The 144,179-nt window shown below is 36.7% G+C and overlaps 13 protein-coding genes across 14 annotated transcripts in view; 8 read left to right on the top strand and 5 right to left on the bottom strand.

The window, feature by feature from the left end:
* LOC137722964 (B-box zinc finger protein 24-like) overlaps positions 1-2,196 on the top strand; it is a 3,416-nt gene extending 1,220 nt beyond the window's left edge. Inside the window, exons 2-3 of the mRNA XM_068462099.1 lie at positions 798-1,097; positions 1,777-2,196. Coding sequence (XP_068318200.1) covers positions 798-1,097; positions 1,777-2,013 — 537 coding nt within the window. The 3' untranslated portion in view covers positions 2,014-2,196. The remainder of the gene's footprint in view (positions 1-797; positions 1,098-1,776) is intronic.
* Positions 2,197-7,175: 4,979 nt separating this feature from the next.
* Positions 7,176-8,426, top strand: LOC137723244 (receptor-like protein 53). The gene is made up of 2 exons (XM_068462400.1): positions 7,176-7,360; positions 7,454-8,426. The coding sequence occupies exons 1-2, from the start codon at positions 7,176-7,178 to the stop codon at positions 8,424-8,426; spliced, it is 1,158 nt and encodes a 385-aa protein (XP_068318501.1).
* Positions 8,427-10,199: 1,773 nt separating this feature from the next.
* On the top strand, positions 10,200-15,014 carry LOC137723082 (uncharacterized). The gene is made up of 7 exons (XM_068462236.1): positions 10,200-10,400; positions 11,321-11,430; positions 12,131-12,280; positions 12,387-12,619; positions 13,402-13,512; positions 13,953-13,997; positions 14,708-15,014. Exons 1-7 carry the CDS (start codon positions 10,205-10,207, stop codon positions 14,865-14,867), a joined length of 1,005 nt encoding a protein of 334 aa, XP_068318337.1. The 5' UTR covers positions 10,200-10,204; the 3' UTR covers positions 14,868-15,014.
* Positions 15,015-17,690: 2,676 nt separating this feature from the next.
* Positions 17,691-21,009, bottom strand: LOC137722397 (probable fructokinase-1). Its single transcript, XM_068461388.1, has 4 exons — positions 20,390-21,009; positions 18,892-19,224; positions 18,181-18,297; positions 17,691-18,077 (listed from the first exon to the last, which is right to left on the bottom strand). The coding sequence occupies exons 1-4, from the start codon at positions 20,798-20,800 to the stop codon at positions 17,949-17,951; spliced, it is 990 nt and encodes a 329-aa protein (XP_068317489.1). The 5' UTR covers positions 20,801-21,009; the 3' UTR covers positions 17,691-17,948.
* A 7,629-nt stretch (positions 21,010-28,638) lies between these two features.
* On the bottom strand, positions 28,639-33,709 carry LOC137722396 (uncharacterized CRM domain-containing protein At3g25440, chloroplastic-like). The gene is made up of 4 exons (XM_068461387.1): positions 33,461-33,709; positions 32,850-33,186; positions 30,101-30,502; positions 28,639-29,336 (listed from the first exon to the last, which is right to left on the bottom strand). Exons 1-4 carry the CDS (start codon positions 33,541-33,543, stop codon positions 28,872-28,874), a joined length of 1,287 nt encoding a protein of 428 aa, XP_068317488.1. The 5' UTR covers positions 33,544-33,709; the 3' UTR covers positions 28,639-28,871.
* A 77-nt stretch (positions 33,710-33,786) lies between these two features.
* On the top strand, positions 33,787-38,020 carry LOC137722398 (protein FAR1-RELATED SEQUENCE 5-like). Its single transcript, XM_068461389.1, has 3 exons — positions 33,787-33,918; positions 34,898-35,460; positions 37,393-38,020. Coding segments are annotated over exons 1-3 (759 nt in total). The 5' UTR covers positions 33,787-33,917; the 3' UTR covers positions 37,588-38,020.
* Positions 38,021-42,293: 4,273 nt separating this feature from the next.
* LOC137723317 (protein FAR1-RELATED SEQUENCE 5-like) lies at positions 42,294-47,257 on the top strand. Its single transcript, XM_068462480.1, has 4 exons — positions 42,294-42,408; positions 43,099-43,520; positions 45,132-45,348; positions 46,887-47,257. Coding segments are annotated over exons 1-3 (627 nt in total). The 5' UTR covers positions 42,294-42,407; the 3' UTR covers positions 45,336-45,348; positions 46,887-47,257.
* Positions 47,258-48,704: 1,447 nt separating this feature from the next.
* LOC137723503 (protein FAR1-RELATED SEQUENCE 2-like) lies at positions 48,705-52,232 on the top strand. The gene is made up of 3 exons (XM_068462696.1): positions 48,705-48,829; positions 49,998-50,410; positions 51,738-52,232. Coding segments are annotated over exons 1-3 (612 nt in total). The 5' UTR covers positions 48,705-48,828; the 3' UTR covers positions 51,936-52,232.
* A 705-nt stretch (positions 52,233-52,937) lies between these two features.
* On the top strand, positions 52,938-57,027 carry LOC137723128 (protein FAR-RED ELONGATED HYPOCOTYL 3-like). 2 transcript variants are annotated; one of them, XM_068462297.1, is made up of 3 exons: positions 52,938-53,213; positions 55,013-55,571; positions 56,450-57,027. In XM_068462297.1, exons 2-3 carry the CDS (start codon positions 55,020-55,022, stop codon positions 56,669-56,671), a joined length of 774 nt encoding a protein of 257 aa, XP_068318398.1. In that variant the 5' UTR covers positions 52,938-53,213; positions 55,013-55,019; the 3' UTR covers positions 56,672-57,027. The 2 variants fall into 2 exon arrangements, with proteins under 2 accessions (XP_068318398.1, XP_068318399.1); XM_068462298.1 differs by lacking the exon at positions 52,938-53,213 and adding an exon at positions 53,224-54,666.
* A 2,458-nt stretch (positions 57,028-59,485) lies between these two features.
* On the bottom strand, positions 59,486-62,948 carry LOC137723242 (uncharacterized). Its single transcript, XM_068462398.1, has 4 exons — positions 62,812-62,948; positions 60,724-60,801; positions 60,366-60,412; positions 59,486-60,258 (listed from the first exon to the last, which is right to left on the bottom strand). The coding sequence occupies exons 2-4, from the start codon at positions 60,760-60,762 to the stop codon at positions 59,793-59,795; spliced, it is 552 nt and encodes a 183-aa protein (XP_068318499.1). The 5' UTR covers positions 60,763-60,801; positions 62,812-62,948; the 3' UTR covers positions 59,486-59,792.
* Positions 62,949-76,062: 13,114 nt separating this feature from the next.
* Positions 76,063-77,305, bottom strand: LOC137722918 (calmodulin-like protein 7). Its single transcript, XM_068462038.1, has one exon. The coding sequence runs from the start codon at positions 77,220-77,222 to the stop codon at positions 76,551-76,553; it is 672 nt and encodes a 223-aa protein (XP_068318139.1). The 5' UTR covers positions 77,223-77,305; the 3' UTR covers positions 76,063-76,550.
* A 2,414-nt stretch (positions 77,306-79,719) lies between these two features.
* Positions 79,720-86,447, bottom strand: LOC137723025 (replication factor C subunit 3). Its single transcript, XM_068462179.1, has 11 exons — positions 86,305-86,447; positions 86,117-86,227; positions 85,767-85,799; positions 84,905-85,073; positions 84,404-84,585; positions 84,157-84,293; positions 83,926-84,024; positions 82,431-82,500; positions 82,120-82,194; positions 81,012-81,057; positions 79,720-80,103 (listed from the first exon to the last, which is right to left on the bottom strand). The coding sequence occupies exons 1-11, from the start codon at positions 86,386-86,388 to the stop codon at positions 80,045-80,047; spliced, it is 1,065 nt and encodes a 354-aa protein (XP_068318280.1). The 5' UTR covers positions 86,389-86,447; the 3' UTR covers positions 79,720-80,044.
* A 2,618-nt stretch (positions 86,448-89,065) lies between these two features.
* On the top strand, positions 89,066-91,843 carry LOC137723243 (syntaxin-132-like). Its single transcript, XM_068462399.1, has 7 exons — positions 89,066-89,334; positions 89,482-89,552; positions 90,358-90,633; positions 90,745-90,770; positions 90,853-90,930; positions 91,135-91,215; positions 91,811-91,843. Exons 3-7 carry the CDS (start codon positions 90,567-90,569, stop codon positions 91,841-91,843), a joined length of 285 nt encoding a protein of 94 aa, XP_068318500.1. The 5' UTR covers positions 89,066-89,334; positions 89,482-89,552; positions 90,358-90,566.
* The last annotated feature ends 52,336 nt before the right edge of the window (positions 91,844-144,179 follow it).

Below are 144,179 nucleotides of genomic sequence, written 5' to 3'. Positions count from 1 at the left end.
TGGTTGAGTCATGGGGATTTTGAGTGTTTGTTCGCTACTTGCAATGCAAGTCAGCTAATGGTTGAGTAGATGTCCAACCTTGTGGATTCTGAGAACGTCGATTCGTCAAATTTAATAATGATTGATCCATAATCAGGACTTTTTTGATTGAATTGGAACGTAAAAGGTGCCTTTTAATTCTTAAGCACAAAGGGTACAATTTAGTCCTTGTTGTGGACCATGGTTTGAGTCATGGAGAAGATGAGAAAAAAAATTCATTGATGCGTTGGAGTCTTGGAGAGTAGGGAAAGGTAAGGCAATTAGAGAAAGTGTTATTCTGAAATTACTCGAGTAGTCTTAGGTTTTGCTGTAATTCAGGAAGGATTTATAATTTATGGTACATCATTTATAACTATATTCCAGAGTGTTTTACTCTTTCTTCCAAGTTAAACATAATATAGTGGGGATTAGACAGAGATGTTTCCACAGCTCCGTAAGATGAGCAGAATCAGGGAATCAAGGGCTGACGGGTTCTTATAATTATTGTAGTAGCAGACTATGCAAGATGACCAGATTGAATTTCTCAAGCTACATTTGAGCTTTCCTCTGGGTTTATTTCTGCTTTCTTGAAATCAACTGTCTTCATCTCAATTACTAATGAACAACAAGAAACTCACGTAAGAGTTCTTGAAACATAAATAAGGTTTCGTTTTAAATGTGTCTTAGCATCACTGGATTCTGATGAGTTTGTTAAATTCTCTCGAAATAACTGCTCAAATTTCAATCTCTCCCTCTCACACATATATTCTGATTTGCAGGATAAGACAGCTTTTATATTCTGCGTAGAAGACAGAGCCCTCTTTTGTCAGGATTGTGATGAACCAATTCATTCAGCCAATAGCCTCTCTGCAAACCACCAGAGGTTCCTTGCCACTGGAATCCGAGTGGCTTTGGCCTCCAGTAGTACTAAGGAAGCTGAAACGAGTGGCTTAGAGCCACCCAATCAAGGTGCACAGAAGATTTCAACAAAAGTCTCAGCACCACAGGCTTCTGGCATCTCATCACCATGGGGTGTTGATGACTTGCTGCAATTATCAGATTTTGAATCTTCTGACAAGGTTAGAAAGATCCCTAAACATTTGGATGTTATGCTTTATTCATAATGATTAGAATTACACAATTGTCTTCTCACAGAATAGCCTGGTTTTAATTGAATACGTAGAAACGGCATTGAAAGATGCACCAGAACTTACCCTTTTTCTGTTGAAAGACTGGAGAAATGGGCGTTATCATAATATCCGTGAAAGTCGGGTTGAAGATAAATACCCAATTTATGGGAACTTGGTACATGAGACGCACAAGTCTTGGACAATGTTGTTGGGGATAATTGGGTGGCATATACCGCTATTTAATGATGATGCCTACCGTGTGAGAAAATAATTATTTATCTACTGTATATAAACCAGTGAGAGTACAGAAACTTTACAAGTTTTTTGGACTTTCGAGATAGAAGTAGAGAATAATTTTAATTGAGTTCACTTTTCTTTTGTCATCGCTATTTTAGTTTGATCATTCATAGAGCACATATGCACGATTATACGAGATTATACGACTTCAGTAAGTTGATAGCTCTAATAGGTCATTGCTCAGGTGGGATGGAGTTCAGGCAGCTGTACGGGTGAAGTCAGTATAGAAAAAACATTTATATAAAATTGATGCCAACATTGTTGATAAGTTGTTTGCCTTTTCTTTCATCTATCCCTAACCTTGAGAAACTCTGGACTCTGCTTTCTTCAGAAGGATTCGCTTGAGTTTGGAGAGCTCGAATGGATAGCAGACATGGGTATTTTCGGTGATCAGTTTCCTCAGGAGGCACCGGCAGCAGCTGAAGTTCCGCAGCTCCCAGTACCACAGTCGAGCAATCTTACCTCCTACAGACCCCCTAAATCAAGCAGTCCGCCCAAGAAGCCTAGGATTGAAATCCCAGATGACGATGATGAGTATTTCACTGTTCCTGACCTTGGCAGATTTTAGACATGTATCAACTTGATGGATTCGTTGATAGGTTGAATTATATACGTTCATACTAAGTATACGCACGTATGTATTTATGTATTTGTTATATATGTTCATACTAAGTACGTACCAGTATGTGTTTCGTATGTATTTAAGAATTTATAATGCATTTTGTGGGATTCCTGTCCTTTTTATTTGATCCGTCGATGTGTAATTTTGCCTATTCAGCAATATGATCTTACGGCACGGACTACGTGCCTGCTGTTATAATACCAAGTGACAGTGGTAACTGGTGATTATGAGAAAAAAGAGTGTCTTGAAGCATGTATTGTTAAGCGATTACGCGTTAAAAAGAACCAAGCTCATCTCTTGTCAACGCTAGCACTTTTTAATAAATGATGCCATTCCCGCGAAGTGATGTTCAATTTCTATTCGTTAGTTCAGTGCTAAGATTAGGGCTGATTCGGTATGGGATACCGAACCGAAAACAGCATATCAAGTCCCAAACCGATTATTTTTGGAATGGAAATCTGAGGACCGATACCAAACCAAAATTTCGGTATTCCCGAAATATTTTCGGTATTTGGGATTTTCCGAAACTAAACCTGAAATCATCCGTACCTGCATTAAAATTTTAAAATTTAAAACCCCATTTTAAAATCAGAAACAGTGGTGAATCGAAGAAAATTGAAGGTCGAGAGAAAGACAGAGTGCAAAGATAGTCAGACCTTCGTCTTTCTCCTGACCCGAGCCCCCAATTCGAAACCCTAAGCCCCAATTTGAATTTGAGAGGAGAGACAGAAAGAGTCTGAGATTTTGGCGAAGGTAGAGATGGAGACTTTGGCGAAGGCAGAGATGGGAGAGACACTTTGTCTAAAGAGTCTGAGTCTTTAGACATCTTTCTGCAAACTTTCCTTATTTTAATATTATACAATAGGCTATGTTTGCAATTTGATTGATAGTAATTTAGACAACACAAAACAATCATGTGCTTTTCTGCACACTTTGATTATTTTAATAATATATAATTGATATTGCAGTTTGCTTTTCTGCACTCTTTGTTCTTTGGTAGCATGGGAAGTAGGAACCAAAAGCAAAAGGAAAAGAAGATTTCGGGATTTCAGGATTACCGAAAAATGGATTCTGAAAACCAATCTCACACCAAATATTTTGGTATTTTTCGGTACGGGATTACCAAAGTTTGGGATAATTTCGGTTTGGGTTTGGGATTTTTTCGTTTGGTTTGGGATTTTTGGGAATTTTTTCCAGCCCTAGCTAAGATGTAGAACTGGATCTCATATGGGACCAAGAGATATTCAATCTGGAATTATCATACACACACATACCAATAATTCCAACAAAGCATGAAATTATTCAGTCAACCAGCACGTTCTCACCAATGATTCTAACAAAGTTTGGAGTCATTCAATCATCCGTATTCTATAATGAAAACAACAATTATTCCAACAAATTTCACTGTTCATCAATAGTGAAAGCAAGTCATCATTCATCAATAGTAAAAGCAAGTCACCCAAAACCTTTTTCCAACTCTATAAGAAGTGGACTCTGGAGGAGAAAGGTTTCAAGTTCGGAATTTCCATAATTTCCCAGTAAAAATTTTTTTTGAGTTCACACTGTCGACTTTAGAGATTGGAATATCCCCAAGGTTTCTAGTAAAAATATTTACAAAAAGAAATGGTCAGTAGCCTCTTTTAGAAGTGAACATCACGTCAAAACAGTTGAAAAAGCTTATGCTCTTAGTAAAGAACATGAAACTTGTCAGTTATTCATACCAGAACAAATTAAAACTTATAGAAAAGATGGTTACAATTACATTCACATAGGCCTAATCCAAATAGCAGTCAAGCCCTTAACAAGAAGAGGCCTCAATACCACTATTTTGTTATGTCTCCGAGATGCAAGATTCATTGACTTCAATGATAGAATTCTTGGAATGATTGAGTCAAGCCTTTACAACGGACTAATTCATTTTGATTGTTTCCCAGATCTCACGATAAGTCTTTCAAATCCTCACATACTGAAAGCACTCACATTAAACATCAAAACATCAGGGTACCAAGTCCTTGAAGAGTCCAACCATAAGCCTTAATTTTTAGAGTTTACTACAAAGTCATAGGAACAAACTATTGTAAATTTTGAGTAGAAATTTTATTGTCCCACGTTGGCCATTTTCAAAAGGTTTCCTCACTTTATAAGGCTTCGTTCCTTATAGAAAGTGATTGGAGTGATAGGTCTTGGAGACTAAAATTGGGCTCACCCTTGGGGTTGGACTTTGGGGTGATTATCAAAAGATGGGCCTTGGGCTCAGGCTCGGGCTTGGGTTTGGGCTCTAATAATTAAATTAATTAATTATTTTCGAAATTAATTAATTATTTTTAATTAATTTCAAATTTAATTAATTAATTATTTTTTACCAACAGACTCATCTTTTCAGATGAAGTCTGACGTGTAAAAAACCGTAGAAAGAAAACACTCATATGAGAAGATGTCTCCCAACAGATGCATCCCTTCCTCATACATGTTGCGAACATGCATAATTATATTATATATACATCTATCTGCATAGCATTTAGAACACAAAAAATACAATTCTTCTTCTATAATCCAAAACATCCTTAATGAGAGAAATACATAGAAATTCACCAGAAGTCAAGTTTTCTGGTGCTGGAATTCTGACTTGATCGTTGAATCCTGGTGAAGCAGACGTCCATAGAACTACAAGCACTGAGTAGGGACGAAATTTCTGTTACAAGGACATTGCGGTATGCAAGACTTGATCTTCAATATTTCTGTTTAATATTATTTCATTGTTCATACTCTGTTAATTTCCTATTCGCATTTATTATTTATTAGCATATATAATTTTATCACAGATTGTTGACATATATCAAACACAAACATGAATTTCCAAGCCTTACTTAAAAGTCCTCGAGACCACACACTTTTGATACAAACCAATCAAGAAAATGCCAACATTAAAATACCCAAAACTATCAAATGGTTAGATATCAATCTACCTTCATATTGGTGCTTAATCAATGAAAGCAAACCAGTAAGCATACAAAATAGCTTAGTCAACCTAGACAACATAAAACAATATTTTGACGGAAAAGTTAAAATCAATTTCAACCCTCCAGCTAGGAAATCTAGTGTCCCTTTACACGAGTTAGCACAGTCACACAAATCTTTAGAATCTAGTAGGAATTCTTTTTCTGGATCCACATCAGCCGATATGGTGGGTCGAGATCAAGATTTAATTAATTCCTTTGTCAATATAAAATTAAAATCAATAGATACTAGCTCAATAGTTACCCAACAAGAATTAATTAATGATTTGATCAACATGAAATCAAAATCAGTAGAAACAACCTCTCAGGTTACTCATCCACGATACCAACCTAACACCCAAAATCAAGGAGAACAAACCTCTTCAATTGAATCTGATTTCGAAGCAAATCAAGTCAACCACCAACTACTAGTCCTAAACAACTATTGAAAATCCAATGGAAGAAACTCAATGTTGACATCGAAGCAATAGAAAACATTCCTAGAAGAAACACCTTTAGGGAAAAATATACAAAAGAACAAAAATTGGACATTTACAATAAATGGACCAATTTCATGAAAAAAACACATATTTGAAGTATTTTCTTTGAAAAATATTACGAGTCTGAAAATAAGTTAGAAGTCATCACCATAGAAAATTGGGTCAAAGAAGACAAAACCATAGTCTCCTCTAGTCACCCTCCACAAGAAACAATTTTAATCACAACCGCAAACACATAGGTACCAGCCACTCATTTCGAACTTCCCAAAGAAGATGCAGGAGTCAAGCCAATCATTGAACAAAACAATTTCACAAACTAGAGTCTACATACCATAGGAAAGCAGTTAGATAAAATAGAAAGCAAAATAGATAAACTTTCACATTCCAAACGAACAATTAAGGAAAAACCCTTAGTCAACTTCCCAGAAGCCTCATCTAGCACAATAGCTTTGAAAACAATCTCCACAAGTAAAAAAATAGATCAAATGTTAAAAGAGTTAAAACAAGAAAAAACAATCAATATTTTACAACACCCAGATGAATCTCAACCAGAAACAACTTCTACTATGGGATTCAAAAGGTGAGAGTGAAACAAATTCCATCAGAAAAGTAGAAGAAACTTTTCAAAATCTTGAACTAAAACGAATCACAAACAAAAGAGTCAACCCGACAACTCTTACCAAAAATTGGTATCCAAGGCCAACACCTCCGGATATTCAATTTGAGGAAAGAAACATTCAAAACCAATTCTTAATCTCAGCTAATAAACTCTATGAATGGAATATAGATGGATTATTAGAATAAAAACTTTTGAACAAATTACAACACATCTCTATGGTTGCTAATAGTTATATTACTAATCATAACCTTAGTCAAACCCAAGTTGTGGACCTTTTGGTGACTAGATTTACAAGAATGCTCCATTCATGGTGGGAAAAACATCTTACTGAACAATCCAAAAATGAAATAAAAAATGCAGTCAAAATCGATGAATAATGAACATTCGTTTTCAATGAACATATCAGAAGAGGAGTCCCAGATGCGGTCAACACATTACTTTTCACTATCATAGAACATTTCATAGAGACACCTAGTAATGCCACCTCCAGGATTCATGACCAACTCACCAACTTAAGATGTCAAACCTTAAGTGATTTTAGGTGGTACAAATATGTTTTCATGTCCAGAGTCATACTTAGAGAAGATAGTAATCAACCATTTTGGAAGGAAAAATTCATTAATGAATTACCAAATATATTTGCGTATAAAATAAAAAAACGTTTTAGTTAATGAATAAGGTATCATATCATATCATACCTTTACTTATGGAAATATTATTAATATTATCCAAAAACAATGAGTATACAAAAACATGGTTTGGATAAAGAAAGATTAGGTTGGATGAGCAAAAGAGAGAGCAAAATCCACAAATGCAGCCAACCTTTAAAAGAAATGGATATAATTTGCCCCCAAGTTCTTGGCATGAGATTTAACAACAAAATATTTCCCTATTCAAAGGGTCTTTTCGCATCCTTCACTTTATAGCACACAACACACCAACACAAAGCAAGCAAACCAACAACCCAAATAAGCTTTGAGCTCCCCCTTACCAATGGGCAAGCTTATGCCTCCCCTCTGCTACTTCTATCTACTTCATCTTATTTTCATCACCACATTTTCAGTTTTGATGCTCGTTAATTCGCTCACTCTCGATTCCGATACTCAAGTTCTTCGTCTTATAAAGCGTGCCATTGATCCCAACTCTGTTCCCGTCTCTTCTTATCTGAGTACTTGGGAGTTTGCATTCACGCACGCGCCCCTGGTGGGGGGGTGGTAAGGGGAGTTTCTGGGAATCTTGTGCAGTTTCACGTTTTACAACTCCCCTAGCAGCATAACGTCAATTGAGCTTGACGGTAGTGGCTATAAGGGGTTCATCACACCGTCAATCGCGAATCTAACAGAGCTCACTATCATCAATCTAAGCAAGAACCACTTTCGAGGACCAATCCCGGATACCATTTCTGAACTAAAGAAGCTCACCGGACTTTCATTGTCCGGCAATTTCCTCACAGGCAACCTTCCCAAAAGATTGACTGCGCTCAAAATGCTTCAATCTCTAGACGTTTCACATAACCAGCTTTCCGGCTCCATTCCTCCAAGCATTAGTGGATTAAGGAGCTTGACCTACTTGAGCATGTCCAACAATGGATTCACTGGCAGAATCCCTGAAATCTCAGGGTTGTGGCAGCTGAGGACATTAGATCTCAGCAGAAACAATCTCTATGGGCGTATGCCAAATGTTCCATTAGGCTTGAGAAAATTGATGCTCAGCCATAACCTGCTTTCCGGGCACCTTCCAGCATTAAACAAACTCAAACGTCTGCAGTTGCTAGATGTGAGTGACTACAGGCTTTCAGGTACGAATACAAGAGATATTTTTACCTTGCCCAATTTTACTGAACTCAAATTTTCAATCAACACCTTCACCACCTTAGAAGTTGTAAGATTTCTTGGACCAGAAACACAGCTTCAAGTGCTTGATGCGGAAGGAAATAAGTTGCGTGGACATTTGCCTCTCAATTTGGTCACTCTTCCAAATTTAACGTCAATCAACCTGTCATACAACCAGTTCCTTGGTGTTATACTGGGGGAATTCAGAGCAAAAGTAGAAGCATGCAGAATCCTCTACTTAGATCACAACTTTCTGCAAGGAAAACTTCCACAGGAGTTCATTCTTGGCCCAAAGACACTAAGGGGTAGTCTTTCAAATAACTGCCTGAAGTGTCCAGAAAACCTTCCAATATGCTTTGGCGGGCAAAAGAAAATTTCAGAATGCGGTGGACAGAATGATACCAGTGGGTAAGATTTTTCCGATCAAAATGATTTACTTGTTTTCTAAGGAAATGAATAAAAAGAGAATTGTATACAACAGTTCAAAAACCATGTAAAAAGTGGTTACTGAGACAAAGCAATAAAGAGCAAGAGATAATGTATAGTTGCATGAATCATAACCCCTCACCTCTCTAAAGTGGACTCTCTTGATAGAGTTCTCCCTTCATAGTCTTCTCCAAGAAGACTTCCACGCATAAATAAATAGGTCCAAGGCATAAAAAAAATATGAGCAACTCAACAGAACCCGTCCAAATACGGGTAAGCACAACCCTGCGAAATTATACCATGCATATGCCACAACGTCCAACAATGGTATCCAGAGCTAGCTATGTCACTTTCAGCATTGCAGATTGCAAACTAGCCAAGCAATCCCCTGATTAACAACTAGTTCAGTGCTTCAGGGCTAAACCTGGCAATGACCAAAGAATAAAAAGGGTTTAAGAGATCATTGAGTACTAAGAGAGATAAGCTCTTCAACCATTGAAAGATTGAAATACCAAAACCATAAATAAACACAAAATACGAAGACCCTAAAAGAAAATCCCAATTGCAACCATGATGCAGTTTGAGAAGCTGAGGACCAGCCGATCTACAGTCAAAACATTCATGTGCCGTTGAGAAAATAGCCAATAGCTGATTGTCTGAGATTGATGCCCATACATCAGTGAACAAAAGCACATGGTAACATGTGAGCCCACTCCTACTTACAGTTTACGTCACAGGCTAAATTTGGTAGAGTGTTGTTTTCTAACAGTACCTTAGATGACATTTTGAAAACACTTTTGTTGCTCTTGAGCCTTATGAAACTAAATGGCATAGGTACCAATTTCTGTATATGAAATGTATAGGTCCACTGCATTGATGTCATCGATTATGGTATATATAGGAAAGCCTGCTTCCTACTTGAAACCTCACAAGTTTATTGTTTTTATCACATAGCCCCCTCAAATTTTTAACCTTACAATAAGACCCTTCAAGGTTTTAACAAGTTTTTAAACCTTACAATGTTCTATACTATTATAGTTAGACATTTCTTTGGAGATGATCTAAGTTAGACGAGAGAAATATTTGAAATATTGATGTTCGAGCCACTCAAACTCCCACAGTTTACTAAACAACATGTTTCGTAAAGAAACTTTTTTTTTTTTTTTTTTTTTTTTGTGCTTCAGAGGTATTACAGGTATTTAAATCATTAAATCTTTATTTAAAATTATAAAATTAAGATCTAACAGCAAGTGGATTGTAGATTTTGCATAGATGAAGGGGGCAGATATATGACTCTACTTCTTTTACACAACTTTTGACATATCTTTTTGTGGAGCCCACTCCACAATGTATTTAAACGATCCGAATTGTCTATTTCTAAAGCATCATTCATAGATCATTTTTACAAAAATTAGACAAATCCAAAATTATTAAGACACTCATTTGTATTGAAGAAAATTGACAAATACGGTTTTGCAAAGCAATCATGAACTCTTAATCTAACGATCATATGATTTTTGATATAACGTTAGTAAAAGAATTGGCCAAAATGATATTTTTTAAATCTCAATTAATGAAATGATCAATTTTTTAATTTCTATCAATATTTAATCACTATATCGTGAAATTTTCGTTGTTATACCGTCGATATTTATCGTTTCATCGATATTTAATTTTGATTAGTCTAAGCATTTGAAATTTCATTTCGAAGAAAATATACGGAAAAAAAAAGAAGAAAGAAATAATATGCCAAACGGCCACTCAATGCTACTAGTAAACAAACAGTGGCATTTTCTGGAAGTCTGTCTTTTCTCTGTGTTAATGGAGGATCCTCGGGAAAAAGAAGACAAGGAATTCTTAACTGAAGCCGCAGAGTTAGATGAAGCATTGCGAGTCTTGGACTCCTCTCTCTCTCAAATCAAATGGCGTCTCAAATACTCTCGACGTCGACTTGACACAGGTCTCTCTCTCTCTCTCTCAATTGTAACAGTTTATGTTGTTCTGCTTTCCCAAATGAACACTCCATTTTGGCTTCTGGGTTTTCAATATTTTGTTGTGTTTCAATTCACAAGCTCAATTTTGCATCTGGGTTTTGGTAAATTTGGTCTCCTTCAAACGTTAGAGTAGATAATTCTTCATTGGTGCCTGTATAAGCTCTCAGCTGAATATGTTTGCCGATGTATCTTTAAAAGTTGAGATGGCTTCTCTTGTGGCTCCTTTGGTTTTCAATTTTGCAACCCCACCTTTTTGTGTTGTAATTTAGAGGGTTAGCATATGATCTTTCTTGTATACTTGTCAGTGGGATTGGGTTGGTTTTCCTGAAAAAATTTTCCTTTTTTGTTTTCGTTTCGTTTCATCCGTAGCGAAAATGGAGAAATCATGTGATTATGAACATACATTTGATTGATTGTAACCCAAAAAACATACATTTGATTGATGAGGATCTTTATTATTTGAATAGAAAGCAAAGAAGGGAAAGAAACTTTCTTTGGTGATCACGAAATGAAAAGAGGCTGTAGAGGAAAGAGTACATATAATCTTGATTTAATATTCTTTTTCCCCGTAAAATGTACATGGAAATGGAAGTAAAACGATTGTGTTCATCCCTGCGCTTTTGTAGTATTTTGATTTATAACGATAACTATATGTCCGCTTCTATGTGGTGATACTTTTGGTGATTTCCCTTTAAAAATTTAAACAAGATCCTGAATTTACCGTGTACTGTAAATGAGAATCGCATCCAAGCCTTCAAGAACCTTTCCCCTTGCCACTGCGAATTCCTCTGGCTTACTAGGAATATATTTGTAAACATTTCAACCAAAGTTAGTATATTTTACTGTTATGTGTAACAACTTGTGGTTTTGTGGAGTTTTCTGGCAGATATTCTAGCTTTGTGCACAGGAATGAGGCCAGTGATACTGGTAGACTATGGTGGAAAGATGCCTGAACTGCAAGAGAGACTCTGCGCTATTTTGAAACTCTGTCAAAAGGTTTTGCCGCTGATTCTGTCACAATTCATACTGACATCTTATCCAAGTTTTCTAAATCATTCTAATAATACCATTTACCAATAGGTTTAACTTATAGCTAAAGTCAAATATCTATATTAAGTTATTAACAATTAGTCAAGACAATTAGCTGAATCCTGTGAAACCATTTCATAGAAGTTCAATTAGGAATCATGGTGGTGCGCACATGCACACACATAAACGTGACACACACATCGATGGTATAACCCGCGAGACGTGGTGCTCTCTCTCTCTCTCTCTCCCCCACACTGAATAAGTTTTTGTTTAGGGTTTAAGGATTTGGAATCTAATGCTTAAAATTCATAAGTCAACTGTTTGTTCTTTGGTAAGAAAGATTGCAATTCATTTTATATAATATTACCTGCATTAGCTTATTCGTACTTCTGTAAACACATGTACCGATATGTGTTGGTATGTCTTTAGTTGGTTTTTTGGCAAAGATGATCTGGGTTTTATGATTTAATCATTTCTTATCTCTCTCAGCTCATTTTCCCATTACATTTCCACTAGGATGCGGGCCGAGCATTAGCTGATAATCTGCATTACATGATCTATTGACGTTGCATATCATGTCATATTATTATTCTGTCCTTTTTCCTTTTACTTTGTAAAGAGTTATTGGTTTTCTGAAAATCAAATAACCTTTAGGACTTTTGTGCAGGAGTCACCCATTTTTGAGCATTTGAGAGTAATGGTTATAGAAGAAATGATATATTTGATACACGTTAGAGGGCTTGCTGATCATGTTAGGTCAAGCTTGAACTCAGAACGAGAGTTGCTCTTTGTGGATGTTGAACGAGATCCTCCAAAGGTTACTCTCTGCTGTATTCTTTTCTGCCCCCTGTAATCTTTACCTTGAACTTGAACATTTTTCTTTCTCCCATTTGGTGATTGCCTTTCTTTCATTTGTGTTGCAGATGATAACAGAAGCAGAAAAAAGCCCACTAGGGATGCAGCTTATATCTATTCAGAAGTTGTTCTCTCTGGTATTTCCTGTTGGTGGAAGGAAAGATGAGGCTTTGCCATCTCACAGTGTAACAGCTGATGCTGAACCGCCCATAAATGAACACATCCCTTCTCAGTCATCTGAATTTATCGATCTGAGTAGCTGCATGCAAAATACTGAGGTCTTACTGCCAACGCTAAATGGGTAACTGTCTAAGCTCACGTTTGAATACACCTTTACTACCCCTGGGATGTCGCATTTCCCTGCTTCAGGTTTCTGTGATCCTGAATATGTTTGTGAACAATTTCAGCACCACTTGGATATGTAAAGTAGCCTGAATGACTCAGATGGACTTTTAACTGGTATGGTCAGATAATTGCTTAGGAATTAGGTGGTCCCTTTTACAGGAACATTACTAAGTTGGCTTGGATAACCGAATGACTAAAAGTTACAATGAAAATTTTTATGGTCGGATGGTCCCCTACGCTTGCATAATATATTTAGAATTTGAAATCTGATTCCGTTTTCCCATTAATGGGAAAAAAAATCTAATTTTATTTGGTCTTGAACTTCCAGTCTACAACCTGGCTACAATGCATTTGGAGTACATGAAGTGGAAACTCACAAGACAGATCGATAACTTGTAGTTTGACTGATGCCAGTAATTAGGCTGGAAATAAAACATAAAGTGGGATTGGAAGGGGGAAATAAATGAAGAATTGTTTTGCCATTGCCTGGTTTATCTGTCAACTCCTAAACATTCGAGTTGTAAGTCTAATAGTTTGCTAGAAAGTCACTCAAATTGGAAGCGGAATTGATTCTGAAGTAATTCTTATACTATTTCAGAAACTTTTAAGGAATGAACTTGTTAGAAGTTGCATGTAAATCCCATTCGAATATTAAGAGTTTGAAATTTCTTCCTGTATTAGATGTTGGGATTAGAATCTTGGTGTCATACACTAAAAATTTGTGTTCAAATACTTCAGATGGCTTCTTGGGTATCCAGTTGTGTACTTGTTCAGAGAGGAGCATAGTGTTGCAGCTGTTTGTAATCTTTCTTCCAAGTATCTTCATATTTATAAAATATCAATATGCAGGTTAGTTTTTCTGATCTTGTTTTATGACGCGTTCAGTAGTTATATCAGAATTTGAATTATTAGATTTATATTTTACCACGATATTCGATGTCCTACTTGGGTCACACATACATATTTTCATTCTTTAAAGTACTAACATGGCATCATACACTTATAATGTCTTGGATTTACAAGAAGTCCTCTAACCAATAAAAGTAAAAGTGTGTTCGTATGTTTTACATTTGGTTTTTGTGGCTTGTTTTAGATAAATTCTTAAAAAGTGTTGAGAATACTAGTCTCTTGTCATGCACTAAGTTAAATAACAAAAACTACAGAGTACTTCTCATATTTGAGCAATTTAATTGCATACTTAACAGTACTAGCCAAAAGGTCAATCTTCAAAATACATTGCTCATGGACGCAATGTAGCTTGTTGAGATAAAAGTTTGTAATTCTTGCAGGAATGGATCCCCCGATGAAGTATATCAACTAGACGAACTCTTGAGGTAACTCTCCGTGAAATTTTTATTTTATTTTTATTAGTGTTATAATTGATGGATATCTTCTGTAAGTTGAAAAGAATACTTGATGAGGCAACACAAAGAAAGTATTTTTTTTTTTTTTAGTGCAAGTTCTTTTGACTGTTATGGGAAGAGCACATCAGTATTGGAGATGATATTGATGTTGTGCGTAACGAGGATGAATTTTGTGATATTTTGAACCCCATCCTATATTTTGAGCCTTCTTTCAGAACTGTTGGGAAGTCCTAAAGTTAATTGAGTAAGGCTTTTGAGAAGTTATTTAGTAAGGGCATAGTTGACGGGAAAACCAGTTCAGATTCTAATGTGGTGGTGGTTAAAGGTTCATTTATAAGTACTTGGAGATGCACTTAACAGCGAATAGATACTCTCTAATCTATCAGCATTTTTTTCTTGTTGCGGAGAATGGAAAGTGTTACATTTGTGGAGAGAGTTATATTATCAGTAGATGGATGGGGGTCGGGTTCACCATTGTGTTTATCATTCCCGTGCCTTTATAAATTGTCCTTGACAGATAATATATTATCTACCCAGAATATATCTCTCAGCAGTCTTTACCTGCACGGGACACACAGACGCTTTAGTATCTGTCATTTAAACGGGCAGAACTTTAATATTGCAGTGGTGTTACATAACCACCATAACTGAGATTTGATTTTTGTTGATTGGTTGAATAGTTTCTCAGTGCCCTACGATCTTAGCATGAGAGGGAGCAAGGAAAAATGGGCAGAGGCATTTTTGGCTCATATGCAGGGGAGATGGGAACGGTGCAAGCGTGCTTGGAGGCCTTTGCAGATGGAGGTTAGCGAACTAAAACCGCAAAGTATTGCGTTCTAAAATAACCTGTTTTACTACTTTCGCTCACCATGCTCAAACATCCTCCAAGAATCCTTGTTATGAGCAATGCTATAGATACTTGTAAAGGAGTTTAATTAAGAATATATTTTGTCACAATGAATTTACATATATTTTGTCTTGCATTTACAGTTTATTGCTCTTTTATATGTAGCAAAAATGTTCTCTTGGTCATCCCGTGACGGAGGAATGTTTGTGACTCGCCCTTGAATTTGATATCAAGGATAGAGAATAGTGAATGTTCTTTTAATGTTTTAATCTCAACCCTTGATATTAAATTAAAAGGTGAGTGAGCATGAAGCTTTGATCACTTGGCGACCAAGAGAACAAGATTCTATATGCAGGCTTTTATATTTGGCCACATGATGCGGCTGTTGATGGTTGGTCTTCTTTTTTAAATTCTTTAAATTAAGGAGTCTTATTTTATTATCACGTCATTTGATTCACAAAATGTGGTTTTAATCATGAAGTCTTATTTTATTGCTTTTATCTTTAGAAAAACTAATGAAAATGGCTTGAAAACTTTGAGTTTTAACGAAAATGACAAAATAAAGGAAAAAGTGAATAGTATCAGGATTAACTTTTTAGTATAAAAATATGGTTTTTCGTTAAAGTGATCAGTACCGAGAGCTTTTCGTTAAAATTCTCTTTTATCTTTTTAATAAGTCATTTTGTTGTTGGGAAGTTCAAACTTAGTAGTTTTTTGACTTTTTTTGTCAAACCTGTAATCATTATCACACATGTTCTTTTGATCAATTTTCATTAGAGATTAAACTTTAGAATGCTTGGTATTAAAGTCTGGGTCATTGAAGATCAAAGTGCAAATGTTTTTGCTTCATCTCAAGTCAGGTTTGTTCATGAATTGCATTTCGCGTATAAAATTTCTTATGCATTATGACTAGTGAAATTGTCCATTTCTGCGTGTGAGTTGTCACACAATTTAAGAAAGTCTATATAAGTTGACCTAACACTTTCTTTTTCCAAAAACGAGTTTTTCACCATTGATATTTTCAGATTGCTTTTGCATTTGACAAGGGTCTTGGGGTGTACTTGTTGGATAAGGGAAGGGATCTTTGATTTATTTAGAGTTGGACAGAGCACTTGGCTCTTTGGTTACAAACATTATATTTTGTCTTAATTTTTTTTTATGTTGGAATAAAAAGAATTACCATAGATAATCAAACTCACCAAGCTTGACTTGATGTACATTCATTAATTTATACTATTGGCATAAAAATTTGAAGATAACCTAAAAAAGTTTATTTTTTTTATTTTATGGTTCTTCATGAGCGTATCTCTCTAATTAAGGAAATCACCAAAAGAAAATTCATGCTTAATCACTAATTAGCAGTGACTAAAATATTCACAAAATTGTTGATATTTTCGCCGAAATATCCAAAAAGTCAATGATCGATATGGAAAATGGGGGTTGAAATGAAAATTTCACCATATATCGGCGAGATATAGAAAAATCAATGAATGTCAATGATATTTACCGATTCACTACAAAAAAAATTGTTAGAACCTATTGTAGATCTTGAACTTTTGAATTTTTTTATGAAATATTAGGCATATTAACTCAATTGTATAATAACACGTGATGTAGTATCTCATATTTCCGGTACACTATAAATCTCTCCACAAGTAGTTAGCTAGTTTGCCTATACGACACGACTTGTGTTATATATGGACAAAACCAAGTTATCAAATGGCATGATTTACAACGGTCCACATTTTACATGTTGGGGCCAAAATTGTTGTTTTGCTGTTTTGCACTACCACCTAGCGTATTTTTCACTCTTATTTAATATAATATATATCATAAATAAATATAAAGTGGTTGAAAAAAACGTAACATGTGAGTGCCAATGGTAGAAAAGGATCCTTGTCGGATCCTTTTTTCGGAAATCCGGGAGATCGCATGATCATGATCGTTTATCATATATTATGTGGTTAATATTCGTTAGGTACTATTTATATTTAATTTTAAATTTTAAATAATTTCTGATCGCACGATGTACGACGAACGATCATGATTACAGGATCTCCCGGATCCCAGGAAAAGAATCCAGCAAAGATCCTTTTCCGCCAATAGTATCCAAATTAAAATTGCTTAACTTAAAAAAAAAAAAAAAAAAAAAGATTTGTACATGCCTTTTTTCCATACACATCACGTTTCTTAATTATCTTTTGTTTTTATTCTCTCCAAATGCCCCAAATAGATGTGCTTGAGGAGGGGAAAGGATGTCCAAAACAAATACAACTTTTATTTTTCCAAAAAAAAAAAAAAAAAAACAAATACAACTTTTTGACTAAAGCAACACTTTTTTAGTTGGATGCTGAATCGACGCTAAACAAACAACAATATATGCCTTAAGTTCCTTTTATATCTAAATCGACACACCTTTTCTGTTAAGCAGTCGTCTCCTAAACTCAGTAATATATAATTATTACTTCAATCAAACCACTGAAAATCATTTTTCCTTCAATAGCAAGCGTGCTGAGAGAACGAGTAATTATTTCGCTAGAAACTAAGTTTTTTTTGTGCTGAAATCCTAGTTTAGATTGTTCATTTCTAGAGAAGCTAACGCCTACAAAATTACAAGCACAAAGTAGGGACAAATTTCTATTTCAAAGACATTGCAGTATGCAAGTCTCAATCTTCACTGCGTTTGTTTAAATATCAGTCTTGTTTATTCAATATAATGTTGTTATTTATTTAATTAGTAGCATAATTCAAATTTATTCTATATATATTTATCTTTCATCGTTGATTATTATCCAACAATCGAATTTGGGTTCTCATTTGATGTGAAGAATATCAGAAATCATACACTTATTCGGCAATGCTTAAGCCTCCAACTTCCCATCCTTACACGCAGCCAAACTAATGCTGGAAAATCCCTCTCCAATAAAACACAAAATTCGAAATAAAAGCTCCTACAAACTTGACAAATAAAGAAAAATAAAAATAAAAAGCAAAGAGAATTAAGAAGAAAAATAAAAAGAGGCAGATATTCCCTTCTTCTTCTTCTTGTTGAGATCCATCACCTTCTTCTTCTTCTATTTTTCTTTGAAGAGGGTGAGGGCTTCAGACTCGGTGGGAAGTGCGGGGATAGCTCCCTTCTTGGTTGTTGTAATCGCTCCGCATGCATTTGCAAATTTAAGTACCTCCCTCAACCTCTTCTCGTCCTGCAAATCCAACCAAATTCGTTCATCAGCTTTCCAAATTAATATAATTCAAATATATATAGCAAATAGGATGCATAAAATCATCGTCAACTGTGTAGCTTACTTCAAGAATGGAGTGATCATCGACAATCTTCGCAAGGAGAGCACCGACAAACGAATCACCGGCACCGGTGGTGTCTACGGCTTTGACCTCGAAGGATTCCACCACTCCACGGAAATTCTGTATTTGTAGTTTTACAAGTAATGTACACAAGTTAAGTTTTTAACCCAATTACCAAACCAAATGCCTAAAGTTTCCAAGAAAAAAAGTAAACAAAACTCAATATCCTGGTGGATAGGGAGTTGGATGTCTACCCATGCTTCAAAACCCAACCCCTCTAAACTCAAAACTAAATATTCTAGTGGATAGAGTGTTGAATTTTATCCATGCGCCGTCACCGGTTCGAAACTCTCCAATTTTCTAAACCATTGTGATAGTTTTGAACACATACTAACTCCTTCGAAAATGTCTGCTTTGCCACATAATAACACTTTAAATATTTCTACTTTGTTACATAAATAGTGTCAATAGCAACTCTATTTTTTAATATGCAAAACATAAACATCAAATGAATAAGATAAATATTCCATTAATATCAAGAAATATAATCAAACTTACTTTGTCCACAACCAAAATCATGGACTTAAACCCCACCCCCACCTAACCCAGTGGCCCAACGTGACTAAAAGTCAAAAACTCAGAATTAATTAAGCAATGCAAATGCATGTGCAACAAAATAGTAAAGAATTGGGTTGGATCGAATAAGGAACTGACCTTGGTGTAGTATCTGCAACCCTTCTCACCAAGAGTGACAAGGAGGAGCTTCAAGCTATCTCTCCACAGAGTCATGGCATTGGCATCATCAATGTTGGGGTTCCCTGTAAGGAACTCCAGCTCCACATCACTCACCTTGATCAAATCGGCCTTATCCCATATGCTCATTATCTGCTTCTTTGCCTCTTCCCGCGACGGCCACAGCAGCTCCCGGAGGTTCGGGTCGTAGGAGAGCAATGCACCTGCTTCTTTAGCCACCTCCATTGCCTTCAGATGTGCCGATCTGCACGGCTCCACGATCAAGCTAATGGATCCATAGTGGAACACTTTGGCCTATAAATACAAAATCAAAACCGGACTCGGTGAGCAAAACTACATCTATTATTTCATTATCTATATGGTGTAATACAAAAAAAGGGTAAAATTTAAAAATTATGGGCATATTGTCATTTAGTACTACAGTCAAGTGGTATTACTCTTCTTGTTAGCGAGAGAGGTCTTTGGTTCGATTTTCGTCATAGACAAATTTGAACTACATTATTGCTAACCCATTATAAAACTCAACCCCCTTCATTCCCTTAATATAAAAAAGATCGTTTGTTCAAAAAATAAAAATTATAAATATGTTGTTTTTGTGAAAATATTTTTAAAACTAATATTTAGTAAAATTCAAGTGGGTCTATGCTTCTTCTTGAAAGAAAAAAAACAAGAATTTTTAATCCAAAATTAATTAACCAACTTTTGGCCATTTTAAGGGAGCTTTCAGCCTAAAATTACTTTATGATAAATGCCTCCCCATCAACTTTAAGATGACAAAAAAGTGAAAAATAATTGGACATAGAAAAAAGGAGAGAAAATAATTTAATTAAAATGAAAAAGGCCAACTTAAAATAAAATAGAGCCAAAAAATTTCAACACGTATTTTCAATTGATTGGATCAACATGCAATATTACCGAACCGACCACAAAATGTACAACAACCACTCGCTTACGTGTGCGCGTGAGTAATAAAAATACAAACACCCAAAACCAAATCGCGCTGCCAAACTTTACCTATTTAATTCTAAATTAATTATCCAAGTGGCCTCTTCTACAGTGATGAAAAAAATGTATTGTTCTTATAGCACGACATGAAATGAATTAGAACTCTGTCGACTTTCTATCTAATCTAATCTAATCTAATAAATCTATACAAAAAAATAAAATTCTAAATTAATTATTATTTTTTGTCATGAAAATTTTATTTATTTATATTAATTAATTATTTTTGTGGGGAATATATTGGGGCTGGTGTGACTGTCTGATACGAGAGATCCGTGATAAGCGGGACCCACGTCAGAAAATTAAGGGCCAACAATTAAAGTGAGATCCAAGTGTATCCCAGATCCAAGTGAGATGAACCTACCTTCCGTCAACGGCAGGTACGTTTATCACACCCAAACCCTCCCTCCAAATTTTCCGAGAAAAGGGACACAAAACGTAAGGAGAGAAAACGTACGGATTTGATGAGCTCGATGTTGAGCTCGTCGGGCTTCAGCAGCATATCGGCGCTAGGGTTCCGGTAGAACATGAACTCACGTTCACCGTCGGCGCGTAGGGTCACGAAGGCCAAGGCGGTGCGGGCGCCCTGATCGAACGAGATGCCATCTCCAGTGACGCCGTATTGCTTCAGGATGCCGGCGAGCATGTGGCCGAACTCGTCGTCGCCGAGTTTGCCGACGAACGCGGCCTTTCCGCCGAGGCGAGCCACGGCGATCGCCACGTTGGCGGGGGCCCCGCCGGGGGCTTTGAGGAAGCCAGGAGCTTCGGCAAGAGAAACGCCCGATTCGGTGGGGACGAAGTCGATCAGCATCTCGCCGAAACTCACGATCATACCCTTTCCGGTCTGCCGTACGCCATTGTTAGCCATAACTGAGAGAGAGAGAGAGAGAGAGAGAGAGAGAGAGGAACAGAGTTTTGGTGGGATGGTGAGGGGAATAATGAGAGAGGAGGAAGTGATCGGAGGTGGGGGAGTATTTATAGGGAGAGGGAGAAACCGAGGAAGGGGAGGATTATGAGGAATCCGAAATTATACTTTATGTGGGGAAAGCCTTGCAAAGAAAGGATTAAGGAGGAATCGGTGGAGAAAATGGATTATGATATTATTAATAATTCTAGTTAATTAAAATAATTGCACTAATGGATTATTTATGTCTTTTTTTATTTATTTCTTGAGTCAAATTAATCCAACTGCCTTTTTTTGTATGATTCTCCAAATTTGGAGAATAATGAATTATTTATTCTCTCATTCTAGGGTCCACTTGATATGGAGGAGAAATTTTATCATGCTAGGAACAGTTGTACATTATGTGTTATTATATAAATTAACAGATGTTTTATTTTTTTGAGTTGTCAATTTTTAAACACAAAAATTTCGTCATTTTTACAATAATACGTGATGTATCACTTTGTATTTTAAAAATGTTAAAAATATCTCGACATGATGAACCTAATAGGAAAAAAATAATAACAAATAGTTAAAAATGATTACTTTATTAAATAGTGAAACAATAATTACATGCACATGTGCACCTTTTTGTTACGTAAAGATCATTTTGGTAAAAATTGGATGACACATCATGATGATCTAAGTTGATCTTAATTGATGACTGTTTATATATTAATTAATCTTTTACAATAAATATATTTAAATCATAATTAAAAAAATGAAAGATTTTGGATACTTCATTGTTACACAAACTTTCATTTCCATTGATTAAATAAAACGAGAAACATCATTGATTGTAAATACAATTTTATGATTACAAACGCAATAAAGAAGCAATACAAAAATATACTCCACATAATCACATCAAACCAAGCGGAAATGTACGTGCACGAGGAAAAAACCTTTAAATGACTTTATGATGAACTTGCAAAATACGACGCTCTTTCGACAAAGAAGTGCTTCATTTTTTAGGCAAACAGACAACAAAAGCATAACTACAATTCTTTAACCACACAAGACCCATATCTAACAAACATGAAAGATAAACTCATAAGATCCAAATCATATGAGCTAGACCCAACACCGTCAAGACACCCAAGGTGATCACAGTATCATCACCTATAGACTTACAATGATAGTAGAACATGCTTGTCAATCCCCTCAAACCACTGCATTTTCCCACAATGGAAAGAAAGCACCACCCTTTGATGATCATGCAATTGTAGGTAAAAAAAAAAAAACCCTAGTATGGGTCACTTCCAACAAAGTCGAGCTTCCTACATAATCCTTACCAAGTGCACAAATCATAAAATCACCCCTTAGCGCTGAACAACAATTGTCACCCTAAGATTCGAGGTTGAGAAGTAAGTCATAAGGTGGTCCTATCTACACACTCATATTTATCTTCTACACATTATTTTTAATTTTTGGTTGTCGGATCAAATAATAAAATTGAACACGAAGTTGTATGAAAGGTAAAAAAAAGTGTGAATAATACTACCCAAAGTAGTATTATTGCAATTGTAGGGGGCCGGGGAGTGTGGTGTCATGGTCGCATTTGGATGGTGAAATATAGGTACTTTCCACCCTTATTTGGTCTCTTGTAATAATCCTAAATGGATTGATCAGAGCTGGGACATATTTGGTTAACCTTCTTTTTGCTGATGTTGAGTTCACGTCTGATTATAATTTGAAATTCCAACAACAAAATTAAATTAATATTATATTTGAAAAGTTCAGAATTGATTGAAAACCTTAATTTATGCATTTAATTTTGAATCATTTTCCTCGATGCATCTGCAACAAAATTAAATAGAATTATCAACTTTCAGATTGTAGGATATGTTGCAATACTATTCGATTAGGAATGTGATTGTGTAAATCTTAGTATATCTAGGAATATCTCTTGTATTCTTATTAGTTGTTAATATCTTATAAATTGTAGGATATGTTATCAATGGTAACGAATTAACCTTCCCTACTATTATAAATAAAGGCACAATGGGATGGAATAGAACATACTCACAATTACACATCTCTCTCTTTTCTCTACTATTGCCGCACATTTTCCTCTCTCTATGGCCTTTATACAATTCGGTAAATTATGCATACAACATGTTATTAGCACGCTCTTGACGCTGCGCTAACAAAAAACTTTGATCTTCAATGGGGAGTATTACGTTTTAATCATTCTTTTTTTATGATTAATTTACTATTTTATTGAATTGATCTACAAGCTATTGATTCAATTTAATTTTTTCTACCTATTTTGGTCAAATGGCAAATGTTTGAGGATAATCAAGTGATTTTATCTCTAATGTGGACAACATTTTTTTTTTTTTCGTCGTCTTCTTTTCCTCTTGACTATGTACACTTTATATTTGAATTAGACATGAAGGTCCAATTTGCAGCTGCAAAGTATACCAAAACAAAATTATATTTTTGGCCTCCTACAGTTATTATGTGTTGTCTTCACGACCAAAATATATAAGAAATTAGATGAAAATTTCAAAATCTAACTTCAATGGAGAAATTGACTATTTAGCATCTATTATAGAAAAGATAAAAAAAAAAAAAACGAAATACAAAAAGATTGCTGGAATCAATGGGGTGCCATTCAAAATTGGCATCATGAGATTATGCATAGTTCATATATTCATAGATGATGATAATTTGGTTTACTTTAACACGCATCGAATCCTGTACTTTCCATATTTTTTTGTTTATTGAAGAGTCGTAGTTCGCGCCCTTACTACTAGGTCACATGCTGTAATTATAAGTCTGTGTTAATGTAAAAGGATAAAAAAAAGTATAGAAAATCCTGAAGAAGAAAATCCAGAAGAAGTGTCATGTAATAGTAACCCTTTTTTGTTTCCATTGACCGATTATTGAAATGGATGTTTTTTCAAATATATGAATAAAGAATGAAGACCAACCAAAATGAAAGGAAGAATGGATTATACAAATGAGATAAATTTTAGAATGTCGAGAACACAGTTCAGAACATTAAATATAATAAAAGAAATTTAATATACCAAATTATGTTCCCGATATACTTAAAAAAATGTCTGTATGTAAACTGGGGCACATAGATAATTTGGGCAGAAAGTGGAAACACTCATCAGCCAACGGTTTCTGCTTCCGTAATAAGTGAGTGAGTTTATGGTTTCACTTTACACCTCACACGAAAGAGGACAGAGCAGTTTGAACAAAAATAGTTTTATCCAATGAGGTTTTGAGAGTTTGATGGTTTTGTTGTTTTATTGTGGTTGGCTGGATTTGATGAGGAAAGTACGTACCAGTGTCACATGCCACTACTATCTTTTTTTTTCTTTCTTTTTTTAAATGAAAAATTTGTAGCAAATCGCAGTTATCTATCTTTTTCAAAAATAAAAAAAACTTACAGAGGTATTTTAGTCTCTTTTTAAAGTCAATGAGACTTACTAGCTTGGAGCCTCAAACCCGGATCCTCTCTCTTTTTTTCCCCTTTTTTTTTTATTTTTTTTTTTTATTTTTTTGTATTTTAGGAGTTGAAATCCACGTCCTTACTACTGAGCCATTTTTGATTCACATGCCACTGCTATCTGCTACGATTATTTTATGAACAAAATCACATCGCGTGACCCTCATTATATAATAAACAATAAAAAGAGAATAATTTTTTTCTTTAATTAACCAACAAATTAAAGCAGATTAATTCATATAATATTTTTACAAAAGTCCAGGGTCTAATTTTATATGTTATCACAAAACAAAATTAAGAGATTAATATAAAGTGAAAATGGTTGGACTTTAGCAACTTGTCAATATTAGGTAATGTGATTTCAAAGTAGGTGAGACCAACTATGGCTAGACCTAAATAGCTAATAAATCACACAATTTTTTTAACATGAAAATAAAAAATCACATATTGAACTACAAAAAAAATCCTATGTATTCAATTTTCTTACACACAGAAAAATCTGGTTTTTTAGTGTCCAAATATAGTCCTAAGTTTAATGAAAAAATAGACAATGTTAGTAAAAATGACCAATAGTACAATACATTGTTAAGTATGATAAAGAAAAAAACTAATATGAGAATTCAAAAACTAAATCAATCTAAGAGTAAAATTCAACGATCATTGCTACAATAAGCCAAAAGACTCACTCAACTCTCTAGAATTTAGGAGACTCAAAACACTGAATTAATTGGATGAATGACAAAATGAGATGTACCCTGTAACATCCCACATTGCCTAGAGGAGTGGATCTTGTAAGCCTTATATGTATATTTTCATCTCTACCTAGCACGAAGCATTTTGGGAGCTCACTGGCTTTGGGTTCTGTAGGAACTCCAAAGTTAAGTGAGTTCGCGCAAGAGCAATTCCAGGATGGGTGACCCACTGGAAAGTTCTCGTGTGAGTTCTCAAAAACAAAACCGTGAAGATGTGGTCAAGGCCCAAAGTGGACAATATCGTGCTACGGTGGAGTCGAGCTCAGAATGTGGTGAGGACCCAGCCCGGGACATACCCTTTGTATAAATGTAGAAGTGATTATTTATAAAAGTTGTGTATTACTTGAAGAGTGGACATATGTATCTCTTTATGCTAAAGACAAAAGTGTCACTAATACTATTGTATTACAGTTTACATGTATTTTTTTCATTTTAAGTAAAATGTTTTTAAGTTCTATTTTCATTAATGACAAGTTTAATAAGACATTATTACCAATTCATTGTAGAGTTCAAATCTTATGTACCAATGGCCTCTCTGTGACTAATCTCATTTGTTGACATCTAATTATTCATTAAAAATTAAATATATTAAGTCAAAACGACACGTGTCACTCAAGTAGACAAGTCACAGAGAGGCAACAAAAAAAAATTGAGTGCATGAGATGTGAACTCTTCATTGAGTGACTTTAAAGGCCTATTTGGTGAGCTGTAATGCTGTATGAAATTGAACCTTAGGAATAAAATTGGATTATCAAGGATTGGTTAGGCTTTGTAAGACATGACGTGTAACTCATGTATAAGGATACATTATATAAGTCACTCTATTATGAATTCCTAACTCATCCAGTCCAACTTATATTTTGACACAATAAACAATAAATTGAACTCAAGTTCATTTTAATTAGTCACAACATATCTCAACCAGTCTACTAAATTGGCCCTCAACATGTGTATCATAAAGACGAAAGTTATATCATTTCACTTGAAGTTAAACATACACAACCCTTTATTCTCATTAAAAAGTCTGAACCATCAAACTCTATTTTCAGTTAAATAAAGGGTAGTGATATCCACACATTTATTTTTACTTCTCACACATCATTCTAAATTTTTAGATGTCGGATCAAACAAATTAAAAAAGATCAGTGTCTCAAAATTAACAAAAATATGCTGAAGGAAAAAAAATAAGTGTGAATAACATTATCCTAAATAAATGTATATTCGTAAATGATTAAAATTTCAATATATTAGTGGGGCATGGTTAGGCATGGTATCCACCACGTCCGCATGTGCTGGACATGGATTAGTCAATGCAGCTTGAAAGTGAAGCAATTAAAAAACTCTCCTTTTAAAGTAATTCGGTTGGTTGGAGTTTGATCTCGGTTTTCTTCACAATTTATAAATTCCTGCACACCCTTACCTTTTATGGGGCATTTAGATCCGAGTCCAAAAAATTGAGCAACTTTCCAATTGAGTCCAATTCCATGTGCCTTATCAGTTTAGGTTCAACTGATGTTTTTCATGTCTATTTTGCCCTTTTATAATCTAAATGAAAATATATTTAAATTTCTTGATTTATCCAAATTTTGAATCATTAAAGCCTTTAATCTATTCAATATCCAAGGAAAAAAAAATTAAAATTAAAATTCATGGCATGTTTATCAACAACAAAATCTACTGTGATATACATTCTTGATAAAAGTAGATTACAAAAAGAAAAAAAACCTATGATATAGGTACATAAATACAAAATATGTCATGAAGATATATTTAAATAATATCTAATTAAACTATGGTGTAGGTAGATAATGCAACTAATCTGTGTTGCAGGTATGCAATGCAATCAATTTGCGATGCAGGTAGTTAATTTACAAACAAAAAAACATATGATACATATGCAATTAATCTCTAATATGGGTAGAGTATTATAAAAAAAAAATCCTGTGGTACAGGTAGATAAACACAATTAATTTTAAATTATCAACAGAATATATAATATATATATATATAGGTAGATAAATACAATTATTCATGATACATGTACATTATAATATAAAAAAATAAAAAAAGGACAAGTGATATAGGTAAATTTGGCAAGAAAATACAAATAAGCTTAAGTGGATAATAAATCACTGGACCTAACCCAAAATTTAAAACAAAATTGGACTATAACTAATAATGGCTCATAAAATTGGACTCATATTAAGTTTCCCCTATTTTTATACAACCATGTTTCAATACTATATAGTCGACTTTATTTAGTGGGATAATACTTTATTGTTATTGTTAAATGTATCAATACTAATGGAGTGGAAGAATAAATTGATTGCGAACTCATCATTATTGAGATTCGAACCTAAAACATTTTTCTTGCAAATTTAGAAGTATATCACTAAATTATAGTACTAAAAGAGCACGTGACCTTTGAGGGGAGAGCGAGGGCAAAGTTGATGAAGGGCTAGGGGGCACATGCCCCTTCTCAATTTTTTGTTAAAAAAATATACACTTAGTATTACGGTCTAGTATATTCCTCTTCATTTCTAAGTGGAATGTTTTAGGTTTGATTCTTACCAAATGAGAATTCGAACTTAATTATTATGGCTAACCCATGGTAAGACTTAGCTCACTCTTCCCTTAATGCAAATAATATTGTATGTTTGTTAAAATATACTTTTAGTTTTCAGTAATTTGTCAAAACTATCTTCAAAATCTCTCTTTTGTCAATTCTTTTCTCGTGAAACAGGCGAGTTCAACAAAAGCTAGACAACATCGACATCTCTGCAGTGCAGCTTTATGCCTCAATTCACATCGAAGACCATCAAGAAAAAATGTGTCTGTTTTTAGTGAAACGACACTGTTTTTAGTAAAGTTTAAAGCTAGTCATGTTTTCTTAAAATAATAGAAGCCCATTAACCCTCCCTCCTCCCAATCATCTTATAAATTTTAGCTCTCTGCCCTATGTGTATATATATTGACATATCGACACAATTAAAAAGGCATTAAAGGGCAGGGATGTACACTAAGCACACAATGGTATGGGTCACCCAAGTGGTTGCCGAAATGCCTCACCGAAAACTTTGGAAAATTTTAATTTTTTTTTTTTTTTTTTTTTACATTTCCACCACTACATAATTAGTTGTGCTCCAGGTGAACGAACTTTCTAGCTTCGCTCCTAGTACAGCCCACATGAGCCCCAAAATAGAATGTTGTATATAATTGTCTCATTGTGTGACTTAGCGCAACCTTCTAGAAGTAAAATATTGTTTAATATAAAAAGAAAAAATCATTAAAATTCATGATGCTATAATTAAGAACAAACATCTTAAAGGTTATTCAAGACCAACTCAGCTAGACCGAAATGTTGCACTCCTCGACCCGGCCCCAAAATAAGCTGGGAAAGAAGTGGTCCTGAATCTGCTTGGCTGCAAAAGAACTGAAATATTGTTTCCGACTCTGTTTCTTTATCGTTTCAGAGGGAGGTGTTATTGTCGCTCTAAAATAAAATAATAATAAAACAGAGAGTACCACCACCAAGAATAATAACTGCTTGAACTGAAAGACAACTCTGATGCTTAAAAATCATGCCACTAGCAATAATTCCATTCTTTTACCTTTCAAAAATACTTTGATTACAACAAATTAAAAAAACAACCTTTCAAATATGCCACCTTATCCACACCTCACTAACCAAAATGCACAATGAGTCAAAGAGTACCAGGTACCTTGCCTTCCTAAGTGCTTAAAAAATGAGGAGAAAAGAAAACAATTTGCAATGGAATTAAGGTTCCGTTCTCTCGTACCTAACATCCAATGGTGACGTGCTGTTTTTCCTCTTCGAAGAGATTGTTTCATTGGCGGAATCAAATATGCTGTCATCTTCAGAATCTGATTTGTTTATCGATAAGTTATCATCTTCAGAATCTGATTCGTTTATTGAGAATTTGTCATCTTCAGAATCCTCACTTTCTGATAGCTCTGAGATTGAGGAACCTGCGTTTATCTCTGAAAGACTCGCGGAAAAGAAATCATTGGTGGAATCTACATTTTGCTTTTCAAGCATTTTAAGTTCCCCTGATTCCTTGATCTCTTGTGTTGGACTATCCAAGATTGAAATGGGATTCCTGTCATTTGGGTCACCATAAAGTGCAATATGTCTGTAATACAGCTCCAGTTCCTTCTCAGCAACGGCAATGAAGTGCCGCACGGTCTCGAGGGATTGCTCGTACTTAAACTTTTCCAGTGCCTGTAAACAGGGAAAACAGACTCAATATTGAGAAATCACCACTCAAGTTTCAAGCTCGATTACAAGATGAGATGTTCGTAAAGCAACAAGCATATAAAAATCCAACTACCCTCTGCTTGTCAAAACTGCTGAACAAAATTATTATCATTTTCCATACTCGAGGATAACTTTTTGTTAAAGTACCTTAAATCAAGTTTTCCAGTGAAATGTTTTATGGTTGAACTATAAAGTTTCCGTGAACTTAGTTCATGCTAGATCAGAGAGTTGATCTGGACAAGGTAATCAACAGGCCCGGCCATGGGTCCAATCAACGGGCCAGGCAAGGCCACAACCATACCTGCAGGCCGTGAGCCGACAGGCCTCCAGCTGGAGTTAAGTTATGGTTCATCTCCATAAATTATTAAGAACAAAAATTAATGAAGGATATACTGAAATGACCAGAATTAAGTTAATTGATACTTGACAAGTTTTACTTGCTACAATATGGATATATTCCAATGAGCGGATAAAAAAGAAAGAGAGAAATTGATGTGGAAATGACTGCCATAGGTACTTGTCCGTCGACTAGATACTCTTTCCAAAGATACCTGATTGACAACAAAACAATTACGGAAATGGAAGATGTGAAAGTGCAATACCTAGCAACAACGGACCACACCTCACATCTCAAACTAATACGGACAATGCAACAAAATTGAGTTTAAAATTATAAACAGTTACACAAAAGAGAGAAGAAACTGAGTAGACGAAGCTTGAAAAATCACCTTTTTCTTGGACAAAGTATTTGTGGGTGACATAACTTTTGGCATGACATAGTTCTTTCCTCGATAGAATATTATGGTGTCATCTCCAACTATTTGAATTGGGATCCCGCCACTCAGTCTAGCAATTTCCTGGGCATATTCATGTACTTGGCCAGGTTTACATGGCTTGCAAATCACCTTGACGGTTTCATGTTTTTTCCAATGCATATGCATGTTAAGAATAACACCTCCGAAAATTCCTCGTTTTCCAATCGGTGCATAATTAGACTTCTTTTGAGCCATTTTCTTCATATAAAACCGCTCCTCACCTGTCAGGTCATCTGGTTGTACCTCAGGACCCTGGACTTTTGGAATTTCATACCTCTTAAGTCTTTCAATCAGCAAAGCTTCCTTTATTCTAGCCTGAATAGAAAGAAAAAAAGTCACGAAAATTAAAGACTAGGATGATAAAAAAAAAAATTCTTATCTTCAAAAGACTAGCGCTATCAAAAGATTTTTTAAAACAAATGAAAAGACAAACTGGTCATGAGGGGCAGTAGTGTTTGAAAGTATTTCAATTTTGTTTTAAAAGTACTGAAATGACCTAAGCCTCACCAAATATTAGAAACCAATTACAAATTCTCGGCTAGTGTACAGAAAAAGGTGGAAACTATACGAGGCGTCCTCATATTGGGAGGGAAAAAAGGGCAAGCAAATCGAACATTAAAATAAATAAAAAACGATCATAGGTCATCATAATTGTGCAAGTTCCTAAATATTTCAGTCTAAAGGACTGAAAAGAGGCACAGAACTGCAGAAATGAGAGAATTACTGTAAAATAACACCTTCCCTGACACATTAGTTTAAACTTAAAAATTAAACCTTTGTTTAAATACAAAAATAGATTCAGGGGACGGTAAAAAGTCAGACTCTTCCCATGGGTGTGGCCTAATTTGGAGTTATAAACACAGTAAAACACCTTTAGATGTTAAAAAATTTAACGGCATCCCAACCCCTAAGAAATATATTTTCAACAAATGTGTTTCCTTCTAAAAAAATTATACTTGACAAACAGCTTAGTTCGAACAAAACACACTTATTTTCCTTTTTCTTTTTCCAGTTCATGCAAAATTTTCAAATATGCAAAAGCATAAATTTCAATTTAAGAAACTAAGGCATGCAACAGTCAATTGAAACTCTTTTTCTTTTCCAGTTTTTTTTTTTTATAAATTTTTTAGGAACCTTAATAGCTTTGACTTTAATCAGAGTTTGTTGCAAGACCTTGTCCTGAGACAATATTTCTTAAGCAAAGTACTTGGTCTGCAAGGAAGACCATTGCTTAAGGTTGATACAAAGTTTCCTTAACTCTAAGAATCAAGAAAGGCCACAGTATGCATTTACACTTTCATTGAAAAGAAAAAATTATATAGTTTAGACTAGAGTAAACTGCCAATTTGCCCCCTGAACTATCACTGAACTTTCGATTTCCCCCTGAACCTTTTAATTGGAAAATTAAGAACTTAAACTAATTTTTTTGGCCGATTTCCCCCCTAATGTTAGTTTTTCATAGATTTCATCCACATTAACGTTAACTTTTATCATGTGCAAACCACGTAACTCTCCTTTGTGGACAAAAGCGTCATTTCACTAAACCTTCAGACACAAAAGCTATAGAATCACACATATTTGCATAGGTTTATATTTTAGAAATCTAAGGTTTTCAATTATTTTAAAGAATGAAGTGACTGAACTACCCACATATGTTGTGCACATGCTTCCATTTAACAGAAATTTGGATGAAATGAATGAAAAATTAACAGCAGGGGGCAAATCAGCCAAAAAAATTAGTTTAAGTCCTTAATTTTCCAATTAAAAAGTTCAGGGGGGAAATCGAAAGTTAGGTGATAGTTCAGGGAGCAAATCGGTAGTTTACTCTTTAGGTTAATACTAATTCAGATATAATATAAAGTGGCACAAGCTTATCTTGCTTTAAAGGGAAATAAGACATACTATAAGCTCATAAAGAACTAGGAATACCAGAAAACAATAATCCAACTCATTTCCAAGTCAAATCTCTACTTAGTGAAAATCCACCTTGGAGAACAAACTAGAACCAACCACTCTATCTGATGTTCTCAAGCCTATGAATGGCCGAATTGGAAACCTATAGTTGACTGTTATCTATTTAATTAACACAGATTTTCTGCAAAGTCCTCCAAAAGTTTTCGGAGCAGAAATTGTAGAAGGACTACAACTATGACGAATAGGAAAAAGACCTTCTACTAGCCCATTCAACTTGCAATGATCTTTAGGGTTCACTTATAATGTGAAAGATTAGGAAATTATGATAAGAGCCAGGGACTAAACTAATGGCTTGATGAATATGTCCCATGGATGGTAACTCATCTTTTGGGTGTCAAGTCATCAACCTCATCTAGTAAATAAGTATTCGCAGGGCCACAGGTGGTTGGTAGGAACCCGAATAGACTCTAAATAAAACAAGTACCATCACTCTAATTCATAACCTCTTTTAAAAACTTCCATTGGAACAAATATGATTTATACTTACTAGGATAGAGAGGAAGTGGAAATGCACTTAGGATTACGACTTTCTACATGTTTTGCAAGCCTTAACATAATAATCGCAGCTTAAGCATAAAGCAGTAGTTATTATCCGTACAATGTCTCTCTGAATCATGATCATAAAGCCAAGGAAGTGGTAAAATCCATAGGAAAGACATCACAACCAGAATAGTCCAATTCAGCTAACCTTTTCAAGCTTGTACTTGATTCTCTCCTCAGCATTAGCAAACTTCTGCCCTTTCTTCTTCCTCTTGATGCCGAGCTGACGTGGATCCTTCCTATTGGCCGCTCTTCTCTCCTGCTTCTCTCTCATTCTCTGTTGCTTTAACCTCTTCTTGGTCAGCCACTTCTCCTTTTTTGGTGGATCGATTTCGTGCATCTCGAACTTGGGTTTCCCTTGTGATATCACCAAATTCACCGACCCATGGCTCAAGTTTCTGAAAACCCATGATGCGTTTAGAGGATTTGGCAGAGGCAAGTGTATGGTTGCAATGAAAATTGGTTCTTGGGTTGGAAAACCTGACCTGAATGACAGAAAATGTGGCAGGAAAATGGTGAACCCACATCAATCTTCCACAATCCAGAATCATCATTATATTGAAGGACAAATTTAAGAGTACAGTAAGATTATACTATTGGCAGGAAAGAATTGAAAATTTTGAAAACCCATTAACATTTTCTCATAATTCAATTAAACGGTTTGATGGGTTGTGTTTGGATGCAGAGAAAATTGATGTTAAGGATAGCAGCAACAACCAAACAACCATATAAAATGTGTTGCAGAGAGAGAGAGAGAACCTTAGAGAGTGAGGTTTGGAAGGCGAAGATTTGAGAACCGAAGAAGCTCTGCGAACAGCAGCAGAAAACACAGCTCTTGCCATTTTACTGACAAATTTCCAGGGAGAGAGGGAGTGCAGAAGATTAAGGTTGCACGGTCTGGAACCGAACCGGGTCGAACCGCTTTGGACCGGACGGCTTACGATACGAGCTGCGATTCTGCAGGCCAAAGGTCCACCCAGATAACCACGTGTTGAAACCACATCAGTTTAAAGTTGAATGTTGACTTCTTATGCCGTTCTCTATCCAATCCGATTTTGACACGTCATATTGAATTGAGCCCCATATTTACAACCTGAACCCTCTCGCCTTCCTCCATCCCCCCCTCTCTCTCTCTCTCTCTGTGGCGTCGAGACTCAGAAACCAGGCGTTTCCATGTGCTTCACGATCAATTAACGGAAGGGTTTCGCGAATTTACAGTAAGTCTCTTATTTTTGTAATTTAATTTGATCTAAAAATTGTAAAAGTTTCTTCCTTTTTGTTTAGTTTATTTTAGGGTTTTTAATTTTTGATTAGTTTTCCGTTTGGTTGCTGAGAAAATGCGGGAATATTGTATTGAGAAAAGATTTTAGATTCCGGATTGTTTTGCCTTGTTTTAATTAGCTATGGAATTAATTAGTGTTTGAATATTTGTATGTGAAAATAAATATGGGTTTTGGGGAAAATTAGAGCACTGACTTTGTGGGAAGAGAGGAGAAGAAGTTTAATATTCAAATGTCACTAATCAATGGTTTGGACCATATTGATTAACTTAATCTTGTTCAAAGAACTTTGTTCGGTTGCTAATTGGTTCCGTTAATTTTGTGTTTTTTGCTTTTAGGTGGCCTAATTGGCATAGAAAAGAAGACTGGGGATAATACTTTATTTTTCTGTTTTTTGGTTTTAGAAATCAACCAAAGAATTGGGGTTTATCTCGGATGAGTTTCGGTATAGGGGAAGTTTGACAAGAGTTCAAAAACACAAGTGGAGAAAATTTAGCTTAATTGTATTGGTAATGAGGAACTCGTAACTTTAGGAGTTATTTTCATGTCCTCATACTCACTCTTGGGAAATAATCAACAGTCATGTGTTAGCTCAAACCGGATCTCTACTTTTAGTTTGTACTTGCAGAATCCCTCATGGTAAGAATGAACCTTCCTCAGATTTGAAATTGTACATGAACCTTCCTCAGATTTGAAATTGTACTCTGATTGTTCCACAAATTTAAACCGCCCAAGTCTCAAACAGTTATTATCGGGTTGTTTTCTGAACAGAAGTTTCTGAAATGTCTTCAAATTTTTTTTTTGTTATATTTTGGAATCAATAAGTCTTTGCAAATATGTGTCTGCTGACAATCATATTTTGTGCTGACCATCTATTGTGTGGCGAAACTTATCAGAAAAATTCTTCTTATTGCAGTGGAATTTGCACTTGATGGTGATGTTGATGGCGAGGTGGTGGGGAGTTCTGCTGAGATGGAACTTAGTAGAGCAGCTGATGAAAATGAAACCGGCGGTAGTTCTGTTGAAGGGGCATTCCAGTTGGGCCTGGATGATAAAATAAATGTAGATTCTCCTGGAGGGGATATAATTCCAGAAGCAGTTCCTGTAGTATCGGTGGTTTCCGCAGATGAGCCATATGTTGGTCAAGAGTTTGAAACTGAAGCAGCTGCTCATGCATTTTATAATGCATATGCCACACATGTGGGATTCATAATTCGTGTAAGCAAGCTCTCTCGATCAAGGCGTGATGGATCTGCCATTGGTCGTGCACTTGTTTGTAACAAAGAGGGTTATAGAATGCCTGACAAACGTGAAAAAATTGTAAGGCAAAGAGCCGAGACCAGGGTTGGTTGCAGAGCAATGATTTTGGTGAGGAAAGTAACTTCTGGGAAATGGGTTGTCACAAAATTTGTAAAGGAGCACACTCATCCTTTGACACCTGGGAAAGGTCGAAGGGATTGCATTTATGATCAATATCCGGTTAGTTGTTTTTCTCCTTTTTTGACCATTAGTGTTTGACTTTTTACATTGTTAAATTTTCTTATCCCTTGCGAAGTTCTGAAGTTTGTTAATAGTAATAGGTCTTTTACAAATAATGGGGGTGGTATATTACAATCTGTAGTCATGAATATCTTCTTTTCTATTACCATGGGAGTAGAGTAAATGGCTGCCACTATTTTTGGGATTTGAAGTAGAGTAAATAGTGTAATCATATTCAGTATCCGGTTAGGCACATTTTAGCAACTTAAGATAAACGAAAAGTCAAAACTCAAGCTGTACTAGACAACCTCACACATGTTTTGCATGTGAGAAATTTAATTTTTGAGGAGGAGAGAGAGAAAGGGAGTGGTGATAATTATTGCACGGGAAGAGAGAGTGGTGAGAAACTTATGGAGAATTGTATTTTGTTAAAATAAATTCTAAGTACCCCTTTTAAAAATTACCCTGATTACTTTTGCTTTCTCTTCATCTAGTAAGGGTTAAAGTTGGCAAATCAGGGACATAGGAGGTATTATATGTAAATGTTGACAGCGGCTCTTCTCATAATAAAAGTCTATAAATATAAGTCGAAACAAACAATTTTTGCATCTAATGTTGGCGATATTAGCAACCCAAATTTACTTGGCAGATATGCAGCCATCTGTACTGTATGATATCGGATGCTAGGTAATGAAGTTAGTAATGATTAAATTTTACAAATATGGAGGCTACAATGGCTAGAAGTTGGCCAAAAGTAATGTGAGTGGAAGATTTCAAAAGCAAAGGCAGGATTTATTAAAAAAAGGAAAAAAAGTGGTTTCGGAATAGATCAGACTAAAATCTTGTAAACTCTGGCTTTTTGGTTCGATGTTCATCTGAAACAGTTTTTAGTCTCCCTTCCTTTTTTGATGAAATGTTATTCACATAGTATTTAATGTTAGGCAAGCGACTGTTGAATTCTTTTTCTGTTTGGGCTTTTTTTGACATGCGGCAGCTAGTGTCTATACACACTACAGTCGTCCAAAATTAGACGTGGTTGTAGAATTTTTGGAATGTAGTTCTTTAATTCTTCCTTGAGGGCGAGCCTTGGCGCAACATAAAGGTTGCTCCTTTGTGACGAAAAGGTCACAGGTTCGAGTTGTGGAAACAACCTCTTTTCAAAAGCAATGATAAGGCTGCATACGATAGACATCCATTTCTGCATTGGTGGTGATTTTGTTTCTCCAACATGCCATTAGATCCTTGAATGTGTAAATGTCTTCGAGTCCAAAGCTCATCGTTGTCCATTTCCACAATGAGTACTCGAGATGATTTGCAATTACATTATCATTGTTGTTTCTGTCCGCCATGCTTTTATGTGTAGGTTATGGCTTTCGGTTTTCATTGTTGTCTCCTGTGTTGTATTCGAGTCCTAAGCTCATAGTTGTCCATTTCCACAATGAGTACTCGAGATGATTCGCACTTGCTTTCTAGGATGTTTAATATGTTATATCATTGTTGTTTCTGTCCGCCATGCTTGTATGTGTAGGTTAGGGCTTTTGGTTTTCGCTGTTGCCTCCTGTGTTGTAAGGTGAAAAGTGAAAACGATGCAGTTTTTCTTAGTTACCATGGTTAGCAGCTAGATCATTAAAACAAGGTTCTAGCCTATTAAAGTATTGTAGTTGAAACATAAACATTTCCTAGTTTGACTGTTTTGTGCACGCGAAGAATGGACTATATATGCTTTTCACAAACGAATACATTACATGTGGGAGTTATGTTCTTTCTCTACAGACTTACTTGTGAGTAATCCAGACATTGAAATGGATTGATGCTGAAAATCATGACGAGAAGAGATGCTATTTTTGGGAAAATTTTAATTGGGTTTGAATTTGTGAATCATAATAATACAGCTTGACGTGTATTTTAATTGCCTTTTGTTTTCTCGTTCAGAATGAGCATGACAAAATTCGGGAATTATCTCAGCAGTTGGCAATAGAGAAAAAGCGTGCTGCGACCTATAAAAGACATCTGGAACTAATTTTTGAGCACATTGAAGAACACAACGAGAGCCTATCAAAGAAGATCCAACACATAGTAGACAGTGTGAAGGAGATTGAAGGCAAAGAACTGCAAGGACACAGATAAGGATTGCTGCAACTTAAGCACCTCTCGTTTGGTAAAACATAGAATCAAGCAATGTCGTGGACAATGCTGCAGCATGAATCGTTCGGTCATTGTTTTGATTTTAGTGTTAGGGGTTCGCCCGGAATCTAGTTAGTTTCTAACTTTCTATAGCTTTGTGATGTTTTAGTCACTGGCATTCATTGGACTGCCTTGTGTAAATTTCTCGTCTGCATCAAATGGTCAGTAGGGAAAATGTTATTGAGGCCATGTACAGTTTTACCTGAGCCATCCATGTGAATTGTGCTTATAAAGCAGATTATAGGACGTCCGAAGGAAGTTGGAATCGAACCATCGCTTACACGTGAAATTTGATATGAGGTCTGTTTTGTATAGCTTCAGAACAGTGTATTCATCCTCCTTTTAAATACAACTCTTGAGAATTTCCCTTTGCTGATGGTTGTGGTTTTCGTAAACTTGTGTTAAGACACTTGACGTATCGGGTTGTGTTTTCGGCGCATTGAAAATTTTTGCTGGAGACTAGAGAGGGGATTTTCCAAAACTTTGTACAATGAAACCACTTATAAGTTTTAGTTATTTATCAGGAGTTGTTGGTTACAATTGAAATGAATCGATGTGACAGCCTGTCCCGAAATTTACCTTCGATGGCGTGGAGTGACGATTTTGCCCTTGGACGTTAGTTGGTGTTTTGGGTGATTTGTTTTCTTTTGTTTTGGGTTGGCTGCCATCAGGACACACACACACACACACCTAAGCCAACCCATGGACCCTCCTTCTCTCTTCTCCCTCTTGGATGTTTCTGTAAATTTCGTACAAGTCGTACGGACAACCTTTGATTTAGCCATTTTCTACACGGATTGAGACCTTGAAGGTGGATTTCATGTTCCTTGCAAGCTCCTGAGTACATCCATACCATTTTTAGAACTTGAAACCCTTAAAAACCTGAGATCCCAATTCGAGGTACTGTTCATGCATACGTAAATACAAAGGTTTGAGAGGATTCTAAGGTTATAATGAGCTTTAAGACACTTTCACGAAGCTCGGAGAAGCATTTTGGAAGAAATTGGACGTCAGGAAACTCGAGAATAGTGAGTTGCAGAGGTGATCGAAATATCGTGATTTTTCCGACGATATTCCATCGTTTTTGGGGCTTCAAACAGTTTTTCCCAGTTTCCGGTGACGGCGATGGAGTCTGGCGACTAGCCGGAGAAGAAAGGGGAATATTCAATTAATCTTAATAGAATATTCATAACGGCAGCTAACGACGTCAGTTGTTTCGCATATAGGTGAGACCTATCCTGAGGACGAGCGCAGTTACTCGAGGCTAGGGGGCTACGACCCTTCCATATACCAGTGAGTGGGTTTTTTCCTTTTATCGTGTATATATATATATATATGACTGATAATTCCACAAACGTTTACAAATTGAATTTCATATAATTTATGTTAATGCTTTGGAGGACTAGTGTGAACTACGAATGGCTTGATCCCTGTTTAGGGTACGTACTACGTAGGCAGTCTAACAAGACGTTAGATGCAACCATACAATAAACGAGACTAAATAATTAAGATGTGAAGAATCAAGAAATTAAGATGTGAGATTTAACCTTAGGTTTTGGTATAACTAATGTTGGTCATAAATTAAGATGTGAAGAATCAAGAAATTGAGCTAAGGAAAGGTAAGTAGTGATAGTTAATTTAATTAGTGTCTATTTGGACTTATCACTGATGATTATTCTTGAAAGTAAATAGTTCGGGAGTAGGGTGTTACAGTTATGCATTTCATGTGGGGTGTTACAGTTATGCATTTCATGCCATTTGTGTATATGTTTATATAGCTGGTAATATTATATATATTTGGAAGCACTACGAAATGTTTGGGTTTAGATTGTATCATGGCATATTCATACATATATTACCTGAATCTAATTATTGTGAATGCTTTGAAGTGCCAAATGATGATGCGGACGCTCATGTAAGATTCAGGTATGTACACTTTGATGGTAACGATGGTAGTAAGTACGATTGTATTGAGATATCTTAGAGCTCATAAACCTGCACCTCGGTGTTAGTGCTCCTGCCCGTGGCCCGGGCCTAGCCTTCACGTGATCGTTCACCTCCCGCACCACAAGCTCACCTTGGATCCAAGGTAGGTGCCAGCCTGTCATGCAGACCACTTTAGGTGGTTCCGACTCGTAGGTGACTTGCGATACTTCGCACAACCTTCACGTGATCGTAACACTTGAGCATATTTATTTACACCCAGCCTGTCATACAGACCACTTTAGGTGGTTCCGACTCGTGTGTAGGATTTGGTTGATGAGCTATTGACTAGCATATTATTAAGCTATTGGCTAGCATATTGTTGAGCTATTGGCTAGCATGTTGATGAGTAATTGGCTAGCATGTTGATGAGTAATTGGCTAGCATGTTATTGAGCTATTAACTAGCATTGATTCATGAGATGCGGATAAGTCGTACATGTCACGATAGGTGACTCCGACTTATGTGTTAGTATTGATTGATGTGATATATGTACAGTTGTGCAGGTCACCATAGGTGATTCTGATTTGCATGTTATTATGGTTTATTAAGCATGTGATTATTTGTATTGCTACTGAAATGTTGGATAGTGGTATATTTCCAGGTTTACTATTAGTATACTTTTGATTCATACTCTTACGTAGTATGATTTGTTGGAAACTATACAGGTCTTACGGCGAGGGGTTACTACCTTTGATAATGGAAAATGATTTTGAAAATACTTGTTTCGATCACTCACTCACATTTTCTATTTATGCACCCCTCCAGGTACTAGCAATAGAGTTTCCGTATCGACGAAAATTTATGGCACTTCCCAGTACAGGTGGCTTCTTTTTGATGGTATAATCATTATCTTACCTTACTGTACTATACCTATGCTCTATATCATGCGTGAAATGGGTCCAGACCCGCTCACCGCACACTCGTGTACTTAGGCACTTTAAGATTTTAATGTATTCACATTTGATACATTATCATACTTTATGGCTTCGTCACCTTCCTGGTGTTGGCCAACATGCCTCGATTTGGGGTCCTAATGTATATTCCAGGTGACACAATTGAACTCTTGATCCAATCTTGTCACTAGGAGTACGGTCTAATGGTAATTTTTAGATGGTAGCTTCCATTTTCGACTCACTTGGATGACTAGTTGTATACATAATTTTTCGGTCAGAGAGTTGTATGAGGACCATGCATCGTGCATGTGCTTTGAACGGGGTGGAAGCCATGATTGAATTCTTATTACTCTCGCGAAATATGGTGTGAATGCCACACATATGTCGTGAAGTATGATGTGAATGCTACACATATGAATGCATAAAGAAGCAAATCTGCAGCTAAAGTGAATTTTAGCAATACCAATTAAAGTTTTGGGTAGAGTAAGTCTTAGAAAGATGAAATAGTGAAATGGATGAAGACTTTCATTCATGCCATTTATTTTCCACGGGTGTAAGGCTCCTCTATATAAATGGAAATTTGTAATGTAAAGATCATCTATCCATCTCAAGTAAACAATTTGTGCCAACTTACTCTTTCCCTTGCACGACAAAAGAAGAAAACCATAAAGATAATACTGCTTTCTTTCACATTTCATCTTCTACGTCTATTGCACTTGTTTGACATTAACAAAAAAAAAAAAAAAAAAAAAAGCAATATGATACATTGCTCATGTTCCACTTCAGAAGTTCTATCTTTTGTCTATTTGTAACAATTACAATATTTTCTATCTTTTCTGCAACTTAAAGTAAGAATCCAAGTGACTTGGTGATTACTATACCCCAAAAAATATGATTACAAGAATAACTTACATTGATATGGAATGTTACACATGAAATAAAAATTTATACATTTCTATTTTATTATCACATAATGTTATCGACATGGAAGTCATTTCTCTAAAATTACACCAACAAACTATGCCAATTGTCATAACCATTAAGTAATTAATGCGGTTGGATTCTTGATGATAGTTGTAGAGCAATAATATTAGAAAGTTAAATATTTTTTTGGCTAAAATGATGAGATTATCATAACTCTTTATTTTGGTCATTAAAATTTAAAATTGATATAAGTAGTTCGTAAGATTGTTCACCGTCAATCGTTTTAGCTTTTTGTGAAAAATCTCCGTTAAATTGAAAAACCACCAGTTTAAGGGAGATTTTGCTCATTTTGTGAAAAATCTTCGTTAAATTAGAAACTACTAGCTCAAGAGGAGGATTTGATTTGACAAATATTCTCAATTTAACAGAGATTTCACATATAAGATCAAAATAATTGAAAGTAAATAGTCTCATATACCACTCACTTTTATTAATTTTAAATCTCACAAATCAAAGTCAGAATTTGGATAAAAAAGCTTAAATTAAATAATTTGTTATTAAAAAGAAAAGGGCTGGAGATTTTCCTCTCCGAATCCTTTTGGTGAGGATTTTGGGAATTCGTAAATCGTGTTCGTTTATCGTACATCGTGCAGTCAGTTTTTATCAAATACTATTTGTGTTTAATTTTAAATAATTTCTGATTACATGATGTATGATGAACAAACATGATTTATGAATCTCCGAATCCGCTCGGGAGGATCTGGATTCGGAGATTTCAGCCGGTAAAGCGCCACGTGCATTTTATTTTAAAGTGTCTGCGTTCGAGTTTTTATCTGACGTGGTCTATCTTCCCCAAAAGAAAAGAAACAATTTGAAGCATTTACGACTCCACGGAATTCTCACTCCCGACGGGAAAACGAAGATCTACTTCGCTTGCTTCTACTTAGCTTGCTCGAATCAAGTAAGTGCTCCGTTCCTGTCGACATTCCAACGAATACCCATTTCTTCTGCCTCGCCCTTCGTCGAAACCCTCCATTTATTTTGGCCTTTTATCCCCACTTTGTTCCCATTTCAGTCATGCAAGTTCATACCCCAGGACTCTGAATCCGGAGCAAACTTTGCTTAAATTTAATTGGTTTAAATTGTTTGGGTTTCCGTGTCTCTGTACTTCATAATTCGGATACTATTTTTTGCATTTTTTTTGCACTGGGATTGAAGAATGTTAGCTTTAGCTGCCTGCTGTTGTTCACTGTTAAATGGGCAAAATCTGTAGTTCTCTGTTATCTTTTTTCCATGGGGTGTGGTGGGATCTATTTAGTTTACAGTGACTTTTTCAATTTGATTTGTTGTAAAATTATGCCGTAAATTGTATTTTGGGTGTTTTTTTTTTTATGTTGCTCACCACCTGTTTGATAAAATAAGAAACGGGATATTTTACTTGCCTATGATTATTGAGTACAAGAAAATGAAGAAGCTTTTTTGCGCGTAGTTGGGTAATATTTTGGGTTTTTTCGCAGAATCATATTAACCGTAGATGGGAAAGTTCAAATTTTTCCCATTTCATTATATTGCATGTTCTACGAGCCCAAAAGATAATATTATTTTGATTTTATTAGAGCTTAGAAGATATTTAACAGGCAATGTATTGCAGTGGATTCGGACGGGGATATAGCATTGGAGAGTTCTGATGCGCAGGAACTTATTGCATATGACGACGATTCCATTGTAGAACCATATGAGGGTATGGAATTCGAATCTGAAGATGCTGCCAAGATATTTTATGATGAGTATGCACGGCATGTTGGATTTGTCATGCGTGTGATGTCATGCCGTCGGTCTGAAAGAGATGGTAGGATTCTTGCTCGTCGACTTGGGTGTAATAAGGAGGGACACTGTGTTAGTATTCGAGGTAAATTTGGGCCGGTTCGAAAACCACGAGCAAGTACAAGGGAAGGTTGTAAGGCAATGATTCACGTAAAGTATGATAAATCCAGTAAATGGGTGATTACAAAATTCATAAAGGATCATAATCATCCACTAGTGGTGTCCCCACGTGAAGCTCGTCAAACCTTGGTGAGTATCTTTCTCATTTTGTTGACATTCTCGTGTAAATAGTTGAACTTTCAGTGTCTTCAAATCATTGATTTGCCAGGTGATGTATATTTTAAGATGTAAGATTTAGACTTTATACTCCTTTAAAAAACAGTTCTTGTATATTATATCCTTAGTGTACTTTCAGAAAAAAGGAAAACCATATATGTACTCCTGTTTGGGGTTAGTGCTGTTTTGTTGGTTCTTAAAGTCAACTTTTATTGCTTTTTAAGAAGACTAGTAGCAGTACCAAAAAATTGTTTTTGTGTATCATGAATTTCTAGTAAATTTTTTGTTAATGCCTTGCTCAAAGCATATATGTACTTAGAAATGAACAGTTCTCTTTAAAACATGAAGATTAGTAAACGCTGGTCAAATTATCCTCACTGACATTGAGAAAGCGAATCTAGGATTCTGCATAATCAGCAGAATTGGTTTATTTCATTTTATTTTATGTTTTATAAGACCATCTTGATGGAGGTGAAAATTTATTCAGGCAGCTCAACCGGCTGTGTACAGAAAGGCAAGTCGTAGATACAGTTCAGGACTAGGGCCTTTGTGTATTACCTTCGGAAACAAGTTATGGATATGGCATTTTGATGTTGAATACTCCCAAATTAGATTGACAATTTCTGTACTATATGTGATATCGTTTAGAATCTCTAGATCCTTGGCATGAACTTCACCTTGTAAAGTTAGACAACCTGGTAGAAACTCAATATGTGAATTTTGAGCCTCATTTTTGTGGTAGTCTAGTGAGAGTAACTTATGGTTTAACGTCTTACGATGCTCTTCTTCATGCTATGTCACGAACATAATTTGGTCTGGCCTTTTCCTTTTCATTCATTTACTTTTTCTATGAAGAATTTGTCCCACTTTCTATTTCTTGTCTCTTTTATACATAAATTAAGTAATTGAAATAATTTCACCAATCAAACTTTGTAGGAATAACAGATTTAAATCCAGATATCCCTGTTTTGTAATTAGTATGGCAGATGGTTATACTGCTAGAAATCATGCTAATGACAGTGTGTACTGATTCTAAGTGTTACAGAACCGTTCACACTACACAGGGTAGGATGTCATCTTATTAGGGCTCAAAGAAACTGAAATTTTTGTGCCGTCTTTTGTTTTGGAATATAAGACAGGGTCAAAAGCATGAACTGGTTAAGCCTTTGGGTGATCTGATTTTGGAGTTATTGCAGTTGGATAACATATAAATTTAAAAACTCAATTTCCTTCAAGCTCTGTGCGCCGTTGTCCCATTTGCTTTAAAAATTCTCTTCTTCCATTGTTGAACTGAACACTGGAAATGTTTAATGCAAATACACACAAAAAAACAAAGTGTGCACTGCATGCACAGATGCCTATGTTTGGAGATGTATGTATCTTTCTGGTCATATAAACATATCTGTGCTTGTAATCATGTATGCTCTATGTTAAGTGATGATATGAAGTTGTAGGATATATGTCTTCCTAATTGACAGTTTGATATACTGTATAATCCTATTTTATTAACATTTCGTTTTTCGTGCATCAAGTACGATCTAAATCATGTCTCTTGTGTGACCGTGTCTTGTGTTTTGTTTGTAGGATGAGAAGGATAAGAAAATTCAAGAATTAACTGCAGAGCTTCGGAACAAGAAACGGCTGTGCACAACATATCAGGAACAGCTAACGGCATTTACTGAGATTGTTGAAGAGTATAATGAACAGCTATCCAAGAAAGTTCAAAATGTAAGGGGTAATATTGAAGAATTTGAGGCCATAGATCAGGAGCTTTCACAGCATAGATAGGCTTCAATTGAGAGTGAGTATATCAAAATTATGTAGGGTGTAGTCTGTTTCTATTTGTTCCTGATTTTATCAATTAGGTTGCTAGAACTGTTGGACACCATTTCTGCAGTGAAATTAAGGTTTTAGTAACGTCTGTTTTCCAATGCTAATAATTCAACAGTGTTGCAACTTGAATATTTCATTGCTTCCATAAGGTGTAGTGTTTGCTATCTTTTCCCTAATGATGATCTAAAACTGCGCTGAATAAAATTCCTCACTGTTTAATACATTGAGGGATCATTAGGGAAAAGATTAAATACATGAAATTTAAATTCAAGTATCATAGCTTGCAGTGTTCAAAACTTGGATCTCTCTCTTCGTTGAATATATGATTGATGAAGTTCCATTAGTGTTGATTGGTTCCGATTAATCTTGAATTGGTTCTGAGTTGAAAAATTAAAAGTACAATTTCCCCCTGATATGAATGCTGATGTAAAACATGTCTCTTTTTAGTTCCCAAATTTCTTCAAAGAGGACAATCAATGGCTGGCCCGTGAGGCTGCCCTTGTTGTTCCCTATGTTGCACGGGTACGAATACAAGATATGCAATACATATACGACAAGTCTCCAAAAACTAGGATATGGTGGCAAGGATACGATAATAAAATATATGTATATGTATGGATTGTTTCTTTATTCTTTATTTATGTTTTGTTGTGTTTCTTAGTGCCCTTACATGTTATAATACACTCAGGTTCCTTTTTGGTTCTTTGTTTTGGAAAAGAAAAGAGTTCCAGTATATTTAGAATTTACCCTCACATACCTGGTTTTCGTTTTCTAAAAGTTGCAGATTAGCCAAGTATTACTTTCAATACACTTGCATATTCAGGCCATATCTGTCAGGAGTCAGGACCCGTTATCCCACATTGGTAGAACTTACAAGCCAGTTTTGTAGTGCCAAGTTCTACACACGGGTTCTTAACGGTATTCAAAAGTCAAAGTACCCCAAAACATTAGTTGGACACAGATTAGGAACATTCATTCAGTTCCGAGGGCATATTGGTATGAGCCACTCCTTTCTTGAAATTTGTAGCATCCGTGCTTCATAGGTTCCCTTGTTCAGCAAATAGGTTAAGTTTAACATAAAAACTTTGAACGGTAATTACGTTGATGTAATACTAATTATTTTGCGTGTGTTGTCGTATTGATATTTGACTGGCATGCTTAAATAATATTTTGACTTGTTGATTAGGTTCTTAATTTCCAACTTTTACAGCTTTGGCTGTAACATGGAGTTATTCGCTTCTTTATTGGCATCTCTCTGAGCACAGATCTTTCATTTTGTTTCTAACTAATAACGTTATTCCTATCGTGTTCATTTCTCTTATTGTTTCTCTTCAATTCCCTTCCTCTTATTTATTAGACGTTCAAGTTGTTTTATTCATTAGATGCAGGTGAGCTTACTAATTTATTGAGTGTGGTCGTGTTTTAATGTGATTAGAAATCAGACACTGACCGAGATCTATACAACTTGTGGTCTCGTGCCAATCATAAACTGCTTTTTCGGTGCAGGCTGCAGCCATGTGGGAAATCCAACTTATCCGGGACTATGCAGACATGCAAGCACTGATGGAGCTGCTTTATGTGGTGATGATGGTGACCAGTTCATGAGCTGCAATTGCGCTTAAATTTACTCGTTTTTGTGCAGCAACTTGAAAGCATTGCCACGGTCCATGTGCATATTTTGAATGGTGCAGGATAATATCCGAGAGAGATACCAGATGCCTAACTTCGGTTACATGGAGCATCGGCATCCCAAAGTCTAGACAGAGCAAATGGTTTTGTGTCCATTTTGCAGGAATTTGGTAGCATTTTAGAGTTGTAAAAACCGAATCCGCTTGTACATAATTTCGATACTAGAAGGTAGATTTTTACTTCTCGTATGCTATTGCCATTACGTGGGAAATTTTTTTGTTGTTGTTGTGTATGTTATTGCCATTACGCTTTTCTGTACTCTGTCGAACATCTTTTGCTGCCAGCGGTTGAAGCATCCTCGCTTGAACTTTTCTGGTTTTCGAGCGTGAGTGTTCTTTGAACACGCTTAGTATGAAATGCATTAATCATCTCTAACATGTTGTACTTCTTTTGTTCCCTGCTAACTAGATCTCAATCATTCGGGACTTGGACATTCTTCACCCAAACAATGCCGAAATGATATTTCGAACCAATCATGTGCCATTTATAAGAACGAAGATATTTTTATCGCACATTTTATGAGTTGTTATTAAGATGCAGGCCGGAAAAAATAAGTGTGCTATCAATATATTAAACTCATGCAGGATTTGCACTTTTATAGTTGGCCAAAAAATTTTAGCGTGATATCAAAATAATGAACTCACGTTTGTGTAACACTAGTGTTATAGGTATCAAACTCAGACTGTCTGATTCTTATATATAATACCATATAATACCATACTCACTTAAACTATTGTGAAAAACCCTCCAAAATATTAATTTACACTCAACATTTATTCCAGAAAAAATTGTATTGAGAGAATGAGATGATATTTTTGAACAGCGAATTACAACACTATTTTTATTCTTCCGAGATAAAATATAATTTGGTTGTATGTTTGTTTTATTGGCCTTTTCATCAAAATAGTCTTTGAAATTGACATAACTCATCACTTTGATCATGTCAATGAAAAATCGAAAGAAGTGGATCATGAGCATGCCCATCATAAATTATTTTGGTATTTTTATGAAAAATCTGTCAATATCTTTACTAATTAATAAAACACTTATTATCAACCAAAATCTTATGAAATTACCAGTTTAACCCTCTAATTAAAACAGACACATGAATAAGAAATATGAGACATAAATGTAATTTCACACGACCAAATTTTGCTGTTTTTTTTTCAAAACCTCACTTACGTGTAATCCTAACATATCTCTAATTATTAAAAAAAATAAAAAATAAAAAATAAAAAAATAAAAAACTTCCCACTCCCACATTATCTATCACTCCCTTCCTCTCTCCTTCTATTTCAAAAACAAAAATAAAAAAATTTCTCACACACTTTGTGTGTATCAATATGCTAGTCTTTGTTAAGTGGAGGGGTTGGTTTGACAAAAATATCTTTAAAAAGATGGTCACGTAGTCATTCACGTGATAGTTTAATGAGGATGTTAACAAATATTTCACTAAAGTACCAAAATAATTTATGATGAAAAGAATTAAGAACTACATGCATCGATTTTTATTGTCAAGAGACTAAAATGAAAAGTTACGCATTTCAACTAAAAATCCTTTTTAAATGTATATTCCGATGATTAACCACGTGTGCGGTTCTTCTTACATTTACACTTCACGCTCAAACAGTCTGAAAAGGTGAAAAAACTCGGAGGTGCCTTTTCTTCTCCTCTTTCAAAATCTAAGCTCTCCGTCTCTTCTCTCCGACCACCACCTCCACCGGACTCCAAATCCAAATCGGAATCCTGTTGGGGTTCAAGTAAGTCCAGCCCATCTCTCCGTTTCTCTGCTTTATATTTTACAGTAAATGGTATGACTTTTCTTTCTTCTTGTTGTGGTTTTTATCTGCTGTTATTCAGTATCCGCCATTGATGATATTGATACCCTCTGATTTATTGACTTTGTTTTGTGCGCAATTCTACTTGTTGAGCTCATTCAAGTTCCTATTTGTTTGTCGGCACACTGCGTTTCCTGTATTTGTAATTGGTAATCGAAATTTGTGGGAGAAGAGAATAATGAGAAGAGAAATTAAGGGTGTCAATGTTTGGCCACATTTTCATGCCTTTCTCGAAGATTATAGAAACGCGAAATGACGTGGAATTGGGTGTTGTTGGTTATTTATTCTTAATTTTCTTCAAAAGATTTCTTAGATACAAATACGATTTATTTGCATATTCATCTATCCGCAAACTAAAGGGAACCAGTGAAGTCTTGAGTGCGCGGGCGTTCTTATTTCTGAGATTTTGAATAAGCTTGAGAGTCGATGGAGATATAGCTTAGCTTTCGTGTATTAGTGTTATTATAATCTTTCGTTTTGTGTTTGCTCGGTAAAGCATGTACATCCTATTAATTGCATCTCGCACATTTGTTCCACCATGTCTGTTTGAGATTTCATACCATTGCCCTCCGTATATAGCGTTGTCAAATAGAGGATAGTGAGGTTTGATAGTCTTTTGTCAGCGTGCGATGTTGCATTTGTTAATTGGTTGTAACATATTGATGTTGCTTAGAACACGCCTAGCATTGAAGGATATCATTTGCTATATGTTAGCGCATATAGGGTTTAGATAGGGGCCATAGGGCTGAGTGGCAGATGCGAATTTTTTAAACGGATTTGTGTGGCCGAACTGTAGGTGTTTTGCATCAAGGATTTTGTGAGTAGACCACTTCTCAAAACACACCTATCGTTGATAATACATATTAAAATCTATACCAATGCTGGATTATTTTTTAAGATTTTATGTCTTAATCTTACATTACCACATTCCTAAATCTTAAGCTTTCTTTGAGTGGAATTTATATGATTTGGTCATTTAATCATTTTCCTTTCAAATTTCAAGTTCGTGTATCCATATGCAGAACTTAACAGTCTGCTTAATAGCATGTTTGGCTTAGTGTATTTTGTAACTTGATACGTTGTGCTACAGTGGAGGTGCAAATGGATGATTTGAATGGGACAGTCGAAACTTCTGCAGAAGGGGAATCAAACAATATTGAAGTTGGCCCATGTCAAGAACCATATGAGGGTATGCTTTTTGAATCAGAAGAAGCTGCCAAAGTATTCTATGATGATTATGCCAGGCGTGTTGGATTTGTGACCCGTGTTTTGTCATCCCGGAAGTCTGAGCGTGATGGGTCAATAATCTCTCGTGGACTTGGATGCAGAGGGATCTCTGAGAATCGTAGAAAAGTAATGCAGAAGGAGTTTGGAGAACAAGAAGCTTGTCCGGCCATGGTCTTGTTGAAACAAGAGATGCCTGGAAGATGGGTTATCAAGAAATTTTTGGGGGACCATAATCATCTGTTAGTGATTCAATCACCAAAGATCCGCAAAACACTTGTAAGCTTCTCTTACTTTGCATATTTTCTCATACGCAGGGCAATTTCTGTTGATGAGTTTTGTTTTTGTAGATACTAGGTAACCCTAAACTAACTGTTTAATGAATCGTGTCAAATAACTAGACAGTAACCAAACGTGTGAGCTAAAAACTACAAAGATATATTTTCTTTGTTTCTAAACCAAATCTGATATATGCAATACTTAAAAAACAAAAATCAACTTATCACGATACCCATGAAAGTATAATTATATTAATCCTAACAATTACAAAAGCACTGGTGGAAACATTATGTTCTTTTAAGTATAACAATATAACACAGAGGGAATATCCACATACCTTCTCGAAAAACAACAATATAACACGGAGGGAACATTCCCTAAACTCTGGAGATTTCGAAGTCACATACCTTGTCTATTGTCTACTAAACCCACAAGAACAACAGAATTTAGAAACTACAACAACCCAAATTCCTAATTAAGTATCTTAGGAGTATCTTGACCGTATCCTTGGAGTATCGAAGAAGTATTGGAAGGTATCGTGGGGGTGTAGGTATCCGATACTCACCCTTGTCCAAATTTGGAGTATCGGTGCAACATAGCTTGTAACTTATATTAAATGAAAAAGGAAGAATGACGTGAAAGTCAAAGTTGAAGGCTACCGTATTTCTTTGTTCCTCTTTCTTGCTATCAAACTACCTTCCTTTATTTGATAATGTCAGCTTATCTAGAACTATTCGATGTATCAGTTTAATGAACTTTTTTGCTTTTAAGGATTAAATTGACTCCTTACATTTCCACTTTAATATGGAGAGCATACTTCTAAATGTTGAAAAGGAAAATTACAGATAATCTTAATATGTTCTGAAGCCTTACTGAGTCCCTGACCGCATTGGATTCAAGATGTATTTTTCTTCGTATGTAAAGTGTAATCCTGTACGTAACATTGAAAATTTCTAGGATGAGCTTAGCTTGGAATATTAACACCTTAATTTGTTATTCCTGAATGTGTTTTAATTATACCACGTTGATGCTCTCACAAAATATTCAACTCGTAAGCCTTTGATTATATATGGATTTCTTTCCTTTCAGATGGTTCAAAAATTGCTTCTTGTGAAAGTTCGTACTTTTGAACCGTCCAACTTATTAGTGTTCTATTGGCATTGGGGATTTTATAAATCTGTTGGGTTTTGGGAGATATCTTTTGTTTCCACATGCGGTCTCCTTTTCTTTCTTGGCTGTTTTCCTGCTCGAGATTAATATATCATACACCGTATCTACTATTTTTCTCCACAGTGTTCATTGATCATCGTTTTGCATATGTTACCAGGATGAGAAGGATAAGAAAATCCAGGAGTTATCTGCAGAGCTACGAGTTAAGAAGCGGTTAAGTGCAGCATATAGAGATCAGCTACTCGCCTTTATCAAGGATATTGAAGACCACAACGCGCACCTTTCAACAAAAGTTCAATCGGTTTCTAACAAGATAAAAGAGCTTGAAGCTAAAACGGGTGCTTTAACGCGATAGGCGATTTTCAGTTGTTGTGTGAGTATGATTTCGTTTCTAGGAGGGCCTTAATTGTATTTCTCGAATGTCGAATCAGAAACTCCGGACTGAGGAAAGTAGGAAATAGGATGCTTCTGAATCTTCTATCTTTCAAGTGTAAATATACCTCCATCATTTCCTTTGTGAATTTCCCTACATGCTGATCTCCTTCGGACCTCTTTAGAAAGTTCGTGAACCTTCTTATTTGGTGAGTCATGGTCCCGTGGACCTTGATTGCCTTTGGATTGGATATAAATTATTCCTCAGACCTTGATCCTTGCCAATTTAGATTTTTCTTTGTTTTATTACCTATTTTATTTTATTTTTTATTTTTGAAGGAGGACAACTGGTGCCAATTTAGATTTTTGGCGTGAGGATCCTCTTTAGGCCATCGCCCGAAGTTGTGACATTTGTATCCGAACAAGTTATTTGTACACTTGCATAGATTGGTGCGGCCAAACTCACCCCCTTATTTATGCCATCGATGAATTCATGTGACACATATTGACACATCTCGACCTACCTTTTGGGAGCTCACTGACTTCGGAGTTCATCGGAATTCCGAAGTTAAGCGCGTAGCGCGCGAGAGCACTCTCATGATAGGTGACTCATTGAGAAGTTATCGTGTGAATTCCTAGAAATAAAACCGTGAGGGCGTGGTTAGGACCCAAAGCGGACACTATCGCGTTACGGTGGAGTCGAGTCCGAGATGTGGTGGGGGCTCGGGCCAAGATGTGACACATATAGAGTTTTTATGTTATGCACAAAATCAAAATGAGCCCAATGAGTGTTACTTTTAAAATCAAAATGAGCCCAATGAGTGTTACTTTTAAAGGTGCGTTTGTTATATCGGATTTAACGCATGCAAAGTATAATTTAACCAAAAATATAGTAAAAGGGTGTAGCGCGTGTAAACGCGGTAATTTTGTTTATGTTGGTCGCAGCGCGTAAACAGAGTGTAGGCTACTTGTTTTGTTGTGAAAACTTCCCTCGGTTCCCAGTCGAAAAGCATCTTCCCTTACATCCCCAGCAACTGAGACTAGCTCCGCGGTCCGCCTCCGCCTCCCTCAGCCTCCGAGTCCGGAGTCGTCGAGCTGGTCTTTCTGTTACCGTGTTCCGCCCTTCCAACGCTCTCCATCTCCTGCGGGACCCACCACTACCAGCGAGCCCCGCAAAATTGACCACTTGGGCTCGTGGAGCTGCCATGCGCAGATCGTTTTAGGACTTCCGCTTTCTTCAAACCTTTCGTCATTGGCGACTGTGAGTTTAAACGAAACCCTGTTTATTCTTTGTTCTTTGCTTTCCCTTGCTAAGTTTCTTATGATAAAGTAACTGTTGTAATTGATGCTTTTCGTATTTATAACTCCAGGGCTCAGGTTTATTTATTTTTTATGTTTAGATGCTGATTTGAAGAAAATTTGATGATTGTTTAAGCACAAACTGGCCGCATTCTTCGTAAAATTTCGCAACTTTTGGTGAAAAACCCATGATTTCTGTGTGTGTATATTGACTGTTTTTAGGTGAAATCATGATGTTGAGCTTACATAAATAGTTAAATTAAGAGACCAATGTTGGACTGTTAGTTCAAAATGTGTTTTGTATGAATCTTGACCATATGAAGGGATATAACGGCTCATGTTATTTGGTTCGACAATTGGATTGTTATTAAGAGTATCCTATGTTTTTCTAATTTTTGTTTTTGGACATTCAGTGTTCGAATTTAATGTAAGAAAAATGATTTGCAAAATGCCCTTTGGGTCTGTATATCAGTTGGTTCTTGTCTGTCTTTATAAGGCTGACTACCTTCATACTGTCTGCGGAATTGTGTAATTGAACTCTAAGTCTAACGACATTTTTTGTGGGGGATAGACTGCCATTGTACTATAAATTTTGTAAAGTAATAGGTAACCAAACATTAGAAAGACTCGAAAACTGGTGCAATAGGAAAAAAAGTGCCTCTTTCAAGAGATGCAATTTGTTAATTTGAAATTTTGGTTGGTCAAAGTTGCACACCAATGGCCTTATTCCTAAGATTCTTGCTTTCTCTGCAAGGAAGCGGTTCTCTTTTAAATGCCCTATTGAGAAACTTCCCTCTTGAAGGTACGTTGTCCTCCATGTTGTGCTTGAAAAAGTATTGTGCTTTAAGTTAGTCTATAATCTTTGTCTCAAGCAACAATAAACCCGCTCTTGGTTTATTTTTTGTGAGAAACCTTCTCCTAGTTATCAATCTACTTTTATCTGCTTCACCCATCATCGGAGAGAATCTGGAATCTGAAGAGAAATTAATGTCACATTTGAGTTCTCTTAGTTATGAATCCTCCATTGCTTGTAGGGAATATAGCTGTCTTAATACACAATGGACAAAGGTTGAGTCACGCCTCTTGGGCACTCCAATACCTGGAAACCGTTCTCGATGCTTAGAACATTATCTTCACTAAAGTCTTATGTACCTCATGTTTTCAAGATGGTTCTTCAGCGTTATTTTAGGTCCTATTCTGTATTATCATGAAGCTTAATATTCCATATGCTATACATAACCATACATGTGAAAACTTTTGTTGTTTATGATGAATATTAAACTGCTTGCCACAACCAAACTTACATCAGCAGTGTATTATTTATTTTGTCGATGATCTCTCATTGCCTTGAAAATTTAATGAAGCGTTAATATGTTATAGGATAGATTTAATGGCTCCTAATGAAAGACAACTAGGTAACTTTAATAGCGCCGTGTGTTCCAGTTATTTATTAGTGCTTGTTTGTTTGCCTTTATTTATTTATGTTTTGCAATGGGGAAAGTATAACATAAGTCATTTAAGCATTGCTTTTGTAAACCCTCGGTTCTTATGCTTTTCTTCTCCCTCAGACTCTGTTCTTTCTAAGAAATGGTAATGGGGCATACGCAAGTGCAGTGTTGACAATACAGAGGTTTTTGGAACTCAAAAATCTGCTGACAAGCAAATCACTTGTTGTAGAAGTTGACCGTCTATTTTGTCGTTGTTTGTGTGTCCAATTTTTGGGTGAAAATGATTAGTCAATTCTGTTGTTTCTTCTTGTAGGAACTTAATGGATCACCAATCTATTCATGGATTTGATTCAGATGAGAGTGACCTAGATATGCATGCTGAAACCTATGAACATAATGAAGGGATAGAAGATGTGCTTCCTGAGAATTTGGACTTGTGTGTAGATGAAAAAGAGGAGACAGAAGAACAATCGGCTGATCTACCTATGAACGTAGAAGCTTTAGAACCGTATATAGGCATGGAGTTCAACTCAAGAGATGAAGCTAGAGAATTTTATGTTGCATATGGCAGACGCTCCGGTTTCACCGTACGGATACACCACAATCGTCGTTCACGAGTAAATAATCAGATTATTGGTCAAGATTTTGTTTGCTCAAAAGAAGGCTTTCGAGCAAAAAAGTATGTGCACAGAAAAGACAGAGTTCTTCCTCCACCCCCAGTAACCCGTGAGGGCTGTCAAGCTATGATAAGGCTAGCTCAAAGAGATGGACCAAAGTGGGTAGTCACAAAATTTGTTAAAGAGCATAATCACAAGCTAATGAGTCCCAGCAAGGTTCCATGGCGGGGATCAGGAAAGCACTTAGCAAGTGAGGTACGTTGAGGAGTATTTTTTGACATAATTCTGAATGAAATGTTTGCATAAGAAGATTTGTCGCCAACTCACTGTTACTAAATACTGTGTTCAATGATAATGTTGAAGAAGACTAAAAAGATTACCTAATAATATTTCTTTTTAAAATCACGGATTTGCTTTTAGATTAATGAAATGGTTGTTAATCGTTGTCCTAATAGTTTAAGCTTTGGGAAGAAGTTGTCATCGAACAAAACTAGTGAGGAGAGACCCACGCACAAAGGGCAGTGCTGGATTTTAAAAGAATTGTTAATTGACATGCTAATAGATTAAACTTTGGGGTTTTTGTTAAACCAATAAAACTCTCGATTAGAGCGGTTAAAATGCTAATCCATGCTTTCAACTGTGGAAGAGCTGTGCGGATTGTTACCAGGCACTTGTGCAAGCCTGTTATCGTCTAACATTAGCCGTTAAGTTGAAGCTAAACATTCCTTGGTCTTTATATGAAAGCCCTTGTTTAGTAAACATGCAAAAGGATTCATTAATCTTTACATATTGATGTCTCCAACTTATGTCCTCCTATGTTAATTCCAACTAGGTTAACAGAAGCTCATCTATACCTGTGTTGATCAACCAACTGCCTAGGTACGGTTTATTTGTCGATCAACCAACGTGGAAGGATATTCCAGGAGACTTCACAGACACATATTATTGACATAGCAAAAACTAAAGCACCCATAAGTGTTGCTAGTATAACACAGATTAAAAAAATTACTCTTAATCATGGCACCTATTAATTTCTACGATCCCTGGTTTAGCATCTTAAGTTTTACAATGATGTAGTGACATGTCATATGAAAATCAATGATGTAGTGACCTAATATTCTTCTAATTTTCAGGATGAGAAGGATAAAAGAATCCGAGAGCTGTCCCTTGAGCTGTACAACGAGAGGCAAAAATGTAAGCGACGTTGTGCTGCATATGAAGAACAGCTAAATATAATCTTGAAAGATTTGGAAAAACACACAGAGCACATGTCAAAAAAAGTTTCGGATACAGTTCAGAGCATAAAAGAAATTGAGGAGGAACAATCAGAGGACTCGGATAGCGGATGGAGTTAATGCAACTTGTACCTTTTCTTGCCCCTTGCTTTGCCTTTGATGATGAGCAACCTATTTTACCAGTTTTTGGAGTTATGTAACTGCTAATTCACCTATGGTGTCGGTCGAGGTTGCCACAGAGGACAAATTAAGTCCACAGAATGACTGTCTTTCAGAAAATATGGTGGCAGCTGAAGTTTGGTGTCTGGATCAAGGTGCTCATCCTCGGTGAAGACTTTATGAGCAAATCGGGAAAATACTCGATAAAATGTTAGAACTCATATGTTCAAAGTGTTCCGGTCATTCTCTTGTTGAATCGTAATGTAGTTTTGTTTTCCTCTCTTATCAAATTTGAAATGTTACTGTAATTTTTGTTTTGTTGGTGGACTAAATATGCACCCGTAGGAATTGGTAAGCATTTCTGTCCAAGCCTCCGGCGTTGCTGTCGAAGCCTCTGGCGTGGTCAAGCCTTCTTCCGTACTGACCTTCCCGCAGAGAGGGTAGAGCCTTAGTTACCCGCCGGTCATAAGCCGGTAACAAGTGGAAGAGCAAGAACTTTCGGGTGAAAGACCCTCACTCGAACTCAGTAGGAAGCTAAAGGAATGAGGATCTTCTCCGGATCCTTTTTGTGAGGATCCTGGGGATCCTTTATCTTGTTTGTTAATCGTACATCGTGCAGCTAGTTTTTATCAGGTGCTGTTTGTGTTCAATTTTAAATAAAAAAATTTAAAATGATTTATGATAACACGATGTACGATAAATGAACACGATTAAAGGATTATGGGATCCTCTTTGGCTCCTCATTCACATTAGGGAATCCTTCATGGTCCAAATTACACAAATACATATTGTAAAACAGACAACCTGAGTTTCATTTCTTGATGATCTAAACACGTAACTCGAAAGGAACAAAATTGACTCTTATAGAAATGATGCCCTCCAAAAGCACACAAATATATATTGCATATTTCCGTGTCCATGTCCGTGCATTGTAGATACAGACTCACTCCTAAAAAACTTTCGATAAATTGAAATATAATTCTAGCTTTATAAAAAATTCATAACACAATTAATGACATCTTTTTTGAACAAACAATATTATCTACTTTAAAAAAATGGATGGGCTTAGTTTTACAATGAACTAACAATAATGTGGTTCAAATTCGTTTTTTGACGAGAATCGAATTTAAGACTTCTCACCTAAAAATAATACCGACAATTAATAACATTATTATCTCTTCACAAAACTAGAAAAATAAAAATCTCAAGCCATTTGACTAATCAACATTCTCTCTCCACAAATACTCTCTCTCTCTCTCTCTCAAAACTGAAATCACCAAATCTGCAGCCTATAATGCAGCATTTGACTAGGTATTTAACTAACACTTACCCAATCACAAATCGGATTTCACAACATTTGCCTATAAATTAAACCACTCCGACTATTTGAAGCTTTAAACCAGAAACTGAACATTCGATTAACGGTGAAACCAGAGTGCGTATCTGTGTTGCTCATCCGAACTCCCTTTCAGGTATCTCTATCTCTACCGTCCATGTACGTGGAATTCATTTTATTATCGAGGTATCGACAATGTAGCCAGTAAATGCGATCTCAGTAAATGCATGTTAGCGTAGCCAAATCCGTAATTTTCTACGTTCATTCGATATTTGCATGGTTGAAATAACAAATAATAATTAATATGGTGTTTGTTCTTGTGATGGTAGAGGAAGGATATATCGATATAGAGATAGAGTGTAATGGCGGCGGGTAGGGTGCCGCATCCGCCAGTGAAAGGGCCGAACGTGGTGAAGGAGATAGCAATGGGGATTGCGGTGGCGATAGTGGCGGCGATGCCGTGGAAAATGTACCAATGGGATTTGCAGAAGAGGACCAGGACTATGTATGAGTTGCTCGACAAAGGTGAAGCAACTGTTGTTGCTCAAGAATAAAATGTATATTCTCCGTCTTTCAAAAAAATAAATGAATAACAAGAAGCAAGGTTTTTGACATATTCCCCCCCTGAATTTTTTGGTTTTTCCCACTATGAGCACTAAATTGTTTTTGTGGCAAATTGGTCCTTGAAATTTTGCATGTCTCTTTCCGTTAAAATTCGACTTACATCCTACAAAACTAGAACGAGTGTGCCCGACTTATGTTAATTCACAAGTCGGGCACACTCGCTCTTATTGTTAATGTCATTTTGCTCAAAGCATATGAGTTACATCCTCAACTAACCCATTTTCTCATGTCGATTGCCTTTTAAGGTTATATCCCGCGCAGAGACATGATTTCGGAAATTTGAAAATTGTAGAATGCAGAAAGTGAGAGCAATTTAAATGAGGATAAAGTGAGTTATGCTTCAGAAAAAAATAGTTGAAGGAGAGGTCAAAGTCGATAATTTCGTTAGTTCAAGAGGCAAATTTATGTAACTTGAAGGTAGAACGTGGATTACTCATGAAGGAAACTTATCTCTTCCGATCTCCACAAATGATAGATTTGGAACAGATAAGCTCGTTCATGTTTAATCCCTTCTAATCCCCTCAAAGGAAAATTTATTCACCGCCACGGACATACATAACTCGAATTATGAGTTAATCCAATCCTAGTACGATAGAAAACTACAGCTTCCAAGTCAAGTCCCAGCTCCCAGGCATCGTTTGACAAGAACTTCAAAAAAAATAGCCATAAACATAGCATATCTCAAACGGATGCTCCTATTACACTCCGTAATCTCTGAAGGATGGGAACCAACTATGTAGCATCTACATCGAGAATTCAAGTATTGTACACGTTATTAGTCCGATCCCTTGTAGGAACTACTGGTAATAACAAACTTGCAAAATGAATCTCTTTATCAAACTTGCTAATATAACTATAACAACTTCAAAAATCTAAAACATTAGGTGAACCGTGGACGGAACAAAAAGGAGCGGTTCTAAGTTCTAACCCTAAGCACAATAAACTCTTAAAAAAAAATTATCTTCATTTATCACTTGAAACTAAAAGAAGATTTGACGCAAAACCGAGCAGAATGGTGTTCTAGGATTCATATAGCCAATCCCACTTTTTTAAAACTTAACTCAACGGTCACTAATCTAAGTGGATGAAAAAAAGAACGGGTAAAAAAAAGAAGAAATCAGTTCATTCCAGGACCACAGTAGCGCCCAACTCCTTAAGCTTGTCAACAATGGGCCCTGCCTCCTCTTTCGTCATGCCCTTCTTCACCACAACAGGGACCTTCTCCACCAACTCCTTAGCCTCCTTCAGCCCCAAGTCCGTGAAAGTCCTAACCTCCTTTATGATCTTGATCTTTGCCGCTGCATCAAACTTCTCAATCTTTATATCAAATGCGGTCTTCTCAGCGACCTTGGCAGCCGTGGAGGCCGGCCCAGACTCGGAAGCTGCCGGGCCAATCCCTGAGACTGCCGGGCCATACCGGTTGAGGCCCATTTTCAGCCTAAAGAGAATGGAGTAGTCGTGCCTCTCAAGCTTTGTGAGGTCGAGAAGCTCGTTGGCAATGCGCTCAAGTTTATGCGTTTGAGTCTCATTTGCTGCAGTTGCTGTGGTGAGGTTGCGAGAAACAGTAGCAGGCAATGTGGATAGGGACCTGCAGGGGTACTTTTGTGGTTAGGTTGGACATCCTGTGAACATCTGATTTCACAAAGGGTTCGGATAGGGACCTAAATGCAGATAATTTTCCACGTCCCAACTTACCCTGATCCTTGTTTAGCTGCAGTTCTGGCAGGTGACCATTTTACAGCCTGCCATATATGTAAATAAAAGTATTAAAAGGAAAACTAAAGAGTAACAGATATTACCAAGCCCAACTACTTTTGAGAAAGTAGAAAATAGCAAAATTTATGGGATCATGGAAAACGAACAAGTTCGGGCCTTAGAAATTTTCACACTATCATAGCAAATTAAACAAATACCCCAACTGGATTGGCATACAAAAAACTGTTGCCCGAATCTATGAAAGATTCAAAACAAATGAATGATGTGCTGCATTCAAAAATGGTCCCAAATATAGGTTAATCAAAACTCAATTTTAGAAAAATAATGAGGGTTGTACCCTAGCATGAGTGGAGAAGCGTTGTAGTGAGCTCGCCATTGGCAGTTAGCAAATCAACTGCAGAACTAAACATGCACCCTGTGGAATGCAAAATCGTCAGTATATACAAAACTGCATCTCATGCGTGACAGTTTCATTTTAAAATAAATTGTAGTTAAATAAATCCTAGCCTTTAGTTTAGTTTTGGGTATTACTAAAACAGCCAAAACTTTTTTTTTTTGCAATAATTTGGAATCTTATTAATTCAAGCGTAGGCAATAACAATTTTGGGAGCTCAATTGTTTGATAACTCACACGGGCAGATGGGGTAGCAGTAATTTGGTTCATCTGATTGCAAATACAAAATGAGAATGAAAAAGCTAAAGAATCTTAATAAAAGTATGATATACATGGTTTCATATTTAAATCTGATACAGCCATGTCGATGCTTTACAAATGGTTGCTGATACACAGAAAAACAGCAGTAGTCAAAGAGAATCGCTAATCAAATGGGTCAGCAAACATGCATAGGAACAACAGCCAGACAAAGCATGAAGATCCTTCGGAAATAGTTTCCATGTCTTTAAAAATGCGAACTGTTTTGCTTCTTCACAAGATCACTATTAAAGTCAATGTGCATTGCTAACTGTAGTTATACAGTCCACTGCCCAAGCAAATGAACAGCTATGCTCTTGTTAACTTTTGATTAAGTGACCATGGCACGAGTCATGACAGAAACATGAAGTACATAATCTCACTTCAGATAATGCCTAAAAGTAAGAAGATAAATATATATGCATAGGCAGGCATACAGAAAAACAAAAAGTGTAGATGCACCAAGAACTATAAACAGAAGGGCTTACACAAAAAAGAATAACCAAAATCTAAACATTGAAAAGTAAGCTCAGATGGGTTGGTTAAAAAATTGTCTTTTTAGCCAAAATGGTCTCTGAGATTGACATAACTCCTCATTTATGTCCCTAACAATTAAAATCGATAGACTGAATTTGTCCACTGTAAACCATTTTGGTCATTCCATGAGAAATTTGTCAATATCCTCGTTAAGTGCAGGAGTTCGTTTGATAAAAATACACTTCAAAAGGTGGTTACGTGGTCGTTCACGTGACAATTTAGTGAAGATATTGATAGATTTTTCACGGAAATACCAAAATGATTTACGGGGGACAAACTCAGGAACCACTTCTATGAATTTTATTGTCAGGAACCAACTTGAGGAGCTATGCCAATCTTAGGGACCACTTCTACCAATTTTCATTGTTGGGACCAAATTGAGGAGTTATGCCAATCTCAGAAACCATTTTGGCTAAAATGCTTAAAAAATTTAAAGCCCTTGAGGAAATGCCCAAGTTCATTTCTACGTTATTCTACAAACATCAGACTCTAACGAGATGAGCCTACTGACTGACTCTAATCAGGTTGCTAATAACAAGATCTACATTGCAGGATTACATACAGAAGAAAACTATACTATCGCAGAGGTTGAAAACTGTGGTATAAAATCAAACCCAGCAACCAATCATCACCAGCGAAAAAAAGAAACAAAACCCAGGAACACATAATTGAGAAAAGACATAAGGAGGTACCCGAATTGGAGAAAAAAGGAGTATTTAGAAATTGCCTACATAATAAAGCAAAAAACTGTCAAGAAATATTTGGGAGAATCCTTTTCTTCTCTGACCCTTGATTTGGTTTGGAAAAAAAAGTGGAAAGCTAGTAACTTTGGAGCAATGTTAAATCCCTCAATCCTTCTCTTTATCCAAATCCATGCCAAAACAATGACCCTCTCAAGGAATCTAATTTCTGTATAATTCAAGCATAAAACGTATCGAAAATTGTATAATTCAAGAGGTGTAAAAAGGCCACTCCCCACCTCCCTCCCTCTACAAATTTCTCTAAACTAAAGCTTGCACCTTCCTAAACCCTAAACCTTCATGGAGCACCCCAAAAAATCCCCAATCTGTATGACAAACGATAAGGCATTACCCAAAATTCCGGTTTAAATTGACTCGATTGGAACCAGAGACATCGACACAATTTACAATCCTGAGAAGAACACATATTAGCATTGAATGAGATGAGAAAACTTACCCTGTTGAAATCTTAAGCAGCGGAGTGAGCTTCCAGTGGCCGATTTGGGGCTGTCAGAGAGACCAATGAAAGTTTATTTCTTCACGTTCAGGGTTTTCGGAAGTTGTGATTTCAGTCCTTTAGTTTTTGATAATTCTTCTTTAGGACCAATAATTTCAATTGTCGCGGGTGAACCCCTGTAATTTACTTTTAATAACTTTTTACGATTATAAAAAATAATGGCTTATTAACTTTTCTGCGTTTTAGGGGCTCCATGTCAGCACACTAACTTAATATTTAACGGAATTTGATGGTAAAATGGTTTTAGGATATTTTTTTTGTTGTTGTCAAATTTAGGAATTTTTTTTTAAAGTGAGATCTTACATTTAAATCTCACTAATTATTGTAGCTCATCTATTGTATGGTTTAACTTATATCTTTATAATTATAAAACAAAATTTATACAAATAAAACTGATTCTACAAACAAACTCAACATAAATATAGTACGTCTTTGTCATCTATATAAGTAGGATACATTCGACGTACAAGTGAAAAAATAATAAAATACGAGATAATTAGAGCAATGCTCTATAAACTTTAACGCAATTAAAATTGTCTCTGAACCAAAAATTTGTAAGTAATTGGTCTATAAACTTATTATAATGTAAAACTGAGAGAAATTATTTTTATTTTTTAGCTAACTCTATCAGAACTTTTATCCATTTTTTTTTATTATTTTAAACCTTTTATTTTACATAAAAAATCTAACGTAATTAGACAAAAAGACCAGTACTTCATATTATAACAAATTAAAAAATAATAATCACAAATTTTTAGTTCAGAAACTAAAACTTATAAGAAAGTTTGAAGAATTGCTCAAATGGGTAAAAACAAAACAACCGAAAACCCTGGTCTTTTATGAGGATGGCCAACATGGGAGAATGAGGTGAAATTAGCCCAAGAAAGTTAATTTTGCATGGCAAATTAAGCCAAAGGGGAAGGATTTCTGTGTCAATTCCAATTTCTTGAGGCTATTTTACTGCAAATTATGGCATTTTCCATCTCCTCTCCTCTCCTCTCCAGTGGGAAATCGGATTGGGATTTCTGTGCGCAGTGCAGTTTTGGTTCTAAGACTATTTTCACAAAAACGCTTTTAACCATTTTTAAAACATCTCTAAACGAGATCTTATTCTTACTAAGTGAGATTGGCTATGAATTTTTTTATTATTAATAATTGATTTAGGGAAAAAAAATTCACGAAAATGCTTTCAGCTGTTCTAAAAGCACTGCCAAATGAACCCTTATTTCCACTCAGTAAAGTTAGGTATGAATCATAGAACGCTACAACGTTCAATTTTGCATAATGCTCTTCTGTTAACGTGACATTAATTTATTCAAACAAAGGCAAATTGCACATTACGAAGTCTACTCTTTGATCAAGTCTATTTCTTTTCTTTATCATTTGTAACTGTCCAGCAGGTTACTATTCGGGCAAGGAGCAAATCTCTGTAGCTCATCCAAAAATGCTTCTTACAGGTATAAATTCTGACCAGTTTTAAGACATCATACGGTCTATACAGAATCCTACTTACTGTGTCTTTATATTTGTGTATATGGATTTATGTCATGATCTTGTCGATATTCATTCATGCATAGAAATAGAATTCCTTGTTAAGGCTAGTAACTTCTAATACATATGTGTTTGAGTAGAATGAATTTTCTTCTTAACGTAGCGACGTAACGTAGGCGAAACACTTTAATAGAAAATCTTTGGAGAACTAACGAGCGTAGATAAATTCTCTAAAGGTACCTTGAAACTCATGGGGATACACACACACATATATACATATATACGTGTATACATATTTATGCATCCATGAATGAATTTCATAAGAAACCAAGTGGTTACTAATGAACATGTATTACTAGTATATGATTGAACCTATTGAGCGACATTATTCAGTTCTTGTTCCTGCTCTGAGCAGTTGGGTTTTTGTGGAAAAGAGGAGGCTTGTTCAGTTTTTTCCGGAACATGTTCAGAAACTATGGAGTACTTGGGAGCTTCGGCTGTTGGTTTTGATCAGCCTTGCCTCGCAGATTTCACTCGTTCACTTTGGCAGCCGCAGAAAGTATAATGTCAAAACCAAAATCAGAGTCTTCGTCTGGTTTGCATACCTTGTGGCAGATTGGGTAGCAACGGTTGCTTTTTGTGTCCTCTCCCGGAACCAAGGCAAGTCCTGTAGTTGTGATGCCGGCATGAGCAATGATTCTGCTCCGTCACTGGACGAAGAATTATCTGCTTTCTGGGCACCATTCCTTTTGTTGCATCTTGGCGGCCCAGACACTATCACGATTTATGCTTTGGAAGACAATGAGTTGTGGTTGAGGCACTTGCTTGGACTTTTTGTTCAATCAGGTATTGCAATATACATCTTTCTTCTGGCGTGGAACGCTAGCTGGCTCTCAAGTCTAACCATACCCATGCTTCTTGTTGGGCTTATTAAGTACGGAGAAAGGACGTTGGCCCTAAGGTCAGCAAACCGCAAAAAGCTTCGTGAGTCGATGCTCACACGGCCTGATCCCGGCCCCAACTATGCAAAATTCATGGGAGAATTTGCTCTGAATAAAGTAGAGGGGTACGAAGTGAGTGAGGACTGAAGAAATTGGTGAGGTTCTGTTGAATAAGTGGCCAAGTGGCCATACTTTAGATTAAACAAAAGAAGGTGGAAACACCTTTCCTTGTTTTGAGGAGAAAAAAAGGGAAAAGCAACAACACCTTTCATTATTGTGTTTTGTTCTCTTAAACACCCGTGGGTGTTGGTTCAAAGGTGTGAGCTCATTCATTTCGGTTTTGGAAGAAAAACAAGAGAGAAGAGAGCTTCCTTTTTTGCAGAGAACAAGGGAGAGTTGCAGAGAGCAGAGGAGAGAGCATTCGGCTCTCCCATTTGAAACAGTGATGCTCCTTCCCATTTGTTTGTAATCCCCTTTTGTTAGTGATCACTCAATCAAAGATATTTGTGCTACATTTTGTGGCTTTTGGGAGAGAAGGAATTTGGTATATGTTTCCATCTTCTCCATTTGTTCTTTGTGAGAGTGAGAGCTATTGGGTGTATGTGGGCTATTGGGTTTGAGAGTTAAAACTCTATTTGTAATCTCCTTTTGATATTAGTGGAATTTCCTCGCCGTCTCGAAACTGGATGTAGGCTTACGCCGAACCAGTATAAATCCTTGTGTCTTTTGGATTATTTGTCTTGTAATATTTTGCCGTATTAGCTTTGGTTTCATATTTGAAGCTTCCGCACAACAAGTTCATGTTCCACATGCTAGTAATTCCTATAATGTTGTTGATAGAGTAAACTCTGGTGAAGCAAACGTAGTGCTCAAAGCGCACGACTTATTTATGGACTTTAGGCGCCTATTTGTAGATCTCATCCTCAGCTTCCAAGATCGAGATAGCAGCCAATTCTTCTTTCAGAATATTGGATCTCCTGAAACTGCTTTGAAGTAGTTGAGGTTGAACTTGGATATGCCTATGATGCATTCTACCCCAAGGCTCCCCTAATTTATACTCGTCGGGGTTGCATCTTTCGCGCCATCATTTTCTTCACCACTTTTCTTGTTCTTTTGTGCTTTGTGGGAAGTGTGAGGCACAAGAACTGGATTGATTTGCTTATTACTTACACACTGCTAGTTGGAGCTATTATCTTAGAGATTTATGCAATGGTTTTTGTACTTTCTGCTGATTGGACAACACTGTGGTTGAGTAGGCAGGGTAAAACACCCTTTGCACAATTTGTCCAACGCATTCAACAGGCTGATGGGCAGAGGTGGTCAAATTCGATGGCTCAGTTCAATTTTCTTAGCTTTTGTCTCAGAAGAAAGCCTCCAGCTCCTCCTGGAATCCCAAAGAAGTTCTATGCTTCCTTGAAAGTGTGGCTCTTCAATCATGTAATGCAAAAGTTTGATGAAAATTTGAAGATGCACTTATATGTTACTCATAAGCCACTATCCAGTGAGTTGAAAAGGTTGATATTTGACCACTTGTCAGAGAAATCGCGTAGTGCTGGAAGTTTAACGGAGTTATGCGCCACTAGAGGTAATCTTGTCCTTGAACAGTATGGATTTTCGAATTACATGGATTGGACAACAAAAGTAGAATTCGACCAGAGCATTCTTCTGTGGCATATTGCCACAGATCTTTGCCATCAATGTGATCCTGCGGGACGTTCAGCCACAGAGAATTTGCATCGTGAAATGAGCAATCATATAGCAGATTATATGATGTATCTCCTCGTCGTGTGTCCCTTCATGATACCCATAGGAATCGGTCTGATCAGGTTTCAAGACAGCTGTGCCGAGGCCATGGAATTTTTTGATGCAAGAATTCTCAGTCATTCAGCTAAATCCGCAGCCTGTAAAAAGTTGCTTCGCGTTAGCACTGAAGTAAAACCCGCTGAAGTGAAGGGAGACAGAAGCAAATCTGTGTTATTTGACGCATCCATCCTTGCGTCATTGCTTAACAAGCAAAACGAAAACAAGTGGGAGATACTGAGCCAAGTATGGAATGAAATTCTAGCCTATGCTGCTAGTCACTGTCCTGGGAATTACCACGCTCAGCAACTCCGAAGAGGGCGGAGAGCTCCTTACTCATGTCTGGCTCTTGATGGCTCATCTTGGTATCACCGAGCAACTTCAGATATCACAAGGACATGCAAGAGTTAAGTTGGCTGTGTCCTAGTTCAGCTCTTTCTTCAGGGCAACTAGAGATGCATGACTCATCTTGGTTCGCATGCTACTGCATGCAATGTATACGTTTAGTTGTGTTCAAATTTAGCATTTCTGTTGCAAATGGCATTCCCTATTTGCAAAAAGGATCCTAAACGTTTCTTGTTGCACATGGAGCAACCTATAATAAAAAGTTTACTCTCTTTTGTTCGTGTAAATTTTCAAGAAAAACAATTTCATTGCTCCGAGATAAGTGTTATCTAATCGGTAATGTATACCATGAACCATCCCAAAAATTTATCCTACAAGACCTTACCTAAAATTTTGGAGCTCAAGACGCCTATCAAAATGGGAGGCCTCGGAGCTTAGGACCCCACATGCATAGCGTGCAGCCACACATACACATGTATGTATTTCTTTTCATGGTTTTGTTTTTCAATTGGTTAGTACTTAATAAGACATAATTAGGGTATATGAATTTTTATGTCTACTCTCCATTTAGCCATTAAAATACCTGTGCCGTCCTGGAGATGTTACATTTAATTCAAAAATACATTTTTATATGACAAGAGAAAGACAATATGTATTTTGTCCCATAAATTAAATACCCTTTATCCAAATTTTACATAGCAAGTAGAAACGTTTGACTCCAGGAGAGGAGAGAAACAAATTTTATATAGCAAGTAGAAAAGTACTCTAAGAGAGGAGAGATACAAATTTTACATAGCAAGTAGAAACGTTTACTTCTTTTTTTTTTTTTTTTTTTTTTTTGAACAAACGATATTATGTACACTGTCTAAGGGGAAGGGGGTGGGCTTAGCCTTACAATGGAATAACAATAATGTGGTTCAAATTCGCCTTTGGCGAGAATTGAACAGAAGACCTCTCACTTATAAGTGATAAAAAATATCACTAGACCGTAATACTAAGTGACAAATAAAAACGTTTGACTCTAGGAGAGGAGAGATACACATTTTATATGGCAAGTGGAAAGCTGTGTCTATCTGTATTTGGTCAGTTGCACCATTGGAGATACAATTATTCAGCATAGGCAGATGACAAGAGCAAGTTACGTTGTATCTGTACTTTTATATGTTAATTCAACGCTTCCATATGATATAATCCTAAATTAATTAATTAGCGCTTAATTACAAAAATATTAAATGTATATTGCAGACTTGGATTCTTGGAGATCATAGGGGTTATACAGAAGTTAAGGACAAGGGAAAAGAAGCTATGGCTTCCGATGTCGTTTTCTTGGTTGTTTATCACAAATTAAGCTTTATGCTGTTTTGTGAAAAAGAACCGATCAATATGTACTCTAAATGGGTGATAAACAAGGTTGTGGGGACATATATGAGTTTTCAAGAGATGGGAAGTCATTTAAGAAATGCAGAAGAAAAGCAGACAAGTGATGATGAAAATGTTAGCAAGTCGATTGAAGAATTTTTGGGCATAGCTCATGATTTGGAGGACATTATCGACACTTTCGTCCTCGGAAGAACACGCAGGCGGAAATCTGTTTTCGTCAGGTGCATTACATTGTTTAAAGGTCTAAAGGCTCATCACAACCTCTGGAAAGAGACGATGCAAATCGAAGAAAGAATCTCGGCTTGGAAGTTGAAAATAGTAGAGCGACATCCTTTTGCTAACAATAATGATGATACTAACAATCCTGAGTCACAAGCTCCCGCAAGCTCATCAACATACTCGATGAACTACCCTCCCACTTAAGGCCATGCCTTCTCTATCTTGGGATGTTTCCAAGAGAAATGGATATACCCGTCAGAAGATTGTTTCACCTGTGGCTTGCAGAAGATTTTCTGGTCAAAAGGTCACATATTCAGAATAACGGAGTGACTGCTCCTGAAGTTTCAGAGGATTTGGCATTGGAGTATTTGGAAGATCTGGAAAAGAGAGGAATGGTCCGTGTATCCTGATCAGTATCCGATGCAAGTCCCAAGAGATGTTGTATGACAGGAAAATTCTATGACATCATTTTGCCCAAAGCTGAGCAAGTCGGTTTCTTTCATATTAACAAAAATATTGCATCGTCATCATCATCAACTGACCGTGACCATGTTCATCAGAGTCAGACACCTCCTCCTCGGGTTGCAGTTCGTAGGGTTGCCGAGTATGCTAACATCAAGGACTACCCAGCTGACTCAGAACTTTACATCCAATATCTGCGGTCTTATACATCCTTTAACTTCTAAAAGAAGGATATGCAAGCACTCCAAATTGGAAATTTTGTCACCAAGATCATAGGTAAAAGAGGCTATTCGCTACTCATGGTGCTTGATCTTGAACGTGTTTATAAACCTGCGTTGCCTAAGAACTGGGATATCTTTATCACTTGAGGTACCTGGGCCTAAGATGGACCTTCGTGGATGCTCTTCCTTCATCGGTTCGTAACCTCATCCATCTGCAGACCTTGGACCTCAAGCATACTTATATCCGTTCTCTCCCAGTTTCCTTTCAGAATATGGATTTCTTGCGGCATCTATACTTGAATGATATTCGTGTGGGTAGGATTTGGATGTTGGATAGTGGCCAAATTAGGCTAGGAAACAAAACAATAGTGATGAGGGAACATCATGATGAGGATTATGTTTCCTTGTTTTGTGGCTTGTTTTGTGGCTTAAATTGCTCCATGTTTTGTGGCTTTTTCAAAGCCATGTTTTGTGGCTTTTTTCAAAGCCATAATTATTTGGCATAAGAAGGGGCACGGGTGAAGAGAGAGCAAGGAAGAGATGTAAAGCATCCAAAGAGATGGTGAGAGCATTTGGCTCTACCATGGGTAAGGGTGAGAGAAATCAAGAGAGCTAGAGTGAAAGATCTCTTGTGAAAGGACTCTTGGGGTAGAGTGAGGCTCTTGGGAAAATTCTGTGAGTGGGTGTACAAGGGATATGAGATTGGGTTATGTCGATTTAACTCATGTGTAACTTGTACTGTTTTTCTCATAGTGAAGAGCAATATCTCTCCGAGGACGTAGGCAGGTTTTTGGCGAACCTCGTAAATTTCTCGGTGTCTTTATTTCTTGTATTTTATTTTGTTCAACTGTGTGTGATTTTGGTGAGGTTGTAATCTGAATCTCGGTTCCGCACTAACGAACGGGTCAAGGCACAACAATTGGTATCAGAGCATCGTTGGGGGCTTTGGTTCGTGGGAGGTCCAGATTTGTTGTTCACCATGGAATTTTCAGTTGAGCAGTTTAAAGGGAGAGGCGGTTTTGCTCTTGATAAAGGAGAGTAATGGAAGCCTGAAGAAATGGAAGCCGTGTTTAGGGATGCTTGGATCAACTGCGAAAGTTGATGTTGAGGAAGAAGACAAAGGCCTCTTTCTTCTTACCTCACTTTCAGATTTGTACGAGAACCTTGTGAAACTTTACTGCAAGGAAAGAAACAATAAGTTTGGAGCAGGTGCAAGCTTCTTTGGTGTGGAATGATACACACAAGAGACCATGGATGATGGTGGGCACAAGACTGCTTAAGCTATTCAAGGTTGAAATCGTGGAAGAAAATTGGAAAGAGGATTTGAGAGAGACAGCAGGTTCGGATCCGGTTCCGGAGGAAAGGGTCCACAGTGCTACGGGTGCAAGGCCGGGTTAGCAAGTTTGTGGTGGAAGACTTTGAGTATGCCCTCTAGGTACTCGAAGCAACACTTCTCCTGGTGATGTTTAGTCTCAAGTGTTGCAAGGGTTTTGCAGCAGGTGGAGCTATGGGATTCACAGGTGATGAGAAGGTCCTGAGGTAGGAGGAAGTGTGGGAATTTTGTCTGGCTCGATGGGTTGTTGCTGGAAATAGGCGCGCTGACGAGTTTCCAAGTTGCAGACAATGAAGAGGAGGAAAACCTGCTGGAGGAGACGAGGATGTGTTGAGATCCTGTCTGAAGCTAAATGGTGATTTTTAGCTTGCAGCAGCTGCACATGCATTGGCAGTAACTGAATCGGAACAGGACCAACGAGGTGGATTCAGAGTGTGCATGCTGGTACGTAAGGCCAATGAACTTTGGTACAATTTGGCCAAGGTGGAGATTGTTGGATAGTGGCCAAATTAGGCTAGGAAACAAAACAATAGTGATGAGGGAACATCATGATGAGGATTATGTTTTCTTGTTTTGTGGCTTTTTCAAAGCCATGTTTTGTGGCTTTTTTCAAAAGCCATAATTATTTGGCATAAGAAGGGGCACGGGTGAAGAGAGAGCAAGGAAGAGATGTAAAGCATCCAAAGAGATGGTGAGAGCATTTGGCTCTACCATGGGTAAGGGTGAGAGAAATCAAGAGAGCTAGAGTGAAAGATCTCTTGTGAAAGAACTCTTGGGGTAGATTGAGGCTTTTGGGAAAATTCTGTGAGTGGGTGTACAAGGGATATGGAATTGGGTTATGTCGATTTAACTCATGTGTAACTTGTACTGTTTTTCTCATAGTGAAGAGCAATATCTCTCCGAGGACGTAGGCAGGTTTTTGGCGAACCTCGTAAATTTCTCGGTGTCTTTATTTCTTGTATTTTATTTTGTTCAACTATGTGTGATTTTGGTGAGGTTGTAATCTGAATCTCGGTTCCGCACTAACGAACGGGTCAAGGCACAACAATTGGTATCAGAGCATCGTTGGGGGCTTTGGTTCGTGGGAGGTCCAGATTTGTTATTCACCATGGAATTTTCAGTTGAGCAGTTTAAAGGGAGAGGCGGTTTTGCTCTTGATAAAGGAGAGTAATGGAAGCCTGAAGAAATGGAAGCCGTGTTTAGGGATGCTTGGATCAACTGCGAAAGTTGATGTTGAGGAAGAAGACAAAGGCCTCTTTCTTCTTACCTCACTTTCAGATTTGTACGAGAACCTTGTGAAACTTTACTGCAAGGAAAGAAACAATAAGTTTGGAGCAGGTGCAAGCTTCTTTGGTGTGAATGATACACACAAGAGACCATGGATGATGGTGGGCACAAGACTGCTTAAGCTATTCAAGGTTGAAATCGTGGAAGAAAATTGGAAAGAGGATTTGAGAGAGACAGCAGGTTCGGATCCGGTTCCGGAGGAAAGGGTCCACAGTGCTACGGGTGCAAGGCCGGGTTAGCAAGTTTGTGGTGGAAGACTTTGAGTATGCCCTCTAGGTACTCGAAGCAACACTTCTCCTGGTGATGTTTAGTCTCAAGTGTTGCAAGGGTTTTGCAGCAGGTGGAGCTATGGGATTCACAGGTGATGAGAAGGTCCTGAGGTAGGAGGAAGTGTGGGAATTTTGTCTGGCTCGATGGGTTGTTGCTGGAAATAGGCGCGCTGACGAGTTTCCAAGTTGCAGACAATGAAGAGGAGGAAAACCTGCTGGAGGAGACGAGGATGTGTTGAGATCCTGTCTGAAGCTAAATGGTGATTTTTAGCTTGCAGCAGCTGCACATGCATTGGCAGTAACTGAATCGAAACAGGACCAACGAGGTGGATTCAGAGTGTGCATGCTGGTACGTAAGGCCAATGAACTTTGGTACAATTTGGCCAAGGTGGAGATTGTTGGATAGTGGCCAAATTAGGCTAGGAAACAAAACAATAGTGATGAGGGAACATCATGATGAGGATTATGTTTTCTTGTTTTGTGGCTTTTTCAAAGCCATGTTTTGTGGCTTTTTTCAAAAGCCATAATTATTTGGCATAAGAAGGGGCACGGGTGAAGAGAGAGCAAGGAAGAGATGTAAAGCATCCAAAGAGATGGTGAGAGCATTTGGCTCTACCATGGGTAAGGGTGAGAGAAATCAAGAGAGCTAGAGTGAAAGATCTCTTGTGAAAGAACTCTTGGGGTAGATTGAGGCTTTTGGGAAAATTCTGTGAGTGGGTGTACAAGGGATATGGAATTGGGTTATGTCGATTTAACTCATGTGTAACTTGTACTGTTTTTCTCATAGTGAAGAGCAATATCTCTCCGAGGACGTAGGCAGGTTTTTGGCGAACCTCGTAAATTTCTCGGTGTCTTTATTTCTTGTATTTTATTTTGTTCAACTATGTGTGATTTTGGTGAGGTTGTAATCTGAATCTCGGTTCCGCACTAACGAACGGGCCAAGGCACAACATTGGACTGGGTTTAAAGACACACGAAGTATTCAGACATTATCTGGAATATTTGTCGACAGGGAGACCTTGACACTGTTAGAAGGCTATATCAAGTTCCCCAACAACCTAAAAAAGTTGGGTGTCACAGGCCGCTTAAGTACTCACGGATTAGGCCAGTGCATCGCGAAACTAACTAGCCTAAAATCTTTAAAGTTGAGGTCCAAACAAGATGATGAAATGGCCAGGAGCAAATCAAAACCTCCAGAAATTGGAAATCCGACGCTGCCATAAGCTAAAAAGCGTTCCGGAAACACTTATCAATTCCACTACCTTAGAGGAATTGACGCTCACAAATATGCCAGAGGAATTTGTTGCAGAGACTCAACTTCTATCTTTGAAGACTAATACGTGGAAATTGATCATAAGGTGAATCCATTGCTTCAGTGTGCCATTGGAGACGTTGCTTTCGATAATGAAATTAACTCCTTGTTTGTTTCTTCTGATGGTAATGTACGTAAAATTGCTTGCTGCTCTCTGCTTGTATTTTCTGTGTGTTTTCTGCTTGCAGTTGCTGTGTGTAATTTGTCTGTGTTTCTTATCCACATGCGCTGCATGATTGTGATGAGGTGCTATGTATTTAAGTTGTTGCTGTTGATCTTTAACTGATCAGGGCGCTTGCTCTAGTTGTTGTTGAAATCGAAATAAGATGGATTTGAAGTTTTCTTCACGTTTTTCTTTTGTATGTATTGTGCTTTCATCGACAGTCTATGCCCTCAGGGCCTCGGTGGTTAAACTTAGTGGCAAAAGCCTTTAAATTTCGTGTTTTTCTTTTATATCCGACAGTTACAGGTTAAGCGACAATATTGATTTTTCATCCGACACTACTTAAACCACCTGTCGGAATGTCTTATCTGACAGAATATCGTATTAAACTGTCACCACCCTTGTAGTAGTGATTGTGTTATGTGATACCAGAACATTGACAATGATTTGTAGAGACATGAATCAAAATATTTTCGATTGCTTTTACCGCCCTTCTGTTTACGGGGTGTGAATGTGATGTATGTGACGAATATGATATATACCTATCCAGTGCAATTTATGTAATATGTAACAAGGGTGAGTTGTTAAAGTATTTCTATTGACCAGTCATGTCATCAAGGCTCGATTCGGAGACTCAATTGCTTCGATTTTAAGGAGCTATCGTGGAGACGGTAGGAATAAGTATTCAATTTACCCAGTTATGTCAAGGAGCTGCATCAACTCTGTCAACCTTCATTTCACCATCACAATGCCAAGTAAAATCTCCCAATTCTTTCCATTTTATCGGACCTCCCAACTTTCTGTTAGCTCCAGTGGGAAGAATAAAAAACCACAACAAGTGGCCCAATGTTCAGGGCGCGGACTGCGGCTCCCCAACCGAACAAAGAAAATGTGGGAGGTTTCAGGTATGCTCCAAGCTGGTGCTTCTGCTTGACTGTGGTCACGAGTAGGGTGAATTTCCCATAACCTCTCTGGACCCGGAAGGGGTGGATAACCGTAGCTTGCCACCAGTTGTCCCTCTTTTGAAAAGAAAAAAGTAGGAAGAATAAAAAATATTTCTATACAAGCAGCTTGTTTTGGAAGGGATGGATAACCGTGACTTGTCACAAAATTTTTTCTACACATGAAAATCAAGGACACATACACACACACACTCTGTTTCGGAAGCATGCATACCTGTAAGCAGCATTCTTGGCTTAGCTTGTCAAATTTACTCTGGACATAATCCAACCGTTATTCGTTCAGTTTGGTTTGGTTCGGCCTATGGAAACAAACTAAAACCGAAAATTAGTTGTATGCTTGCGGGAGGAGTGAGATTTTTCACTGCAGAACTGCAGAAGGTAACTAGTATAGACTTGAATGTCTTATGTTGTTGCGTTTTTACCATGATGTGCACATCCTCTGATGTGGTACATGATTGTGATGAGGTCCTAATTATTTACTCTGCTTGTTGGCGCCGTCACCGTCCTCCGTCGTGATGGTGCTGATGGTTCTCTAAACTGAAGAGACTAAAAGTTTCTCAGTCTTAGTTTACTTGCAGGGGTAAGTAAACGAAGGAGGAATGCCTCCTAGTTCCAGACAAGTTACCAGTGCAATTTCTCGACCTCAGGACCAATGTTGTCTCGCCACTTTAACCTCGAAAAATGGTCTAAAAACATGATCTTCCTAGCATTTTTATTTAAGGAACGGATGTCACCACTTATAAGTTCGTGAATTGTACAGTGGGAAGAAACTACACATTTCCATATGAGAAGAAACTACGCATTTGCTTATGGCTTAGCAGCAAGTTTTTCCTATTTGAATATTACATGTTTACATAATTATCCTGATGACTTCTGCAATGCGGTTAACTACACTTTCAGATAAATTATTGATCAACAATATCATTGACAACAACTGTACGTTCGCAGTATCAACGAAACAAAAGGCATATCAATGCATGTTCGATCCAATGTGTTAAAACTCATAGAATCAAAGGGCTTGGATTCGATGGAGAGTCCAATCCAATGTGGAAAAAATTCATGACAACAATATACAGTAATTTCAATAACCAAATTACAAATACAATATGAAAATTCTCAAGCAAATAACGAGTTGGGAAAATAACAATCAATTGGTTTAATAAAATAAAATTCCACAAAGAATAAAACTCCCCCAACTTCTAATCTATGCCCTCCTATTCCCCCCTCTCCCAAGATCTGTCCCACTGACATTACCTCCCTCGTTCCTAAACACACCATCAACAACATACTTCCCAAACCTAAACCCAGAGCCCTCACCGGAGCCCCAACGTGCCGTCGTCCCTCGCAGCGGCCGCCATGGCCGTTGAGCCACGTACACCCTCGACGATTTGTACGTACCATGTATCCTACAACATAGTGATCACAATCGCCACTCATTTTTTTGTGTACTTTGTGAAAAATATCTACACATCCAATTAGGGAGACACATTTTTGTTAACTCAATGCACTAAACCCTCCTCCCTTCATCATTTGCCTGAATTCCTTGTAGTTGACCCTCCCATCTCCGTCCACATCCACCTTCATGATCATCCTCTTGCAGTCCTCTATAGTTCTCCCTTGCTTAAGCCCGAGGGACGACAAAACCGACCTCAACTCATCGACGGTTATGAACCCGTCTCCGTTTTGATCAAACACGTTGAATGCCTCCTTCATGTCCTCCTCCTCGTCGCGCTCGTCCATGATAGACTGGTACAACTCCCCGAACTCGTCAATGTCCACGCACCCGTCACCGTTCACGTCAATCTTCTCGATCATGTTGAAGAGCTCCTTGTCGGGGATGTAGATTCCCAAGTTCTCCAAGGAGTCGTTGAGCTCCTGCTTGGTGATCCGCCCGTCCCCATTGCGGTCAAACATCTGGAACACGCGTTTGAGCTCATTGGGGTCCATTCTGACGTGACAAGCACCGCCAGAAGGCAAGGGCAAGGGCAAAGACAACAACGACGGAGGTGGGGGTTGGGGTGACGGTGTTTTGGTGTCAAGAAGAGTGCTGTGGTGGGGGAACCAGGAGGAGGGGAGGAGAGGCCTGAGATGCTTGGGGACCAAAGAGAGGAGGAATGTATTAAGAAGATTGTAAATAAGGAAAATCCTTCGGAAAATGGTTGGCATTTGGGAGGAGTTTAGGGTAACACCCTCTTTTTGTAGGGTGGTGGTTGCTCTTGCCTTAACCACTCTTTCTTCCAGTTTGTTGAGAAAACTTTGGAGACAATTTTAGGGTTTGGTGCGCACATTGGCCTCTAAATAGTGTGCCACTTTTACGCGTATTTTGAAAAAAATAAATATTATTAATTAATTTTAATTATTAATAATGATTAATTAGTGTACCAATTAATTTACAGTTTTCAAAAACGCGTTGTTATAATTGTCGTTTGTGACTTGGAGTAGGTGGGGAACCGATTTTGCTTAACTTTTTTAGTTTTTTGATTTAAAAATATGACCGTTGATTTAAAAAAGTGAACGTTGATAACGGATCTATGGGTTAAAGAGTTGGGAGAAAAAAGGACGACGTTGGGGACTGCAACGCGGCAAAGGTTAGGGGCCGGCAAGGATAAAATGACCGTTGGATTGACTCTCCCAGCGTGGCGTTGTAGGTTTGATGACGCGTGGCGGAATTTAAGAGTAGAGATATTGGTTACATCTTTTTCGTTTCTTTGAAGCAAAGTCGTTGCGTAATGGAATAAGTCATTCTTGTTGTGGTAGCTTTCTGCTAGGGTTTGGTGTGAGATTCGATCAACTATGGAGATATTTATTTATTTTATTATGATCTAGTGATATTTATTTTCACTTGTAAGTAAAAGGTTTTAGGTTTGATTCTCGTAAAAAACGAATTTGAATCACATTATTGCTAGCATATTATGAGGTTAAGTCCAATATCTCTCTCTTAGTTCAAAAGAGAAGAAAAAAAGAGAAATGGATATGATCTTATCATTTCCTTTTATTATAATTTCTAATTCTACTCAGTAAATAAAAAGTATTAAGCTAGATCTCATAGATAACGAGTTTTCTATCATTTTATTATTTTACTCTTGGTGTAAGTGTGCCTGTATGAAAAAAGCTAATCGGAACTCTGATCATTCATCTATATGAGTTCCAGTGCTATACTGGAATTCATAGTGGTGGAGCATCATGATACGTTAACAACTCGTATGTTTCTGTTCCATAATCTGTCAACCAATCATTTTTTAGGTTATCATTAAAAATAAAAGATTAGTGTTTAAATTATTTTTTGAAATGAACGCAAATAAGTGGTTAGCACCGTACTTTTTTTATACAATTTATTATCGTTTTACTAATAGAATTTTTGGGGTGGATTTGAGAACCGCATCACAATACCAAACCCAAACCCAATCCCGATTTGGCTTCCTGCTCCTCCCTCCACATGGTCGGGAGCCGACGGAGACATTTGCCATCCCTAGGTCACCGCATGGCTGGACTGGATAACTAGTTTATGTATGTATAGTACTAAAACATGTCGGCAGCAGTTTGTTTGTGCTCACATTTTGTGCAACATGTGATCAGATACTCCATTGGACATTAAAAAAAAATGAAAACTAATGAAAATGGATTGATAATTTTAAGTTTTAACGATAAAGACAAAATAAAGGGTAAAGTGAATAGTACCATAATTGACTTTTTAGTGTAAAAATATGATTTTTCGTTAAAATGAACAGTACCATGAGCTTTTCGTTAAAATTCCTTAAAAAAATCTAATTACCAGGTCTTAGTAGTAAACTCATCTGTTAAGTACAAGTTGACAAAGCCACTCGGACTCATAAGTTAATTCTAAGTCCGTACTCCACATAGCCTGTTCCAGGCTCGATGTGTAGCGTTAGTGAATCATACGATGGTAGTCAGAAAAAGGCTAAAATGCTCTACGAGTCTTCTCAGCGTCCAAAAAGATTGAGTGCCATGACCTCATCACCAACTAGTCATTTCTTATAAAAAAAAAATTTTAAAAAAGGCGCCACTCGGACTCGAATGGTCTTTTACAAAGGAATATATAAATAAAATGTCTATATATATTGAATGGTCTTTTATAAAAGTATATATAAATAAAATGTGTATATATATATATTAAAAATAATTAAGATGCTCCATAACAGAGACTCACAAAGTGCAGTTTTAGTCCAGCTGTTGATGAGCTGCTGTTTCTCTTTCAAGTGGGATAGCAAGTTAGCAACTGCCTTTAAATCAGATCTGGCCAGCCAGACCCTTCAATCACGCCAATGCAACCGCCGCTAATGCCAAACGGGCAGTTGCCTCACGTCAATGCGCCAACTGTCTCGCCTGCATTTTTCTTCCTTCACACATCTGTGTCGTGATACCATCTGATATGACACAACTCTCCACATCCTCATATGTCACGTTGCGTGCGATCACACTCAAGTCAAGTTCTCGGACAACAAATCAGGTGACCAAACGAATCCTTCAACATACCATAAATATATTAAGTTAACCGTGCTAATCCAATTTTAGATACCAAACGAGTGCTTAGACTTTCTCCTCTTAATATATTAAACGTGTTCGAGACTATCCCAACATGCTAATTATTGCTGTTAACATGTTGCTTTAAGAACAATAGACCAAACAATACTACTAACAGAGATATAATAACAAACAATTTAAATAAAACCTAAATAGGAAAATAATGTTTTCTCCAATACAATCTTAATCTTTCAGGAAAATGCAGCATAAACAAAGTCAAAAGTTTTTCTGAAAAGGAGGATGCCAAAGGTCGTCTAATGCTAACAATTCTACAAACTAAGTGAGAAAAACAGGAAAAAAATGAAACCGTATTACACGATGCTGACAACGCACGTCGTTCATAACATCAACTGACACGATAAGCACTGAACTCTTGAGTACAATTCATTGCCATCAAGTTGAAAAAATACATTTCATGTTGACGGGAAACCATGCTAGTGCAGTGTTCAGCCAAACGCTTCAATGAGAAAAGCCTTATAGATGCTCATGAACTTCGCCACGAATGCTGGCAAAATAAGATTGAGAGGAACTTCATTAGAGGCAACGCCAGCTCAATAGGCAACTTCATTTTGTCTAATGTGTCGTTACAAGCCCCCACAGGCATAGAGAAATGTATGTAAGCATGTGCGTGTGTGAGGGAGGGAGAGAGAGATCATCAGACGCTAGAATCTATCAAAACTACCTTGATTCTGACCGTTGTAACGGAAAAGGGAGTCTGATATTTAATATACATGTAACCAATGCCATTATAACTGCTTGAAGGGCATATGCTAAAGGGGAAGCTGTAATTACTAACCTAAATGAATCCTGATGACCAAAAAAGTAACCTTGCGGGGAAAGTACAATAAAGTAGTCTCACTTGCAAATTGCCTCTATCTAAATTGGTAAGCAAACAAATATCTAGCAACAGTTTAGGTATATGTACTGAAAACTAAAAGCCTGTTCGTAGAGAGAAAAATGGAGATGGTGAGGAGAAAGAGCAAGGACATTACATGTATGAAGAAGAAAGGAAGAATAATACATAAAACTGCTTGTATTAATTGTAAATGGTTTTTAGTTCTAGGTTTATAATCATTTCGTCCATTTCAATCCTTTTTCTTTTCAAAACGAAAAATCAAAAAACACGAATACAAAAACAATATCGCACACGCTATAAAAAGCCAGCATCCAACATTACTCAGTGCTGCCTAATCTAATATATTTACCATGCACACATAAAATAGATGAAACCTTATATGCAATGAGATGTTGTTTTCGCTATGTGAAGGTATTCTAATACCCTTTTTTTTTTTCCAGTCAAGTATATTTCAAAAACACTTTAACCCATTAATCCAGAGCAACCAACATAACGTGTATGGTTTCCTCGTTTATACTTATCATAATCTCATGCTGCATCCAGAGAGATAGAAGTACCTTCAAGGTGAAATATTGCTTTCTGCCCAAGACGCATCCTGTGTTCCTGTAAACAAAAAAGAAATGCAATGTAAAGATAACTCTACGAGATTACAAAAGTGTAGACCCAGAGGACAATAAGATGCAAGGATATTCTCTGAAAAGCTTATGCGTCAACACATTAAGGCTTCCACTACGCCTTGCGGAATATAAAGTATTATGATACAAATAATACATTGTGTTAATAAAAAATAAACCTAATAATTCCTTTTTATTGGTCTCACTAAGGCCTTCCATAGTAGGCCGGCAAAAGTGAGCATGATACCAATATATTTGGGCTGGAAACCGAGTGTGTACCGATATATTGAACTCGTGAGTGTAATATTAATATATTGAACTCTCACACTAGTGTAGCAGTAGTGTTACACTAGACGGTATTAAACTTAGGTTGCCTGATTCCTGTATATAGCTATCCCATTAGTTCAAACTACCGTGGAAGGCCTAAGCCCAAATGCTCAAATCCATGATAATGTACGCCTTTTCAACAATTCAGCCGAATTATAATTGCAATTGCATACACTTTGATCAAATAGCGTATGCTATTTGGGAACTCCACAAATCAACTACATGTAGAAAATTTTGAACGCCTCGCGAACAAACCCGGAAATTCCACGCACTACGAAAACACTATTTAATACACTGATATATGTATAACCAACCACAACCTAGCTCCCAATACCGTACAATAACATCAGATGACGACCAGAAGAATCCACCAAATCAACCATGGATCATGGATATCCTAACTGCATTGTCTTCTTGGGATTTTATCATTTACCATAATATGTAAAGCGGGTGGGAAAGATTTTAAAAAAATGAAGGAAAATGACTATTAGGACATTATGATATGAAATACCAAATGTGTAAAACTTTATTAAATTGTTGACCAATGTGATGGCGTCAGCATGCTAATCATAATTTTTGTGGTCGTGGTATGCTAACGTTGATTTGCAGCACAACAGATGCAAGCTCATAATAAGCAGAGATGGTCAATATAAACTTGATCTAACCACATTGTGCAAAAGGAACTCAAGTCGGAACCAAGGGTATGGAAAGTGATTATACTTACGTAATATGCAGCCCAATGGCAGACCTCATGCTTCAGTTCTGCATCCAATTTCTTCAATAACTCACAAAGCAGCCTCTAAGAAAACAGAAAATATAACTTTCAAGTTAATTTGAGCAAAAACTGTGGAAACGAAAATAAGGGAACACTTGAAGATTATTCCGTGGGACTAAACTAAGAAGTAGCTCATAAAATTTTTGCCACACTTAATAAACCCTAGAACAATTGGATAAAAAATAAAAAAAAAAAACCCTAAAACAAATAAGGTAGGGCAACAAATTATAGAAAACAATAGTAAAGGAAAATATTTGTACCTTCAAGATGATCTCTGGAGGAATACAATTTAGAAGTAGCTCATACAGCTTCTGCCGCACCTGATAAAGCCTTAAGCAAACAGAATATTTTTTTTTTATCAGAAAATTTTAGGAAAAAGTGGAAGATCCGAAATGAGAAGCCAGGAATCACCAACCCTACTTCATTAATCGTGAATATAGCTACAAAAATATAAGGAAAAACTTCAGACATCCCATAATGAATTAAATAAAGGATCTTCTAACAACATAACAAAAAAGAAATTTGTCAAATCCTTTCATATTAGATGATCGCATTACTGTAAACAAGGGCCTGCTGGTCTCCATTTTCACGCAATTACAAAATCTCCCTTGGTGGGAAAATAAAGCCTTTTTTAATAATCATGACCTTAGATTCAAAATATCCAACACTTTCACATCATCTAGCTGAAAGAGTGAAAAATTTGAAAGATATCATGGGAGGTTAGATACAAAACTGGATGGCTGAATTATGAGGATGCATCAAAATTTGTCACATCTGGCTATGTGGAATCTATTCTGCTTCAATTCCAGAAAAAGAAACCACAAAAGCCAATTGAGACTGACAATCATCTAATGGCAGATTAACCATCCATGAAATGTTGCAAAGGAGGGGAAGATGGATGATTCATACATGCATCTAGATATCACAAAAGATAAGGCACGTGATAAAGAAGAAGTTATTTTGTTGATCAAAAGAGTATTCCAAGAATAGTGCATCCAAGGTGGTACAGTAAGATACAAGAAAAAGGTTAATGGCAAAGTATAGCAACCGCAAGCAACAAAGAATAATAAAGTAACTCTTCACAAGAATTCACTGAATTTACATCATGATCTTCATTCATAAACCAAAGTCCAACTACTAGAAGATGCTAAAAATGATTATCATAAAAATCTCATTACAAGCAAAGTAAATAAGTGACATGCATACCGTAAATCTGTGGGCCTCCACGGTGAGAGATCCAAGAATTAGAATGAGGAACAAGAAAGGTGGCATGCTCTTAAAATGGCATGCAAAGAGGGTTCGAAGGTCCAATACCTAGTTTGGAAAATACTACATGACGATGGACCTTCTACGGATCTTGCATAAGAAGCCCATATTTAAGCTGCCAATGATTTTATTTATTTTTAATTGAAGCAATAAACTTAGAGAAATGTAGCCAATACACAGCGGCTTTCTTTTTCCTTTCTTCCTTTAGGTAACTAATAAACAAAAAATACGAAAAAAGAGAGAAATTGGCTATTTGAAGCAACCCAATTAATGAAGCATCTACAAAAGTTCAATTGGATATGTTGTGAAAGAAAAATGATGAATGAAAATAAACAATTAATGGGGGCAGCCTCTACTAGACAAATAGGCCAGCCAATGGCTTTCCACATTTTACAGTGTTTTCTTGAGTTCAATTTGACCATTGAACTAGAACAATTTCAAACTCCAGATAAAATGCTGCAATATATGTCAATATTGTACGAGCCAAACCTTTTTGGGCTCTGCTCCTTCATTATATCAGAGGCGATTTCAGAAACATATTCCTCCCAGTCCATTGGGGGTATTGATTGGTTACTTGTAAAGGGATACCTACAACCACATGAAAAGTACGGAAGACCCTAGCCATCAGAACCTGTGCTATTCCTGCAAGGTGCATAGGCGCATAGAAAGAAAAAAACTGCTTCACACAACGGATGACCAATTAGAACTCTGGCACTCAACTGTTGGACACGACAAGTTTCTATTGACAATATAGCTCTCCTTAAGCTCCTATTTGATTTTTCAGCTATACGAGCAGTGAATCCAGAAGGAAGTTGCAGCGCTTCCTTCTTTCCAATGAACTCCAATATCTTAACAATCTGGCACAAAAAGTTTCACATGAAACCATCGAATGAGACCTAAATTGATAGTGGGAGTCAACATACTTTATGACATCAAATTCTAAAATTTGTATGCTAGCAAATTTAACCTGGTCTTCTGTTGGCGCATTTATTCGCACATTTAAACACCGAGACCGGATTGCTTCAGTAACCTTTGAAGAACTGTTACAGCATAGTATTAGCCGGCAATAAGCACTATATTTCTCCATAGTTCTTCGAAGAGAATGCTGCGCTTCTCTTGAAAGCTTGTCAACTTCATTCAGCACTAAGACTGGCATTGCAAAGAGGACATGTTATCAGCACACAAATCTTAAAGACTGAAACACCAAATTTGTTGATCATCCAGCTGCATTTTCTTCGTTTTCTTAGGTTTTTAGAATGGGGACGAGAGAGAAAGATACAATGCCTATTGAACAGAACTGTGAAAAGGATGAGAAAACAAAATAAAAAACCATAAGATGAACAAGCAATTTATTCTAAAGAAATACTGCATACTGTTCAAGTGAATGTGCAAAAGAAATACTTCCAAACGTATACACTGGATAAGTTTTATTCATAAATAATAGGATAGTAAACTTAGTTCAACTTACTTTTATATCCTTTTTTCCCTTTTGTGTCAATGGGCCTATTTTTAGCCATTTCTTTAATTATCTCTTGGACAATATATCTGTCCTGAAAGCCTGCATCACTGGGGTTCAATTCAATATGGTTTGTGCTTGACAATGTAGTCAACTCTATATCAATGGTTCTGCTCCCAGCCTATAAATAAATCATAGGAAAAAAACTTATGGTTAAAATTGAATGCAAGAAAAATCAAATGAATAAGCAAGTGGAAGATTTAATCAAATACCGGTTATAAGGAGCTCAAAACGCATTGAACAATAGTTTTAGGTTGAACAAGGAGATATTCAAAGGAAAATAATCTTTCATAAATATAAATAACGTTACTAATACATTGTATAGGCCCAAAATGTCTGGAAATAAGGTGAGCATTAAAGGATACATAAATTGGTTAACATAATATGCTCACAAAGGTTGGAGATGTCAGTGTCCTTCTGCCATATCATGTAAGAGATCTAAATATATCCTACAGCTCCAATTCTATGGAGGCTTTTCTCTAAAAATAAAAGTAAGCACCTAATTTTGTTTCAAGAAGCGAACAAATAGAGGTAAGAAAAACCAATCCATGCATTCTGAACAAGGAAATGAGAAATGAATCATAAAGAGGAGAAAATTGAAATTGAATTTGAATTCATAATTAATTATTCGGATATGAAATGGCTCATAAACATAATACTTTAGCATGTTCGACGTATGGGATAAAAGATGGCCAGTAATCATCAATGAACAGGAATTTAACACAGCTTTTCACCAAAATGACAAATAAGCAACAATTTTTACAGAAGTTGCAACAATGATCAATCCCATCAATCAAAAGAAGGTGAAGCTTACATCAACTTTCCATGCCCTATTTTCCACTTTCACCTGCCAACCACAAACACAAAATTTCTCAAATGCTAACCAACAAAATTTCGGATTGTGATTGACTTATAAGGACGAATTGCTCATTACTGGAACCGCAAAAAGATAAAAAAGATGCAAACTTTTCGGATTGTGATTGACTTGTAAGGAGGAATCCATCCTTGCATGTTTAAATTCGTTTCGTTTTAGTTCTGAAGATTCGTTTTATACCAAAACAAAATATATAAAGGTGGACAGAAGACCCAAAAGAAAAAGATCAATAATTTGAATCCCAAAAGGTCAAAACAAATAAACGGGAAAATGTATGAGAAAATTGGGACCTTATCGGCGCTGGGACCGAAAACCTGACGGAGGAGGGCGATGATGAGGGTTTTCTTGCCGGAGCCAGAAGGGCCATAAAAGAGCAAATGGGGACAATCCTGCTCTGCAACCTGCACAAGAAGAAGTTAGGGTTATGAAATCGTAGAAATTGGGAATTGAAATCGACGAGAGAGGGGTAGAGTCGCACGAGTTTCTTGAGGTTTTGGGCGATGTCTTGGTGGACAATTGCCTGGTCTAGGGTTTTGGGTCGGTACTTGTCTACCCACAGCATCTTCTTCTTCAGTCTTCACTGCCGTCACTTGGAGAAATCAGGCAAGGAAAAATTGAGAAAAGCACCGGAGGACAAAAGTGGCGCGAAATTCCACTCTGTGTGTGGGGCCTAATCTGGGGCATCTATTTTATTATAGCCGTTGGATTCATCCGACGGTAAATACAGTGTAGATTAATTGATTTATTTGAGTAATGGTCCCTCAACTATTTTGAAGCATTTAATTGGAGTAATAGTCTTTTATCAGCAAATACACTATTGCTAGCCCATTCGAATAATAGTCTTTTAACTAAAAATCTATGATCATTTGGTCCCTTAACTCTTCAAAACGTGTAGTTATGGTCTTTTTCATCAATTCCGTTAAAATGAGTCACGCGCCACACACGTGAGATTGAATAAAAAGGTAAATATGGAAAACGAAATGAGAAAATTTGAGAAAAGATCTTCTCCGAATGTTTTCCACCAAGCAGTGGGGGATGCATTGAGAGGCAGGGGGTCAGCTGACCCTCCGAACTTTGGTGAATGTCCATGGATATTTTGGGTGCTGACCCTCCGAACTTCGGTGAATGTTCATGGATACCTTGGATGCTGCTGTTTTGAAGATTAGAGTTGACTTCATACGTACCCTCAAATTGTTTGATAAAATGTATGAAATAATAGCGAATGAAATGGTGATCTTAATGAATAACAATACATCATTATTCTTGGACAAACATATTAATGAGATGCAATAATATCAAACATTGTTAGTGTGTTCAAAATAAGTGTGTTTATTTGTTAAGCATTCATATGGGAGCAATCTTGAAACATGTTAGTTACCCTCGCAAATGAAGCATTAACAGATGTGTAGTATGCCTTTTCAAATGACTTAAGCTGCAAAGCGAGGGATAAAGCATGAGATTAAGGCCCCTTTTCAAACTTGTCTTTGATTGGGATTTCGATTGAGGTCGGTTCCTCATGTGCCTAATAAGTTGAGGCAATCTCGATTTAAGCCAATTCCAGTTTTTCCTACCAAGACTTGATGAAATCACAACTCAAGCATTAAAATTTTTTTCTGAACACGAGGATGCCAAAGTTGTCTAATGCTAACAATTCTACAAACTAAGTGAGAAAAACAGGAAAAAAATGAAACCATATTACACGATGCTGACAATGCACGTCGTTCATAACATCAACTGACACGATAAACACCCAACTCTTGAGTACAATTCATTGCCATCAAGTTGAAAAAATACATTTCAGGTCGACGGGAAACCACGCTAGTGCAGCGTTCAGCCAAACGGTTCAATGAGGAAAGCCTTATAGATGCTCATGAACTTCGCCACGAATGCTGGCAACATAAGATTGAGAGGAACTTCATTAGAGGCAACGCCAGCTCAATAGGGCACTTCTTTTTGTCTAATGTGCCATTCAAGAGTACAAGACGTATAAATTGGCAAGCAAACAAATATCTAGCAATAGTTTAGGTATATGTACTTAAAACTAAAAGCCTGTTCGTAGAGAGAAAAATGAAGATGGTGAGGAGAAAGAGGAAGGACATAACATATATGAAGGAGAAAGGAGGAATAATACATAAACTGCTTGTAATAATTGTAAGGGTCCATTAGATGTTAGCCCTTACAATTCACGATCATTTGACAAAAACTCATTTATCTATAAACATCCAATAAAAGTCCAAATTTAAAAATGTGTAGTCACATTGGAAAACTATTGATCTACTAATAAAATAGTATCATGCTTATGCCACTTATGCTTATCAGCCGTTTCCAGAAAATCATCATTAACCCCAAACGTTTCAAATCCAGACTTAACAGCCGTTTTCAGAAAACTATCCTTATCTCTGGACATCTTTTCAGACGTTTCTAATCCAGACGTTACGATATTGATTCCAGGTTCTATCACTGATTTCAATAGTTACCCACGCTTCTGGAAAGAGATCCAAAATCAGAAAAATCCAACCTTTTTTTGTTTTGAAATACATCATTCAACTGCAATAGAGATAATTTGAAACAACATGCCGTATATTGCATCTTCAATGAATTTGATAATAATATGGACATTTAAACAGGTGATTACGATATATTTTTTTTCATATTTCTTTTATGAAAATTTGTACGTATTCTGTAGTATTTAATCTTGTCACCTTCGTGGGTACATTATATACCGTTGAACAATGATAAAAAAAAAATTGGCAGAAGTAATCTATTTCAAATTGTTGGAACATATATGACCATAATTTCCTTCGAAAGTATACCATTCTTTGAAATGACTCAATTGTGTTATTTACGTTGTATTTTGGTGCAATTCTATATTGTGCACTTATAACGTGTTTGAGGAAGTCTTGAATGAAAGTTATATGCCTTGTTGGTAAATTGTTGTAAATAAAATTCAAAATAATTTACCAATAAGTTTAAGAAAATTATATGCCTAATTTGCTTACCCTGTATGTAATATATATCTTTAATATATAAAGCCAGTGGCCCGTTGTGGGGTCACCCTCTTCGACAAAACATTTTGGACACAAATGTCCTCAAAACAAAAACATTCAGAAGAAGTACAAAATAATACATCAAATAATCCAGGGAAATTTTCGTCATATAAACAGTATTTTTAAATAGTTATTATTTTAAATCATAATTTTGCCATTAAAATTACCAAACAAGCCACTTTCCTCCCTGCGTGCAGATCAGCAGCTGCACTGCTGTTCTTCTCCTCCTTCTTCCACTCCAAAAACTTCATTTCATCATAACTTTTTCATACGGCAGCGAAATCGCGCAAGGTCGGAGCCTATAGATTCGTATCAGAACCCTCTGCCATCTGATATGATACCCGCACCTCAAAATCAACTGTGTTAAAAGATTGGAGCCTAGAACAGTGACCGTTTTTTGGCGGAGTTTTGCTGATTCCGGCCAATCCCTGCAGGGATTTGGTCTCGGCCCAAGAGAGAAAGTTGATCCTCTCCTAACGATCTCTCTACCTATCTCTTCAATTTTCTCTCCAATTTTCTCTGCCAGAACCTGTGGAGAAAAAAAAATTGATTTTTTTTTTTTTTAGTTTTTGGTTTGTGGGTTTTTAATTTTTTGATTTTTTGTGCAGGTAAAGGAAGAACCCAGAAGAGATATGTCACTGAAGGACTTGATAGGAGCGCCCTTCATTGGGTTAGAGAGGTTTGTGAAGAAAAATCATTACCCTCTTTCTTTTTTCGAATTAAAAAAAAAAAGAAGTAGGGTTTAATTTTTACTGTTGTTTGATTTAGTTCTCAGCATCATTCGTGGTATTGTAGTGATTCACTACCTGATTAATAAAACCCATATTTTAATTTTTTTAATTTTATGGATTTTTGGCATCTGATTTTGGTTTTTGACGTCTTCTTAGTGATTGACTTCTTTGGTTTGGTGTTTATTTTGTGATTTATGCCTGCAAATAGAAGTTTTGAAATCTTGGAAAATTTGAAATGTTAGGGTTTGATCCGTGTTCGCTCGAGATTGGTGGTAGTTTCATAGCAGTCCAAACAAAATTGATATTAAATTGAAGCCAAGAATAGGAAATTTTGAAGTATATGTTATTCTGTTGCTGCAAGCAATGTGATTGCATCCCTTAGACATTAGGTATATGCCAAATCTAATAAAATTTTAGTATGCGATTTTGTGATAATCTTCCATGGTAAGTGACTTTGGTTTGTTTTGGTTGATCTGAATTTCAAATTTCCAGTTGAATTGTTTGTTTTGGTTTGCTGCGCATGATATGAGCTTCAAATTAGATAATTTATGTGTGTTAATACTTATCCTTCACTAGCTCGCTCAATTGCATAATTTGCATTAGTTGTTGCTTGAACATGTTCTGTCACTTACATTTTACGTGGGGAAATTTCTTTCATTTTAGATTTTTTTTACCCCTTTGAAGCAGAAAAATAATGCAATTATGATTAAAGTTTCGTTTTTGGTACTTCCCTAATCCTGTGATTGCGTGCAGGGTATAGCCGAAACAGAAAAAACTAATGTACACGAATTTCTTGATGTTAACGGCAGACCAGTTCTCATAGTGGATGCTTCTAAGCATCTTTCTGCTGTAAATTTTATATTTTTCGCCATGTCCGACTCCATACCATATAATCTTAATATTTTTGAGGTGTTACATGCAAATTTTAATCGATAAAATAGTGTTACTTTTTAACTTAAAACATGCAGATTCTAAGGGACACCATCCATCAAGAGTATCGTGATGTTGTCGAGAGGCGAGTTTTTACAGGTTTGAATCCCTCACTTGCCACTCATCAGTGGTTGCTATTTCCGGAGCTTCTACTTGAATTTCTATGATCTGATTTTATAGTTTATTTCTCTTGCATTTTGTGAATGTCAGTAACGAGCGTAAGAGCTGATGAAGAGGTAAAACTTATTGCACTGTTGAAATTATGGTATATCTATACCAATGTGAAAGCTCAGTTTCTAATTATTTAACATTGTACAGACAATTGAAAGATTAATCAAGACAGAATACAGTGAACATATTTTCCGGATGGCAATCCAAGAACAAGGTGGAGGCCAGGTTTGTCAAATTTCCTTTTTTATTCTCTACCCCCAAATAAACACTTCTTACTATCGAAATTGTGCATTCTCTCACAAACTTGACAAATCTTTTGACATCTTGAACAATTAATTTTAAGCTCCCAACTCTTCTAGCTTGGGTTGTTGAAACACTTAATTTTCTGATTAAGATTGATCATGTCCAAAATTGTGTATCAAATTGTAGATAATGGACACTTTGGCCAAAATTCAAGAGCGACATGATGCTGTTAAAGATCTTGAGAGAAAGCTTCTGGATTTACAACAGGTATCTTCTTAGTTTGTTCAATGATGTGTACTCTGTGATGGAAATGAAGTTGCTATATAATACAAATGTCTAGCATAGGCCTTACTTTTTAGAGTTCACTTTACAATTTGGTATTGCCGTATTGAATATAATAACATTAATCTGTTGAATCTTGCTGCCTGGCATTCTGCAAGAAAGTGTAGGATCGGTTAGATCATTAAGTTGTGTCATGATGTGTTAATCTGTGTCCGTCATGTCGCTCATAAGAAAACCAAGCTATGATCCACTTTTAATGTCACGATTCATTGAGGCCAAGGCCAACCGGGAGAATAGCTGCAAAACTGAAAGGAAAACTTTCTATTTGTGTTTCGCCATGGGTATATGATATATGTTAAACACTCACTCTCTCTTATGCACAGATATTTCTCATGTCTTGCTATTTTGTAGATTTTTCTGCAATTTTTTTGGGTTACAAATAGTGTTGGCCTAATTTATTTATCGTTTGTGTGTGACTAATTGACTTCAGAGCTGTTAAAAAACAAAAGGTTATCTATAGTCTCTGAAAAACAAATTTTTTCAGTGGATATAATGTGATCAATTCCTTTGACAAATGCAGGTGTTTGAAAAATTTCAACTCTGCAAGTTGTGAAAAAAAAGGGTTTCGAAGTATTGTGCTTTCACGTTTCGGCATCTTTCCATTTCTGTTTCAAGGATTTTTGCACTAAAGGTAAGTGATCTAAAATTAGGGAATTGTTAACATCAAATTTTAATTATATGTTTTCATTCTATTTTTTAAAGTTTGAATAAACTTTGATATTCCTTTTAGCTTTGATTGTGTTTAAATTTAAGTCCTAATTTCGGTGGTTTGTTTATAATTAGTGTGTTATGTTGTTTTGTTGTGTGATTTATGTGTTTGTTTATGTACGGGAGTCTTCACAAGAAATGTTGTGTACAAAGATATTTTGCTTCCATCAAATATATGATAAGGTTACATTCATTCTTTTGCTTCCATCAAATATATGATAAGGTTACATCCATTGGCTTTATATATTACTAGCCTCCTTGCACATGATCAAGCACGTGGGAAAGACTTTTATAATGATGTCGTTTTACGCACAACTTATACAATTTAAATGTATTTATCTACGTGGATTTGAAAAGTGAATAGGGGGGTAGTCAACTTAGGATTTGAAAGGATTTTAATAGATTTTGCCTATCTTATGTATACTAGTGATTTGGTGTATCTACGTGTATATTTGCCTATCTTATGTATAATAGTGATTTGGTGTCATCGAGCTTCAACAAAAATATTTGGACAAAAATGCCTCTAAGACACAAAAACTTCAAAGCCATCCCAAAATAATGCATCAAATAAGGTAGGAGCATTTTTGTGACATCCCACATCCTCCAGGGGAGTAATCCTGATTGTATATTCTCATCCCTACATAGCACGAGGCCTTTTGGGAGCTCACTAGCTTCGGGTTCCATGGGAATTTCGAAGTTAAGCGAGTAGCGCACGAAAGCACTCTCAGGATGGGTGACCTATTGGGAAGTTCTCGTGTGAGTTCCCAGAAACAAAATCGTGAGGGCGTGGTTGGGGCCCAAAGCGGACAATATAGTGCTACGGTGGTGGAGCGGGGCCGGGAAGTGATCCATCCCGAGCCGGAATGTGACAATTTTCATCATTTTAACAGTATTTTTTTAATAATTATATATTTTCTACTTTTTTTGTTTTTTTAGAGAATGGAAAAGGTGAATAGTATTTTGGTGTCACCAAGCTTCAACAAAAAAAATTAAACAAAAATGCTCCGAAGACAAAAAATTTCAAAGGCATCTCAAAATAATGCATCAAATAAGGTAGAGGCATTTTCGTTATTTTAATAGTATTTTTTTAATAATTATTTTTTATGCTTTTTTTTTTTAATTAGTGCCTCATAATAAGTTAGCAATAATTTGATTCAATTTCTCTATTTTTAAACACGTTCAAAACATCTTAAGATACGTCTAATGCCGGTTATAAAAAATATCTTTCATGAATAATAATGTAATTAAATTAATTGTCAAATGATTTTTTTTTAAGAAACAATATTATCTACACTAAGACCATCTCCAACCCTGGTGTCACATCCCGGGCCGGGGCGGAACGCTTCCCGGGCCCACTCCACCACCGTAGCACGATATTGTCCGCTTTGGGCTTACCATTCCCTCACGGTTTTGTTTTTGGGAACTCACGAGCAACTTCCCAGTGGGTCACCCATCATGGGATTGCTCTAGCCCCCTTGTCGCTTAACTTCGAAGTTCCGATGGAACCCGAAGCCAGTGAGCTCCCAAAAGGCATCGTGCTAAGTAGGGATGAGAATATACATTTAAGGATCACTCCCCTAGGCGATGTGGGATGTCACAATCCACCCCCCTTAGGGGTCCGACGTCCTCGTTGGCACACACGCGACCAGGGTTAGGCTCTGATACCAAATTGTCACATCCCGGGCTGGGGCGGAACGCTTCCCAGACCCACTCCACCACCGTAGCACGATATTGTCCGCTTTGGGCTTACCATTCCCTCACGGTTTTGTTTTTGGGAACTCATGAGCAACTTCCCAGTGGGTCACCCATCATGGGATTGCTCTAGTCCCCTTCTCGCTTAACTTCGAAGTTCCGATGGAACCCGAAGCCAGTTAGCTCCCAAAAGGCCTCGTGCTAAGTAGGGATGAGAATATACATTTAAGGATCACTCTCCTGGGCGATGTGGGATGTCACAATCGATACCAACTGACACACCCCGTCCTGAAGGAGGGCATGCTGGCCGTCACGTGAGTGACGTAACCATTTACACAGTACGGAAGCTTTAAAGATACAATTTCTAAGATGAAACACCCAAAGGTGAGTCCTAATTTTTGTCCATTCTGTCAGAACACCGTTGGATTCCTTGTAGCCACCAAGCTCTCATATCTTAAACCTGGAGGGGCGCAAAACAAAGTTGAGTGGGTCAGCAAAACGAACGTATTCAAAACCTTCTTTTCTCTTTTGAATATTCTAACCCCTCGCCGTAAAACAAGTATACTTCCCAGAAAATAAACATATATACGTATGTATAAATATGCCAAACATGCTCAAGGGTATATCATTCATGCTCAAGAATATGCCATGTCGGAAACTCATAATGAAATGTAAGTGCTCAGGTATAAATCACATTAATAGCATATAACTGGCAGCCGGAGTCACCTAAAGTGACCTGTACGGCTGAATATAGAGCTCAAATCTCAATATCAATAACTAAACAACTGAACCTGACCACGAGTCGGAACCACCTAAAGTGGTATGTACGAAAAGACTGGGTGTAACGTATATATACGCTTTAGTGCTACGATCACGTGAAGGCTGTACGAATAATCGCGGGTCACCTACGAGTCGGAACCACCTAATGTGGTCTGTACGACAGGCCTGTGCACCTAGCTTGGATCCAAGCTGAGCATGTGGTGCGGGAGGTGAACATCACGTGAAGGACTGTGCCCTGCTCAGGGCGGGAGCACTAACACCGGGGGTGCAGGTTATGAGTTTTCAATCACATCTCTATCATATCATTCTTCATATCTCAATCATATCTCATGATCGTTATCAGCATAATATCTCAATCGTATCTCAATTATATCTCAATCATATCACAAACATATCTCGATCATGTCACAATCGCATAATTCATCATATTTCAATCATATTTCATTTGTATTTCCATAGTATTTCAATCGTATTCCAAACGTATTTCAATCGTATTCCAAACGTATTTCATACGTATATCAAATGTATTTCAAATGTATATCAAATGTAGCTTACCTGGGCCTTCTCAGCACCATGCAACAGTATGCATAATTATGGTAATGCACATATTAAAATATGATGCATATATGACAGGATATTTAATTCGTATTTCTTTTAAAATGCGTTTTCTGGGAAATACGTCAAGCATACGTATATATATACTGAAAAATAACTGCTCACTCACTGATAAGTAGCCGGTTCGTAACCCTCACGCCTAGTTTGGTTACATTCGTCGTTCGTACAAGTTTCACCTATAACAGAATAATTATAAAATCATCATTTAAACGCATATACACAAACATTCGTCAATAACTTTCTCATACGTTGCTCAATTTGGGTGTGAATATACCACAGTGATCTACACGACGTCACGAACACGTGACAATTTTTAGAACTCAATTTGGAGCTCTCACGCGCCCTCACGCGCCCTGTATACGCGCTGCCCACGCGCGCGTCTTCTTCCTCGCGTCGCCGGACTGGTTTCGCCGGAGGTGGGTGTTTTGCCGGAATTTCTGGGTAAACTTCAAAGTGTCATAACTTCTTCATTTCATAACCATTTTCGACGTACTTTATATCAAAATGAAGGTATTGACGAGACGAACACATCCATACCTGCCTTGACCCCTAACTCGGCGTGGATTCACCAGAAAAAGCCCCGAAAGCTCCGGCCAAACTTTGAACCAAGCTATCCCGACGTCCAAATTTCTCCAACGAAGTACTCCGAGACTCCTTGGGACCTCACTAAGACATCTACAAGCTTCAAAATCCCAAAAACATGCTAGATTAAGTTTGCATGAATTGTACCTAAATCGGACTACCTCGAATCGACATGAAAACGAAAGATTTCTCACCTGAAAATGGTATGGTTGCACTCGTACGAGCTTCACGAGTTCGAATGTGTCCTTAGTTTCCTCGGAGATTGATGGTTTGGGTGAGTTTTGGGGTTGTCCGTACAAGTTTGAAGGAAGAAGAAAGCTTAGAGGACTCGGGGGAGAGGGAGACAGAGAAGAGACAGAGGGAGAGGGAATCACGGGAGAGATAGAGACAGTGTGTGTGAGTGTGTGTGTGTGTGTGGTCCAACACATGCCACACCACACAAAACAACACTATACGTAAATGTAACGAACTAGGGGTAAAAAGGTAAATTCACACATACGTTTTTATAATCTCGGGACGGGATGTCACAACCTACCCACCTTAATAGAATTTCGTCCCGAAATTCAAAATAACCGAATAACAACCCCTAGTGATCGAAGAACAATCCAGGATACAAATCCCTCATCCGATCTTCTGTCTCCCATGTAGCTTTCTCGATTGAATGATTCTTCCACAAAACTTTCACTAAGTTCACCGTCTTGTTCCTCAGAACCTTTTATTTCCAATCGATGATCGTCACTGGTTCCTCGTCATAGGTCAAATCTAGATTAATCTCCAACGGTTGAGGAGGTATCACATGCGACGGATCAGCAACATAATGTCGGAGCATCGAAGCATGAAATACATTATGCACTTTAGACAGCTCTGAAGGCAACTCAAGCCTGTAATCAACCTCACCAACTCACTCGGTGATCTGATAAGGTCTGATATACCTAGGGCTCAGCTTACCCTTTTTCCAGAACCTTACTACTCCTTTCCAAGGCGATAGCTTTAAGAATACTTAATCATTAACCTTATATACTCGATCAGTAGCATGCCTGTCTGCTAAGCTCTTCTGCTGATCCTGGGCCGCTTTCAAGTTAGACTTAATTCCTTGAACATTCTGAGTAGTCTCCTCCACTATCTCAGGGCACACCAAAACTCTTTCACCGACCTCTGACCAACACAAAGGTGTACGGCGTATCGGAATGATACTATTATGAAACTTTATGAGTAAAGGTTTCAACAGTTGAAGTATTCCTCACTCATGCACGTATTTTAGTACTCCCAGAAGATAGTGGTAATCATGAAGTCTTTAATGATACTTCTTTGATTGATATTGGATAAGTGTTAATGCAGTAAGAAACGAAGGGGAAAAAGGAATGAATCCAAAGTTCGAGAATCGGAATGCATGTTTATACAAGAGAATATGACGTACGTGCCTAATGATGTGGAATTAAAGAAAACAATTTTGACGACGTACACTGTTCAAATTCTGCAATGCTACATGGGAGACAGAAGATCGGATGAGGGATTTGTATCCTACATTGTTCTTCGATCACTAGGGGTTATATTTGGTTGTTTTGAATTTCGGGACGAAATTCTATTAAGGTGGGTAGGTTGTGACATCCCGTCCCGAGATTATAAAAACATATGTGTGAATTTACCTTTTTACCCCTAGTTCGTTACATTTACGTTTAGTGTTTTGTGTGGTGTGGCATGTGTTGGACCACACACACACACTCACACACAGTCTCTTATCTCTCCCGTGTTTCCCTCTTCCTCTGTCTCTTCTCTGTCTCTTCTCTCTCTCCCCGAATCCTCCATTATTCTTCTTCTTCCTTCAACATACGGACACACACACACATATACCAAATCATCATAGATCGAGGAAACTAAAGACACCTTCGAACTCGTGAAGCTCGTACGAGTGCAACCATACCATTTTCAGGTGAGAAATCCTTCGTTTTCATGTCGATTCGAGGTAGTCCGATTTAGGTACTATTCATGCAAACTTAATCTAGCATGTTTTTGGGATTTTGAAGCTTGTAGATGTCTTAGTGAGGTCCCAAGGAGCCTCGGAGTACTTCGTTGGAGAAATTTGGACGTCGGGATAGCTTGGTTCAAAGTTTGGCCGGAGCTTTCAGGGCTTTTTCTGGTGAATCCACGCCGAGTTAGGGGTCGAGGCAGGTATGGATGTGTTCGTCTCGTCAATACCTTCATTTTGATATAAAGTAGGTCGAAAATGGTTAAGAAATGAAGAAGTTATGACACTTTGAAGTTTACCCAGAAATTCCAGCAAAACACCCACCTCCGGCGAAACCAGTCCGGCGACGCGAGGAAGAAGACGCGCGCGTGGGCAGCGCGTATACAGGGCGCGTGAGAGCTCCAAATTGAGTTCTAAAAATTGTCACGTGTTCGTGACGTCGTGTAGATTACTGTGGTATATTCACACCCAAATTGAGCAACGTATGAGAAAGTTATTGACGAATGTTTGTGTATGTGCGTTTAAATGATGATTTTATAATTATTCTGTTATAGGTGAAACTTGTACGAACGACGAATGTAACCAAACTAGGCGTAAGGGTTACGAACCGGCTACTTATCAGTGAGTGGACAGTTATTTTTCAGTATATATATACGTATGCTTGACGTATTTCCCAGAAAACGTATTTTAAAAGAAATACGAATTAAATATCCTGTCATATATGCATCATATTTTAATATGTGCATTACCATAATTATGCATACTGTTGCATGGTGCTGAGGAGGCCCAGGTAAGCTACATTTGAAATACATTTGATATACGTACGAAATACATTTGAAATACGTATGGAATACGATTGAAATACTAAGGAAATACAAATGAAATATGATTGAGATATAATTGAAATATGATTGAGATATAGTTTGAGATGCTTAAAGAGCTCATAACCTGCACCCCCGGTGTTAGTGCTCCCGCCCTGAGTAGGGCACAGTCCTTCACGTGATGTTCACCTCCCGCACCACATGCTCAGCTTGGATCCAAGCTAGGTGCACAGTCCTGTCGTACAGACCACATTAGGTGGTTCCGACTCGTAGGTGACCCGCGATTATTCGCACAGTCTTCACGTGATCGTAGCACTAGAACATATATATATGTTACACCCATGCTTGTCGTACAGACCATTTTAGGTGGTTCCGACTCGTTGTCAGGTTCAGTTGTTCAGTTATTGAGTTTGAGATTTGAGCTCTATATGCAGCCGTACATGTCACATTAGGTGACTTCGGCTGCCAGATGTTATGCTATTGATGTGATTTATACCTGAGCACTTGCATAACATTATGAGGTTTTGACATGTCACATTCTTGAGCATGATTGATATACCCTTGAGCATATTTGGCATATATATACATACGTATATATGTTATTTTTCTGGGAAACTATACTTGTTTTACAGCGAGGGGTTAGTATATTAAAAGAGAAAAGAAGGTTCTGAATAAGTTTGTTTTGCTGACCCACTCAACTTTGTTTTGCGCCCCTCCAGGTTAAAGATATCAGAGCTTGGTGGCTACGAGGAATCCAGCGGTGTTCTGACAGAATGTACAAAAATTAGGACTCACCTTTGGGTGTTTCATCTTAGAAATTGTATCTTTAAAGCTTCCGTACTGTGTAAATGGTTACGTCACTCTCACGTGACGGCCAACATTCTCTCCTTCGGGATGGGGTGTGTCAGTTGGTATCAGAGCTCTAGGTTGCAGTCATGTATATCTTGAGAAATTCCTAGTGTCTTCTGTCAGAACTTTACCGCCTCGTAGAGAGCCACGTCGTTCAGATAAGCTTAGCTTCCCCGATATAGCTCAGTTAAAGGAAACTAATACTATTGTGATTCAGTCACTTAGTCAACGGATTCCTTTTGAGATTGTTTATAAGTTGAATCTGAATCACTTTATGGAAAAATGATGGACCTAAGGGAGCAAAGCGATGGCTTAATCATTTGGAAAAGACGTTTTGGATTATGCAAGTTAAGGAAATCTGTCTTTTGAAAGGAAGTCAAGACGACTACTTGGTTTATGAGTATTGAGTTGCATCCAGGTGGAGACTAGAGGCTTATATAATGTCACCGGAAGAAACAGCTGATTGAAACAAAAAAAAACAAAAAAAATTTGTTTAAAGAATTGGTTAAGAAAAGGTTTATTCCTCCGGCATATATGGATGATAACAAGAGTTTGCAAATGTGAGACAAGGAAAGCTGACGATCAATGAGTATTATAGAAAGTTTACGGACTTGCCTTATTACCATCCGGATGTTGATGATAATCCGGCAAATATGTCTCGTCGTTTTAGGCTGGGTAATAAGAAGAAGTGGCGTTCTTTGGCGACCACTACCTACTGTACTTATTACAAGGAGTTTTACGAGATTTTATTAAGAATTAAGGACTCTGAGATTATGTGCAGCGATAATGATGAAGAAGAATAAAGGAATGGGAATCAGAGGAATGATGACAAGAATAAAGGCCAGTCATCTCGAGAACCTCGAAAGATTCGGAACTTCAAAAGAAGTGAAACTAATTCTAGTTCTTTTGGCAAAGGTTTTAATGCCATTGACCAGAGACGAAGTGATAAATGTATTGGTAATCCCAGATCTCAGAGGCAAGGTGATTTTGGTAAAGGAAATGTACCTTTGTGCTGTAGGTACAATCATGGACACCTTTGAGAATGTAGGCGAGAAAGCAGTGGACGCTTTACAAGTGGATAGATGGGACATAGAACTGCAAATTATGTCCAAAGCCAACAGAAGCCCTAGCAGTCTTCTTTGCCACAACTAGCGCCGATCCAGCAAGTTCCTGGATCTATTAATTATGGTCAGTTAGGCCGTGGTGTACATGAGCGAAGTATTTACACTAATAGAGGTTGTGGGAGACGACAACAAGCCCAGGGATGTGTTAACCACACATCACTGAAAGATACTCAGAATTATTCGGATTTGATTAGGGGTACGATAATTATTCTTAATGACTTAGCTAGAGTCTATTTGATAATAATGTAGAAATTTTACGTTATTAATGTTATTGCCTAGAAAGTAGTAAATAAACGCGGTTGAGACGTGTGTATGTATTTCCCAATGAGTGGCAAAATAGTAATATTACACCCTCGAGAGTTGTTGCTTACTTATCGAGACAACGATGATTTATCAGTATTGCGGGCTGCAAACCGTAATATTAATAATTTATTTGTGGATTCGTTAAGCAAGTAAACCGGTAGGTTATCCTATGATAGTATCGTACTTATTCAGATTGCTCAGTAATAGTAGAGTATGTATTGTTGCCAGCTACTTTTGTTCCATTAGATTGTGGATTTTGATGTTATTCTGGAGCATATTATGTTATATACAGTGATGAGTTGCAGACCACGCGAGGTGGTACTGAATGTGTGCAAGATATACATGATATGATGAGTTGATTATGAGCTATATATGCAGTCAATGACTGAGTTGATTATGATGAGTTAATTATGAGTTATATATGTAGCCGAGGGCTGAGTTGATTAGAATGAAAGAGTATGAGCTATGTTTATAGCCGAATGTTGAATTGATTATATGCTATTCCATCATATTCACATAGAGATGATGAGCATTCTGTTATGATACTTGGCATGACATACATTCATATTGTCTAGCATAATTTAAGATATATTACGTATATGAGTATATACTTTATTTCCGGGAAACTAGTTATTTTCCATCGGTCTGGATGACTAGAGATTACTTTTGTAAGTATGCAAAGTGGAGTGAGGCAGGCCGTTATTTATGCTGTGAGAGCAAAGAGATTATTATCAAAAGGCTGCTAAGGATACTTATCTCATGTAGTGCTAAATGATGTCACTTCTAGTAGTGTGGAAGAAGTGGGAGTAGTCAAACATTTACCTGACGTTTTCCCTGAGAATTTACCTGGATTGACGCCAGTCAAAGATGTAGAGTTCACTATTGATTTGTCTCCAGGTACAAACCTTATATTATAGAATGTTGCCTTTTGAACTAAGAGAATTGGAAATTGGGGTATAAAGGTTTTTATTCAACCTAGTACATTACGTTGGGGGAACCCCAGTTTATTGGTGAGAAAAAAAATGGACGTTAAGGCTGTGCTTTGATTATAAGCAGTTGAATCGAGTAACAATTGAAAACCGTTATCCGTTACCTCACATTGATGGTTGTTTGATCAGCTTCGAGGTGGTTGTATATTTTCTAAGATGGACTTGAGGTCTGGATATTATTAGTTGAAGATTATCGGTGAGGATGCCCTTATGATAACTTTCAGGACTCGTTAATGTCATTTCAAGTTTTGGTGATGCCATTCGGAGTGACGAATGCATCTACTACTTTATGAATTTGATGAATGAAGAATGATATGATAGAGATGTGATACCTCCTCAACCGTTAGAAATTAATCCAGATTTGACGTATGACGAGGAACCGTTAACGATCTTCGATTGGAAAAAAAAGGTTCTGAGGAACAAGACGGTGAACTTAGTGAAAGTTTTGTTGAGGAATCATTCAGTCGAGGAAGATACATGGGAGACAGAACATCGGATGAGGGATTTGTATCCTACATTGTTCTTCGATCACTAGGGGTTATATTTGGTTGTTATGAATTTCGGGACGAAATTCTATTAAGGCGAGTAGGTTGTGACATCCCGTCCCGAGATTATAAAAACGTATGTGTGAATTTACCTTTTTACCCCTAGTTCGTTACATTTACGTTTAGTGTTTTTTTGTGTGGTGTGGCATGTGTTGAACCACACACACACACTCACACACACTGTCTCTATCTCTCCCGTGTTTCCCTCTCCCTCTGTCTCTTCTCTGTCTCTTCTCTCTCTCCCCGAGTCCTCCATTATTCTTCTTCTTCCTTCAACATACGGACAGACACACACATATACCAAATCTTCATAGATCGAGGAAACTAAGGACACCTTCGAACTCGTGAAGCTCGTACGAGTGCAACCATACCATTTTCAAGTGAGAAATCCTTCGTTTTCATGTCGATTCGAGATAGTCCGATTTAGGTACTATTCATGCAAACTTAATCTAGCATGTTTTTGGGATTTTGAAGCTTGTAGATGTCTTAGTGAGGTCCCAAGGAGCCTCGGAGTACTTCGTTGGAGAAATTTGGACGACGGGATAGCTTGGTTCAAAGTTTGGCCGGAGCTTTCGGGGCTTTTTCTGGTGAATCCACGCCGAGTTAGGGGTCGAGGTAGGTATGGATGTGTTCGTCTCGTCAATACCTTCATTTTGATATAAAGTACGTCGAAAATGGTTAAGAAATGAAGAAGTTATGACACTTTGAAGTTTACCCAGAAATTCTGGCAAAACACCCACCTCCGGCGAAACCAGTCCGGCGACGCGAGGAAGAAGACGCGTGCGTGGGCAGCACGTATACAGGGCGCGTGAGAGCTCCAAATTGAGTTCTAAAAATTGTCACGTGTTCCTGACGTCGTGTAGATCACTGTGGTATATTCACACAACCAAATTAAGCAACGTATGAGAAAGTTATTGACGAATGTTTGTGTATGTGCGTTTAAATGATGATTTTATAATTATTCTGTTATAGGTGAAACTTGTACGAACGACGAATGTAACCAAACAAGGCGTGAGGGTTACGAACCGGCTACTTATCAGTGAGTGGGCAGTTATTTTTCAGTATATATATACGTATGTTTGACGTATTTCCCAGAAAACGTATTTTAAAAGAAATACAAATTAAATAACCTGTCATATATACATCATATTTTAATATGTGCATTACCATAATTATGCATACTGTTGCATGGTGCTGAGGAGGTCCATGTAAGCTACATTTGAAATACATTTGATATACGTACGAAATACATTTGATATACGTACGAAATACGTTTGGAATACTATGGAAATACAAATGAAATATGATTGAGATATGATTGAAATATGATTGAGATATAGTTTGAGATGCTTAGAGAGCTCATAACCTGCATCCCCGGTGTTAGTGCTCCCGCCCTGAGCAGGGCACAGTCCTTCACGTGATGTTCACCTCCCGCACCACATGCTCAGCTTGGATCCAAGCTAGGTGCACAGTCCTGTCGTACATACCACATTAGGTGGTTCCGACTCGTAGGTGACCCGCGATTATTCGCACAGTCTTCACGTGATCGTAGCACTAGAGCGTATATATATGTTACACCCAAGCTTGTCGTACAGACCACTTTAGGTGGTTCCGACTCGTGGTCAGGTTCAGTTGTTCAGTTATTGAGTTTGAGATTTGAGTTCTATATGCAGCCGTAAATGTCAAGTTAGGTGACTCCGGCTGCCAGATGTTATACTATTGATTTGATTTATACCTGAGCACTTGTATAGCATTATGAGGCTTTGACATGGCACATTCTTGAGCATGATTGATATACCCTTGAGCATATTTGGCATATTTATACATACGTATATATGTTATTTTTCTGGGAAACTATACTTGTTTTACGGCGAGGGGTTAGTATATTCAAAGAGAAAAGAAGGTTCTGAATAAGTTTGTTTTGTTGACCCACTAAACTTTGTTTTGCGCCCCTCTAGGTTAAAGATATCAGAGCTTGGTGGCTACGAGGAATCCAGCGGTGTTCTGACAGAATGTACAAAAATTAGGACTCACCTTTGGGTGTTTCATCTTAGAAATTGTATCTTTAAAGCTTCCGTACTGTGTAAATGGTTACGTTACTTTCACGTGACGGCCAGCATGCCCTCCTTCGGGATGGGGTGTGTCAGTGTTGTCCATTCTGTCAGAACACCGTTGGATTCCTCGTAACCACCAAGCTCTGATATCTTAAACCTGGAGGGGCGCAAAACAAAGTTGAGTGGGTCAGCAAAACGAACGTATTCAAAACCTTCTTTTCTATTTTGAATATACTAACCCCTCGCCGTAAAACAAGTATACTTCCCAGAAAATAAACATATGTACGTATGTATAAATATGCCAAACATGCTTAAGGGTATATCATTCATGCTCAAGAATATGCCATGTCGGAAACTCATAATGAAATGTAAGTGTTCAGGTATAAATCACATTAATAGCATAACATCTGGCAGCCGGAGTCACCTAACGTGACCTGTACGGCTGCATATAGAGCTCAAACTCAATAACTGAACAACTGAACCTACCCACGAGTCGGAACCACCTAAAGTGGTCTGTACGACAGGACTGGGTGTAACGTATATATACGCTCTAGTGCTACGATCACGTGAAGGCTGTGCGAATAATCGCGGGTCACCTACGAGTCGGAACCACCTAATGTGGTCTGTACGACAAGCCTGTGCACCTAGCTTGGATCCAAGCTGAGCATGGGGTGCGGGAGGTGAACATCACGTGAAGGACTGTGCCCTGCTCAGGGCGGGAGCACTAACACCGGGGGTGCAGGTTATGAGCTTTCAATCACATCTCTATCATATCATTCTTCATATCTCATGATCGTTATCAGCATAATATCACAATCGTATAATTTATCATATCTCAATGGTATTTCATACGTATATTAAATGTATTTCAAAGGTAGCTTACCTGGGCCTCCTCAGCACAATGCAACAGTATGCATAATTATGGTAATGCACATATTAAAATATGATGCATATATGACAGGATATTTAATTTGTATTTCTTTTAAAATACGTTTTCTGGGAAATACGTCAAGCATACGTGTATATATATACTGAAAAATAACTGCCCACTCACAGATAAGTAGCCGGTTCGTAACCCTCACGCCTAGTTTGGTTACATTCGTTGTCCGTACAAGTTTCACCTGCAAAAGAATAATTATAAAATCATCAATTAAACGCACAAACATTCGTCTATAACTTTCTTATACGTTGCTCAATTTGGGTGTGTGAATATACCACGGTGATCTACACGACGTCACGAACACGTGACAATTTTTAGAACTCAATTTGGAGCTCTCACGCGCCCTGTTTACGCGCGCGTCTTCTTCCTCGCGTCGCCGGACTGGTTTCGCCAGAGGTTGGTGTTTTACCGGAATTTCTGGGTAAACTTCAAAGTGTCATAACTTCTTCATTTCTTAACCATTTTCGACGTACTTTATATCAAAATGAAGGTATTGACGAGACGAACACATCCATACCTGCCTCGACCCTTAACTCGGCGTGGATTCACCAGAAAAAGCCCCGAAATCTTCGGCCAAACTTTGAACTTGTCGTTCTCCGTGTTCTTACGTCCAAACACTTCCAACAAACTACTTCAAGCCTCCTTAGGACCCCAAGAAGCTTCCTATAAGCTTGAAAAGTCCTAAAAATCAACCAATAAAAAGTTGATGAATAGTACCTAAATCGGACTACCTCGAATCGACATGAAAACGAAGGATTTCTCACCTGAAAATGGTATGGTTGCACTCGTACGAGCTTCACGAGTTCGAAGGTATCCTTAATTTCCTCGATCTATGATGATTTGGTATATGTGTGTGTGTCCGTATATTGAAGAAAGAAGAAGAATAATGGAGGACTCGGGAAGAGAGAGAAGAGACAGAGGGAGAGGGAATCACGAGAGAGATAGAGACAGTGTGTGTGAGTGTGTGTGTGTGTGGGGTCCAACACATGCGACACCACACAAAACAACACTAAACGTAAATGTAATGAACTAGGGGTAAAAAGGTTAATCATTAACCTTATATACTCAATCAGTAGCATGCCTGTCTGCTAAGTTCTTCTGCCGATCCTGGGCCGCTTTCAAGTTAGACTTAATTACTTGAACATTCTGAGTAGTCTCCTCCACTATCTCAGGGCCCACCAAAACTCTTTCACCGACCTATAACCAACACAAAGGTGTACGACACGATTTTTCCATGTAAAGCTTCATAGTAGTGTCATTCCGATACGCCGTACAATAAAGCAATCTCGTACCAAGTGCTTCCTGAAAAGCTGTCTAGAGCTTAGAAGTGAATCTAGGATCTCGATCCGAAACAATACTTACTGGAATTCCATGATACTTCACCATCTTAGTGATAAACAGCTCAGCCCATTTATTCAGAGAATACTTTTCTCTCACTAGAATAAAGTGCGCTGACTTAGTAAATCGATCTACAACCACACAAACGCCATCATAACCATTCTGTGTACGAGGAAGCTTGTACACAAATCCATAGTGATATTTTCCTATTTTCACTGTGAAACGGGAAGTGGTTGCATTAAACCAAACGGTTTCTTCCTTTTTGTTTTGACCTGTTGACAAACTGTACACCAACTGACATACTCTGCAATTTCTCTTTTCATATCTGGCCAATAGTAAAATGGTCTAATGGTATGATATATCTTAGTACTTACGGGATGCATTGCAGAATTTGAACAGTGTACATTGTCAAAATTGCTTTCTTTAATTCCACATCATTAGGCACGTACGTCATATTCTCTTGTATAAACATGCATTCCGATTCTCGAACTTTGGGTTCATTCCTTTTTCCCCTTCGTTCCTTGCTGCATTAACACTTATCCAATATCAATCAAAGAAGTATCATTAAAGACTTCATGATTACCACTATCTTCTGGGAGTACTAAAATACGTGCATGAGTGAGGAATACTTCAACTGTTGAACCTTTACTCATAATTATCATCCCACTCAAACTTAACCTCTTTTCTCGTCAATGGCAAGGCAATAACTGAAAAATCTTTCACGAACCGTCCATGATAGCTTGTGAAGCTAGGATAACTCCGAATCCCAATCACGATTCGTGGTTGTTCTAAATTCTCAATTTCTGCTACCTTTTCAGAATTCACTTGAATACTTGAAGCAGATATAACATATCTCAAAAATGCTACTTGATTCATCCAACAGTGGCATTTGATAAACTTAGCATACAATCGACGTTCCCTCGATCTTTGCAATACCAATTTAAGATGTTTAGCATACTTTGCTCTAGTTTTATCAATCTTTTCAATAGCAACAACAACAAATCGGTCTAGATATCATTGGAAATACTTCATTCATCAAATTCATAAAGTAGTAGATGCATTCGTCACTCCGAATGGCATCACCAAAACTTGAAATGACCTTAACGAGTCCTGAAAGTTATCATAAGGGCATCCTCACCGATAATCTTCAACTAATAATATCCAGACCTCAAGTCCATCTTAGAAAATATACAACCACCTCGAAGCTGATCAAACAACCATCAATGTGAGGTAACGGATAACGGTTTTCAATTGTTACTCGATTCAACTGCTTATAATCAAAGCACAGCCTTAACGTCCACTTTCTTTCTCACCAATAAACTAGGGTTCCCCCAACGTAATGTACTAGGTTGAATAAAAACCTTTATCAACCAATTTCCAATTCTCTTAGTTCAAAAGGCATCATTCTATAATATAAGGTTTGTACCTGGAGACAAATCAATAGTGAACTCTACATCTTTGACTGGCGGCAATCCAGGTAAATTCTCAGGCAAAACGTCAGGTAAATGTTTGACTACTCCCACTTCTTCCACACTACTAGAAGTGACATCATTTAGCACCACATGAGATAAGTATCCTTGGCAGCCTTTTGATAAAAATCTCTTTGCTCTCACAGCATAAATAACGGCCTGCCTCACTCCACTTTGCATACTTACAAAAGTAATCTCTAGTCATCCAGACCGATGGAAAATAACTGGTTTCCAAGAAATAAAGTATATACTCATATACGTAATATATCTTAAATTATGCTAGACAATATGAATGTATGTCATGCCAAGTATCATAACAGAATGTTCATCATCTCTATGTGAAGATGATGGAATAACATATAATCAATTCAACATTCGGCTATAAACATAGCTCATACTCTTTCATTCTAATCAACTCAGCCCTCGACTGCATATATAACTCATAATTAACTCATCATAATCAACTCAGTCATCGACTGCATATATAGCTCATAATCAACTCATCATATCATGTATATCTTGCACACATTCAGTACCACCTTGCATGATCTGCAACTCATCACTGTATACAACATAATATGCTCTAGAATAACATCGAAATCCACAATCTAATGGAACAAAAGTAGCTGGCATCAATACATACTCTACTATTACTGAGCACTCTGAATAAGTACGATACTAACTGACACACCTCGTCCCGAAGGAGGGCATGCTGGCCGTCACGTGAGAGTAACGTAACCATTTACACAGTACGGAAGCTTTAAAGATACAATTTCTAAGATGAAACACCCAAAGGTGAGTCCTAATTTTTGTCCATTCTGTCAGAATACCGTTGGATTCCTCGTAGCCACCAAGCTCTCATATCTTAAACCAGTCCGGCAACGCGAGGAAGAAGACGCGCGCGTGGGCAGCGCGTATACAGGGCGCGTGAGAGCTCCAAATTGAGTTCTAAAAATTGTCACGTGTTCGTGACGTCGTGTAGATCACCGTGGTATATTCACACACCCAAATTGAGCAACGTATGAGAAAGTTATAGACGAATGTTTGTGTATGTGCGTTTAATTGATGATTTTATAATTATTCTTTTATAGGTGAAACTTGTACGAACGACGAGTGTAACCAAACTAGGCGTGAGGGTTACGAACCGGCTACTTATCTGTGAGTGGGCAGTTATTTTTCAGTATATATATACGTATACTTGACGTATTTCCCAGAAAACATATTTTAAAAGAAATACGAATTAAATATCCTGTCATATATGCATCATATTTTAATATGTGCATTACCATAATTATGCATACTGTTGCATGGTGCTGAGGAGGCCCAGGTAAGCTACATTTGATATACATTTGAAATACATTTGATATACGTATGAAATACGTTTGGAATACGATTGAAATACTATGGAAATACAAATGAAATATGATTGAAATATGATGAATTATGGGATTGTGACATGATCGAGATATGTTTGTGATATGATTGAGATATAATTGAGATACGATTGAGATATTATGCTGATAACGATCATGAGATATGATTGAGATATGAAGAATGATATGATAGAGATGTGATTGAAAGCTCATAACCTGCACCTCCGGTGTTAGTGCTCCCGCCCTGAGCAGGGCACAGTCCTTCACGTGATGTTCACCTCCCGCACCACATGCTCAGCTTGGATCCAAGCTAGGTGCACAGGCCTGTCGTACAGACCACATTAGGTGGTTCCGACTTGTAGATGACCCCCGATTATTCGCACAGCCTTCACGTGATCGTAGCACTAAAGCGTATATATACGTTACACCCAGTCTTGTCGTACATACCACTTTAGGTGGTTCCGACTCGTGGGCAGGTTCAGGTGTTTAGTTATTGATATTGAGATTTGAGCTCTATATTCAGCCGTACAGGTCACTTTAGGTGACTCCGGCTGCCAATTATATGCTATTAATGTGATTTATACCTGAGCACTTACATTTCATTATGAGTTTCCGACATGGCATATTCTTGAGCATGAATGATATACCCTTGAGCATGTTTGGCATATTTATACATACGTATATATGTTTATTTTCTGGGAAGTATACTTGTTTTAGGGCGAGGGGTTAGTATATTCAAAAGAGAAAAGAAGGTTTTGAATACGTTCGTTTTGCTGACCCACTCAACTTTGTTTTGCGCCCCTCCAGGTTTAAGATATGAGAGCTTGGTGGCTACGAGGAATCCAACGGTGTTCTGACAGAATGGACAAAAATTAGGACTCACCACCCCGTCTTGAAGGAGGGCATGCTGGCCGTCACGTTAGAGTGACGTAACCATTTACACAGTACGGAAGCTTTAAAGATATAACTAATAATATCCAGACCTCAAGTCAATCTTAGAAAATATACAATCACCTCGAAGCTGATCAAACAACCATCAATGTGAGGTAACGGATAACGGTTTTCAGTTGTTACTCGATTCAACTGCTTATAATCAAAGCACAGCCTTAACGTCCATTTTCTTTCTCACCAATAAACTGGGATTCCCCCAACGTAATGTACTAGGTTGAATAAAAACCTTTATCAACCAATTTCCAATTCTCTTAGTTCAAAAGGCAACATTCTATAATATAAGGTTTGTACCTGAAGACAAATCAATAGTGAACTCTACATCTTTAACTGGCTGCAATCCAGGTAAATTCTCAGGGAAAACGTCAGGTAAATGTTTGACTACTCCCACTTCTTCCACATTACTAGAAGTGACATCATTTAACACTACATGAGATAAGTATCCTTGGCAGCCTTTTGATAATAATCTCTTTGCTCTCACAGCATAAATAACGGCCTGCCTCACTCCACTTTGCATACTTACAAAAGTAATCTCTAGTCATCCAGACCGATGGAAAATAACTGGTTTCCCGGAAATAAAGTATATACTCATATACGTAATATATCTCAAATTATGCTAGACAATATAAATGTATGTCATGCCAAGTATCATAACAGAATGTTCATCATCTCTATGTGAATATGATGAAATAACATATAATCAATTCAACATTCGGCTATAAACATAGCTCATACTCTTTCATTCTAATCAACTCAGCCCTCGGCTGCATATATAACTCATAATTAACTCATCATAATCAACTCAGTCATCGACTGCATATATAGCTCATAATCAACTCATCATATCATGTATATCTTGCACACATTCAGTACCACCTCGCGTGGTCTGTAACTCATCACTGTATATAACATAATATGCTCTAGAATAACATCAAAATCCACAATCTAATGGAACAAAAGTAGCTGGCATCAATACATACTCTACTATTACTGAGCACTCTGAATAAGTACGATACTAACATAGGATAACCTACCGGTTTACTTGCTTAACGAATCCACGAATAAATTATTAATATTACGGTCTGCAGCCCGCAATACTGATAAATCATCGTTGTCTCGATAAGTAAGCAACAACTCTCGAGGGTGTAATATTACTATTTTGCCACTCATTGGGAAATACATACACACGTCTCAACCGCGTTTATTTACTACTTTCTAGGCAATAACATTAATAACGTAAAATTTCTACATTAATATCAAATAGACTCTAGCTAAGTCATTAAGAATAATTATCGTACTCCTAATCAAATCCGAATAATTCTGAGTATCTTGCAGTGATGTGTGGTTAACACATCCCTTGGCTTGTTGTTGTCTCCCACAACCTCTATTAGTGTAAATACTTCGCTCATGTACACCACGGCCTAACTGACCATAATTAATAGATCCAGGAACTTTCTGGATCGGCGCTAGTTGTGGCAAAGATGACTGCTAGGGCTTCTGTTGGCTTTGGACATAATTTGCAGTTCTATGTCCCATCTATCCACTTGTAAAGCGTCCACTGCTTTCTCGCCTACATTCTCAAAGGTGTCCATTATTGTACCTACAGCACAAAGGTACATTTCTTTTACCAAAATCACCTTGTCTCCGAAATCTGGGATTACCAATACATCTATCACTTCGCCTCTGGTCAATGGCATTAAAACCTTTGCCAAAAGAACTAGAATTAGCTTCACTTCTTTTGAAGTTCCGAATTTTTCGAGGTTCTCTAGATGACTGGCCTTTATCCTTGTCATCATTCATCCGATTCCCATTCTTTTATTCTTCTTCATCATTATCGCTCGACATAATCTCAGAGTCCTTAATTCTTAATAAAATCTCGTAAAACTCCTTGTAATAAGTACAGTAGGTAGTGGTCGCCAAAGAACGCCACTTCTTCTTATTACCAGCCTAAAACGACGAGACATCTTTGCCAGATTATTAACAACATTCGGATGGTAATAAGGCAAGTCCGTAAACTTTCTATAATACTTATTCGCCGTCATCTTTCCTTGTCTCAAATCGCAAACTCTTGCTTATTATCATCCATATATGCCGAAGGAATAAACCTTTTCTTATCCAATTCTTTAAACAATTTTTTTTTTTTTTTTTCAATCAGCTGTTTCCTCCGGTGACATCATATAATACTCCAGTCTCCACCTGGATGCAACTCAATACTCAGAAACCAGGTAGTCATCTTGACTTACTTTCAAAAGACAGATTTCCTTAACTTGCATAATCCAAAACGTCTTTTCCAAATGATTAAGCCATCGCTTTGTTCCCTTAGGTCCATCATTTTTCCATAAAGTGATTCAGTTTCAACTTATAAACAATCTCAAAATGAATCTGTTGACTGAGTGACTGAATCACAATAGTATTAGTTTCCTTTAACTGAGCTATATCGGGGAAGCTAGGCTTATCTGAACGACGTGGCTCTCTACGAGGCGGTAAAGTTCTGACAGAATACACTAGGAATTTCTCAAGATATACAGGACTGCAACCTAGAGCTCTGATACCAACTGACACACCCCGTCCCGAAGGAGGGCATGCTGGCCGACACGTGAGAGTGACGTAACCATTTACACAGTACGGAAGCTTTAAAGATACAATTTCCAAGATGAAACACCCAAAGGTGAGTCCTAATTTTTGTCCATTCTGTCAGAACACCGTTGGATTCCTCGTAGCCACCAAGCTCGCATATCTTAAACCTGGAGGGGCGCAAAACAAAGTTGAGTGGGTCAGCAAAACGAACGTATTCAAAATCTTCTTTTCTCTTTTGAATATACTAACCCCTCGCCGTAAAACAAGTATACTTCCCAGAAAATAAACATATATACGTATGTATAAATATGCCAAACATGCTCAAGGGTATATCATTCATGCTCAAGAATATGCCATGTCGGAAACTCATAATGAAATGTAAGTGCTCAGGTATAAATCACATTAATAGCATATAACTGGCAGCCGGAGTCACCTAAATTGACCTGTACGGCTGAATATAGAGCTCAAATCTCAATATCAATAATTAAACAACTGAACCTGACCACGAGTCGGAACCACCTAAAGTGGTCTGTACGACAAGACTGGGTGTAACGTATATATACGCTCTAGTGCTACGATCACGTGAAGGCTGTGCGAATAATCGCGGGTCACCTACGAGTCGGAACCACCTAATGTGGTCTGTACGACAGGCCTGTGTACCTAGCTTGGATCCAAGCTGAGCATGTGGTGCGGGAGGTGAACATCACGTGAAGGACTGTGCCCTGCTCAGGGCGGGAGCACTAACACCGGGGGTGCAGGTTATGAGCTTTCAATCACATCTCTATCATATCATTCTTCATATCTCAATCATATCTCATAATCGTTATCAGCATAATATCTCAATCGTATCTCAATTATATCTCAATCATATCACAAACATATCTCGATCATGTCACAATCGCATAATTCATCATATTTCATTTGTATTTCCATAGTATTTCAATCGTATTCCAAACGTATTTCATACGTATATCAAATGTATTTCAAATGTATATCAAATGTAGCTTACCTGGGTCTCCTCAGCACCATGCAACAGTATGCATAATTATGGTAATGCACATATTAAAATATGATGCATATATGACAGGATATTTAATTCGTATTTCTTTTAAAATACGTTTTCTGGGAAATACGTCAAGCATACGTATATATATACTGAAAAATAACTGCTCACTCACTGATAAGTGGAAGGGTCGTAGCCCCCCCTGCCTCGAGTGACCACGCTCGTCCTCGGGATACGTATCACCTATACGCGAAACAACTACAAAAACGTTAATTTAAAAGCACATAACCAACTTCTCGTAATAACTTCTCATACATTGCTCAAATTGGGCAAATGAATATACCAACGTGCTCTACACAACCTCAGGATCACAACCATATTTTTAGAATAATTTTCCTCCGCCGCACGCGCCCCCACGCGCCGGCCAAGGCACGGCCACACGCGCAGGCACGTGCAGTGCACACTGACGGCGTCAACTGACGCCGTTAGGAATATTCCGTTAGTTTTGACAGATTCCGTTAACGGCGTCAGGAATATTCCGTCAGATTTGACGGAATATTCTGTCACCTTCTCCGGCGAGTCTCCGGTGCCGTCGCCGGCGCCGGAAAACTGGAAAAACTTCAAACTTAGTTTTCTCACTCGTTTCTCAACCATTTTTCATGATTCTTGAACCAAAATGAAGCTTAAGACTAGTAGAATCACGATATACCACTTTTAAAAGCTAAAAACCACGCGATCATACCTGTCTTCAAACTCAAAAACCGGCCAACTTCGAACCAAGCTATCCCGACGTCCAAATTTGTCCAACGAAGCACTCCGAGGCTCCTTGGGACCTCACTAAGACATCTATGAGCTTCAAAAGTTCAAAAACATGCTAGATTAATGCTTGCATGAACAGTACTCAAATCGGCCATTGTCGAATCGACGTGAAAACGTTAGAATTTTTACCTGAAATTGGTATGGTTGTGCTCCTCTCAACCTCACGAGTTCAATGGTGTAGTTGGTTTCCTCGATCTATGATGATTTGGTATATTTGTGTGTGTGTCCGTAAGTTGAAGGAAGAAGCAGAATAATGGAGGACTCGGGGGAAAGAGAGAGAAGAGACAGGGAAGAGACAGAGGGAGAGGGAAACACGGGAGAGATAGAGACAGTGTGTGTGAGTGTGTGTGTGTGTGGTCCAACACATGCCACACCACACAAAACAACATTATATGTAAATGTAACGAACTAGGGCTAAAAAGGTAAATTCACACATACGTTTTTATAATATCGGGACGGGATGTCACACTGGCCTAAAATTTAAAAATATTTAGCCCAGAAAATTAGGGTTTTAGCCCAAAAACTTTTCTATTCTAACCCTTCTGGCCTAAAATTTTAGTTCGGGATTATTAAAGAATGAATTTAGGCTAATTTGTTTCTTAAATTAACTTAAAAAAAAGATTATGTAGACTATTGTAATTTAATTTTATAAACATTTTAATCTAAAAATATTTAAATTCCGATAACACATAAAAAATCACTAAATCGACACATAAAACTCACTAATTGGTTGAATTTTGAGTTAAAGAATTTTTTTTTAATTATTTTAGCCGTTGGATTTAAATTTGGATCGTTAGATCTTTTTTTTTACTATTAGATTTGATTATATTCGATTTCAACCGTTGGATTCAATAAATATATAAATATAAAACAAAGAAAAAAAAATATTTGAACATGGATCGTTGGATTAACCAACAGTCCAATTAAACTGGCCGATGGATGAAGAAAAGTAGCTGTTGGGCTACAATGAGGCTGACACGCAAGGGGGACAACCCCACATGGGTGAGCCTCGGCTGGAAAAGGTTGTGGCACGTGACACGCGTTTGGGCGTCTGTGTTTTGGGGTGTGGGCTTCACAACCCACTTTTCACTCTCACCCGTGGGTCTCACTTCAATTTGTGGGCTAAATTGTGGCTGGTATTTGGCTTCCTTTTAGGTTTTAGGTTTTAGGTTTGGTTTAGGTTTTGGGTTGGGTTGGATTTGGGGGTTAAGGTTGGGGGGGGGGGGGGGAAGGGAAAATTTGGGTTTTAGCCCAGGGTTTGAAGGGGTGTAAGGAGAAGATGGTAGGCTTAGCCTCATAAAGGGGCGTAGTCAAATATATGCACGTGCGTGAGCACGTACATGAAGGCTATTATACATAAGATAGGCAAATTAATATATACAATGGTCAGAGTCAGTATTTTCAGATATTAGGAGGCAAATTAAAATAGGCTAATTTACTTGTCCATGTTTCGTTGACATTTTTGGTTGCCCTTTCTATGTGAAAATAAAATAGAGATGTCAGCCAATTTTCTTAATGTTAGCTTTTGATATAGCTAACCATCCCACAGCCTTGCCAGATTGTCTTTTTTGTACTAGTTGCAATTTGTCGTCCTGTCCTCAATGGCATAATTTCATTCAATTTAACTAGTCTTTTGATTCTAACATGGAATATATATTTTCATTCAATTTAAATAAGAGGAACACCATTTTGGGGGTATTTTCAGAGCTTATGATGGAGGGTTGGATAGCGATGATATGCGTAGGAAGAAACACAATCTTCTCCAGATCCTTTTTGTGAGGATTTCGAGAATTATTCAATCGTATTCGTTTATTATACATCGTGTGGTAAAAAATCATTGTAATTTTTTTAATTTAAAATTGAATATAAACAGTATCTGACAAAAACTAACTGCACGATGTACGATAAACAGACATGATTGGAGGATCCCCAAGATCCTCATTCGCGTAGGAAGACTTATGTAGATATAATTAGAATAAAAATAAATTAAAATTTGCACCCTCAAGTTTCGGTGCAATTACAACTTCATACAACATTTTAAAAACATTTCAATCTCATACATTTACTATTATTTCATTTTCATTTCGTACAACCGTTAATCAATCCGTTAAATTCACCGTTAATTGATGATGTGACAAATATAAAACTCACACATTTTAATGAAGTGTAATTGAATGTTAAAATTTAATTTTAAAACAAAAATAAATTGACCCACCCGCCTTCTTCTCCGGCCCCACCCTAAGCCATTATGCTTAAGGAGTCTAACTAAATTCAACATAACTAAGCTTTGCCTGCATCAACGGTGGCTAATCTGAACAGTAGCATTGAACATCGACTTTGGCGGTTGGATTAGCACCTTCTTCCCGAGCTCAAAGCTATGGCGGAAAGCGTTCTGGCCACTCAGCGTGGCGGTGAATACAACGAGGAGGATAATTCTGATAATGGGCAGACCGAGCGCTTTATGGGAAGAATAAAGAGACTGTTAAAATGGTTGATGAAGGATCGCTAAGGCCATCTCCAACCGAAGGCTGGCAAGATGGCTCATTTTAGCGAGTCTTCTGGCCCTCCAACAAATTAATATTTTAAAGAACAATACATGGTCATTTTTGCCTCAATCTCCAACTGAGGGCCAAAGGGCCATATGGGTAAAACGAGGGCTAAAACCCATAGGCCTCGTTTTAGCCTTGTCACAAAAAACCGTCTCCAACTGAGTGTTAAAGGGTCATAGAGCCAAACATAATTTATTATTTAAAAACTACAACTTAAATTCAAATCCAACAGCTAAGTGGCGTCAGCTAGCCGTTGGTATAATGGCTTTGGAAGTTATAGGAAAAAAATAGAATTTAAAAAAAAATATGAAACAAATTTTGTAAAATAGAAGTTACAGGAAGTTATAGAAAAAAATAGAATTTAAAAATAGAAGTTATAGGACAAAAATTAGAAGTTACAGGAAGTTATAGAAAAAGTTACAGGAAGTTATAGAAAAAAAATAGAATTTAAAAATAGAAGTTATAGGACAAAAATTAGGAAGTTATAGAAAAAAAAACAGAATTTAAAAATAGAAGTTATAGGACAAAAATTTGTAAATTAAAAAAAAAAAGTTCAAAAATAATGGCTAGTTGACGTTAGCCAGCCGTTGCATTTGAAAATTTGGCCTAGCATTCCTGTCGGATATATCCGACTGGAATATACATATTCCTGGCCAGCCTGGGGCTGGCTGGCGGGTTAAATTGAGCCAACCCTTTGACCATTTTAGATTCCGTGGACCCATGAGCCCTCTAACTTAATTCTTGGTTGGAGACAGTTTTCGATCGTTTTTCGGCCTTTGCCCATCTGAACCCTTCGCCTAAATGCAGCCAGAAATAGATGGGAGTGTAGATCTTGATGCTCTGCGTGTTGGGTTCATACCGGATTTTATTTTAATTTTGGAATTAGGGAAGTGAGGAATTTCAGAATGAAATTTGGGAAGCAGATGGAATTTTGGGATTTGCTTACGTGTGTTACAATGGGAGTGAGATGAGAAATTGGGTGTGTGGGATTTGATTAGGAAAATGGGATTTGGTTGAGAAATGGAAATTTCATGGTGCTAAATGCTAAAGGGATTGTGGGGTTTGGACCTGGGAAGGATTTGGAGGTGCTGCCATGGAAGAACTGGATTGGAGAAATCAGCAAGTGACAAACCCCATTGAAGGTGAAAAGCTGCAGACTTTGAAAAATGGTTTGGCTTTTTTTTTTTCTCTGGGGAGTTGTGGGAGATGCAATGCAGTGGTTGGCCTCAAAGCGAAGAACGGTGACTGGGTAAACAGAGATCAGTCGCGATCGGTTCTCTGATGCCGGCGAAGTCTAGCAGGGCTCGGACGCTGCGATGAACCTGGAGAAGAAGGGGGTGAAGCCCACTTTGTTTTATTTAGTTTTGTTTTTAAATAATTTTTTTAATATTTAATTATTTTTATTTGTCACATCATCAAAATATGTGATTTTATGTTTTTGGTAAATTACACAAAATTACCTTAATTATTGATCGAACCATAATCTCATACCTAATGTTTTTGTTTAAAAGTGATAATGTTGTACCTCATCTTATGAATTTGTTATAATGTCAGACATTTGTTATTTTTTCTATTAATATAATTTATCTGTTAAATGCTGACGTGGTTTAAGACTGAATTAAAAATTAATTAAATATTAAAAATTAAAAAATGTGGACCCATCACCCTCAACTTTCTTCCCCATTCCACCTTCTTCCCCGTCACCAGCGCCCACCTTGACCTCCATACATATATTTACCTATCAAGAACCAGCACAACCATGGCACAGAGTATTTGCACTAACATCAAAATTAAAGGGGAAAAGAATGCATCCAGGAGTTGGAACAATTCATCGAACTTTGTCATTTACCAGTTACATTCCGAACAACGAAAAAACAAAAACAAAAGAATTATAAGTGGTAGTCAAATTCCCAGGCTATAAAACATCAAAGAAAGATTGAATAGAAAGAAAAAAAAACCCCGAAAGTCTTTGGTATTCTTTGGAGTTTGACTTTTGTAACAAGATTGAATTGTAGAAAGAAACAACCGGATCGTTTTTTTATCCATATTCCTATTTACTAATACTAACTAGGAAATCTCTATTGAGCGAGAACGGAAGACCCTTTTCACGAATTGGTCTGATGGGTTTTAAATTTGACTTGTTTCTTCAATGGGGTCAATCTCAATTCGGATTCTTCAAGTTCCTCTGGGAACATATACTTCCTCCTTAGCCACAATTCTCAGAGTTCCGCGTAGGCTTTGTATCTAGGTCCTTTCTCCATGGCGTAGCTCTCGGTGGCAAACCTCAAGGAACTGGATGTTGATTTGGGTTAGGGTTCTGGGAGAGATGTAGAACCCCGATGGGTTATGGGGAGTGGGTCCTACATTTTTAAAATAAAAATTTTTAATTTTTTAATTTTTTAAGGATTGAGCCTCTTAAGACACGTCATCATTTAACATAAAAATTGATAGTGACGAATATCTGACATTACAACAAATTCGTAAAATAAGATATGACATTGTAAATTTTAAAACATAAGGTATGAGATTGTGGTTCAACCCATAATTGAGGTAGTTTTGTATAATTTACCCTTATGTTTTTCACATCACCACTTAACAACCAATTTAACGGATTGACTAACAGGTGTATGAAATTGAAATGAAATAATAGTAAATGTACAAGATTAATATGTTTTAAAGATGATTTATGAGGTTGCAATTGCAACCAAAATTGAGGGTGCAAATTGTAATTTACGCTTAGAATAATTAATTCTATCAATGCCGAGACATCCGAATTCAAATTTGGTGATAGGTGTGAAAAGTTTATAGGGTTCGAAGTTGAGGAGTTGCTTGGATTGCCTAACTTTGCTCGAGATGTAAACCTTAATGAACGATGTTCAAAATCTGAGGAAGGTCTCATTAAATTTTTTTTTTATTTTTAAAACAGTTGCAAGAGTTATTAGGCGAAATATTGAATTTGCTATGATTACAGTAGTAACAGGGAAAACACAAGAGAATCGCGAGGATTTTGTATGCCTATTGTGTTTGCATCTTTGTATTATGGTAGTACCATCTCTTGGAACATAGCTTTCAGTTGTCAAGATGTTCGAACAATTGCAGACTACAATTGGGCAAAAGCAACATGGGGTTGTTTGCAAAAACAACTGGTGAAGAATTGCGGAAAACCATCATAGGTATCTGGATGTGTTGTGTTGTTGCCGCTATGTATTGTATACTATTGGGTGTGTTTATAATTCATTCTATATGCTTATTAATTCGCTGACCAATATATTTTTGTGTGTCAACATTTTTGGTTGTGAGAAAATTTCATTGGTTGAACCTGTTAGAGGGAGAATGGATTTAGCACTCAAATTTGTGAAGTGGGATATGCAGGTAATGCATGAGGCTATGTCAACTATCGAAATTGATAGGTTACAGGTACGTTAAATTGAACTTAACTTTTGTTTTTGCATGTTTTGTTATTGTGGTATAATGTTTAGACGATAATGATCATTTTGGCTATTTAGATTAGCGATAAAGTTTGAGGTGTGAATCTTCCAATAAGGCGTCCCCGCCCAGAGGCAATGGACAAGACTTTCAAGTATGTCGATTTTTGTTTTGATGTTTTGTTTAATAGTTTTAACTAGAAAATGTGTGTCCGCGCTTTGCTGCGAGCGCTGAATGTATTAGTTGCAACATGCATGAATAGTTTCCACACAAAGCAACTAAAAAAACGTAGTACCTGAGAACCAATGAAGTCTAATTTTGCTTGCTATATATGGATATGCATGCTATAAGAAACATTCATTTGTAGATTGCACTGCGCCATCAATATCATAGTTTTAAGTAATCAACCTATTACGTTGAGGAAAAACATAAAAAAGGGAAAGTAGAAAAGTAGAAGACGTGATACTTGAGCATCTGGCAAGAACAGTAAGTTTCTAAAAAGATTGCCAAATGGTTTTGCAAATTCAACCGTTAAACGTTATACTGCAACCCATGACAAAGATATAGTCTGTAGTTTGTTTACAAATCAAAACAAAGTGTTGCTATAATCCGCAACAGCTATGAATCAGTTCCACATAAAGATGCTCTACGGCACATCCAATAACCAACAAGCAAAGCAAAATACACCATACGCTAACACGAAACTAAAAGAAAAAGAGGATTAAATAACGAAAATTTTCCATAAGGCATCAATTGAACAAATGCTTCCTAATGCAGTCTTAGAAGAAAAGAATGTAGCTCCAAAACAACTTAGAAAACACCCTACAAATCTTTATCACCCTAATCTTACCAAATAGAAGCATAAATGGACATGATAGCTTCCTAATTTTGTAACAGAAACTCTAACAAAGAATAACAGGCTTCAAAGGCCCTGACTTTTCCTTGGCATAAATCTGTATATTGCAAGTTTAATTCCAACGAAACAAATACACGTGTAAAGTAAAAGACATCAACGCTATATGTACTGCTTTACAATCATCCTGAATTGTTGACACAATGCCTAAAATATTCAAGACTCAAAAGACTTGCATGTAAATAGAACACCTCACCTAAACAATAACCGAGATGCGAAAGATGATTTACACTTTTAAGGCCTACTGCAAGTCTGGCACTTCTCCTTTGCTCATCATCATTGTCTCATCCAAACCTAAATTTTCAAAAAACCAAACTGTCTGCAAAATTAAAATCAACCTTAGCTAAACACACAAAACACACACCAAATTCAGATTTGGAGGAACCCTGAATTCCCCAAAAGGCCACCACATTTTGAGATCGACTACCAAATTCAAAAACACACTCCACATGCAATCACAGAAATTACTTCAACTGGTTCAAAAGAACCGCTTCCCACAACTACTTCGAAAATCAGCAAAAAGAAAACCACAAACAAAATTACATCTGGACTTAATTTTTTTTTTTTTTTTTTTTTTTTTTTTTTTTTAAATGCACTGCATAAACACCACCATTGAGCTACTCAACACTGCAATTTTCTTTTCCTTTTCCCCCATTTTTCTCAGCCACCAACCAAAGGGTAAGCCTCAAAATGTCAATTCTTATTTCATTTCCTACACCTGCCCCAACCATCCCTAAAATGACATATTATAAACTCAAGCTTTGATTGTTAAATGTTAAGGATCAGCAATGATAATATTGAACTTTTTAAATAAGTTTATAATACCCCAGCTATAAACTGGGACACCTTGTGCTTAAACGGCTTCGGTTCTGTAAACCGAACTTCTTGAAGAATGTAGTGGATCTGCAATAACATTAAATGAATGCATTAAAACCTTTATCTATTATCTGCCAAACCACTCGTTGAGCACCCAAAAAAAAAAAATGGTGATATTAATATTGAAGATAACGATAAAAAAATTAGCGAGTAATTACATGCCCAGACACCTCCCCCTGTGCGAAAGCAAGGAAAAGTGAAACTATAATATAAGTTTCTTTGTGAAGAGAACTTGTATAAAGAAAGGTAATCACTTCAAAATCACCGATCAACATAGGCATCTTCAAATAATTTAAATAAGCAAGAGATGGGTGAATTGAGCTGGTAGGATCAACGGCTTGGTTTCCATTTACATTTAATTTAGCTGACATCAAAAGTCATTGTACAATTAACTGGATGAACTTAAACGTTTCTGATCACAAAAGTTGTGATCGCAAAATATATTGTGTTTGTATAAGAAACAGAAGCAGCAATCGATATGGAGATCTTCAAAAGAATACTAAAAAAAATTAAAGGAATAACGAACAGCATTTGAGTTTCCATGTCCCATTTGACCAAAAATCTAAAGACGTGCTTAATGTAAAAGAGTTTTTTCAGACCAACTTACAAATACTTGGATGAACTAATAAATCCCAATTTTGGCAGTAAAAGATATGATTTCACATAGAACAATTGTAACATATATTGCGTGTACCAGAAATCATTTTAATTAATTTCCAGAGAGGGTTTAGGGAATGTAGAAATGGAAACAGTTGTTAATAAACACTATAGCTTTAAAAGAATACCAAAAAAAATAAAGGAATAACCAATAGCATTTGAGATTAGGGCTGGGTTTGGTTCAAAACGGTTTAATTTTTTGCTAAAACCAAAACCGAACCGAAATTTCAGTTCGTTTCAATTTTCTTCGGTTTGGTTTTGGTCCGATTTGATTTTTTTTTTCTTTCTTCTTCTTCTTCTTCAATAGCAAAAAAAATTCCAAAAAACAAAGCTTGCATGATCTTCTCTTGCGCAGAATAGGCTTTGGGTCTACACAATGAATTAGAACAATCAGAAACACAGATTAGTTATTCTAATAACTACAAGAATTTGGCAAGGCATCAAGAAATCAAAACCCTAAACGAAAATATATACTTCCAAATAATTAGAGCCAAATCATGTAGTTAATTTTCAGACCACATATATATATATAGTTAGATCAGTGTTACAAAAACCTAAACCAATTGAAGGCAAGAGTTGTCTAACAAAGAGAGCAAATCATTTACCTTTGTGGCTATGGGAATATAGAGTTTCAACGAAGAATTGAAACGGGTTCCCTTGAAAATGTAAAATCAAGAAAAAAGTAGAAGAAATGTAAAAATCAGGCAAAAAAAATGGAAGAAATTGTTGGCAACCCGCTGGGTTCCCCGGGGGGGGGAGAGAGAGAGAGAGAGAGAGAGAGAGAGAGAGAGAGAGAGAGAGAGGATGAAAGATGGGAATTGGGAGCGGGTTAGTTAGCCCCATTTTGGCATTGAGGTGCTTACAAAAAAGCAGGGATGAAAAAAAATTGGAGTAAAATTTGTGTTTGGTAACTCTGCTTATTTTCAAAGTCATTGTCATTTTAAGCTAAAAAGTGACAAAAATCTGAAGCAGCAAAATGATGCTTCTCAAAACCAGCCTTTTCTTTTTAGTGAACAGTAGAATTTTAATGAAACTTTCACAATCTCAAAAATACCCTCCTCCGTTTCTCCTTCTTATTGGGTTTGAAGATCAAATCATCTTGCTTACCAGTTCCAAATTCTCAAACTTCAAAAGATGAATAAATTAATCAAAACCATAAAAGCAGCAATTTTTGTTCCGGAAAAACCAAATTAGTACTTGTTACCATCCAAGGAAAGGACCTGAAATCAACCGACTCATGGAGATCAAATTGGGCAAATTGACGAAATCGTCAGCGCCCTCTTTCAACCTGACACGGCGATCCACGACCGTCGGAGCTAGCGATTATGACCCAACTTCCACGACCGTCTCCAAGCATGTGCCTCCGTAACTCCAACTGGGTTTGTGAGATTAGATCCAAGCATGCACCTCCGTAACTCCAACTGGGACTTCGTCAAAATGCGAACTAGGTTTGTGAGATTCAGATTCATGGTGCAACAGCAAGCAATTCAGGCTTTATTCGATTTGAGCTTTGTTCAAGTTCAATGGCAGAGATTGCAGGTATGGCTTCGAACTAGAGGTTGCAGATTTGATGATCTGGGTTTGACTGTGTCTAATTCGATGTTGTAGCAGTAGCAGAGTGTGGGCTTTGTAGTTGGTTCGTGCCTTCGAATTTGGACGCAGATTGATGGACAAAAAAAAAATCATATTTTTTTGGTGAAGTCGGTGAGGTTTTTAGGGAGAAAGGAGAGATGCATGTTCATGGGGAACTCTCTGGGAGTTGTACTTTTTCAATGAGTTTGGTGGAAAGAGTTTTAATGGGGGAAAATATATGAATTAATACTAATAAAATGATTAAAAATAACAAAATCTCGTTACGTAGCAAAAATTTAATGAGAAAAATGCTCCTAATCGTAGGAAAAAAGAGTACATTAAGATCAAGCAAGTATATTTAGTAATTCACCTTTATTTGTTAAGAAAATTAAATTAATAACATATCTAGTATTATACCCTTTTTGGTCATTTTACACAGTTACAACTGTTTTACATAAAAGTTTACCAAACAATATAACACTGTTTTTTTTTTTTTTTTTCCAAAAGCACTTTCACAAAAAAGTTTACCAAACATTTTGCTGCGTTATTTCACAGCTGCTTATTCTCACAACATAACAGAAACAATTTTTTTTTCAAAGCACTGTAATATCAAACCAGTCTTTAATGTCTTAAAGAAAAGTGGGGATTGGGATGGAAGATGGGAATTGGGAGCGGCTAGGGTTAAATAAATATGCTACTCATAATGGTATTAACAAGAAAAATCTTGCTGTGAAAATGGTTCAAGTGAAAGATACTCAACCAAGCACAAAGGGGCTCGAACCCCCTTGGCTGTAATTTTTGTTTTTATTTTTAATAATTAAAATATATTTCGGTTTGATTCAGTTTTTTTCGACCTCGGTCTTATTTTTTTCAGTTTTCGGTTTTTTGAACCCACCCTATTCGAGATACATCACAAATGAAACTGGCCTCTCACTGTGAGTCTTCTTTTTCTCTCAACCGACTCTTCTCTTTTGGCCTCACTGAAAATAACAAAAGAAAAAAAAAGATTTTAGAAATATTTCGAATCCAACACACACTAAACTTTGATAACGGTATATCTTAGTATACCTACTACGTATACTATGACCGACTTCATTTGTCATTTCTTTCAAACCCAAAATAGTATCGGGAAGACTTACCTTTCACTTCGCCAATGGTGGCCGAACAAAAATCCTAAACATTGATCTCTTCACACTTCCTTGTCTCTCAACTGTGCACCGGAAGCTCAACACAGGAATTGTAGGACCCCAAATGCACTCTTAAGGATAACTCAGTAAGAAAACACAATATTACATTTTTTTAACATCTAATGCACGATAACTCAGTAGGAAAACACACTATTTTGGCTAAACCCAAGTTGAGCAGATAGAATACAAATAAGAATCCAGTGAGTGGATAGCTGGTTTACCAAAAACACCCCAATCAGATTCCAATGCCATAGTAATGTGTAACATCCTCTGTTTCAATTTCCTGTATCCAAATTTAAACATAACCTGTCCCCATTTTTTCTCCGATTTATATATGATCAATAATTTATTATCTTCCTCACTTAACATCAATACTATTTCGTGTTTAATGCTTTGGTACAAAAAAAAATTCTCGCTTGAATCATCGATTGTGTCAAATGTATATCACCCCAATCGTTAAATATAAGTACAAAGTAAATTTGATTCTTGAGGACCACACCAATGAAATCACTGCTTCAGTAATTAGTGAATCAATATTAGAGATTGGTGGATCAACAACAATTACCCAATGAGTTTCTTAGATTGATAGGGCAAATTAAAAAATTAAAAAATTAAAAATTTCGCCTGCGTTTTGGCAATAGAAGAAGCAATTTTAATTCAAGTGATATTCTCATTTAAAATGTTTCTCACAATACAAATATTGAGCCAAGAACTCCAGAGAAATTAAGGGAAATTATTGTATCCTCAACTACGGTTTCATCTTCTATGTCAACACCAGACACAACTGCAGAATCACACAAGCGAAAAAGAGTTTAATGCCTATCTAAATGTTTCCCATTCTTTTCCTTTTGTTTAGGTTGGTTTCCCCATCGTGAAAAATACTCCACCATAACTCTAGTCACTCTGGGTGAAAAAATTTCCAGCTTTACCTTAATCTGCATCAGACAATGCTTCTAATTTTTTTTTTTGGGATGTAAATAATCCTCGGTGATAAACACTCTGTGGTATATTTTGCATGTACACACCATCTCTTTGTAATGTTTTCTAAGCGCTACTGCTCACCGAAACTTACATAGAACTCCTAGATTACAATAGATGGGTGTACTATTTTCTGCCTGTAGATGAACACAGATTTGATAGCCTTTTGTGTGCAAAGGTTGCTGCTGGTGGAAAATTATGTATAACTGCTGCAACAAAATGGATGACTATGGTATATTTTGCATATGGACAAACAACTTTTAAACATACATTGCACCAGCTAAATGTTTAGGCTGCAAAATTTTTTGAATCTTTGTTATAAACAATGTTAAAGCTTTAAACCATCATATCTATATCTTTTGAACACAACGTTTCGTACAATTTTCAAACTCGCAGCATCGAGCAGGCACTACTAGCTAGTTTATTACTAAAAATTCAAAAAAGTTCATTCATTAGTATGGTAAATTAACTATTTAATTACATCTCATTAAACTAGGAAAAAAAAAAAAAACCAGTACAAAAAATAAGGGAAAACTATTTGGAAACCTTGTCCAGAGAGATCTGAGAGAAAGTGACGACCTCTCCTATCATTCCACTCCATGCTTGATCTCTAAAGTCCATTTGGCATGTAATTGTTATTCAATTTCAAATTTTCTGGTAGCAATTAGCAAAGCTAATGGAAGAATCAAATAAAATGAAAGAAAATGCATCATGAAAGAAATCAAGATGAAGAATGAAATTTTAGCAATTCACCATTCTCTTCTTTTATAAAAAAAGATGCATCCTATTTGTAGTGAAAACAGGTCCTGACAAACCCATTTATCCTCAAGAAATATTTTGTATGAATGCACAAACATAATCCCTGAAATTATATCTCTTAGTTAAGAACAACAACAAACTTCTTGTAGAGAAAGACATCAGGCACACAAAAGAACACGCAAGCATGAAATAAACGAAGCAGAGAAAACCAAAAATACAATAAAGAACATGAATAAATGAAAATTACAAATCAAAGATATGATGAGAAACCAAAATACCCATTTCATAATCTAATTACTTTTTAGTTTGCTTGCCATTTTTAGTTCTTCAATTTAAAGAAAAAAACCATAATTCAGCACATGAATAAAAAAATCAAATGAAGAGAGAAAAATTGAACAAAAAACTCACGAAACTCTTGCTAGAAAAAAATCGCTAAATTAAAAGCATAGCATCTACACTGAGTCACCAAGAAACATTGCTCGGACTCTGTCATACTCATCATGCCTGATCAATGTAATCATATATTTCACAGCCACACTCCGTCTTCATATACACTGAAATAGCATCTAGATTCTTTGCTCAACGAACTTATTCAGTCAACCAATAACCAATATATACAATCTGACAATCATAGCAGCTACACCAATCATCCATGAATGGACAGAAATACAAATACAATTGAAATGGGGTTTGGAACAAATATACTAATCATTCAACAAAATTACAAACAGGGTGTTGTTTCACCTGGTGCCTGCTTTGTCTAGCACCTAACAAAATTAAGAATGGATAGACAAATACCTCAGTAATGATATCTTTGGTGCCTGCCTTGTGAATGCATGCTTTGATACCCAGAAATGGAAAAACAACCATGCAACACAGGGATATTCAAATGATGTGAAGTGGAAAAGGAACCTGAATTCAGTTTCCTGAGAAGCAAACAACAGCAAACTATGAAGAAACACAGAAACGAACGCAGTGCAACCCCCTAATTTACAAAGACGGAAGCCCGACCCTAACAGTGAACAAAAATATCTATGACAATTTAATGAAGGAAAATGATATCTGTAACAATTTTAATAAAGGAATGGGCAGTGAATAAAAAACAATAAACTGAAAAAGGAGCCTAAATTTGGTTTCCTAATAAGCAAAGGACAAAATAGAACTAAGAAACAATAAAATTAGGGTAAATTATACAAAATTATCTCAATTATAGGTCAAACCACAACTTCATACCTTATGTTTTAAAAATTACAATGTCATACATCATCTTACAAGTTTGTTGCAATGTCATACTTGGGATCATACTTGGTGATTAGAATGTCAAAGGGTATATTGTATAGCACTCATTGTTGTAAAGCAGTGGGAATGCAGTTGGGTGTGGATCATACTTGGTGATTAGAATGTAAAGCAGTGGGAATGCAGTGTTGGGTGTGGATCATAATACTTGGTGATTAGAATGTAAAGCAGTGGGAATGCAGTTGGGTGTGGATTATACTTGGTGATTAGAATGTCAAAGGGTATATTGTATAGCACTCATTGTTGTAAAGCAGTGGGAATGCAGTTGGGTGTGGACCATACTTGGTGATTAGAATGTAAAGCAGTGGGAATGCAGTTGGGTGTGGATCATACTTGGTGATTAGAATGTCAAAGGGTATATTGCATAGCACTCATTGTTGTAAAGCAGTGGGAATGCAGTTGGGTGTGGATCGTACTTGGTGATTTGGTGATTAGAATGTCAAAGGGTATATTGTATAGCACTCATTGTTGTAAAGTAGTGGGAATGCAGTTGGGTGTGGATCATACTTGGTGATTAGAATGTCAAAGGGTATATTGTATAGCACTCATTGTTGTAAAGCAGTGGGAATGCAGTTGGGTGTGGATCGTACTTGGTGATTTGGTGATTAGAATGTCAAAGGGTATATTGTATAGCACTCATTATTGTAAAGCAATGGGAATGCAGTTGGGTGTGGATCGTACTTGGTGATTTGGTGATCAGAATGTCAAAGGGTATATTGTATAGCACTCATTGTTGTAAAGCAGTGGGAATGCAGTTGGGTGTGGATCATACTTAGTGATTAGAATGTAAAGTAGTGGGAATGCAGTTGGGTATGGATCATACTTAGTTATTAGAATGTAAAGTAGTGGGAATGCAGTTGGGTGTGGATCATACTTGGTGATTAGAATGTAAAGCAGTGGGAATGCAGTTGGGTGTGGATCATACTTGGTGATTAGAATGTCAAAGGGTATATTGTATAGCACTCATTGTTGTAAAGCAGTGGGAATGCAGTTGGGTGTGGATCGTACTTGGTGATTTGGTGATTAGAATGTCAAAGGGTATATTGTATAACACTCATTGTTGTAAAGCAGTGGGAATGCAGTTGAGTGTGGATCATACTTGGTGATTGAGTGTGGATCATACTTGGTGATTAGAATGTAAAGCAGTGGGAATGCAGTTGGGTGTGGATCATACTTGGTGATTAGAATGTCAAAGGGTATATTGTATAGCACTCATTGTTGTAAAGCAGTGGGAATGCAGTTGGGTGTGGATCATACTTGGTGATTTGGTGATTAGAATGTCAAAGGGTATATTGTATAGCACTCATTGTTGTAAAGCAGTGGGAATGCAGTTGGGTGTGGATCGTGATTAGAATGTAAAGCAGTGGGAATGCAGTTGGGTGTGGATCATACTTGGTGATTAGAATGTCAAAAGGTATATTGTATAGCACTCATTGTTGTAAAGCAGTGGGAATGCAGTTGGGTGTGGATCGTACTTGGTGATTTGGTGATTAGAATGTCAAAGGGTATATTGTATAGCACTCATTGTTGTAAAGTAGTGGGAATGCAGTTGGGTGTGGATCATACTTGGTGATTAGAATGTAAAGCAGTGGGAATGCAGTTGGGTGTGGATCGTACTTGGTGATTTGGTGATTAGAATGTCAAAGGGTATATTGTATAGCACTCATTGTTGTAAAGCAGTGGGAATGCAGTTGGGTGTGGATCATACTTGGTGATTAGAATGTAAAGCAGTGGGAATGCAGTTGGGTGTGGATACAAAGTCAAGCAACAAGATTGAGCAACATCATACTTGGTGATTAGAATGTCAAAGGGTATATTGTATAGCACTCATTGTTGTAAAGCAGTGGGAATGCAGTTGGGTGTGGATACAAAGTCAAGCAACAAGATTGAGCAACATCATACTTGGTGATTAGAATGTCAAAGGGTATATTGTATAACACTCATTGTTGTAAAGCAGTGGGAATGCAGTTGGGTGTGGATCATACTTGGTGATTAGAATGTCAAAGGGTATATTGTATAGCACTCATTATTGTAAAGCAATGGGAATGCAGTTGGGTGTGGATCGTACTTGGTGATTTGGTGATCAGAATGTCAAAGGGTATATTGTATAGCACTCATTGTTGTAAAGCAGTGGGAATGCAGTTGGGTGTGGATCATACTTAGTGATTAGAATGTAAAGTAGTGGGAATGCAGTTGGGTATGGATCGTACTTAGTTATTATAAGGTAAAGTAGTGGAAATGCAGTTGGGTGCGGATCATACTTGGTGATTAGAATGTAAAGCAGTGGGAATGCAGTTGGGTGTGGATCATACTTGGTGATTAGAACGTCAAAGGGTATATTCTATAGCACTCATTGTTGTAAAGCAGTGGGAATGCAGTTGGGTGTGGATCGTACTTGGTGATTTGGTGATTAGAATGTCAAAGGGTATATTGTATAACACTCATTGTTGTAAAGTAGTGGGAATGCAGTTGAGTGTGGATCATACTTGGTGATTGAGTGTGGATCATACTTGGTGATTAGAATGTAAAGCAGTGGGAATGCAGTTGGGTGTGGATCATACTTGGTGATTAGAATGTCAAAGGGTATATTGTATAGCACTCATTGTTGTAAAGCAGTGGGAATGCAGTTGGGTGTGGATCATACTTGGTGATTAGAATGTAAAGCAGTGGGAATGCAGTTGGGTGTGGATCATACTTGGTGATTAAAATGTCAAAGGGTATATTGTATAGCACTCATTGTTGTAAAGCAGTGGTAATGCAGTTGGGTGTAGATCATACTTGGTGATTAGAATGTAAAGCATCGGGAATGCAGTTGGGGATTAGAATGTCAAAGGGTATATTGTATAGCACTCATTGTTGTAAAGTAGTGGGAATGCAGTTGGGTGTGGATCATACTTGGTGATTAAAATGTCCAACGGTATATTGTATAGGAACTCATTGTTCTGTAACCTTAGCTTTCATTACACGTAGCAGGATGCAGTTAGGTGTGGATACAAAGTCAAGCAACAAGATCGTGCAAAATCTTACCTTGCGATTAGAAAGTCAAAAGGTTCATTGTATGGGCACTCATTGTTGTATAGCCTTAACTTTTATTACACATAGGGGATGTAGTTAAGTGTGGATACCAAGTCAAGAAAAAAAAGATTGAGCAAAATCAAACTTTGTGATTAGAAAGTCAACAAGTCTATTGTATAGGTACTCATTGTTGTACAGCCTAGTTTTCATTACATTAGTGGGGATGAGGATCTTCTTCGAATTTTTTTTGTGAGGATCAAAAGATAATCACATTTTAATCATTCATCGTATATCGTACAGTCAGTTTTTGTTAGATATTATTTGTATTTAATTTTAAATAATAAAATTCAAAATAATTTCTAACTGCATAATATACGATAAACGATTATAATATAAGGATTATTAAAATCACAACAATTTGGATCCAAATCCCATTAGTGTGAAGTGTAAGTGTGGATACAAAGTGAAACAAAGACCGAGCAAAATCATACTTTGTGATCATAAAGTCAAGGGTCCATGCATAGGCACTAATTGTTCTATAGCCTAGTTTTCATTACATGTAGTGGGATGTAGTTGGGTGTGGATACAAAGTCAAGCAAAAAAGATGGAAAGTATTTTTGCTACCACCCGCTCATCACCCATCTTATAGCTTGTTATGTGTCCCACTAACTAGCAAAAGTTAACTTTAACATCGAATAATTTTTGAAATGATTTATGTTTAATTTATTAAACATAATAAAAAAAAAATTTTAAAAAAACCCAACAGACGGTGAGATGGAGGTTAAAGCTTTGGGCATGGAGATGAACGAAAAAAGCTGCTGGGCAGTGAAAAAATCAAGAAGTTCCGTAAGTCGATTTTATTGGTGCTATCCCGTTAAACCCGCATTTACTGTAAACGTAAATCAAAGTTCCCGACTAACACCCAACGTGCCAGCGCAGTCGCCGTCGCCGCCACTACCCTTCATGTCAGCACCGTCGCTGTTGCCGCCCTCCTCCATGGCTTATTTTGTGTTGCCAATCCTACAAATTCAACAAAACAAGGGAAAATAAAAAATAATAATAATAAAAAAAAGAGAAATTAGGTTCTCATCCCTCCTTTTGCTACTTCATTAATTAAAACCTTATTTCTTTTCAATTTTTTATCAAGATCACTGGGTATTAATAATATCATTAATTATTTCAATAATACAATATTTTTTATTTTTAAATATATTCCTTTAGTGTTAAAAACGTTACAATTAGTATATTTATATTTATGGCTAAATTTTTTATCATATATTTTTACTTTTAGTTTGTACTCACTTTTAATTTTCAAACCTTTTTTAATTTGTACCAATTTTCATTTTAAGTTTTAATTTGTACCCATATATTAATTTCTTTTTGTGCCCATATTTTTTAAAGTTTTATTTGTATTTGTGCCCATGTGTTTACCATCACGTGACATTATATAATTAATCAATGATAGAAAAATTACATATAGCATATTTATGTTTTATGGCTAAATTTTTTATCATATATTTATACTTTTAGTTTGTACCCACTTTTAATTTGCAACATTTTTTAAAATTTGTAGTATTTTCATTTTAGTTTTAATTTGTACCCATGTATTAATTTCTTTTTGCGCCCATATTTTTAAAATTTTCATTTGTACTCAAAAAATTTTAATCTTTTATTTGTACCCTAATTTATTTATAATGTACCCATTCTTCTTTATTAATGTACCACTTTGTTATATGTGAAATATACCAATTTTTTTAACATTATGGATACATTCTTTTGCCATTTATTATTTCTTATTGTTACATAGTTTTTATCCATTTATTCAATCAAAATGTTTGAAATTTTTTTATTTTAGTCATTTCTGATAGTATTATAATGATGGATTTTAAATTTGTAGGATTATAAATCTCATAAAATATCAAACAATTAATGTCAAAACTATAAAAATATAAATATTAATAATAAAATAATGAGGTGTACAATGTCAAAAGACTTTGATCAAACTTCGAATATCATTAAGATTTCAGTCAAATAATATTAGGAAGCGGAGACCGCATCTAAAGTATCAAAAAAAAAAAAAACAGAAGTATTGAATAATCATCAGCACCGTCGAATCTTTGCGCTAAGGGAGCCAGTAGAGGAAGAAGAATTAGTGTGGAAAAATTAAAGCTTGCCCAATGAAAAATTAAAGTTTGCGGAAGGAGGAAGGAGGACAGAGTTGGGGGTGGGGGAAGGGGCGACGGATGAGTGGGAAAGAAGGGTGATGGGTGGGCAAAGGTGGGGCCCATAATATTGAACTTTTTAAATTATTTTATGTTTTGTTTTATTTATTTTTTATTTTTTGAACTCATCAATATTTTTACACTGCATGGCACAGAAACGAGTGGAATGACGTTTTAGGATTCATACGCCGATCCTACTTAGTGGGAAAAGGCTTTATTGTTATTGTATCGATATTTTTACACTGAGGGAAGAGGGAGTTCTGCTAAGCCACAGAATTGACAACCAAATTTGATATCGAATTCGTTATCCATGATACTCGAACCTAAGACATTTCATTTTCGAGTGAAGAAGAATATCACCGGATCATAGTACTAAGTGGCAAATTTTAAATATATTTTAAACTAGAATAAGATAATCAATTAAAAAATTAACATGGTTAGTTAGGAATAAGAATCATCTCCGGATCCTCTCTGTGAGAATCTCAAAAATTCTTTAATTATATCATTTATCGTACATCGTAAAATCAAAAATTATTTTTAATTATTTATTTAAAATTGAATATTAATAATACTTGATAAAAATTAACCGTATAATTTAAGATGAATGAATACAATTAAAAAATCTTCTGAATCCTCTAAAGAAAATCCTCATTTTATAGTTAGTAGGACGCACGGCAAGCTTTAAGATGAGTGGTTACTGGTGAGCATACCCAGTAATTAAAGGTGTAAGTAAAAATACTCCCAACAAGATATAAGCGTTAATAAACGCTGAACGGCGAGGATTAGTTTGAATTAGTTTTCTTATTTACCATCTTCTTTGCCCTGTCTCTCACAATCCTCACCTTCTTCTCTTCGCCAGTAATTTATTTCAAATTTTTTTCAAAATTTTCAGTACATCCCATTTTTGCACGTTTCACCTTTCACTTTCCCCTCGCCTCCCGCATCTCAGATTTTCAACAGCCATCTTGGTTATTGATCTGAAACAGAAAATAAATCAATCCAACAAATTAAACACCTCAAAAACCCGAGTGCAGTGTCGAAGGAGGAGAGGGAGCCGGATTTTATGATATGAAATTGAGCTGGTTTCTGGAAAAATGAGATGTGGAATTGTGAGAGAGGACATGGAGGAAAGAGGCAGGATTTTTTATGTGAAAAACATTAAAATGAAAATTAATTAACAGCCGTAGGATATGCATCAAACGGCCCATATAACATCGGCCCGGAGGCTCCGCTGTGAAAGTTCCGGAATTGCCAGCAAGACTCGCTCAAAAACACAATAAAAAAAATAAAAAAAAAAAAAAAAAAATTCTCCCCTCACAGTCGCTCCTTCCGATAAGGATCTAGCTTTTTACCCTGCTAGTTTTCATATATTTTTATTTTTTTTTATTTATGCGATTACGATTAAATTACGTTAATATTTTATATCATTATTTTTTTTTATCTTATTATTTTTATAAAAAAATCAATATAAAATATTAAAATGGTTTAATTGTAATGGCACAAAATACAAAAAGATGAGATTATATGAGAACTGGAAGAACAGAGAAGCCGCGGTTCGATAAAACCAAAGTTTGGAAAATTTTCTAATTCCTCCCTCAAACCATAAATTTGGTGTTCATAACGTGGGTGATGGCTAACGTAGTGCAGACGATTTTAGAAACTAAAATTACAACAACAAAATTTGATTCAAATCTGGGGTTACCAATTTCATGGTTGGAGAGGCATGAACTACTGCACTTCTGAGAAGCACTTTGCTTCTTGGTTTCATTGGACAGAGGAAAGACGGAGAGGCAGATGGGAAGACGACAAAATGTTAAGTTTAAATGTTATTTTTAATTTGTTAATTACGTTAATGATGGGACCCATTTAAAATGTTCATTGACCTTGTTGAGCAAGTCTCCGTAGCAATCCCCCCATTATATAGGCACTCATTGTTGAACAGCCTAGCCTTTATTGTCGTGACGCTCCGCGCGCGCTCATTATAAATACCCTCAGAATCAGTTTTTTTCTTCCAAAACACTTTTTACTAGCATCCATCCTCTCTCTCTCTCGAGCTCTTTAGGCTCCCTTCGTTGGTCATGGTATTGTTGCTGAACAAATATCCAGACTTCGACAACTGGTTTCAATTCCGAATCACTCCTCACCAATATTCAAGCCAATCTCATTATTACCCAGCTTCTGTTGATCAATTCCGATTCTCCGTTATCAATCAGATTGCAGATCTTGAGTTTTGGCGTTCCCAATGTCGCCTCTAGTTTTCTATTAATTTAACAAACAAGCAATTCAATTAAAGTTTCCACATAAAATAGGATAATTAAGATTTTCAATGTTACTTGAATTGGCTCATGCTGGTTTAAAAAATAGAAAACTAGATTTTAATTTCTAAATAAAATGAAGTTTAGAAAAATGTCTTATACAAGATTAAAAATTGATTTTAGTCCTTAAACTCTATTCAAGGCTAGCATATTCAAATGTCTCCTTTTTTTTTTTTTTTTTTTTATAGTTTTATCAATTTTAATTTTATAAAAATATTATAAATTTTAATTTTCATTATGGTAAATATTTTATATAAGAAAATATTTTTGTAGATATTTTTTGGTACACTTATGTTTTTGCATATTTTCTTATCTGCTAGTAATTCATTACAATATATTTAGGTACAAACATTTCAATAGACTAAGTTAGTATAATATGTTTAGGTACGGACATTTTGGTATAACAGTTTAGTATAATATATTTAGGTACCGACATTTCGGTACCTAGTTTAGTATCATATAGTTAGGTACGGAACTTTCGGTACACTTATATTTTTACATATTTTCTTATGTATCACTAATTCACTACAATATATTAAGGTACGAACATTTCGGTACACTAATTTAGTAAAATATATTATGATACAGACGATTAGATATACTAATTAGAGAAAGTTAAATAAAATTAATGAATTAAAATGTATATAATAATAAATTTAAAATTTAATGTAATAACATTAAATAAGTTATTTATTAAATATTTTAGATTTTCGTATTTATTGATAAAATATTAGAATTGTCGTTTTTTGTTTACATTTATATTCTTTTGAAAAAATGCCTGCACAACCGTTCATATTTGATGAACACGAGAAGAATTTTTTCCGTAGGATTTAAGTTCTATATTTTATATTTTGATTTCATTTTTCTGATTTTCTTCTATAATCTTTATACATAAAGCCAATACTAAAGTGAATAGTATTTTTGGGGTCGCAAGCTTCACCAAAAAAAGTGGATAAACATGCTCCCAAAACAAAAAAATTCAAAAGCAATCCAAAATAATGCAGACGTATTTTCGTCATATAAACAATGTTTTTTAATAATTAATTATTTTTGTAAGATCCCACATCGCCCAGGGATAAGAATCATGCAAGCCTTATATGTATATTCTCATCTCTACCTAGCATGAGGCTTTTTGGGAGTTCACTGGCTTCGGAGTTCATCGGAACTCCGAAGTTAAGCAAGTAGCGCACGAGAGCAATCCCATGATGTGTGACTCACTGGGAAGTTTTCATGTAAGTTCTCAGAAACAAAACCGTGAGGGCGTGGTCAGGGCCCAAAGCGAACAATATCGTACTATGGCGGAGTTGAGCCTGGGATGTGATGGAGCCCAGGTCGGGATGTGACAATTTGGTATCAGAGCCAATCTTTGGCCGGAAGTGTGCCGACGAGGACGCCGGGCTCCTAAGCGGGGTGGATTGTAAGATCTCACATTGCTCAGGGGTGAGGATTCTGTAAACTTTATATGTATATTCTCATATCTACTTAGCACGAGGCCTTTTGGGAGCTCACTGGCTTCAGAGTTCATCGTTAAGCGCGTGAGAGCAATCCCATGATGGGTGACCCACTGGGAAGTTCTCGTATAAATTTTCATAAACAAAACCGTTACAGCAAATTTTTATATAAAAACATTTAAAACATGTAAGTCTTTTGTAGTACGCCATAATTCAAAAAATATCTGGCGTGAGCGAGTGCATGAAGGCTAGTATAATTTTTTTATCTTCGGTGGGAATCAGCTTAACAGTGGGATATGAATCTTCATGGTGTATATGAATTAGTAGTTGATAATTCCTAATTAATATCCTTAATTAGCATAAGAGATAATTATGAAAATTTTAAAATAAAAAAAATGAAAAGTTAATATTATTTTTAAACTTATTATGTGATGAGTTTTGACTGAATTGTAGTCCCACTAAACAAAATCCAATGGCAAGTCGAGCCTCGTACAAGTTTTTCTCCCTATTTAGGAACTCCACTGGAGATGCTCTTAAACTAGTATTTGATTTTTCAGCTATACGAGCAGCTAATCCAGAAGGAAGTGCAGCGCTATTTATGAAAGCGAATCATAATAATCCACATTATTTTTGGAAGGCAACAAAATAAACATTATTTCTGAACTGCGATAAAATAATCAACATTATTTTTTAAACTAAACCAAAATATCCCACTATTTTTATAACTATATCAAAATTACATACTAGCAAGTAAAAATCTGATTAAAACTCATCAAATTCACCATCAATTAATCAAAAAACCAAATCAAACCCCAACAAAAACAATTCACATGTTTTATCCAAAAAAAAAAAAATTGAAGAAATGACGGGAAATAGAGTAATGTGTGGGGTGGGGCGTAATGATGTGTGGAGGAATTTAGGTTTTTTATTTAATTAATTTAAATTATATTTTGAAAATAAATAATAGGTAGCATGAAAAATGATCTCAACAAAGAGATGCTAATTCTCTCACCTCGTTCACCGCGTCGGTGCATTTAGTTGAGGGGTCCAACGGGTTCTGGTGGTCCTCCGAGCTGTGGATCTCCTGCCCGGTATCGCCATATGATTCGATTCACATTCCTCCTTCTAATTTATACTTGCTATAGTGTTTGTCACACAACAAATTCACCATGCACTTCGCTCTAGTAATGTTACATTTCCTATCTAATTGCATCACCATTTGTACTATTTTTTTAATAAAGATAAGATCCGCCAACTTATATGGATTCCATCTTCAATTTCTATTAGAGAGATGATACAAATGATAGTACAACTAGACGATAATAGTAGCCATTTTTATTTCACATCAGAAAAATTAGGAGACACACGTCCACGTAGGCACTTTAACGTTGATTTTTCATATCAGATTCATGCAATAAACATGGCTTCAATTTATTGGTTGTCCTCACTTTGGTTTGTTCTATGGAGTAGGATTCCTCCCATCCTCTTGCACTTTGTTTTTTGTTTTATCATCTCTATAAAAAAAACTAATATAAAATATTAACATAGCTTAATTGTAACCATTCGTAAAGAAAAATATATGTATGCATTAATGCATAGGCAGGCATGCAAAGAAACAAGAAAAGCAGACGCACGAAGAACTGTAACCAGACGGGCCTACACAAAAATGAAAAGCCGAAGACGGGCCCACACAAAAAGGAATAGCTGAAATCTAAACATTGAAAAAAGTAAGCTCAGATGGGTCAAAGCCTTGTGGAAATGCCCAAGTTCATTTCGACACTGGCATTTCCAATTAAACTACTCCGCAAGAAACAAGCGTTTTATATGACAAAATAAATCATCAATTCCAATAATATAAGCAACATTAAATCCCAAATTGCTATCTCCCTTTGTTAAGGAGAAAGGTCAACCCAATCACCCCTAACGCAGAGTGAGATACAAACATTACAATGGTTAATATCTTCAGACCCTAATTACCCGTTGTGGCCATCGCCATCTTGCCCACGACAATTGCCTAATTACCCTTTTATCACTCCAGAGAGTGTTTAATTAAACTTAATTTTGTGAATCAGTCTTGACTGCAGAATCGTAGTGATGTAGTATGTATGTCAAGATTCTCAAAATGTCGAACCATGGTGGAAAGACTTTTCGGTCAACAAAAAGAAGGAAAATCGTACGGAGATATAGGAAATCGGAATAAGGAAAGGAAATTGAATTCCGATTACAGAGTATTCCGGTGTTTACTAAATATTAAGGAATCAAAAAAGTGGTGGAGCCCACACGAAACAAGGAATCCAATTCCTGAAATTGGAGAAACGGGATTCCCTAGTTTTGTGAGGTATTTGAATTCCCTGAGGGTAAGGGAATCGGGAATGCATCTTTTATTCCTATTATGCCCTCACTTGTTTCTTATTATCCCAACATTGCCCTTCATTTGACACTCATTATGTCATTTTTAATAAATAAATAAAACCTATTTATATATTTTTATATAGATAATTTAAGGAATTGTTATAAGCACTCCAAAAATCTCATTATACACTCCAAACTTTCTATATTAGGAAAGAAAAATACACTTGTGAGGAGTGTAGAATGAGATTTTTGGAGTGTCAATAACACTTTCCTAATTTAATTATATAAATTTAATTAAGAATTTAATTTAATTATATAAATTTAATTAAGAATTTAATTTAATTAATTAGTATGAAAATAATTTATTTATGTAAGGGCAATTTAGTCATCAACTTAGTTTTCATTCCGATTGAAGTGAATTAGTAAACAACTTATATGGACTCAACATCATTCTTGCCATCTTTTAATAAATAAATAAAACCTATTTATATATGCTTATATAGATGAATTTTATTATATAAATTTAATTAAGAACTTAATTTAATTAATTAGTATGAAAATAATTTATTTATGTAAGGGCAATATAGTAATCAACCCAGTTTTCATTCCAATTGAAGTGAATTACTAAACAAATTATATGGACTCAACAACATTCCTACTCCGATTCTAGACAGTTTTAATAAACAACTTCAACATGAATCTGATTCTAATTCCATCTCATTTCAATTCCTTCTCAATCCAATTCCCCCTCAATCCAATTTCTTTCAATTTGTTTATGGATTAGTAAACGCTCCATTAGTAATGGAAAACTTTTTGAACTATAAGTAATTTCTGCGGTCACAAACAACTTGGAGTCAACCGCTGTGGGTCCCAGTTACGAAGGCAGGCACGTTGTTAAAATTGCATGAATTGTTGCATGAGCAACATATTTTAAAAAAATAAAAAAAATAAAAAAAAAAGAAGAGAGAGAGATAAAAAGGTAGGATGAGTCAAAATATTTTTTTTAACAAAATATATCATCTACACTAAAGGAGGAGGGGGTGAGCTACATACCTATGAGCAACGCTATAACAAGCTTGAGGGATATCATTCAAGTTGCCAGTTCTTTACACCCTATGAAGTTCTACATACCCCTCAAGCTTGTAATAGCGTTGCTCATAGGTTGGCTAAGATTGCTATTTCAATTGACAATGAAGTAGTTTGGTTTGAGCAGCTCTTAATCTTATTCAGGACCTTCTTGACCAAGATACGATGTATTCTTCTTTTTGAAGTCAATAATATATTGTCTTTCATTAAAAAAAAAAAAAAAAGATAAAAAAATCTATGATTCGTTCTATCTCCTCTCTCTCTCTCTCTCTCTCTCTCTCTCTCTTAATCTTTCTTCTAATCATTTCGTCCATTTCAATCCTTTTTCTTTTCGAAACGAAAAATAAAAAACGCCAATACAAAAAGAATATCCCACACGCTATAAAAATATAAGAAAAAACTTCAACTCTAGACATCGCGTGAGCTTGTCTTTCATGCAACTACAAAATCTCCCTTGGTGGGAATATAAAGCCTTTTTTAGTACATGACCTTAGATTCAAAATATACAGCACCTTCACATCATCTAGATTAAAGACTGAAAATTTTGATCACAACAGGTAAGGCATGTGATAAGGAAGAAGTTATTTGTCGATCACAAAATGGTTTGGTAAAGTGACATGCAAACGACAAATCTGGAGCGCCCCCACGGCCAACAGATGAGAATTATCTCCCCTCCTATTCTTTCTTCCCTTCCCTTCTCTTTTCCCTTATTTGAACGGTTACGGTTAAATCATGTCAACAATTTATATTGATTTTTTATAGAGAAAATAAGACAAAAAACAATGTGTGAGATAAGGGAAGGGAAGGAGATGAGAATAGAATGAGAGAGAATCCTACTCCACAGCCAACACCTAGGAAGATGAAAAGTGCATTGTTTTTTAGCAAAAAGAGGGTTCTAACGTTCAATTCCTAAATTTGGAACATGAGTCGTGACATGGACCGTCAAGGGATCTTCTATAGGAGAAAAACTTGTGTGGGGCTTGGCTTGCCACTGGATTTCGTTGAGTGGCACTACAATCCACTCAAAACTCGCCATGTGGCAAGTCTTAAATATAATCTTTTATCATTCTTTTATTTTTTTTAACTAATTAATATATTATATTATATATATTAATGTTATGTTTCCATTTTTATTTCTTTCCCCCTGTTTTTTTTCTTCCCAAATCCCCCCCCACCCCGGACAACTTTGTTTTGCAGTAGGTTTAAGGTTTTAGTACTCTCTCCCCTTTCTTTCTTTCCCAGTTTGTTTGTTTCTTTCTTTTTACAAAAAAAAAAGTTCTACACCCACTCCAATTTTATCATGGAAAGCAACCAAGAATATGTAAGTTTCTTTTCTTTCTTTATACAATAGTTGCTTTGATTATGTGACATGAATAACCCACTAGGGTCATTTTCTTTTCTTTTAATTGGGGGTTTTTGGGTTCGGGTGAGGGTTTTTGGTTTTTTTATATTTATAATATGAATTAGTCTAAAAGAAACAAACAAACAAAACTGGGAAAGAAAGAAAGGGGAGGAAGTCGGCAAAACAAAGTGTGGTGGGGGGATTTGGGAAGAAAATAAATAGGGGGAAAGAAATAAAAAAGGAAACATAACATTAATATATATAATATATTAATTAGTTAAAAAAATAATTATAAAAATTTTAAATATAAAAGAATGACAAAAGAATATATTTAAGACTTGCCACGTGGCGAGTTTTAAGTGGATTGTAGTGCCATTTAGCGAAGTCCAGTGGCAAGTCAAGCCCCATACAAGTTTTTCTCCTTGTATAGATACACTTCAAATATGGCTGTTGACTTCTCAGCTATAGGAGCAGCGAGTCCGGAAGGAAGTTTCGCATTGGCCTTTCTAATTAATACTTGCTACGGTGTTTTGTCACACAAGAAACTCACCATGCATCGCGCAATAGTGATGTTACATTTATTACCTAATTATACAACCATTTGTACTATTTATACCATATTTTTATTAAAAATAAGGTCCATTAACGTATGTATGTCTATTTCTATTATAAAAAAAAATGATACAAATAATGGTACAATTAAATTATAAGAGTAGCAGTTTTTAGTTCACATCACAAAAATTAAGAGACACATGTGGGCACTTTAACCTTGATTATGGGTATTTATCATAAACAGCTAAATTTTAACCCCTAATTTTATATATGTCAGTTTTTATAGAAAATTTCAAACGTCTCAAAAGGTTGACGTAGGAGCTCCCTATAAATTAGCTTGAGTAATTGGCTGTCAGAAGTGGCCATCAAACAATCAAATATGGAGTTTTCTAAGACCTACTTATTTGTTACTTGCCTTCTCGTTCTATCTTCTTCTTGTTTTGGTGATCAAGGATCCCCAAACAAACAGTCCACCAAGTTTGCTGAGCAACATCAACTCTTGAAGCATTGGATCAAGAGGCTGGTTCCTAGCGGTCCAGATGCTGATCCTGCAATTTATGAATCAAAGAGACAGCAGGTTCGTCGGAAACCTCACTCAACACACTTATTGGCTTATTAAGCTATGGATGCTAGCTATAACTCCATTAGTTTTGGCACTTTCTTTATTTTGTTATAGTCAATAAACAACAGTCTCTATGTTTCGTTTTCTCAGTTGTTTGTTTTGGTTTTGGCAGGTTCCTTATACGGGTCCAAATCCTCTAGAACCGCCTGTAGAAGTGTTGGATGATCCTGCAAAGAATGAATCAAAGAGGCAGGTTCCTACCGGTCCAAATCCTCTACATAAAT

Source organism: Pyrus communis, chromosome 17 (assembly GCF_963583255.1).
Source record: "Pyrus communis chromosome 17, drPyrComm1.1, whole genome shotgun sequence".
NCBI classification, from domain to species: Eukaryota; Viridiplantae; Streptophyta; class Magnoliopsida; order Rosales; family Rosaceae; genus Pyrus; species Pyrus communis.
Note: the sequence above shows the minus strand (reverse complement) of the source record. Positions and strands in the feature narration are given on the sequence as shown.

What these genes read in the sequence shown, in the direction of transcription:
- LOC137723244 (XM_068462400.1), top strand. Translation starts at nt 7,176, where the DNA reads ATGGGCAAGCTTATGCCTCCCCTCTGCTACTTCTATCTACTTCATCTT. An exon ending in TCTTATCTGAGTACTTGGGA is followed by an intron (nt 7,361 to 7,453) that starts GTTTGCATTCAC and finishes CTCCCCTAGCAG; the next exon opens with CATAACGTCAATTGAGCTTG.
- LOC137723082 (XM_068462236.1), top strand. Translation starts at nt 10,205, where the DNA reads ATGCTACTAGTAAACAAACAGTGGCATTTTCTGGAAGTCTGTCTTTTC. An exon ending in TTGAACGAGATCCTCCAAAG is followed by an intron (nt 12,281 to 12,386) that starts GTTACTCTCTGC and finishes TTTGTGTTGCAG; the next exon opens with ATGATAACAGAAGCAGAAAA. An exon ending in CAACTAGACGAACTCTTGAG is followed by an intron (nt 13,998 to 14,707) that starts GTAACTCTCCGT and finishes TTGGTTGAATAG; the next exon opens with TTTCTCAGTGCCCTACGATC.
- LOC137722397 (XM_068461388.1), bottom strand. Translation starts at nt 20,800, where the DNA reads ATGGCTAACAATGGCGTACGGCAGACCGGAAAGGGTATGATCGTGAGT. An exon ending in GTTGCAGATACTACACCAAG is followed by an intron (nt 18,298 to 18,891) that starts GTCAGTTCCTTA and finishes CTACAAATACAG; the next exon opens with AATTTCCGTGGAGTGGTGGA. An exon ending in ATGATCACTCCATTCTTGAA is followed by an intron (nt 18,078 to 18,180) that starts GTAAGCTACACA and finishes TTGGATTTGCAG; the next exon opens with GACGAGAAGAGGTTGAGGGA.
- LOC137722396 (XM_068461387.1), bottom strand. Translation starts at nt 33,543, where the DNA reads ATGGCAAGAGCTGTGTTTTCTGCTGCTGTTCGCAGAGCTTCTTCGGTT. An exon ending in TCCAAACCTCACTCTCTAAG is followed by an intron (nt 33,187 to 33,460) that starts GTTCTCTCTCTC and finishes TCTGTCATTCAG; the next exon opens with GTCAGGTTTTCCAACCCAAG. An exon ending in ATACTTTGTCCAAGAAAAAG is followed by an intron (nt 29,337 to 30,100) that starts GTGATTTTTCAA and finishes CCCTGTTTACAG; the next exon opens with GCACTGGAAAAGTTTAAGTA.
- LOC137722398 (XM_068461389.1), top strand. An exon ending in GCATTTATGATCAATATCCG is followed by an intron (nt 35,461 to 37,392) that starts GTTAGTTGTTTT and finishes TTTCTCGTTCAG; the next exon opens with AATGAGCATGACAAAATTCG.
- LOC137723317 (XM_068462480.1), top strand. An exon ending in GTGAAGCTCGTCAAACCTTG is followed by an intron (nt 43,521 to 45,131) that starts GTGAGTATCTTT and finishes TTTTGTTTGTAG; the next exon opens with GATGAGAAGGATAAGAAAAT.
- LOC137723503 (XM_068462696.1), top strand. An exon ending in CAAAGATCCGCAAAACACTT is followed by an intron (nt 50,411 to 51,737) that starts GTAAGCTTCTCT and finishes ATATGTTACCAG; the next exon opens with GATGAGAAGGATAAGAAAAT.
- LOC137723128 (XM_068462297.1), top strand. Translation starts at nt 55,020, where the DNA reads ATGGATCACCAATCTATTCATGGATTTGATTCAGATGAGAGTGACCTA. An exon ending in GAAAGCACTTAGCAAGTGAG is followed by an intron (nt 55,572 to 56,449) that starts GTACGTTGAGGA and finishes TCTAATTTTCAG; the next exon opens with GATGAGAAGGATAAAAGAAT.
- LOC137723242 (XM_068462398.1), bottom strand. Translation starts at nt 60,762, where the DNA reads ATGGCGAGCTCACTACAACGCTTCTCCACTCATGCTAGG. An exon ending in GCTTCTCCACTCATGCTAGG is followed by an intron (nt 60,413 to 60,723) that starts GTACAACCCTCA and finishes CATATATGGCAG; the next exon opens with GCTGTAAAATGGTCACCTGC. An exon ending in GCAGCTAAACAAGGATCAGG is followed by an intron (nt 60,259 to 60,365) that starts GTAAGTTGGGAC and finishes GTACCCCTGCAG; the next exon opens with GTCCCTATCCACATTGCCTG.
- LOC137722918 (XM_068462038.1), bottom strand. Translation starts at nt 77,222, where the DNA reads ATGCCAACCATTTTCCGAAGGATTTTCCTTATTTACAATCTTCTTAAT.
- LOC137723025 (XM_068462179.1), bottom strand. Translation starts at nt 86,388, where the DNA reads ATGCTGTGGGTAGACAAGTACCGACCCAAAACCCTAGACCAGGCAATT. An exon ending in CCCAAAACCTCAAGAAACTC is followed by an intron (nt 86,228 to 86,304) that starts GTGCGACTCTAC and finishes CTTCTTGTGCAG; the next exon opens with GTTGCAGAGCAGGATTGTCC. An exon ending in ATAGGGCATGGAAAGTTGAT is followed by an intron (nt 85,074 to 85,766) that starts GTAAGCTTCACC and finishes ATTTATTTATAG; the next exon opens with GCTGGGAGCAGAACCATTGA.
- LOC137723243 (XM_068462399.1), top strand. Translation starts at nt 90,567, where the DNA reads ATGCAGATTCTAAGGGACACCATCCATCAAGAGTATCGTGATGTTGTC. An exon ending in CGAGAGGCGAGTTTTTACAG is followed by an intron (nt 90,634 to 90,744) that starts GTTTGAATCCCT and finishes TGTGAATGTCAG; the next exon opens with TAACGAGCGTAAGAGCTGAT. An exon ending in AGCTTCTGGATTTACAACAG is followed by an intron (nt 91,216 to 91,810) that starts GTATCTTCTTAG and finishes TGACAAATGCAG; the next exon opens with GTGTTTGAAAAATTTCAACT.